We start from the raw sequence: 114,819 nt of genomic DNA, 5'->3' as shown, positions 1-114,819 counted from the left end.
GCTCTGTGCCCCAGCAAAGAGTGCGGGGACCGGAGTGAGGGTGTCCGCGTCTCTCTTATCACGGAGGAAAGTTGCGGAGAAACTACCCAGCCCGGCTGCGCAGGCGGAGACGCGGCCGCCCTCCGCGGCCTGCGGACGCCCGGGGCGCGGGAACTGCGCGCGGGCTGCCGGGGGCGGAGGACGAGCGAGACTCGATGGCCTTTTCGTTCCGCGGCCAGCCAGACCCCCCGCAACTGCCGCGGCGGGCGAGCGCGGGGTTGCGGGCGATCTGGGGAGACGGCGGCGGCGCACAGGGCCGGAGCAGTGGGGCAGGGGGTGGCCGGCGGCCGCGGCCCCTTCGAGGGACCGTCCCCACGGGCTCCGCGGTCCGGTGCGGGGGAGAGGCCGGGGCGAGCAGCGGGGTCGCCTGGCAGGCTGGACACAGACGTGCAGGGGCGAGGACCGGTGACTTGGAGCTACCAGCATCCACTTCGCCCTGGCGCAGCGCTGCTGAAACGGCGTGGCGACGACCTCTTTAAGAAAGGAAAACGGGTTACAGGCGGCAATTCGGAGGATGTTTTTCCCCGTTAGACACTTTCTTGAAGTGCCTTCTTTTTTTTTTTTTTTTTTTTAATTCAGAAGAACTTCTATTTCATCAGTTCCTGACCCTCCACTCCTTCCTCCCCATTTGAATTGTTTTTCTTGTTCTCACAAGTCTCTTCCTGAAAAACACAGTGAATGCGAGTTTTAAACAAAATCGCAGAAAACACCTTTAGTCTTTGGTTATAATAATAGCTACTTAAAAGACGTGGCCTTGCCACCCAAAGACCCATTTTTTCCCTTCCACGCAGAGGGAGAGTTTCAATCCTGCTTTAAAAAAAAAAAAAAAAAAAAAGGTCAGGTCAAGAAATGCTGAAATCATCTTGTTTACAGTCTTTTTTAGGGGTGCCATGACCGTAAATGCAAGTGTTCTGAGTGAAACAATGTAACCCCAAGCCAGATTTCAACGATTTACCCATTTGGAGATCCCTAGAAAAATAATTTACTTTTACACCTTAACCACATTTTTTAGGAAAGTATAGAATTACAGGAATCATTTTAGTAAATCTGACTTTAATATGCCATGTCTTAATTTTTTGTCCTTAAATAAAAATATGTATCTCTGCTGGGTGACTATGGGGACCCCAAACCCCCCGATTTGGCATTTAGATCAGCCAGTTTGGGGATGTGTAATTTACAGTCAGTGTACTTAGGAATTTGTGCTTGTCCACCAGTTAGTATGAAGAATCCCTCCTAAATTAGTGTGTAGGATGCACACCAATTTCTCAAGGACTCACTGACATATTTGAATATTTTGGAAAAGGTTTGTAGGTTAGATGATCTGACCAACTGCTTCAGTTCCTCCCAACACTTCACTTGGGTAAACAGCAGAACTCAGGAGTCACCATGTTACTTTCATTTTCAATCCTGCAAATGTGTGATCAGTCCACACTTATGTAAGATTTTTGGTTCAGATACATCCATATCCCAGAAGATGTATTTTAACTAATTTTAGCTACTTTGACAGTATTATTTCTTTGAAAACAGGGCTTTTCTCCTTTCCCGTTCTAAAGCTTGGTGACTCCACACAAGACTGCATGGAACATACTAAGTACATTCGTAGCCACATGAAACATCCTTCAGTTGTGGGCCTGAGTTACCCAGCTATTTGCCACCTCACATTCTGTTTGTGTCAATACAACTGGAATGCCAGGTCAGACAAGCTCCAGCTTCATAAACCACACTACAGGTCGACTCGGTGAATAGCTATGGAAGTTTTCTTTATTGATTGCATGATGTGTAACAATAACTGGAATCTTTTTCACACATTACAAAAAATTATACTTGGCTCAGTATGCAATTTTTTAAGCACAGCCATATTATTTAACAGAAGAAGGGAAAAAACCTAGTCTACCCAATACAGCATTTACAAATGCACAAAACATGCCACTTTGGCTTGTATATTGTCTAGATTAAAAAAAAATCTCTTTTTAACATAAATAAGTTAGTATAATTTTTTCAGTGTCTTTACAGAGTTATGTACACAGGTACACTTCAAATGGTTTTGTTTCATACACATACACAGGCAATGAAAAAATACTGTTTAAAGATGTAGTATCCATTTCACTTACTCCCCAAGTGTGCTTTTTTCCGTACATGGGCCTTCCTTTAGAAACACCATGTTTCTTTTGGGCGAATTAAGAAATAGGAGGAGAAGCTTTAAATTAAAAATTATTTCATTATTTTTCGGTGTGAAGTTATAGATCTTTAAAAATATCCAGGGATCTAAAGTTATTTTGACTGTGTCTACACAGCCCAAAGTGAAACGAAAATTTAAGAAATTTTCTCAGCCAGTGTGACAAATATAGATGGGTCAATTTTGGGCATTAAGAATCCCCCCATCTACACCAGGTTTTTTGTTTAGAATTTCCTCAAGTTATTACCAAACTGTTGAATAATTAACTGGTAAATTCCAACTTTAAAGGAGACTTGGGGGAAGCACTGGGATATTTTGTTGCTTTAAAAAAAAAAAAAAAACACGCCATTTGCTGCTACTTAACAAAATCATCAGAGGTCCCAAATAAGAGGAAGCGTCATGTAAAAATAAATAGCAACTATTTGTACCCAGTGTTCAAATTTTGATGATTCTAAAAATGAAGTATCACTTTTCACTGAAAGGGACATTACATCTTTAAAGAAAACAATTCAACCCTTTCCACCAAATTGCTTCTCTTCTTGCAAGTCAAATATTTTTCTCCTTGCTATAAATTGAAGCAAGCTCTTCATACCCACCCATGCCAATTCTGCAACCCCACCCAACCCTCCCCTTCCCCAATGTTTATGTGCTACATAAAAGGTAAAAACTATATACACAGGTAGTACAATGAAGCAAATAAGGAAAACCTAATTGCACAATGCTACATCCAATGCTTTTAGAGGCAGATCATTTAAGAGTGCCTAAAATTTTAGTGTTATTGTGTTGTTGCTTTTCAGTGCTTATACAGGATGTCCATTCCATGGAGTCAGCGATATGTATTTAAATTTTTCATGGATAGCTTCCTTGCTTCATCAAGCTGTGGTGTATCTGATAAACAAGGAAACATATTCGTTACGTCTGCAAAAGAAAGAAAATAGAAGAATTAGAGGAAAGCACTAGGGCGACGATACCAACCAGGATACAGGGATTCTTTTATCACTCTCTTGGTGTGATGCAGGCAAAGTATGCACTGAAAACCTGGTGAGTACAGTCAGCTCCACAGTTCCCTGCTCTGGATTTTTCCTGTGTTGTATCCTTTTGTCTAGAGCAGCAGTTCTTAACAGAGGGCTACCTTGCCCCACACCCGCCCACCCGAGGGACATTTGGCAATGTCTGGAGACATTTTCAGTTGTCGCCACTGGGGGAGGGGGAATGCTACTGGCATCTGGTGGGCAGAGGCCAGGGATGCTGCCAGGCATTCTACAACGCCCAGGACAGCCTCCCTCAACAAAGCAGTACTCAGCCCAAAATGTCCACAGTGCCGAGGCTGAGAAACCCTGCAGGATCTGGGTCAACGATGGGGAGAAAGAAAAGAAATAGGAGAATTAAGAGACAGTAACACTGCAGAGTAGCAAAGTTTCCTACATTTGAAAAACAAGTGGAAATAACAGCTCTCCAAAGGAAAATCCTATTAACATCATTCTCCCAAAATATTCTCATTTCTTATTCCTACATGGAATATACACATGAAGGCTAATGTCTTTGCACAAGCCCTTACTACTACTTCTAGCATTCTTTAAGATGGAAGTATTATTAACAAACGCCTCTGTGTGGTAGAACTGGGGTCAAATCAAAAGCCTGTAATTCTGAGGCTCATTTGACGGGCGAGGCCACAAGTCACAAAGCAGCAAGAGCCCCAGGTGTTACTTTTGCTTCAGGAAAATATGTAACCCAATTTTCCCACCTCACACAGAGGTATACTGAAGAGGTTCCACTGTGTTGTTCTGGGTAAGTTCTGAGAATTTTTCAGATATATGTCAAGAAGTCATATATTTACAACATATGACTTAAACACACAACAAATTTGAATCTCGCCCGAATCCCTATGGTTTTCAATTTCCTTTAAAATTTTTACAAATGAAGATTTAAAAATACAACATCAACATTAAGATCTCTATAGGCTACACTATCAGGGTACTGGGTCGGGGAGGGGGGTGGAGGAGACAGAGACAAGAGAGATCACACTCCTTGTGTATAGGAAGCCACCAAACTATTAATATAAGTAGTTTGATCAGGAGGGACAGCCAATCCAGGTAAAGTTAGAAGCTGAATTAGTCAAATGAGCCATCCACCGTGATCAGATTTTAGTATATGGAAAACACTTCATTTTTCCTGTACTGGTAAACCTACCCTCACCAGTCCTGACATCTCCCCTACAAATATCCAAATCATGCTGGTAACAGTGTGATTAGCATACGCGCTGACGTGTTCCTGGACTGCTTACTGTGCCACAGTGAACTTAACTTCTGCTTTGCAGCTTCTGTGTTATCAGAAATTCCGTAGGAATCTGAGTATATTCGAGCTTTCCACTTTTGGCTTTTTTTTTTTTTTTTTTAATACACAGGTTCCTTTTCTCTGACCAAAACATATTCAATAAAAAGGGAAAATGACAGTTTACAAAAATAATAAAGATAAAAGAACACAATCTCTCACCTCCCTGGTCACATTTCTAACCCCTCACATAAACCAACTCTTCTCTCCACGTTTAAATTTTGACTGCGTGTTGGCCAATTTTCCATGTATGGCTCAAAACCTGTTACTGTCTCCACTTGAATAGGCTAGGAAGTGAGCTCTGGAACAGGGGGACTGAGGGGGCACCCCAGTTCTTGCTCAGATGGAAGGAGGAATCTATTGTTCCCAACCCGTGTGGGTGTGACTCACGGAAAATGACAAGTACTTGCTCTAGGCGGTTAGTGTTTCAAGGGAAAATCATCCCCAGAGAGAGAAACCTTGAAGGATTACAGTATCCCAACGGCTGGTGACTTCCAGCCAGCCCCATGGCTACTTTTTTGCCTTTTCAAAATATAAACAAAACCAAACCCTGCAAGCACCCAGCAGCTGGCTATGGGTATTAGGGGGAGGGGGGACCGGTCCTGCAGCCCAGCTAGGGTGTCAGAGCTGGGCTTGTTTTTCTGGGGCGCGGGGTGTCCGTTTTTGATGAACCCACCGAGTTGTTTACGTCTGACGTCTTCGGAGGCCCGGCTTCTTGGGCGTCTGCTCCACAGAGCCGGCGTTCGGGGAACCGTCGGAACCGTTTTCTTCTGTTCTGTTGGCTCTTTTGTTTTGAGGGGAAGAATCTAAAGGCAAGAGGAGATTATTTAAAGGACACACACACACACACAATCTTCAGTAAAAGAAACAATGGCCGGCACAAGTTGGCCCAGTGGCCAGGGGGATGAAAACCCACCGCCTCCACGCACGGTCCTGGACGGGGCGGCCCCCAGGAAGGTGGTCTGCACCACACAGAAATGGGGCCCCCGCACCTTCCTCTACCCTGACCCGGTGTGTGTGTGTGGGGGGGGGTGTTGGAGGCCGCTGATCAACATCCCGACCTTGTCACCTACCCAGGGGTAGGAAGGAAAGGCGCTGTTTTCAACCTGGGCAAAACGATCAGATCCTACAATCTCCCGGCTTCTGCCTTTATAAACAGACCAGCAGCCTCCCGGGTAACATTCAAAAACCCGAGATCAATAAAAAAGTTCGTTCCCTCCACCCCCCACCCGCGCCCCGAGCTCTCCCATCAGAATAGGCTGGAGTTAAAGAGCCGCAAGCAGGCAGAGCGGGAGCGCGCACCGACGGACCGACGGACTGACGGAGGACAGAGGCGCCTTTCGGCTCCGGGAGGGTCTTTACCGTCTGTGGCAGGTCGCTTCCTCATCCCCGCGCACTGCTCGGCCAAGGCCGTGGGGCCGTCGGACTGCTCAGTCTTTGGGTCCCCCAGGTGCGTGTCCTCGGAGCTGGCCTGGGACGCGGCCACCGGCGCCGCGGGGCGGACCCCGCCGGTGTCCTGGCTTTCCTGCGCCGGCACCTTGCAGGCGCCCTTGGGCGGCCGCGGGGGTCTGTAATAGAACTCGGGCAAGCTGCCCTTATCCACCTCCTGCCATTCGTACTTGCCCTCCAGGGGCTTGTGATTCTGGAAGTCGAAATTCCACTTGCGCTGGCTCGCCTCCTCCATGTCTCTGCAGTGCTTCTCCAGGTCCCGGGTCAGCTCTTCGTGATTCACCGGGCCGAAGAGGTTTCTGCAGGCGGAGGGCTTGGGGTGCTCCGCCTGCCTGGCGTCCGTGCGCTCCAGGCTTGGGCTCCCGTTGGACACGCGCACGTTGGACATCTCGCCCCGTACCGGGTCTGGACCCCGCCGCCTCTTCTCTGGCGCGCGCTCTCCGCAAAACAAAACCGAACGCAGCCCAACGCTCCGACGCTGCGGAGCCCCGCGAATGCGCTCAGAGCCCGGGGAGATGGACCCAGACCAGTCGCCGCCCGCGCTCCTGGGGGCGCGCAGGGTGCGGGAGCCGAGCGGGGACGCCCCGGCCGCGCAGCCCAGGCCGCCGCCGCCGCTGCCGATCAGGAGTGCGGGCGCGCAGGAGGGCGGGGAGGGGAGGGGAGGAGCGGGGAGGGGTGACCCGGCCGGTCCGAGTCCAGGCCGGAGCGAGTCCGCGGGTCTCCGCAAGCAGCCGCTCTCCAAACCTTGCGCCGACGGAGCCGCGCCGCGGGGAGAGAGAGTGGAGAGAAGGGAGGGGGCGTAAAACACCCCGAAAAGACGAGCCCCCTTTTTTTAGTGGCCCAATATGGCGGTGGAAGGGAGGCTGACGAAGAAGAAGATGATTGACACGGCGAGTCTATTTAAACAGAGGAGGAGATCCATTGGTCGCGGCGCCGGGAGCCGCCCCGCCGAGGCTGGCGAGCGCGGCCTTAAGGTGGCCCCGGCGCGGGGGCCGGCGCCCGCCCGCGTCCCCGAGCGCCGCCTGCAGACGGGGGCTGCGCGGCTGCCAGCAAACCTGCTGCGCCGGCCGCGGAGAAATTAAAAAGGCGACGGGCCCCGAAGAGCCAAACGGCCGGCCGCGGCGCTAGGGAGGGGCCTGGGCGGCGGGCCGGGCGGGGCCGCCAGGGTCTAGGACGCGCAGCCGCCCCCAAGCGCCGACCTCCCGGCTCCTCGCCAGGGCAACCACGGGCCCGGAGCCCAGGGGCCCCGAGGGTCGCCCCCGCGCCTCGTTCTGAGGCCCGCCGCCCAGCTGGTTCTGCTGGCGCCCGCCAAGCCGGGGGTGGGGGTGGGGGTAAGAGCCCTGCCCTTCCCTTCCCCATCCCCCACCCCCCACCTCACCCCAGCCCAGCTCGGCTCTCCCCCGCAGCTCCCACTTCGCGGGCAGGCCCCCTGCCCGGGTGCCTTCGCTGGGGCTGTAGAGGGTGAGACCAGTGGTGAGCTCACCCCTCACCACTAAGTCCCAGAGCAGGCAGGGAAGGGGCTCGGGGAAGCGAGCCAGGGCAGACGACTTTCTCTAAAGTAGCCGGAAGTGGACGCAGCGTTTAGAACGCGCTTGGAACCCAAGTTCTCCCTCAATAGAAAGGAGAAAGGACCTCGGGATGGACAACCCCCGTCTGGCCTCGCCAGCCCCTACGTGCACTTTGTTGCTGTCCCTAAACCCGGCTTTTAAAAACCGAGGTTGCAGCCCCCAAGTGCAGGGAGGGACGGGTGTGGAGAACTGTTCCTATTTCTTCCACCTGGGCCCAGCCCCTTGCTTCTCCCGCGGGATTCGCTGCAGCACCCGACTCGGAGCTGTATTTGGATGAAGGCTGAACTCTCTGAACGACGTTCAGCTGCGTGCTTTTAGATGCCTGGGTGAAAACACTCCAAGTCCACGTGATAAAGTGAGTTCACACAGCCCTGTCCTAACACCCGATGTTATTCGGGCATTTCTCTCGGCTCTCCTTTGCAACTTGACGTTTACCTGCCAGGTTGGTCTTCTGCAGGTGGTGGAAGTTGAGACAGGCCGGGGGCAGGGCCGTCCCGTTGGAGACAGCTCAGTCTGCGCATCACCCATTCACAACTTGTGGCATCTTACTGTGGGATCAGTTAGTTAAGTCTTATTGGACACCGAAGCCGGCGCCGTGGCTCAATAGGCTAATCCTCCACCTTGCGGCGCCGGCACACCGGGTTCTAGTCCCGGTTGGGGCGCCGGATTCTGTCCCGGTTGCCCCTCTTCCAGGCCAGCTCTCTGCTATGGCCAGGGAGTGCAGTGGAGGATGGCCCAGGTGCTTGGGCCCTGCACCCCATGGGAGACCAGGAAAAGCACCTGGCTCCTGGCTCCTGCCAGGATCAGCGCGGTGCGCCGGCTGCAGCGGCGGCCATTGGAGGGTGAACCAGCGGCAAAGGAAGACCTTTCTCTCTCTGTCTCTCTCTCTCACTGTCCACTCTGCCTGTCAAAAAAAAAAAAAAAAAAAAAAGTCTTATTGGACACCGGCCTGGTGCTCCAGTTCCACATCAGCACTGTTTTATGCACCTGTGCTTTCTATGAGTCTGATTTTTCAACTTGTATTACTTGCCACGTCTTGTTTTGTCCACTACGCCTGCCTGCCTGCCTCACCTCCTGCAGGCCAGGATGTTGCATGGGGAGGTGCCTCTGGGATGCTGTGGTTTAACCCTCCCTGTTTACCGGGAGGAGCCTGTGGTCTCCTGCTCCATCCCGCTCCTTCCCTTCCTGCGGGTCTCAGCTGCCTCAGTTTTGGTCAGGGTTTGATTGTGTTGCCGTCTGCGGGGCCTCTTCTTGGTAAGTGATTCAAAATGGCTCCTTCCCAGGCCCCCGGGCTGTCTGCAGATGCTTTCTTGACGGTCCCTGTGGTCACTGGCAGTTCAATGCAGCTGTCAATGGCCTGTGATAGCACTGTCCACCACTCAGCTGAAATCCAGATTCCAAAAGGACAGGGGTGATGTGTAGAGAGCTCAAAACTGGTTTCCGAGTCAGGACTTCCTACCTACCTGTCAGAAGAGTTTTAGCTAGGGGTCAGGACAAGTGACCCACCCAGTGTATTTTTTTTTTTTCCTACATTTAATGCCGCAGCTTAGTTTCTTGGATTTGGACCTGGAGGAAAAGGAGCAGGAAAAACCTTACTACCACGGTCTGTACCCTACCCCTGACGTTAGATGACTGTCTACATTTTAAGATAAATGCTAGGGGCCAGCATTGGGCCTAGCAGTTAAGACACCACTTGGGATGGCCACACTCCCTATCAGGGGGCCTGGGTTGGAGTCAGGGCTCTGTTCCTGACCCCAGCTTCCTGTTGATGCACACTCTGTGAGGTGACGGCTCAAGTAGCTCCGTCCCTGGCACCCATGTGGGAGACCTGGATTGAGCTTCCAGCTCCCAGTTTCTGCCTCAGCTGTTGCAGGCATTTGGGGAGTGACAGAGCAAATAGATCTCTCTCTGCCTTTGAAATAAAATAAATTTAAAAAATTAAACAAAATAGGTTTATACCCCTACACACACACAAACCTGCTGGAGTACATAGGGGCTTATTTTATATATGTGTGTACACACACACACAAATACAAAAACTAGGGCAGAGATGCGTATGTAAATGAAGAAATTCTAGAGTATTTCACCTTGCCGCAGACGTCTGATTTTATTCAAGGAATGACAGTCTACGAAAGTAAAAACCAAAGCTTGTCTCCCCTGCGCTCTGTGGATCTTTCCACGAATGAGTAGCAGCACCATTTTGTTGCTTTGTTAATTTTCAAGAGCGTAGTCCGGGCCACGCCACCTTAAGAGAGCTGGCTGCCGGCAGAAGGGCTGTGCCCACGCCGACCTCGCTGCGGTCTAAAAGTGTTTTGTTGACAGTCGAGGCACCCAGCTTTGCAGGGCAAACACAGAGAAGGTGAGCGACGTCCGTCCGCTGGCGCGTAGTAGCGACGGAGCGTGGAAAATAGGCTCCGGAGTGCGCCCGGGAGAGGGAAGGCGGCGAGCGGAGCGCCCTTCTCCTGCAGTGAGGACGCGGCTGCCCGCGAGGACGCAGCTCCACAGCGGGCTGGCGGCCCTGAGCGCTGTTCCTGTTGTCACGTTCACTCCTGCTGGGCTCCTCAACTTAACAGCAGAGAGGTGTCCCGGACGCCTCGCCCCCAACTCGACCTTGGTCTCGGTGCCGCCCGAGCTGGGCAAAGAGGCGAAGACCAAAATAACTGAAAACACCTGCGTGGCAGACACACGTCCGAAAGCGGTGGTTGGGCGAGCACCTGCGCCGGCCGGGCCCCCCACACGCGGGCCTGTCCTGGGGAAGGCGCGCAGCCCGCGGGGGTTCTGCGAAGGTGCACGTTTCCTGTACCACGTGCCCCTCCCCCGGCGCTCGGCTTTGATCTTTTCTCGAGGATGTTTACAATGAGACAGCTTTCGCTCAGCTTCGCCATCCCCCTAAACTGAGATTAGACTTTGGAAATTTCGGTCATCCGTTTCTGACACTTTCAATTTAAAAAATATTTACTGAGCACCTTCTAGTGATTCGTTATTTTTATTTTTAAAGACTTATATTTTTTAAAAAAATATTTATTTGAAAGTGAGAGTTACAGAGAGGGAGAGACAAAGAAAGGGTTATCTTCGATCCCCCAGTTCACTCCCCAGATGGCTGCAACAGCAGAGCTGGGCCAGGCTGAAGCCAGGTGCCAAGAGCTCCATCCTGGTTTCCCACAGGGGTGCCAGGGCCTAAGCACTTGGGCCATCTTATGGTGTTTTCCCATGCACATTAGCAGGGAGCTAGATCAGAAGTGGAGCAGCCAGGACTCCATGGAACCAGTGTCTGAATGGGATGAGGATCCAAGGTGGTGACCTGACCCACTGAGTAACAATGCAGGCCCCGAGAGGTAAACAAATTTTAAGTAGTATAAAGGGGCCCTCCCTGGTTTTGGCAGAGCAGTTTAAGCTACTGCAAGCCACAGGGGCATGCCATATAGACTGTCAATCAAGCCCTAGCTGTTGCACTTCCAGTCCAGCTCCCTTCTAAAAAGCCTGGGAAAGCAGGGGAGACAGCCTGAGTCAACATGTCCACATCATCCAACAGTCAAGATGCTCCTATCCCACACTGGAGTGCTCAGCCCCTAACTTCAACTTGCTGCTAATGCAGACCCTGGGAGGCAGCAAGTGATGGTTCAAGTAGTTGCAACTTATGTGAGAAATCTGGATTGAATTCCTGGCTCCTAGCTTTGGCCTCATCTCGGGACATTTGGGGCATAAACTAGAGCTTGGGATTCTCTCTCCCTCTCTCCCTTTCTCTCTCTCTCTTTCTCTCTCTCTCTCTGTGTGTGTGTGTGTCAAATATATATGTTTCAGAAAAAAAGAGCCACGAGACCAGAGTGAGACAGTTTGGAACACAGAACAGGAGGCAGTCTGCCATAATCTTCTAAAATGCAAAGGCATAGCTGAAGATGCTTTTTACATGGTGCCTACAGCCGTGGCCATGAGAGGGGAGGTGACTATGAAGGGGCCCAAGCTGTCTTGTACAATCAGATCTTTGTGTTCGGAAGTGGTGTCTGACAGCGGAGTGAAGGATGGGTGTGATGAGCCTGGAGAGGCTGGCACAGGGAGATAATTCTGGAGACCACGGCAGCTGCTCAAGCAACAGATTAAACAGCCATAAGCAGTGTTGGGAGGGATAGAATGGAAAAGCAAGGAACAGAAACGGATACTGGATAGCTTGTGTAGTTGAAACAGATAAGGGAACTAGGATCAATAATGCCACTAACAGAGAGGTGAGAGACAAGGAGAATGTACCAAAGGCTGCCAGTGATCCAGAATCCATTCTCAACTCCTTTCTTAGCATCAGAACGATAGCTGAGCACACAGCTGCCCAATTACATGAAATTTTCTAGTCTCCTTTGCAACTCAGTGTGGCCAACAGAATACAAGCAAAGGTGATATGTGTCTTCCATGCACAGCACATAAAACCTGCCCCACAACTCCTCCAGTTATCCCACTGTCTTGCCCCCTTCCCATAGGCTAGAAAGGTTAATATGAATGCAACCTCAGAAGTCATGTGTTAAAGATAACAGAGTCACCATCAACCTGGGTCCCTGACCTCACCTGACGGGTGGGCACATTTCTATCTTGTTGAGCTATTACATTTGGGATCTGCTTGTTACGGTATTTGACAGTCAATCCTAACTAATCCAGAGGGAAAAGTTTGGGACGTAGGGGATTGGGAAGGTTAAGAATCTGGTGTGGGGGCAGGTATTTGGCCTAGTAGTTAACATGCAAGTTGAAACATCCACATCCCATATCAGAATACCTAGGTTCAATATCTGCATCTGACCCTGACTCCAGCTTCCTGCCAATGGATACTCTGGGAGACAGTGGTGAAGGCTCAAGAAGCTTGGTTCCTGCCACCCATGTGGGAGACCTGGATTGAGTTCCTGGCTTGTGGTTTCAGCCCAGTCCCAATTCTGGCCATTGTGGACTTTAGGGGAATGAACCAGCAGAAGGGTGCTCTCTCCCTCTCTTTCTATCAAATACATTTTTAAAATTTGATTTGTTACTGTCACAATCAGAATGTAGATTGAACTAGTTGGATCCCCAGGGGAGGAAAGAAAAAAAAAGAATGAAAGAGTGTGTCTATTAAGAGGGCAGAAGAATCCCAGAACATGAATCTGACACAAAATGCAAAGGGATGCATGGTGGCTGGAGCTCTGAGACCCATCATATCTACAAATGTGCCACTGATCAGAAGGGAAGGTCATATCCTGAGTGGACGATAAGACCAGAAAGCATGGAACAGGAATCATGTGGTATTCTCAGTTCTCTGATGTCACATGTGAAGTGTGTAATACTCGTTGCTTCTCCACTCTCCCAGAGTCTGGTCCTTCACCTCTGCAGAGGGACAGCAGGTTCTGTGACTCTATTCCCTTTCCCTTTCTGCAACTGACTAGCCAAGAGGAGAAGAGCTAACTATTTGATCTCAACTTGGCCACCCAAATTCTCCCTCCTGAAAACTTGGAATCGGGTCTCAGAAATTTCAATTAGTAAACTGCAAGTTAGAGACAGATGAGGTAATGTACACTTGTAATTGAAAATGCCCTGTAAGAGTACTATCGTCAGGGCTGGTGCTGTGGTGCAGTGGGTTTAAACCCTGGCCTGCAGTGCCAGCATCCCATGTGGGTGCTGGTTCAAGTCCTGGCTGCTAAACTTCCGATCCAGCCCTCTGCTATGGCCTGGGAAAGCAACATAAGATGGCCCAAGTGCTTGGGCCCCTGCGGCCACAGGGGAGACCCAGAAGCAGCTCCTAGCGCATGGCTTTAGATTGGTCCAGCCCCAGCTGTTGTGGCTATTTGTGGAACGAACCAGCCGATGGAAGACTTCTCTCTTTTCTCTCTCTCTCTCTCTGCCTCTGCGTAACTCTGCCTTTCAAATAAATAAATAAATAAATAAATCTTTTAAAAAAAAAAAAGTACTATCTTCAGCCCACAGTGTGATGGAGATGCAGATATTATCTGTCTGCAGAATGTCAGAGGGAAGATAAATAGCCCCTAGCAACCAGAGCTTCCCCAATCCTGTTTCTGAATTCTGAGCATCAGGAGGTCCCACCCACCTGAGTTTGATCTGACAGCCCTGTATTTATAAAACAGTTTTCCTCTTTTGCTTTGAGTGAGTTTATTATGGGTTTCTATGAGTTGAACCCAAAGCAACCCTGATCGACACAATCTGTATTTGGAAGCACCTTCTCCAGCATCATCACATTGATCCTCGTAAGACCATGGGGAGGTAGATGCTATTATCTTCTCTTGTAGATGAAGTCTTGAGATACAGGAGTGATTCTAAGCCATCCAAGAAAGCAGAGAAAGCACTAGCACTATTGCACTTGTGAGCTGAGCTTCCAGAAGCCGTTGTAGAAGATGAAACGCCTTGGTGGGTTTGTAAATTACATGACTGTGGCTTCATTGACTTAATTTACTTAAAATGTACTATTCGTACTCTCTGGAGAGGGGCGGCTGTTTGGCTCATACTTAAGACACCCATGTCCCATATCAAAGTGCCTGGGAAGTGCCTGGGCTTGAGTCCTGGCACCACTTCTCATTTCAGTTCCCACTAATGCACACCCTGGGAGGCAGCAGTCATGGCTCAAGTACTTGGATCCCTACACTCATCTGGGAGATCTGGATTGAACTCCTGGCTCCTCACTTCCCCAGCCTCAGCTTTTGCAGGTGTTTGGGGAGTCAACCAACGAGCAGAGGTTCTTTCTTTCTCTGTCTGTTTCAAATAAATAAAAGGAAAAAAGAAGGTTCTGGGGAAAATAGGATTCAAATCTATGGAAAGACAAAAAAGGAATCTTTGAAAAAAAAACCCAGGATTTAAGACTAGTGTTAAAATAATCTAATAAAATCAGAATTTAAAGAAAAAATGCATCAGGCATTTTTACTTAAAGAAAAAGTATCATTTTAAGTAGTGAACAAATACAAGTATACTAGTATTGCCAGTGTCATAGGAATAGGAAATAAATATCAAAACCTGGGTTTATGACCAGTAGCATGAGAGGAACATAAGTGGACAACTTCTGCGACTAACATGTGGAATTTGGAACAGTGAACAGATTTGCCACCAATCCACCATCTTTACATCCTGTTCTTCACATTGGAAAAATAAGAAGGAGAAAACTCTTCTTGGATTCAGATCTCAGTCTTCAGTTTATGCAAACAGACACCCAGGGAAAAAAAAAATTGGAAACTGCTCATTTTCTGCTCCTGACTACTCTGAATAATCACTTATGTAAGTGTTCATTTCTTCCTTCATTAAATTTTTAATGAGTCCTTCCCAGGCGCCAAGCTCTCCAGCGACACAGCAGAGGACAAAGATAGCTGAAGTCCCACTGTCACAGAGTGGAAGGCGGACAAAACACAAACGAGCAGAAGATGTCATGTTGCTTCAGTGTGAAGAAACAAACGAGTTTAGGGTGCAGGGAGGAAAGAAGGGAAAGCCTGTTCGATAAAGTGACATTTGAGAAGCAACCCGCTGGAAATGAGGGCATGGCCCATGGTATTTTCTATGCTCCAGGAAGAGGAAATGGCAAATCCAAAGGCTCCGAGGTAGGAATGTGCTGAGGATAATTTAGAGACAACAAGGCAACTAGTAAGCCAGAAACACAGTAAGTGGGTGCTTGGAGGCGGGAGGTAAAATCCAAGAGGAAATAGGGCCCAGATCACGTAAATTTTCTGTTACAGTATACACCAGCTTTTACTCCATTTGGGGTAAGTCCTCTATGAGCAGAGAGAGTTTCATCCTGACTTTGGCTAACTCTGATCACTTTGCTGCATGGGAAGAACTTCAGAGAAGCAAAAGGAGCACAGGACTGGCCATTGCACTTGGCCACTGAGGTCATTTTGAGAGGGATAGTTTTGGTAGAGTGGAAGATGTGATGATTTGACTGGTGTGGGCTAAAAAAAGACAGACTCATGTATATGCATGCTGTATATTCACATGAATAAAATATGCACATACACACCTCAGCTAAGCAGAGAACAGATGATTTCTATTATCAGGAAACCAGTCTGGAAGTAGGCCAGGCAGGGGCCAAGGGTGAGGTCTGACTGTGGAGGACCAAGCATACTAAAAAGGTACCAGAGGGGCAGGTATTTGGCACAGCAGTGAAGACATCACTTGAGGGCTGGCGCTGTGGCATAGTAGTTTAAGCATCCATCTGCTCTGCTTCTGATCCAGCTCCCTGCTGATATGCCTGGGAAAACAACAGAAGACAGCCTGAGTGCTTGGGCCCCTGCACCTGTGCAGGAGACTCGGATGAAGCTGCTAGCTCCTGGCTTCGGATAGACCCAGCTCTGGCTGTTGCAGCCACTTGGGGAATGAACCAGCAGATGGAAGACCTCTCCCTCTCTCTGTAACTGCCTCTCAAATAAATAAATCATAAAAAAAAAAAAAAAGATAGCACTTGGGATGCTCACATCTGATATCAGAATGCCTGGGTTCAAGTTCCATATTTACTCCCAATTCTAGCTTCCCATTATTGTGTATCCTGGAAGGCAACAGATGATGGCTCAAGTACTTGGTTTCTGGCCACCTACATGGGAGGCCCGGATTGAATTCCTGGCTTCTGGCTTCAGCCTGGCCCAGCCCCAGCAGTTGCAAGCATTTAGGGGAATGACCCAGTAGGTGGAAAATGTCAGTCTACCTTTCAAATAAAAATAAATTGTTTATTTTTTTTAAGATTTATTTTATTTATTTGAAAGTCAAAGTTACACAGAGAGAGAAGGAGAGGCAGAGAGAGTCTTCCATCCACTGGTTCACTCCCCAGTTGGCCACAACAGCCAGAGCTGTGCCGATCCAAAGCCAGGAGCCAAGAGTTTCTTTCCGGGTCTCCCACATGGGTGCAAGGGCCCAAGGACTTGGGTCCGCCTTTTTTTTTTTTTTTTTTTTTTTTGACAGGTAGAGTTATAGACAGTGACACAGAGAGAGAGAGAGACAGAGACAGAGACAGAGAGAGAGAGAAAGGTCTTCCCTCTGTTGGTTCACTCCCCAAATGGCTGCTACAGCCGGCGCTGTGCCGATCCCAAGCCAGGAGCTAGGTGCTTCCTCCTGGTCTCCCATGAGGGTGCAGGGGCCCAAGTGCTTGGGCCATCCTCCACTGCCCTCCCGGGCCACAGCAGAGAGCTGGACTGGAAGAGGAACAACTGGGACTAGAACCTGGCACCCATATGGGATGCCAGTGCTGCAGGCGGAGGATTAATCTAGTGAGCCACAGCGCTGGTCCCTTGGGCCCTCTTCTACTGCTTTCCCAGGCCATAGCAGAGAGCTGGATCAGAAGTGGAGCAGCCGGGACTCGAACCGGCGCCCATATGGGATACTGGCACTTCAGGTGGCAGCTTTACTGCTACGCCACAGTGCCAGCCCCTTGTTTGTTTTAAAGATGCCACAGATGACTGCCCTCACCACTCTTTTCATTCTCTGGTTTTACACTACCTCCTTCAAAATCTTTTCTCAATTTTCACAATTATCAGTCTGACAAATGACCTTAAACCTCTGTGAAAGTGACTTCTATAGGGCAAGCATTGTGGCTCAGCAGGTTAAACTGATGTCTGCAATGTCAGCATCTCATATGAGTGCCAGTTTTGAATCCCAGCTGCTTCACCTCTGATCCTTCTCCCTGCCAATGAGGCTGGGAAAGCAGAGGAAAATGGCTGAAGTATTTGGGCTTCTGCCACCCACGTGGGAGACACAGATGGAGTTCCAGACTCCTGGCTTTGGCCTGGCCCAGCCCTGGCTGTTGTGGCCAATTGGGGAGCGAACCAGCAGATGGAAGTTTTGGTTCTTTTTCTTTGTCACTATGCCTTTCACATAAATAAACAAAAATATCTTTCAGAAAAAAAGAGAGTAACCACTACTGGATAATGTGCTAGGAAAATTAGCACATAATTAGCTTTGCTTTTGAGTCTCTCATTTCAACTAATATTTTGCTTAGAAAATCATTGTAGAGACAACATGTTCTGTTCTCACCAAACAGATTCTCTTATTTACCAAATAAACATAATTATAAGACTTCATTACAAAGGCATAGTATATTGGGGCCGGCCCTGTGTCGCAGTGGGTAAAGCCACTGCCTGCAATGCTGACATCTCATATGGGCACCAGTTTGAGTCCCTGTTGCTCCACTTCTGATCCAGCTCTCTGCTATGGCCTGGAAAAGCAGTATAAAATGGCCCAAGTCCTTGGGTTCCTGCACCCACATCAGAGACATGGAAGAATCTCCTGGCTTTTGACTTCAGCAGATGGAAGATCTCTCTCTCTCACTTTCTGCCTCTCCTTCTCTCTCTGTGTAACTCTTTCAAATAAATAAATAATAAATAAATAAATCTTTAAAAACAAATGCATAGTACATTAAAAGGCCAATGCATTGCACTTCTATTATTTGTGACAAAAAAACTTTCCCAGTGCAGTCATGACAGTGTTCTTCAAACCTCATCAGCTTGCTCAGGGTCTCCTGTATCAGTGGATCAATTATAACTCAGGGTCAAATGACATTTGTTGCCTGTTTCCTTAACTCTAGATTAGATTTTCTGACCTAGGCTGTTTCAGAATAGTTTTCCTGCTTTTCCTTTACTGAAGAGATCCAAAAGTTACGATCCAACTTTCCAAAATAGTTAGGCCCTCTGTGGCCACAGGAGGACAGAAGAGAGTTGGTAATAAGATAGAATTCCGTCTACAGAACAGTCACTAAACAGTTCTGCGTTTAAACAGCACAGAAGGGCAGCACAAAGCCGGGACTGTCGGTTTTAATCCTGCAAAGTGTCAAACCATAGCTATAGTTCAAATTTACTTTTCTACATGCATACACAAGAACTCTAATCACCAAGAAATTGAACTGAACTCTAAATTTGCATAGTTTACTTATTAAACATTTTGATCATTTTCATATTACCCACATAATAATCTGATTTTAACATTATTTTATTATAGAGTGTTTCAACAACTGTTTGTGCGGTCCAGATAGGTATTTTTTTATTTTTTTATTTTTTAGACAGGCAGAGTGGACAGTAAGAGAGAGAGAGACAGACAGAGACAGAGAGACAGAGAGAAAGGTCTTCCTTTTCCATTGGTTCACCCCCCAATGGCCGCTGCGACCGGCGCACCGCACTGATCCGAAGCCAGGAGCCAGATGCTTCTCCTGGTCTCCTCTGCGGGCACAGGGCCCATGGACTTGGGCCATCCTCTACTGCACTCCCAGGCCACAGCAGAGAGTTGGACTGGAAGAGGAGCAACCAGGACAGGATCCGGTGCCCTGACCAGGACTAGAACCCGGGGTGCCGGCGCCGCAGGTGGAGGATTATTGAGCCGTGGCGCCAGCCTCAGATAGGTATTATAAGCATTAACAAGTAAAGAAATAGAACTGAAGGTAAAAGATGACCCAATTATGGTCACACACAATTACTTCCAAAGTCAAGATAATAATTTAAATCTGATCTTGTCCCACAAAAACTAGCACTTTCAGAAAAGGTCCCCAGAAACACACAAGGACACATGCACTGCCTCTGTGACATATTCACCTTGACATCTAATATACATCCATAATCTTAAATTTCTGTATCCTCCAACGAGGCCAATTCCATGGCTCTAAACAAAATAAATGCAAAGTAAGATAAAGGGTTGCCTTAACAGTTAATACGCTTGTATCCCATATCAAACTGCCTTGGATTCAAGTCCTGCTTCTGCTTCCAATTCTAGCTTCCTGCTAATGAACATTCTGGGAAGCAGCAAGTAAAGGCTCAAGTAGCTGGGTCACTGCCACCTACTTGGGACACAGATTAAGTTCCCAGCTCGTGGCTTTGGCCTGACCCAGTCCCAGCTGCTGCATACATTTAGGTAGTGAACCAGTAGATGGGAGTTCTATCTCTGTCTGTATCTCTCTTTCTCTCTACCTTGCAAATAAAATTAAACAAATAAATGCAAAGTAGGTATTCAACAAATAACTACACATGGTGGATGGTTCAGGTGATAACCCAAGAGACAGCTCCTATTGTCTTCTACTGAGGGTCCTAACACATTTGACACAGCAACCTATGAATCTACAGCCCCTTCTAGGAGAAAGTGTCCATCCCTGGGCCATGATGTGGGCTTCTGCTTAGAGTCCAAAAGAAGGAAGATGGTTTTCAGCCAAGCCAATCTTACACTTTCACTCAGAGATTAGAACTGGGAAGCACAGTAAGAACCAAAGGATTACTGTGAGTATAGAATAGACAATGCAGAGAGAAGATGTTGGGGGACCAGCAGGCATTATGTGCTGGAGCGATGGGCCGTGGGCTCCTATGGCAAAGATATGCAAACATCCAAGATTCAAAATGGATCCCTAATTTCTGTTTACCTGGGACCCTTTCAAGGTCCCATAGTTTAGTTTTTCATGTCTAAAGGACTTGGCAGAACAGCTAAGAACTCTGTTACACCCATAAACACACATGCACACATATTCCACACATGACTTGCAGTAACAAGTGGGACTGTTCTTTACAGCCAAAAGTCTTTACCCAGCCACCGCCCACAGATGGTCTGGGGAAGCTTCAAATTATGTAAGAGATATTCTCCATATCCAATGTAAGGGCACATTTAACTTCAGCCAAGCTCACATGAAACATATGATAGTTTGATTAAAGGTGTACTTCATTCACTCAGTATGAATCTATTGATTATCCACAATGCATCAGGCATTATGGTGGATGCTGGAGTCACAGACACAAATCAGCAATGGAGACAAATAAAATGGAGTTTCTGCATTTGAGGGGCTCCCAGTTTAATCTGGCTGCCTTAATGGTCAAGTCTCTTTTGCATATAGGTCATTCTAACAGAGCACATATTCTCATGATGAGATTAGGGTCAGAATACTGTATGATCAAGTCAGGGGCCAACACTGTCACATAGCAGGTAAAGCCACTGCTTTTGATGCCAGCATCCCCTATGTGCGCAAGTTCAAGTCCCTGCTGCTCCAGTTCTGATCAATTTCCCTGCTAATGTGTCTGAAAAAGCAGTGGAAGATGATCTAAGTCCTTGGCCCCTTGCCACCCATGCGGAAGACCAGGATGAAGCTCTTGGCTTTGGCCAAACTCAGCCCTGGCCATTGTGGCCATTTAGGGAGTGAACCAGCAGACAGAAGATTTCTCTCTCTTTCCCTACCTCTGTAACTCTTTTAAGTAAATAAGATAAACCTTAAAATATTTTTTGAAACCTTTACCTTTCAAATAAATACATAAGTCTTTTTAAAAAATAGTAACAAGGGTCTGGCACCGTGGCACACTAGGTTAATCCTCCGCCTGTGGCACCGGCATCCCGTATGGGTGCCAGGTTCAAGTCCCAGTTGCTCCTCTTCCAGTCCAGCTCTCTGCTGGAAAATATAAGTTTACTTTTTTAATGTTTATTTTCATCTACATGAAAAGCAGAGTGACACAAAGACTTCATCCGGGCCTCACACACAAGGGGCAGACGCCCAAGTATTTAGGGCATCTTAGCAAGAAGGTCGGTCTGAAGCAGAGGAGCCAGGATGCAGAATCAGCACTCGAGTACAGGATGTGAGCTTCGCAAGTGGCAATTTAACCACCTGCATCACCATCTCCGCCCCAGAAAATATAAGTTAAATTAGAAGAGGTAAGGGAGAAGGCATGAGTAAAGGGAGAAGGAAGACCTAGAGAAACATGAGTATGGATGCACATTTACCACAGGTCTATATTTACCATGAATTTAGTCATAATGAAATTTTTTTTTTTTAATTTTAAAGATTTATTTTTTTTTTTTAAAGGCAGAGTTACAGAGAGAGGGAGAAGGAGGGGTGGAGAGAGAGAGAGAGGGAAAGAAAGAGAGAGAATCTCTTCTGTCCACTGGTCTACTCCCCACAAATGGCTCCAATGGCTGGGCTAGGCCAGGCCAAAGCTAAGAGCCTGCAACTCCATTTCCCACATGGGTGGCAGAGGTCAACTGCTACTGCTTTCCCAGACACATTAGCAGGGAGCTGGATTGTAAGTGGAGCAGCCAGAACTAGAACCTCTGATATGGGATGCTGGCATCTCAGGTGGCAGTTAAACCATCTGGCCACAATGCCAGCCCCAATAAAATAAAAGGTTAAAAAACTCACCAGTACCTACTCTAACATGTTAGCTTGACTTTCTAATGTTATTCAATACAGAGTTTTATCAATTTTTTTCTTTGAAAGGAGAGAGAGAGAGATCTTTCATCTGCTTGTTCATTTCCCAAATACCTGAAAGAACTGAGGCTGAGCCAGGCTGAAGCTGGGAGCTAGGAAGGAACTCAATCTGGGTTTCCAGTATAGAGACCATCACCTGCTGCCTCCCTGAGGGTGCATTTGCAGGAAGCTGAAACTCAAACCCAGGGACACAGTTGAGTGATGCTGTGTCCCAAGGCTGCTATGATTGTCCTTAAGTGCCTGTCCCCTGTTGTACTTTCTTAAGCACTAGAGATGTGAGTCAAATATCAACTTTTATTTTTTATTTATTTTTTAAAAGATTTATTTATTTATTTGAAAGACAGAGTTACAGAGAGACAGAGGCAGACAGAAAGGTCTTCCATCCGCTGGTTCACTCCCCAGACGGCTGCAACAGCCAGAGCTGCACTGATCCAAAGTCAGGAGCCAGAAGCTTCTTCCAGATCTCCCATGTGGGTGCAGGGGTCCAAGCACATGGGTCACTTCCTCTGCTTTCCCAGGCCAGAGCAGAGAGCTGGATCGGAAGTGGAGCAGCTGGGACTCGAACCAGTGCCCATATAGGATGCTGGCACTGCAGGCAGCAGCTTTACCCACTATGCCACAGTGCTGGCCCCTCAACTAATATTTTAAATTTTAGAAATATTCTATTACTAAAATAATTTTGGGATGCAGCATAATTAAAATTTTGACAAGTACTTAAGCACACCTAATTTGTATGAACAGTAAGTCTAGTCACTAATGAAATTTTGGAAAGCGAACAAAATAGTCACTCTCTTTAATGAGAAGGAGATTTAATTCTCCACATAAAAACTAAAAATAGGGACCAGTAGGTTAATCCTCCGCCTGTGGCACTGGCACCCCATATGGGCGCCAGTTCGAGTCCCAGCTGCTCCTCTTCTGATCCAGCTCTTTGCTGTGGCCTGGGAAAGCATAAGATGGCCCAAGCACTTGGGCCCTGCACCCGCATGGGAGACCAGGAAGAAGCACCTGGCTTCTGGCTTCGGATCAGCACAGCGCTGGCTATTGCGGCCATTTGGGGAGTGAACCAGTGGATGGAAGACCTTTCTCCCTCTCTTTCTCACTGGCTGTAACTCTACCTCTCAAATAAATGAATTAAAAAAAAATTCCTGGAGTAGGTATTGTGGCACATCAGGTTAAGCCGCTTCTTGGGATGCCTACACTCTATACTGAAGTGCCAGTTTGAGTACTGGGTTCTCTTTTCCAATTCAACTTCCTGCTAATGTGCCTGGGAGGCAGCAGGTCGTGGCCCAAGTTCTTGGGTTCCTGTTACCCACATGGGAGATTCAGATGAAGTTTGGCTCCTGATTTCAGCCTGGCCTAGTCTAGCTATTCCAAGTATTTGGGAAATGAACCAGTAGATGGAAGATATTTTTCTCTGTCTCTGTCTCTGTATCTCTCTTTGTCATTCTGCTCTTCAATTAACTGATTATTTTAAAAATGTAATTCTAATATAACAAGAAAAAATAAAGAAAAACACTATTCTATACAGAAAAACTACATAGTAGTAGCACAAGTACAAGGTCAAATATGGTACACAAAATGCTATAAATGTTCTAGAGAGAACAGGGAAGACTTCACTGAAAAGGTGAACTTTAGCTGGGAGAAGAGGCTAACTGAGTACATGATGTACTAAATGTTACGTTGGGGACTAGAAGAATTATCTTATTTCCCTATTATTGCTCGCTCCCACTATGCAAAATCACTATAATCATATACCAACTCTTTGAAAATATAGGATTGGAATTCTCTCTTCCTTTTGCTTTCTGAGAGTCCTGTCTCTCATAATAAAAACTTTATATGCCACACATAGTCATTATTTAGCTCATAAGCCTTTGGTATATAGGGAAATAAAGTCAACATAATTATAACATCAATATAATATCTTGGTTCTTTAATTTTCCCAGCACACAAACATTCTGAAGCAATCATGGGCAAGCCTTTCCACAAATAAATAGAAAAACTTAGGAATATATAGGGAAAAGGCAGAAATTCTGCAGGAATGCCTTCCGTTAGTGGAAACGGAGGTCTTTATAGGGACTGGCAGTGTGGCACAGCAGGCAAAGGCGCTGCTTGCATTGCTGGCATCCTATATCACAGCGTTGGTTCCAGTTCCAGCTGCTATACTCTTGGCCTGGGAAAAGCAGCAGAAGATGGCTCAAGTGTTTGGGGGCCCCTACAACCCACATGGGAGACCCGTAGAAAGCTCCTAGCTTTGGCCTGGCACAGGCCTGGCCCAGCCCTGGCCGTTGCAGCCACTTAGGGAGTGAATCATTGGATGGAGGAAGATCTGTTCTTTTCTCTGTAACTGTGCCTTTATATGTAATAAATAAATACATCTTTAAAAAATAAAATAGAGACCTGTTTAGAGGCTTCAGGCTTTTCACCCCACTGAGCTGCCAAGAGTAAAGCAAAGTGTAAAGCAACATTCTCTGCTGTGGGTGGTATACCCTCGAGGGCACACACGAGCTTGTCCAGCGCGGAAGATGCTCTGGGAATAAAGGTTCTAACCTTTATTCCAACAGAAACAGGAGATACATTGTGCAATGCTGTAAAAGCAGCCACATTTTTAAAGAATAAAAGTAAAAGCAAGCAGGTGAAATGACATTCCAACATGTAATCAGTATGAAAATCAATATAAAAATACATTTCTACACTTCCTTTATACTAATTTCTTGAAATCTGCTATATGTTTTACACTAACTGTATATCTCAATTTGGATTAGTACATTTAAGTGCTCAATAGCTGCACTATTACGTTAAACAGCACAGGCCTAAAGGACGACTGTGATGTTAAGTACAAATGCCAGCAGAGATTTAATTTTGGTAGCATCTTTTACTAGTATAGCAATTTTAAAAAAAGATTTATTTTTATTTGAAAAGTAGAGTTACAAGAGAGAGAAGGAAACAGAGATCTTCCATCCACAGGTTCACTCCCTAAATGACCACAATGGCCCAGTCTGTCCAGGCTGAAGCCAGGAGCTTAGAACTCCATCTAGGTCTCCTGCATGGGTGGCAGAGGCCCAAGCACTCAGGCCATCTTCCGCTGCTCATCAGCAGGCGGCTGGCTCTGGAGTGGAGCAGCTCGGACTCAAACCAGCACTCACTTGGGATGCCAGCTTTGCAAGTGGCAGCTTAACCTGATGCACCACAACACTGACCTCCATAGCAATTGTTTTTTGATTTGACATACAGATACACTCAGAGAAAGAGGGAGAGAGAGAGAAGACACACACAGAGAAAGAGAGCTTTCATCCACCTTCACTGCCCAGATGTCCACAACAGCCAGGGCTGGGCTGGAACTGAAGCCAGGAGCTGGGAATTCAATCCAGAATTTCCATACGGGTGGCAGGAATCCAAGTACTTGAGCCATTATTGCTGTTTCCCAGGGTCTGCCTTATCAGGAAGCTGAAGTCAGGAGCTAGAGCTGGAAATGGACCTAGGCACTCTAATTTGAGATGTGGGTATCCTGTTAGGACAAATGTCCACTTTGGCACAGCAATTTTTGCGGTCCTCAGATTAGTTTTTGAGTGGTCATCTCCTGTATTTCCCATAAGTCCTACTTTATATATTTATATACATATATATATATACATATTTTTGACAGGCAGAGTGGACAGTGAGAGAGAGAGAGAGAGAGAAAGGTCTTCCTTTACTGTTGTTTCACCCTCCAATGGCCGCTGCGAAGCCAGGAGCCAGGTGCTTCCTCCTGGTCTCCCATGTGGGTGCAGGGCCCAAGCACTTGGGCCATCCTCCACTGCCTTCCCAGGCCATAGCAGAGAGCTGGACTGGAAGAGGAGCAACTGGGACAGAATCCAGCGCTCCGACCGGGTCTAGAACCCAGTGTGCTGGTGCCGCAGGTGGAGGATTAGCCTATTGAGCCGCAGCACCGGCCAAGTCCTACTATATTAAATACAGCAGTTTAAAGAGCATACTTGTTTTCCCCGGACATATGAAGAGTCTTCAAAAATTAATGAAAAGTGATTATGAAAAAAAAAACTGCATGGATTTCAAAGTTTTTGTGCTAAAATAAATTTATCTTTTACATTTGAAGTACCCTAGTACTTTCCTAGTCACTTTTTTTAAAAAGATATATTTATTTACTTGAAAGGTAGAGTTACAAGAGAGAAATCTTCCATTCGCTGTTTCACTCACTAAATGGCTACAACATCTGGGGTTGGACCAGGCTGAAGCCAAGAGTCAGGGGCTTCATTTAGGCCTCCCACATGGATGGCAGGGTCCAAGTACTCGGGCCATCTTCTGCTGTTTCCCCAGGTGCATTAGCAGGGAGCTGGATTGGAACTGGAGCAGCTGAGACTTGAACTGGCACTCATATGGGATACGAGTAACTCAGGCAGTGGCTTTATCTACTGTATCATACCTCCTGGTCAATCTTTCAGCTAGAAGTAGTCATATGGTAAAATCTTGGGTAATAATATGAAAGGGAAGTCTGTCAAATCATATGGGAAAGTTTTTTGGCTTTGTTAAGAAGACAGAAGTTTCAAGAAGAGCTTTTTTTTTTTTTTCCATACCCTTTCATATGAGAACATGATGTTTAGGGCTGGGGCAGCCACCTTGTGATGGTGATAAAAGACCTTTTTTTTTTGACAGGCAGAGTGGACAGTGAGAGAGAGGGAGAGAGAAAGGTCTTCCTTTCCCGTTGGTTCACCCTCCATGGCCACTGTGGCTGGCGCACCACGCTGATCCGAAGGCAGGAGCCAAGTGCTTCTCCTGGTCTCCCTTGCGGGTGCAGGGCCCAAGGACCTGGACCATCCTCCATTGCACACCCGGGTCACAGCAGAGAGCTGGACTGGAAGAGGAGCAATCGGGACAGAATCCGGCCCCCCAAAAGGGACTAGAACCCAGGGTGCCGGCGCCAAAGGCGGAGGATTAGCCTAGTGAGCCGTGGCGCTGGCCAATAAATGACTCTTTAATACATCGAAGATAACAGAACAGTAAGGTTTCTTTCCTTATCAGAGACATAAAGGAAATGAAAAATTCAGCCATGCAAATACAGGGGTGGAAGGACGCAGGGGTGGAGTTCCCCAGCAGAAGAGTGAATCAGCAAAGATGTCCTCAGTGGACATTGCTGAACACTCACAAGCTAAGTTTGCCCTTCTCTGTCTCGTCCATCCCTCTCTTGCTCTTCCCTTTGACTGAAACAGTGATAGAGAATACTGAATACTGCCAATACTTAACAGAGCAGAGAGCTGGAAGCAAAAGCAAAATAGTTCCATAATATCTCTTATTTGCCTTGGTATCATAATAAATCAAGAGCCCACGTTCACTAATGTACATGAGTACAGTTTTTCCACTAATTTACAATGTCAGGGTAATTACAAGGGAGGATGCCAAAAATACTGGCTAAGGAAACTACATGGTTGGGGTGGGCATTTGGTACATGGTTAAGACACACTTAGGATGGCTGGCACCATGGCTCACTAGGCTAATCCTCCGCCTGCAGTGCCGGCACCACAGGTTCTAGTCCCGGTCGGGGCACCAGTTCTGTCCCAGTTGCTCCTCTTCCAGTCCAGCTCTCTGCTATGGCCTGGGAAGGCAGTGGAGGATGGCCCAAGTGCTTGGGCCCTGCACCTGCATGGGAGACCAGGAAGAAGCATCTGGCTCCTGGCTTCAGATCGGCGCAGTGCGCCAGCCGTAGCGGCCATCTGGGGAGTGAAGCAACGGAAGGAAGACCTTTCTCTCTCTCTCTCTCTAACTCTGCCTGTCAAAAAAGAAAAAGACACACTTAGGATCCCACATCCCATATCTGAGTGAATCCCAGTTTCCTGCTAATGTGCAGCCTAGGAAGCACCAGATGATGGCTCCAGAACTTGGGTCCCTGTCACACGTGGGAGACCTAGATTGATTTTCAGATTCCTGGCTTCAGCCTGGCCCAGCCCCAGCTATTGTAGGCATTTGCGGAGTAAAGTAGCAGATGGGTGACCCCTGTGTCCATCTCTCTGCCTTTCATGTAAAATGAAAATAAAATAATTAATTTTTAAAAAGAAATGGTTAACATTTTCAACACTGATTGTATAAATTTGGGAAGTATATTTCCTGAGTCACGTGGTGATCGATACACTAGTCAGTTTCTTTTATACATCAATGGATTTTTTTCAGCAAAGAAAAAGTTGTATACCTTACCAGTCTAACACTACAATTTTCATCCCATAAAAATGCACCAGGAGTATCAAAGGATTCAAATGTCTTAATCAACTCCTCTTATTCTCATACTTAATCTTCATTAAAGCCATCTTCTCACGTGCAATAAAAGGTTCCTCTTTGTTTTACACGAGTTGTCTCAACAAAACCAGCCATCTATCTGAGTCACTCTTAATTATTAAGGTGAATCAGAAGCTCTTTCACCTTATCCACACTTTTCCTCCTCCATGAAGAAAGTGTCAGTTAATACTGCCTCAAAAAACTGGTCAGCATCCTCTCTCAATTGCGGCATTGTACCTCTAGCTATGGAGCAGGATTTTAAAGTCACTCCTCACTTTGGTACCAACATGTTTAAAAGCAAGAAGCCAAACTACAAGATTTAATAAATTTTACTAGCATATTGAAAACATTAAGACAATCTAAAGGCTACCCTTTTCAAGTGATGCCTTCTCGGATACTGGAAGCATTTACAACCTTCAAAATTTGGCCCCATCTGCCCATTTATCCACACATTTCCTCTACTTAATTTCATGTTACTGAAAGAAATCTCACCTTGTAGAAAATTCTTATTACAAATTAAAGTCTTCAAATTCATCGTTCAGCACCAAACTGCTCCAGGGGCAGTTTGGCCTAGAGGTTAAGTATTAAGATGCCTGTGGATGCCTAGAATGTGAGGGTCTTGATTCCATGGGTACCTGTCTCTAGCTCCTGATTCCAGCTTCCTGCTTTAAGCAGAGCCTGGGAAGCGGCTGTGATGGCTCAAAAATTGGGTTCCTGCCACCTCTGTGGAGAAACCTGGGTTGAGTTCCCATCTCCAGCCTCAGCCTAGCCCCAGCCATCATAGAAATTTGGGGTGTGAACCAAAGGATGGAAATTACACCTCTCAAATAAAAAAAAAAACTATAGTCCAATAAAATTACCAGTTAATACATATGCTTTTTATCCAATTCTAAAGATCCAGATTAAAATGTATCATCAGAGACCCTTCCACGAAGACTATTTTAAAAATCTGCTTTCCTGCCTGTTTTTCAAGTGGAACCAGTGCTACCTAAAACACGAAGCTTCCTCAGATCTCGTTTTATATGCACCACTGTCTTCTAAGCCACCTGAAACTTTGCAAAGAACTTCAAACCATCTCTCAGATTTGCTTATTGGCTTGTGCTTTTCCAGAGTCACCTCTTTTCAGTTTCAAAATCTGCATGGCTGCCTTTCTGATTCAGCTTCGTCCTCATCACGCCGGCACGTGGTTCAGGCTCAGTCGCATTTTTACCGCAGGGCTCCCTAAATATCTACCTCGCGTTTGGCTCACTGTTGCCGCTCACCGCGTCTTGGAAAGGGGCCTGCGGGGCTCTCACACCGTGCATGACGGCGCTGCCGCCTCGCCCACTTCTGAGGGCTCCGAGTCCCGTTACCGTTATTTTCACTGGCTTCAAGTTTGCGACCTGTCCTGTTTTAAACCTCTGACCGGTCCTCCCAAAAGAACACCTGATTTTCCCGACGAGGCGCACGCCAGCGCAGCCGGCGAGGGCGCCCAGGGAGGCAGGGAGCGCGGCCTACGCGGCGCCCCCTTCGTAAACAGATCGCCGCGCAAGCGCAGTGGCAGCTGCGGGGAACCGGGCTGCTCGGTAGCCAATGGGATTTTTAATGTAGTGAAAAGAGGAAAATAAAGCAAATACTGGCTCCTAACGAGACCATCGGTTGGGTTTTTAATATTTTTATTTCCGTTTTTCTCATGTTTCTGAAGAACTAGTTGTGCGGCCTCCGGGGCCTCGCAGATGGAAGCCCTTCGTAGAATTACGTTAACCTAATTTATTCTTGCCACGGAGTCTTGATTTGTCTTTTTTTTTTTTTTTTTTTTTTTTTTTTGACTGCAGCACTAATGTATTGGGGCCAGGAAAGAAAAAAAAAAAAAAATAAAAAGGTGGAGGGGCGGGCACGACAACGCCACAAAAAAACATTTCTGGTCTTCGGCCTTTCCCGAACATCGCGAGATCTGGCTGCGGAGAAGCGAGACTCCCGCCCGGGGCCTTTCACGCATGCGCTTGGCCTTTAGCGCGCAAAAATTTCAAACATCTTCTGCCGGGTTTTAAGAGGCAGCCAAGTTTGGTGTTCAGGAAACGTGCGTCACGTTGACCCGATGGATTCAAGTGCACAGCCCCACAGCCTTCGAGATTTTGCAGTCAAAACTCCACATACTTGAATGTCTTCCTTTCTTTCCGTTTTTATACTGGCTCTGGACGCTGAGAGGTTTCAGCGAATCAAGTGAACAAACAGGAGTGGGACAGCCGGTCACGGTTTTAAAAATGAGTGATGAAGTTTTCGTTGTTTGAAAAGATGACTCTGGGAGCGACACAAAAAGAGATAAACGTGAGGAGCCAAAGAATTTTTTTTTTTTCCCTTCAGCAGACCAAGAGAGGACTGTGAACGTGAACTAAGGTAATGATGGGAAGATGTGACGTAAACGAGGCTTCTTCCAAAAGTTCGTGGGGAAGGGAATTAAAAATAAGTTTATTGTGGAGAAAAAAATTTTGAAATCCATACCTATGGGGGCCCTTCAAAAAGTTCATGGAAAATATATATTAAAAACTTATGTGTGGTTTTCAGATTTTCTTTTTGCACAATAAACTTATCTTTTAATTCCATTTTCTATGAATATTTCGAGGTACTCTGGTAGCGTACGTGAGAGGTAAAACTATTGACAGTAGAGGGAGTTTTTTTCCTCTTTTTAAGTAGCTGTACATGTTTATGAACTGGAAGGCAGAAATGCCACACATTTTGTCCATGATATATGGCATACAGGTAGGAATTGGGAAATGAATGGAACAAGGAATATTTTAAAAGTCATAGTCCTGAGCAAGGGCTACTGTGGGGATAGGTGTCAGGAATTTGAGAGCATACTTGAGGGATCTGACTAATCTGACTCCTTTTTCCTCCCAGGACCCATGGGACAGCTGCACAAGCATTGGATTTTGCTCTGTAGCATCTTCGAGGTACCATCCAGCTGCTGAAGTGTCCTCTTTCCAATGGAGTCTCTCTGGCCCCTGCTACCTCCCACCAACCCCACCTCTCAGCCAGAATGAAATGTGGATTTCACGGAATGAAACGTGGAGTGTAGCCGCTAGTTACTCAGATGTATCCCTGGCACATTACAAACGTTCCTGCTTTTAGGGGTGGCAGTTGTGGTGCAGCAGGTTAAGCCACTGCTTGGGGTGCCCGTTTGCTATAATGGAGTGCTGGTTCAAGTTCTGGCTACTCCACTTCCAATCCAGCTCCCTGCTAATGCATAGGGAAGCAGGGATGATGGCTCAGGTACTTGAGTTCCTGCCGCCTGCCCGTGTTGGAGATCTGGATGGAATTCCTGGCTCCTGGCTTTAGCCCCGCCTAGCCCTAGCTGTTGTGGCATTTGGAGAGTGATTCAGGGGATGGAACTGTTCTTTTTCTCTCTCTGTCTTTCCTCTGTCACTCTGCCTTTCAAATATATATATATATATATATATATACATATATATACACACATATGTTTAAGTACTTAATTCTAAACTCTAGCTTCCTATTTCACTAGGTGTTAGAGTCCATCTTGACATTGGCAGCATCCTATGCAAATTAGTCAGTATATTTTTTTCTCTAAAGATTATTAATTTATATACTTATCTGAAAGGCAGAGTTACAGAGAGAGATCTTCCATTTGCTGGCTCATTCCCCAAACAGCCGCAACTGTCAGGGCTGGGCCAGGCTGAAGCCAGGCTATAAGAGCTTTTTCTGGGTCTCTTATTTGGGTCATCCTCCACTGCTTTCTTTTCTTTTCTTTTTTTCTTTTTTTTTTTTTTTTTAATTTTTTTGACAGGCAGAGTTAGACAGAGAGAGAGAGAGACAGAGAGAAAGGTCTTCCTTCCGTTGGTTCACCCCCCAAGTGGCTGCTACAGCTGGCGTGCTGTGCCGATCCGAAGCCAGGAGCCAGGTGCTTCCTCCTGGTCTCCCATGGGGTGCAGGACCCAAGTACTTGGGCCATCCTCCACTGCACTCCCAGGCCACAGCAGAGAGCTGGACTGGAAGAGGAGCAACCAGGACAGAATCTGGCGCCTTGACCGGGACTAGAACCCGGTGTGCTGGCGCCGCAAGGCGGAGGATTAGCCTAGTGAGCTGCGGTACCAGCCCCTCCACTGCTTTCTCAGGTGCATTAACAGAAAGCTGGATTGGAAGTGGAGCAGCCGGAACTTGAACCAGAGCCCACTGGGATGCTGACACTGCAGCTATGACTTAACCTGCTACACTTTAGTGTCAGCACCTACTCAGTATATTTTGATTCTGTGTGTACTTTCTGGAGTATAAAGCAGAGGAATGCTCATGGAGTACATAATTCTAAGCCCCAAAAGGAATGGCTGTTGGTAGGCAATATAGCTTTATCTGTAGTAAAAACTAAATCCGGATTGGCATTAGCAATGATGGAGAAGAATCCAGGTATTAGTGTATAGACTTGTTAAGTATCCTATCAAGAAGTTCTCCCTATTCAACTTGACTTCATTTTAACAGCCTAGAATGTATCCTGTCAGCTGGACTGTATGTGTGGAATTCAAGAGAAAATGCTGCAGGGAAAATCCATAGATGCAGTAGAATAGGATTTCTGGGTTGAAGCCTGGATGTCTTCTTGTAGAGTGAGATTATCCAGCTTTAAGAGGCTTGACATCTCAAAATAAGGCCATTGAAATTCTGCAGAATTGGGAATCAAAATTTTGGGTCTGCCAATCAGTCTGTGTGAACTTTCTGAACCCCAGTTTCCCAACTGTAAATAAAGGTAACAGTGTCTGTTTCGTAGGGTTATTATAATGATAGAGTGATGTACTGTTGAAAAGACTACATAAGTTGTCAGCATAGAACTTAGGGTACAGTATATGATCAGTATATGAGTTTTTTGCTTGAGCCTCCCACCACACTTATGCATGTCACCTAGACACTGAATTGTGGATGCTTTGTAGAACAGAGGTCCATCGAGATACACAGAGCCTTAAGACAGGATCTCTATCTTAGAGTCATCTGGGAAGCTTTTAAAAATCCTAATGCCCAAACTTGACCCTAGACCCATTAAATCAGAATTTCTGGAATTAAGACCCACACCTCAGTGGTTTTTAAAGCTCCCTATTGTGCAACTATGGTTGAGAACCACTGCTTTACAAGTTCCCTCTAGGTGAAAGTAAATTAATTTTTGATTTAAGCCCTCCTAATCTGGATAGTTATATATTTGAAAAATTTCTGAAGGACTGAAGGCTAGAGTTTGACATAGCGGATGGACAGGGCATAATGAGCTTTATTCAGGAGGGAGGCCACTGTGATATGAATGGAGTAAGCATCCTGGTTTGGGAAAGGTCAATGTAAAGTCACTAACATGGAAGTCAGGAATAGACAAGATTTGCCAGAGATGGAAGATTCTTAGCCTGTGAGGCTGGTCCTTTGATGTAGCTCAGGCTAGACAGATGATAATGTCTTTATTGGGTTACCATTTGGTGAAACTTGGGCCATCAACAGGGACGATGGTGGTAATGGGATGGAATGAACTTTTACCACTGCTGTGTTGCATTTGTTGGGGAAAAGCATCAAGATATGACTTTGACGTGTATGCATGTGGGTGTTTTCCTCCAGTAGGTTGGTATACCTTTTCCCATAGCCTGTCAGGGTAGATGTGGCTGTTTGACCACCTGTGTGGTTTTGTTGGTGCTGACAGATGAAAAAAGTCAGGCTCAAGCCTGTCATTGTAGCTTTTCAGTGAATAGCCAATTCCTTAGAATAGGAGAGTTGGCACATCTGGGTCAGGAATTTATACTTCTAAGAGACAAGGTACTTTCTAGTAGGACAACTGTGGTTTTTAGGAATATCAATAGTTCAGAAGTTGAAACCACCGTGGCTTTAATCAAATCTAGGGAGTATTGGCTACCTCTTCTTGCAGATTCAGTTTTCCCTTCACCCCTGCTGTGGTGTCTGTGCCAAGCCCTCTGACTGTTAGTTCAACATCCATGCTCCAAGGGAACTGGAAAGCCTTGGAATAATGCCTTGCCTCTGACCATGCTGTTGTAGGCTTGCTGTTGGCCCAGACAGCCACAGAAGATGCAGAGCCTCAGTTTCCTCATCAGTAAAACAGAAATGGTAATAATAATGCAAGTCTCCTTGGGCTGATTGTTGGGTTAAATGACAGTATTGCAGAACAGTTCTCCCAAACTAGTTGAAGGTATTGCTGTAGAACCCTCAAACCTGAGTCCACTTGCCTATCATACAGAAACCAATCACTGACATTGAGGTGGCGGTAAAAAGTAGATACTCGCAAAGTGCAGAGCAAGGAATGAAGCAGCTAATGCTTAATTCCCAGGCTCCCAGAGGAATTAAAGACGAAGGTTCTTATAGAGTGAAATTGGGGTAAGAGGTGCATGTTCTTCAGTTTTTGCCCAAGCTCCTGGTTGATCAGTGGTGCTTGTGACATTCCTTTGATTGGTAGTGATACTGTGCTCTTTAGAGAATTTTTATGGTGGTCAGATGGTGGTGACCTTCTGCCCCAGACATGGAATTTCCCTGCCTGAACCTGGAATTCCCCAAACAAACCCCTCAGGACAATATTGGCCAACAAATTTTATCTACTGGAGAAGCAAATTACTTCTTGAGTCTGGTGGTTAGAACATTTTTTTTAAAAAGATTTATTTATTTATTTGAAAGAGCTAGAGAGAGAAAGAGAGAGAGAGAGGTCTTCTATCTACTGGTTCACTCCCCAGCTGGCCGCAATGGCCGGAGCTGTGCCGGTGCCCACATGGGATGCCGGCACTGCAGGTGGCTTTACCCGCTACACCACAGCGCCAGCCTGGTGGTTAGAAAATTGTAGGGCCAGCTGTGTCACTCAATTCAGTGAGTTCCTTTTGATTCTAAAGGACAGGCAAGGACACCTAGGGCTAAGAGTGGGAGGCTGGGTCCTGGTGATATCTTGCCTGTGCTTTTAAGGACATTTGAATAGGGGTTCATTTTCAACATCATGTATGTAAATACCTGATACATGCTTAAATATTACTTGTTCTTGATAGTAGTAATAATATTGACCTAGAGGAGAGATCATATCCAAGTCACCATCTGATGATTCTCTAAGAATTTCTCCAAACACGTATCCAACTTTTTTGATAATTCAATTTCCTGAAGGTGGCAAGTGTTAGAATTAAGAATTGAATTTCTCTGTATCTCATAGAAAAGCTGAATGAATCTGACTCTTCTGCTAAAGCACTAGGAGGAATGGAATCTTAAGCTGTGACTATTGAGCCAGGAAGGAGCGTTACTTTTGGAAATTACACTCCTGCATCTCTCTGCCACCTCTTCTTTTACAAAGTTGGCCTTTCTGCACCTTGAAAGTCAGGATTTCTTCTAGAAAAAGTACATATTCAAAATTGCCTTGGGGCTTGCATCCCATATGGGTTGCTCCACTTCCAATCAGCTCCCTGCTGATGTACTTGGGAAAGCAATGGAAGATGGCCCAGGTGCTTGGGCCCCTGCCATCCATGTAGGAAATCCAGATAGAATTCCAGGCTCCTGCCTTTGGCCTGGCCCAGCCCTGGCCATTGCAGCTATCTAAGGAGTGAATCAGCAGATGGAAAATCTGTCCCTTTCTGTGTCTTCCCTTCTCTCTCTGTAATTCTGCCTTTCAAACAATTTTTTTTTTTTAAGAATTGCCTTGGTTAGGATTCTCAGGAACAATGACATGTTAGTGTTATGAGACAAGTGTATAGTTAGTTTAAATTCCTGATTTAAAGTAATCCAAGTGCTATCCAAATATCTAAAATCATTTAGCAATTCATATTCAAAAATATTTATCTTTTATCCCATAAAGTTGTAAAGCATTCATAAACTGTTCCTAGTATTAACCCTCCGGTTCTAATGTACCCCCCACCCCACCCCGGTTAGGACTTAGGACTTAGTCCTAAAAGTTCCAAAAGTCAGAAGTCCTACCCCAAGGGGAGGTAGTATCTTCTTGTGTTCCCCCCAGCCCTCTGTGAATGCATTCCGTGGTCCTTCCTGAGGGTGAAGGGAGATACAATAACAGATCTATCCTAATTCCTAGAATCCTTTCAACATTTAAGATCAGCCACAATTCTGGAAAGAAAGAGCCCATTAGGTAAATTTGGCACTGAAAATGCTAATTGAAAGCTGTCCTCAGCAATTCAGACCTTTCTCCCCTTCCTTTCTTTAGTCAGCACGGTCCCATGGTGACTGATTTTGAAAGAAATCATCCCCTTCAGCAGTTACCTAGCACCATGGCAACCAGGACGTCAGCAAGCAGGATAGACCCGCACAAAACAGCTCCTACCAGGCACTCAACCCTGCCTGAGGCCTACTTTTGGGGCTGAAGACCTCCAGACTGGTTTTCCCAAGAATTCCTGTGCATTCCTGTGGTTTTTCCCATGGGTATAGATATGGGCAAACAGTAAACTATGTTATAAAGATCTTATCCCACCACCTCCAAAACAGAGTGTATTTAAAGCATGGGGATGGGTGATTAGGTGGGGACAGGGAGATAGATGTCAGATAGTCTTTAGGATTTAATCAAAATCAAAATTGATTTATGTTTAAAAGGTAACAATAAATTTGTAGTACAGTAAGCCGAAGCCCTAAATATATGCTGTTATTTCTAGTTAGATATGAGACCTTAGGAAAATATTTTTTAAATATTTTATTTACCTGAGAGTGAAATAGGCAAATGACTCTAGGAGCCCTGAAGGGGGTGTAATGCTGTCCGTGGTGCTGAACATGCGATTGTCCAAATGCCCTAAGGGGGCTTCGCAGAGAGACTGAGAAACACCGTGCCAGGTCAAGATACTGATGGTAAGAAAGCAAGAGGAGGTTTGGTGAGAAAGCATCTTCTTCCCTTTTCGAGCAACTCTGAACGCTCAGGATAAAATCTTCAGATTAAAAAACAGAAGAAGAAAGTGGAGAAAGCTGGAGGTTGGGGTGGTTGAATCTTCTCCTTTTCATATGGAGATTTTTAGTCAGAGCCAATCAGATCAGAGATTTCTGCTGCCTTGCTCCTGAAAGAGAAAGTGGGGGGAGGGAGAGAGAACATGGCCACATTCTCCCCTTTAGCCACATGATCCATTTCCCATGTGACACATTCCAGAGCCTTGAAAAGGAGAAGGGAGGGGCACCAAGAGTGGGGCTGGGGGCGGAAAGATGGTTTAACAGTCAACCCTGCACAGCGTCATCTTGTCTCCCTACCAGGAAGCCTGCTGTAAGCCAAGGGGAAGACAGAAGACAGCTATGAATATGTTCCCAAGCTTTCCTGGTGGTTTATGGCATTCTCCAAACTCCTATGTAAGGACTGCACCTCAGCAAGAAGACCCAAGGAGACCATCCATGAGATTAAGTCCAGATGAAGGTACGTGATGGAGATCCCCGGGTACTGCTGCTGGATTTTGGCTCAGGTGACAAAATGCCTTCTTTTTTTCCCAGGCAGTTTGGAAATTTTGTCCTGGCTTAAATGCTTTAGATTTGTTCCAGGTCCAGAAAAGATGCCTAGGTAGTTCTGTAAAATGAATAATTGGCCAGAGTAAGTGCTTGTTGAAGAGAAATTAGATGGAAATTGTGTATAATGAGAAAACAAAGCACTATTGATAAAAACGTTTTTTTTCCTTTGAATCCTAGAAAGAAAGGGAAAATTACCAAAACCAACTAGATTTCTTTGTCACTGCCATAAAACCTGTCTTCCTCCCTTTTCAGCTGCTTGTTCTCTGTCCATGTTCCCAGAGGTTGTTGGCAGTGGCTTAGGGAGCCTGACTAGGCAGGCAGGCTGTTCCTTTGTGCTTTGTGATCATTTGCCTTCTGATGTTCCCGGAACCAGGAGTGCTTGTGATTGCCCCCTGCTCTGGTTTAAGACAGCAGACTGCCACAGGATTCCACATCTTAGAGAACTGCTACCAGGAAGGCACCAGGGAAGTTCTCAAAAGAATATACCAAAGTTATAGCCTGGAACAATCTGCCATGGATTCAGATGTTGATCTCTCTCACTGTTTCTACCCAGCAAAAGATAGGAGTTAGAAAATTTAAATTTTATTATCTCTTTCTTTAACAAGTACTTATAAACTAAATTCTTTCTATGTGTGAGGCACTGTTCAAACCACAAATAATCAGTCATTTAATCCCTACCACAACCCTTTGGGGGGGTATTATTACTCATGCTTTAGACATGAAGAAACTGAGGCACAGAGAAGTTAGGAAACTTTATAGGTTAGACAGCTAGTAAATAGTAGAACCAGAATTTGGACCAAAGAAACTTGACCCCAAAGCCAATGCTCTTAACCACTGAGATATGCTGCTTGCCTGCTTCTGTTATTCCAAATGATGTCAACAGCTGATGTGGCTACAAATTTTGTTCAGCTGAGTAGAGATTGAATCATCTTGCCTGGCTAAAACAGATCCTCACTGAAATCTGTATTAATCCTGAATCACCTCAGTAGTCACATTCTGTACTCCCAGATAACCCAGTAAGTAATTGCTTATTCTTTTTCTCTCTGCTGTACAGATCTGGTAGTAAAACACTGTGTTACTATGGTGACCAAATGATGTCTAAAGGAAATCTAGAATTACATCATGGTTAATTTTTTTTTTTTTTAAATTCAACCTAGAAACACTCTTCTATTCTGGTATTAAGAGCAGCCTAAATGTATTATCTTTAAAATCTCTTACCTGGTCCTCAAAATAAATAAATAAAAATCTCCAGAATTATTCACACTAACTATATTAGCAAACCAACTAGTTTGTTATTTTAAAATAATATTATCATACCTTAAAATAAGGAACTAGATCTCCCTTTGCAAGTTATTTTAGATTTTTAAGGGTAAAAGAGGAAACTTGCTTATTTTTTTTAACTGCTAGAAATTTCTGAGATATACAGATTTCCTCCCTTTTGTTTGTGTACATTTCCTCTGACTCTTGACAATAAAAGAAGACTGATCACATTCCTTTTTTTTTTTTTAGAGATTTGTTTATTTATTTGAAAGTCAGAGTTACACAGAGTAAAGGAAAGGCAGAGAGAGAGAGAGAGAGAGAGGGAGGGAGGGAGAGAGGGAAGGAGGGAGGAAGAGAGAGGTATTCCATCTGATGGTTTACTCCCCAGTTGGCCACAACGGCCAGAGCTGCGCTGATCCGAAGCCAGGAGCTTCCTCTGGGTCTCCTACGCAGGTGCAGGGGCCCAAGGACTTGGGCCATCTGCCGCTATCCCAGGCCGTAGCAGAGAGCTAGATAGGAAGTGGAGCAGCCGGGTCTCAAACTGGCGCCCATATGGGATGCCGGCGCTTCATGCCAGGGCATTAATCTGCTGTACCACAGCACCAGCCCCAACTGATCACATTCTGACAAAATGTGAATAAACTAAGAGAATTTGCCAAGTCCAAGATACAAAGAGGAAGAAAAGGGACAGGAATCTCAAATTTGTGAAATTCTTCACAAAAACAAGGCATTTTTTTTCAGGGTTTCATTGCACATTGAAGTCACTGTTTCCCTTATAATATTGAACTTTAGTGTTTTAGCTTAAGCCTTTGATCCCTGCTGAAATCTGCATTTCCCTGGGAGGAGTAATACTTTGTATGCTATGACAGTCACCTGAAGAGAGCTGCTTGTGAGAAGGGGCAGTAACCTTCCATCTTTGGATTTCTAGTGTTTAGCACCAGGCTTGGTGTATGGTGAGTGCTCCATATTGCACTCGTGAGTACAGAATGGGAAGACTCAAGACTCTGACAACATTATCCTGGTGCCAGTGTGGGGGCCCCCTGCCTATTTGTTTCCCATTTGTTTATAGGGAGGACAATGAAAAGGCAAATGTGTGGTAAGAGCAGATTTGTTTGGCATCAGTTACAATTATTCTTTTTTCTTTTTTTAAAGATTTATTTAATTATTTGAAAGTTTAATTATTTGAAAGAGTTACACAGAGAGAGGAGAGGCAGAGAGAGAGAGAGAGGTCTTCCATCCAATGGTTCACTCCCCGGATGGCTGCAACTGCTGGAGTTGTGCCGATCCGAAGCCAGGAGCCAGGAGCTTCCTCCTGGTCTCCCATGCGAGTGCAGGGGCCCAAGGACTTGGGCCATCTTCTGCTGCTATCCCAGGCCATAGCAGAGAGCTGGATAGGAAGTGGAGCAGCCGGGACTCGAACCGACGCCCATATGGGATGCCAGCACTTCAGGCCAGTGCTTTAACCCGCTACGACACAGCACCGGCCCCAAAATTATTCTTTTTTTTTTTTTTTTTTTTTAATTTTTGACAGGCAGAGTGGACAGTGAGAGAGAGAGACAGAGAGAGAAAGGTCTTCCTTTTGCCGTTGGTTCACCCTCCAATGGCCGCCGCTGCAGCCGGCGCACCGCGCTGATCCGATGGCAGGAGCCAGGATCCAGGTGCTTTTCCTGGTCTCCCATGGGGTGCAGGGCCCAAGCACCTGGGCCATCCTCCACTGCACTCCCTGGCCATAGCAGAGAGCTGGCCTGGAAGAGGGGCAACCGGGACAGAATCCGGCGCCCCGACCGGGACTAGAACCCGGTGTGCCGGCGCCGCAAGGTGGAGGATTAGCCTATTGAGCCACGGCGCCGGCCTATTCTTAAAGTTTATAAATGTTAGTCTGGCCCTGGAGCAGCAGCAAGCTGGAGTTTAGGAAGTTCCCGTAAATTCTTTCCTGGGGATCACTAATCCCCCTGATATTTGTATTTAGAATTTGTATTAAGAAGTTCCCCTGATATTTTTTATTTCTGTCTAGATAGAGGTAGCCCTAACAACCTCAGCTGCCAAATATGTCTTGCCTGGCACCGTTTTCCAACACTAAAACAGTTCACCTTGGGTTGAGAATGAATGTTTTGAGGAGACCACCTGCTGCCGCAAGCAGTCTTCTATCCATTCTGGCTCCTAGTCCTAGAACTTTGCACAGAGAGCTCACTACACCACAGGACTCCTCCCTAGGGAATTTTAGAGAGACAATTAATTTGAAAGAGAGCACACACGAGAGAGAAAGAATGAGTGCTCCCATCTGCTTGTTCATTCCCCCAAATGCCCATAGCAGCCAGGTCTGGGCCAGGCTGATCCTAGGAGCCAGGAACTCAACCTAGGTCTTTGTGATAGGAACCCAACAGCTTGAGGCATCACCACTGCCTCTTAGGGTTTGCATTAGCAGGAAGCTGGAATTGGGAGTAGAACTGGGTATTGATCCCAGGTAATCAGACATGGGACACAGGCATCATAACTACTAGGCCAAATGCCTGCCCCAAACCTGGGATCATGTCAGACTGCTTTACTGCAACCATAGGAGTTAGGACCTAAATGCAAAAGATTCTCTCAGGGCATTTTGACAGCTTGCTTAGGATTTGAATTCAAATCAGCAGGCTGACTAGGCTTATATACAAACATAATCCATGCTATATTTATTTATTTATTTTTTTGACAGGCAGAGCGGACAGTGAGAGAGAGACAGAGAGAAAGGTCTTCCTTTGCTGTTGGTTCACCCTCCAATGGCCGCTGCGGCCGGCGCACTGTGCTGATCTGATGGCAGGAGCCAGGTGCTTCTCCTGGTCTCCCATGGGGTGCAGGGCCCAAGCACCTGGGCCATCCTCCACTGCACTCCCTGGCCACAGCAGAGAGCTGGCCTGGAAGAGGGGCAACCGGGACAGAATCCGGCACCCCGACCGGGACTAGAACCCAGTGTGCCGGCGCCGCAAGGCGGAGGATTAGCCTAGTGAGCTGCGGCGCTGGCCCCATGCTATTATTTTTTAATCTAAGGCATTAAGTAGAGGAAGATTGGTGGTTGTAGATGAGGTGTGGGTCCTTGGATCCTACCACCCATCCTCCTTATCCCCAATGTTATCTATTAGTGGAGCTGAACGGGAGAAACAATAGCTGTACTGAAAGTGCACACTGGCCAGCCAAGTGCTGCACACCTACCACGCACTCAGGGCTTCTTGGGCAGGTGGGGCCAGTGTACAGGGGAGATCTGGAAGCCTACCTGGGCTTCCTACTCAACCCTCTCCAATCTGAAAAAGGACAATGTACTCAGCTATTCCACTTCTGAGCTAGCTCCCTGCTAATGTGACTGGGAAAGCAGCAGAAGATGGTCCAAGTAATTAGATCCCTGCACCCAAGTGGGAGACCTACATGAAGCACCTGGCTCACAGCCTCAGCCTGGCCCATCTCTTGCCATCACAGCCATTTGGGGAGTGAATCAGCGGATGGAAGATCTCTCTGTGTTGTGTGTGTCTTCCTCTGTGTCTCTCCCTCTCTGTTACAGTGCATTTCAAATAATAAAGCTTTAATAAAAAAATAAAAAGGGATAATATATTCAACCAGCTAAACAGGAAACAGTGAAACAAGAGAGAGAGGAAAAAGTGGAGAGGCTTCCTCTTGAGGAGAGAGTGTTTGCCTAGTATATTTTCAACTTGGGTGCTAGGATAGAGGACATAAGGACATAAGAAGAGGTACAGTGAGCACAGGGGAAAGATATGAGAAAGTGATGACTGAGTGCTGCCTTTCACACGCAGTAACTGGCCTGCTGGTGCACCCTGCCCAATGAGTCAGACTCTGCAAGTAGAATGTTGAAATCCCTTCTGAGAGTGTATATGTAGGGGTAGGAGGCAATAGAGAAAAGAACCAGATTTGGGATGCAGTTTCTCCTGCATGAACCAAGGCAAAAAGTGGAAGGAAATTGGAGTTGTCCTCTCCAAGAGAATGTTTAAAAAGCATGATGAATATGTATTGCCTGTTTTAGAATCGTTTTCTCTTGTCTTATCCTTTAAAGCAGTCATCTCCTGAAGCCTTTCATCCTGCCAACTCTGCTGGGCACAGGTATCTGTCATGTTTAATCCTCATAGCAACCTTTGTGATCTGCACTGTTAGCCCTGATTTCTGCTTCGGAAATTGAAGCTCAGACAGATTAACCTGCTTGAATTCACAAACAGCAAGTAAAGCCAGTATCTGAGTCTAGTTCTTTCTAATTCTGTGCTCTTTCCACTATATCACAAGCAAAGTACTTTCCTCTGCATTCTTTAAAACACACGTGTTTTTGGATATTAGATTAATATAAACAGAGTTCTCAAAAATTTGGAAACTACAGAGCAGTTTAAAGGTATAATAAATAAAAATGGCATCATCCTACCACCTGGAGACAACCACAGTTAAGATTTTGCTGTATTTCTTCTCAGTCTTTTTCAATACATATAATAGTAACAAAAGTAAACATTTGTGAAGTACTTGCTTCATTCAAGATATTGTTCTTACTAGTTCCTTTATTGTTCAACTTATTTTATGCTAACAACAAATCCAATCCATAGGGTGGTTATTGTAATTTTACTTGTGAAGACACTCAGTAAACACAAACATGGTAAGGAACTTGGAAAGGCTACATAGATTGTAACTGATTTGAAACCCAGGCAAGCTGGCTATAGAGCCTGATTTCTCAGTCTTGTCACAATTGGCGTTTTGTAGGTAATTCTTTGTTGTAGGGGGCTGTCTCGTTCAGTGCAGAATGTCTGAGCAGCTTTCCTGACCTCCACCTACTATTTGTTAGGAACATCCCCCTTTCACTTTTTAACAACTAAAGATGTCTCCAGACATTTCTAGTATCTCCCAGGCAGCAAAATTATCTCCAGCTGAGAGCTAGTGTTCTGGAACCTATACTCTCACTCAGCCATGTACTGGATAGCCTCTTTCTATTTATTTTTCTTTTTAAATTTTTCTTTTTTGCTTATTTGAAAGGCAAAGAGAGAGGCAGAGGCAGAGAGAGAGCTTCCATCTTCTTCTATCACTCTCCAGTGCCTGTAACAGCTGGGTTTGGATCAGCCCAGATAACTCAGTCTGAGTCTCCCATGTGTGTGGCAGAGATCCAACTGCTTGAGTCATTACCAGCTGGCTCATCAGCAGGAAGCTGGATTGGAAGCGGAGGCAAAATTTAACCCAAGCATTACCATATGGAACAAGGGTGTCCCAGGTGACATCTTAATCACTGTACCAAATGCTCTCCCCTATTTTTAAAATTTTTATCTACTTTGTTCTGTTTCTTTAGGCTGTAGAGAGATAGATAAATAGCTAGAACTCCAATCCATTGGTTCAGTTCCCAAATGCCCACAATGACCAGAATTGACCATGCTGAAGTCTAGAAACAGAAACTCAATCTGGGCCTCCCATGTGTGGCAGGAACCCAACTACTTGAATCATCACCTGCTGCCTCCCAGGGTACACATTTGCAGAATGGTGGAATCAGGAGTGAAGCTGGGATTTGAACCCAAGTACTCTGGCATGGAATGCAGGCAACTTAATCTCCAGGACAAATGCTTGCCTCAGCCTGTTCATATTTAAAACACATGTAGAGTTATTTTTCTTTAAGAAGGGAACTAAATCTTCAAATTTGGGTGCAGAGTATGAAACATTGCTAGAATGGCTGTGGCTTTACGGATCATAGTAGATTAGTTACCTCCAAAAAGAATACTTGTTAGTAGACTCATAATAGAGAGCTGGTTTATATTACCCCACAGTTGTCTGAGGGGAGAATAATTGGGGGTTTCTCTCTTATCATTGTTTCCTGGTTCTCTGCTCTGAGCACTTTAGTCTCAAGAGGGTTGCTTATCAACCATCCTGTCAAAATACATTACTGTATCCCAAAGCAGAGGATGACTATTGCAAATAATTGCTTGCTAATAAATAGGATACCAGGGCCGGCGCTGTGGAGTAGCAGGTAATGCCGCTGCCTGAGTGCTGGCATCCCATATGGGCGCCAGTTCGAGTCCCAGCTACTCCACTTCTGATCCAGCTTTCGCTATGGCCTGAGAAAGCAATAAACCAGTGGATGGAAGGCTGCTCTCTGTTTCTCTGCCTCTCCTTCTCTCTCTGTCTAACTCTGACTTTCAAATAAATAAATAAATCTTTTTTAAAACAATAGAATACCAGGGGCAGGCATTTGACACAGTGGTTAGGGTACTACTTGCCACACCTGCATTCCGTATTGGTGTGCTAAATTTGAGTCCCAACTCTACTCTCAATTTCAGCTTCCTGCTAACGCATACCTTGTGATGCAGCAGGTGGTAGCTCAAGTAGCTGGGTTTCTGCCACCTATGTAAGTGACCCAGATTGAGTTCCAGGCTCCTGGATTGAGTTCCAGGCTCCTGGCTTCAGCCTCACCTTTGCCTAGCTGTTGCAGACATTTGGGGAGTAAACCAGAAGGTGGAAGATCTTTCTCTGTCTTTCTCTCTGTCTCTCTCTCTCTCTCTCTCTGCCTTTCAAATAATAAAATAAAGAAATTTTTAAAGAGTCAGAGTCGAGCTCCTAGAGTTGCAGACAACTCTAGATATACAAAGGTACTTCAAAAAGTTTGTGGAACTAGGCTAATCCTCCGCCTGCGGTGTCGGCACCCCGGGTTCTAGTCCCAGTTGGGGCGCCGGATTCTGTCCTGGTTGCTCCTCTTGCAGTCCAGCTCTCTGCTGTGGCCCGGGAGTGCAGTGGAGGATGGCCCAAGTGCTTGGGCCCTGCACCTGCATGGGAAACCAGGAGGAAGCACCTGGCTCCTGGCTTCGGATCGGCACAGTGCACCAGCCGTAGTGGCCACTTGGGGGGTGAACCAACGGCAAAGGAAGACCTTTCTCTCTGTTTCTCTCTCTCTCACTGTCTAACTCTGCCTGTCCAAAAATAAAAAGTTTGTGGAAAATAGAATTAAAAGATGATGTACATTTTTAAAAATATTTTATTTATTTATTTTAGAGGCAGAGTTACAGACAGAGGAAAGGAGAGACAGAGAAGTCTCCCATACTCTGGTTCACTCTCCAAATGGCCACAACAGAGATTTGGAGCAAGGATTCTGGAGCTTTTTCCAGGTCTCCCATGCTGGTGAAGGGGCCCAAGCACTTGGGCCATCCTCCACTGCTCTCCCAGGCCATTAGTAGAGAGCTGGAACAGAAGAGCAGCCAGGTCACAAACCAGCACCCAGATGGGATGCTGGCACCACAGGCAAAGGCTTAGCCTACTACATCACAGCGCTGGCCCCTCCACAAACTTTTTAAAGTACCCTATGGTCACATTTGTCACATGTGTCTCTGAAGAAGGAAGGTTGAAAACTGCTGATGTAGGTGATTTGGTCAACTATTGCTGGTATGCTGAGAGGATTAAAATAAGAAATGATAACAGTAACATATTAACTTATCAAACACCTGCAAATGAATGGCACTAAAATATATAGTAACCTGGGTAATAGGTAAACACCTGTCCAACCATGTTTTCTTTCTCTCTTTCTAATCACTTATTTGTTTGTTATTTGAGAAGCAGGGACATGTAGAGAGTTCCAGTCTTCTGGTTCACTGTGCTGGCGCTGTGGCATAGGAGATAAAGCTGCCGCCTGCAGTGCCAGTATCCCATGTGGGCATCAGTTCAAGTCCTGGCTACTCCACTTCTGATCCAGCTCTCTGCTATGGCCTGGAAAATCACTGGAAGATGGCTCTAGTCCTTGGGCCGCTGAACCCGCTTGGGAGACCTAGAGGAAGCTCCTGGCTCCTGGCTTTGGATTGGTGCAGCTCCAGCCGTTGTGGCCATCTTGGGAGTGAACCATCGGATGGAAGACCTCTCTTTACTTTTGCCTCTCTGTATCTCTGCCTTTCAAATAAATAAATCTTTAAAAAAAAAAAAAAAAAAGATGAGTTTAAAAAAAATATTCTGGTTCACTCTCCAAATGCACACAACAGCTGGGAACTAGAAATACAGCTTATGTCCCCCATGTGGGTGGCAGGGACCCACATCATTTGAGCCATCCTCTGCTGCCTCTGGAGGTATGGGTTAGCTGGAAGCTAGAATTAGCATAGCATAGCATAGCAGTGGACCTGGAACTCGATCCCAAGTACTCCAGTGTAAGATGTGGATGTCCCAAGAGCATCTTAATTACCATTCCAAATACCCACCCTCCACCATATTTTCAGTGATACCTGATTATATAATTGCATAATTTGTCTAAGAAGAACACATGTTAGTACAAAATCAGATCTAACTTCTGCTTTATCCTTTGGGACCTAAACTACTGAACTTGGATACCAAAGACTTCCAGTACTGGGTCCTGCAGTCCTAGACAACTTCAGAGTATACTCTCAGGATGAGCTCTCTGATAAATCAAAGTGCTGGGTGACCAACTAAGTGAATGTATGTTGCTCATTCCATATAACAAGGTCTACCTTTCAGTTTCAATTCATGGAATTGTAACAAGCTCAGAAATCTTGGCTGACTCATACATATTGCAGACATGGAAACATTCAGAAAGACTTATTTAGGGTCCTTATGTGGATATAAAAATAAGACCAGAATCTTGACTTGGTCAGTGTTTATATTGAGAATTGAAATCTAGGTTTCTTAGCCCAAGTCTAGCATATAAGGTGAAGTTGAAAGCACTGTATTCTTTTTTTTTTTTTTTTTAAGCTTTATTTATTTGAAAGGCAGAGTTACACAGAAAGAGAAGGAGAGGCAGAGAGAGAGAGAGGTCTTCCATCCACTGGTTCACTCCCCAATTGGCTGCAACAGCTGGAGCAGTGCCAGTCCGAAGCCAGGAGCCAAGAGCTTCCTCCAGGTCTCCCATGAGGGTGCAGTGGCCCAAGGACTTGGGCCATCTTCTACCACTTCTACCAGGCCATTCCAGAGAGCTGGATTGGAAGTGGAGCAGCCAGGACTTGAACTGGCGCCCATATGGGATGCCAGCACTTTATCCACTACACTGCAGTGCTGGTGTATTTATTAAACCTTCAGGGCTTCTAATACTATCCTAGATGCTGGTGGGAGAGTGGTAGAATGGCGGTTACGAATTTTAGTCCTCACAGTCAACTGTATAAAAAGTGCTGTATTGAATTCGTTTTTGTTTTCTGCTGTAATGAATTAAACACACATCTAGTGGCTTAAGATAACACTGATCTCACAGTTCTGTAGGCAGAAGTCTGGGTGGGCTTGGCTGGATTCTCTGCTGAATGTGTCACAGTACTGAAATCAAGATGTTGACAGTATTGTGACCCTTTTTAGAGGCTCTGGGGATGATTTCCCCTTCCAAGCACATTTGGGTTGTTGGCAGAACCCCTGCCTTGTGGTTTTAAGACAGTCCTATTTCCTTGATGATGATTAGTTGGGGGCCACCCATTACTCTTGGAGGCCTCTCCCCTCTCCTCATACACAGGCTGCAACATCTCAGAGCCAGCATAGCTTGTCAACTCCTCCTTGTGCTTGGACCCTCAGACTTCTTTTGCTGCACCCCTCTGCCACTAGCTAGACAAAGTCCTCTGCATTTAGAGTTCATATGATGAAATTGGGCCCACCTGGATAATGCAGGATCATCTTCCCATTTTTAGGTTCATAACCTTAATTATATATGCAGAGTCCCTTTTGCTATGTAATATATCAGATTCATAGGTCCAGGGATTTGAGTGTGGATCTCTTGAGGGGGGCCATTCTACCCACTACTCAGAATTCTTCCTTTAAATAAGAGCAAGTGCCCTACCCAGCTCATGGTACAATCAGTGGCAAACATTCCTGGGACTCCCTTCCTCTTCCTTGGTCCTGGGATTCTTCACACAGAACAAAACATACCGGGCAGTCTCTTGGATCCCTTCTGGTTATAGTAGAGAAGTAACTGTGATCTGAGCTGGGGCGAGTCCTTGTAAGCTGGTGGATCTGCAGCTATAAGACTTCTCTTGGGAGGTTTCTCAGCTGGGAAACTGCGGAGGATCAGCCTCTGAGCTGCTGTGCTTTCCTTCTCCATTACCTCCTGTCACTAACCTGGAGCACAGCAAGTAAGTGAGGCCAGAGTCCCAGGCCTCCTTTTTTTACTGTTTTAAATTGAGGTGTTATTTATATGCCATAAAATTCACTCACTTTAAGTGTACCCTTCCAGTGATTTTGTGAAGTATACAGGATCACATCACCAACACCATCATCAAATTCCAGAACATTTTCATCATCCCCAGAAGATTCTTGGTGTTTGTCCAGGCTTCCCTTTCGCATGGGGCAAAGGGCACACTCACGTTCCTGGTTTAGAGGTCCTTTTTTCACCCTCTTCCTTTCTAGGAAGCCCCTCAGAGAACTCAGCTTCCAGAAAACAAGAGCCAAGAAAACAGGTTTGTCTCAGGCTCAGTGAGGCAACTCTCCTCTAAGGCAAGGCAGCACTTAGGTCTTGGTTTATTCTCAGAATGGAACAGGAAAAAAACCCGTAAGGAGTAGAGCACCTGTCAATACCATGGTGAGCTCTCCAGCCTCTGCAGGAGGAAGTGGAGTTCTCACATTGCATCTGGTTTCACCCCTAACTCCATCAAGCAGGGACCTGTAGGTGAGAGAATCAGACTTTTCTCCTTTCCCTTGTGGCCAACTTCCTCTAAGCAGAAACTAAGGTATCCTTTCCTCCCACTAAAATGGCCTAAGGGGACATAATATGGCATGGGGAGGAGGGAGGGGGTACTAGCTGTGGTGCAGAATGAGAGTCCCTACTATCCCTACCTACCCTTAATTCTCTCTCCCCTGCTTCCCATGTGATATTAGGTTCTTTTTTAAAAATTTTATTTATTTATTGGAGAGGCAGAGTTGCTGACAGAAAGAAATATAGGCCAGCGCCACGGCTCAGTAGGCTAATCCTCCACCTTGCAGCGCCGGCACACCGGGTTCTAGTCCTGGTTGGGGCACCGGATTCTTTCCCGGTTGCCCCTCTTCCAGGCCAGCTCTCTGCTGTGGCCCGGGAGTGCAGTGGAGGATGGCCCAAGTGCTTGAGCCCTGCACCCGCATGGGAGACCAGGAGAAGCACCTGGCTCCTGGCTTCAGATCAGCGTGGAGCGCCGGCTGCAGCACACCTGCCGTGGTGGCCATTGGAGGGTGAACCAACGGCAAAGGAAGACCTTTCTCTCTGTCTCTCTCTCTCATTGTCCACTCTGCCTGTCAAAAAAATAAAAAATAAAAAATAAAAGATTAAAGATTATTTATTTGCAAGAGTTACAGAGAGAGAGAGGAGACAGAGAAAGATCTTCCATCCACTGGTTCACTCCCCAAATGGCAACAATGGCTAGAGCTGGGCCAATTCAAAACCAGGAGCTTCTTCCAGGTCTCCTATGTGGGTACAGGGGCCCAAGTCCTTGGACCATCTTCCATTACTTCCCCTAGCCATTAGCAGGGAGCTGGATCAGATGTGGAGCAGCCGGGACTTGAACCAGCACCCATATGGGATGCCGGCACTGCAGGCAGTGGCTTTACTCACTGTGCCACAATGTCAGTCCCTGGGGTCCTAGAATTTAGTCCTGGTCTCCCACATGGTTGGCAGGAATCCATGTACTTACACTATCATCTGCTGCCTCCCGGGTACATTAATAGGAAACTGATTCAGAAGCAGAGGTGGGGCACTCATGTGGATGCAGGCTTGACCTGTGGCACCACAGGCCAAGACTCGTTTACATTTTAGTGGGGATCTTAAATTTCAAAGAGTAACACTGTGGTTTTGAGGAAAGTTGGAGGGATAGGAGCCTTCCTGGCTACCTGAAATCATGCCAAGGATGCTGGCCCTGTTTATTTCTGATATTTTAAATATTTTTGATATTTATTTGTATAAATGAAGGTCAAAGCAGTAAAGATGATAGAAGAACAAGTTACTTCTTAAATCTGTATACCTAGAATTTCTCACTGACTAATTTCTCATAGGCTATTTTGTGAAGTTATAAGAGGCTATTTTGAAAACCCTTTTCTGTTAAAAAAAAAAATCATGATCTGATTGGTAGCATAACCAAGCAAAAAGAAAATGCAAGAAAGTACTGAATCCCAGTTGAGAAACAGATCAAAAAGCCCAGAGATGGAAATCCTATGGAGGAAGATTTACTCATACTTTATAAGAGAGGGGGAAAGGGAATAGAACATTAGGGAAGATTCCAGACCTGTGTGCCTGTGACACCAGAAGTCTTAGTTGGAAGGAAGCTGTAAGGTTCCTTTGCAATTATTCAAAATTATCTAATGGAAATAATTTAAGCAGAATGGATTCTGTATGTTTTTTTTTTAAATAACATTTTTTATTATCTTGATTAGGTTTTAAGTTGCTGTGTCTTTGGAGACTTTTAAAAAGAAAACCAAATTAGGGACTCATCAGTGTCCGCTGGTTGCTTTTTATAAAAGTTGTAGGATGCTGACAGGTCATATCAAAGCTCTGTAATTACATCTATACTGATTTTCCATTTTTCAGCTTTCTTTCTAACATGTTCTGTAGCTGAGGTTTTGTTTAAGGAGTATATTGCTATTCTTGCCCTTTCCAAAGCAGTCTTCAGAAAAGCCATATCTGTCCTTTATTGGTTTTGGTGCCAAAGGGAGGATTCATAATTGCTATATAAAATGACTTAGATATTTTTTTAGATAATGTGCACATATCACATATCACATTGAACTGCATCAACATTTGTTAATTCAAGCTTTTTCATTTCATTTCCAATGCATTGTCATTTATGTTAAATCCAACACAAAGTCCTGCTCCTAAAAAAGCAGTTCTCATGCTAAGTACACTCTACAACCACTTCCTCCATCTGTAGCCACTTTGTTTTCAGTGTCATCAAATGTGTTATGGACTGCACAGAGCATACGTGCTGCAATGTGTGCCTAGTTGAATACTGTAGTAGCTTGGGGCTTTTAACTCCATCCACTTATTGAAGGCAAGTTTCTAGTTCCTTAAGCCTTCATTTTTTCAATTTTTTTTTTTAAAGCCCTGTGCTTGCAGGGTTTAACAGCTCAGATTTATGGAGAAATCTATTTAACCAGGTTCTTGTTTCTCCCTGCCCCCAACCTACCACAGCCTCTTTTTCAACACTGCTGGCCAGGGGATGCCAGGCACTCAGGCTAGCTCCTGCCTGCCTCCGGGTTATCCCATGCTGCTTTTCAGCTCCTGGAGATGGTGGTGGCACATGCTTGGAGCTTAGAGTCTATATGCTTTTGAAGAAAATATATTCAATCCAGTTATATTGCAGATTTTGGTAGAAAAGGTAGAAAAAGCTTGATCTGGCTAACATGCCATTATAAAATCTTCTCCAACTTTTTTTTTTTTTTTTTTAGAATTATTTATTTTATTTGAAAGCCAGAGTTACATAGAGAGAGAAGGAGAGGCAGAGAGAGCGAGAGGTCTTCCATCCGCTGGTTCATTCCCCAATGGGCCACAACAGCCTAAACTGTGCTGATCCAAAGCTTGGAGCTTCTTCCGGGTCTCCCATGCGGGTGCAAGGGCCTAAGGACTTGGGCCACCTTCTACTGCTTTCCTAGGCCATAGCAGAGAGCTGCATCGGAAGTGGAGCAGCCAGGACTCGAACTGGCGCCCATACGGGATGCCGGCACTGCAGGTGGCAGCTTTACCCGCTACGCCACAGTGCCGGCTCCTAAATCTCCAGTTTGGAGAAAGTTGTGTTCATTTATTTGGGCCTCAATAATTTTTCCCTTAAAAGTGTTGTTTAAGTGATGATTAGGTATCTAGGCCCCTTCATAAAAGCTATTTACCCTTAACAAACCTAAATCATGTGACTGATGTTAGTATGGTTATACTAATATTTTAAAAATTTTTATTTATTTGTTTGAAGTGTAGAAAGACAGACACAGACAGTTCCCATGCACTGATTGACTCCCCAAATGCCCACAGCAGCCAGGGAGGCTGGACCAAAACCAGGAGTTGAGGAACTCAATCCAAATCTTCCACCTGGGCGGCAAGAACTCAACTGTTTGAACCATCACCTGCTGCCTCTTAGATTTTTACACTAGCAGGAAGCTAGAAGTAGAAGTGGATCTAGAATTTGAGCTCAAGCACGCCAATGTGGGATGTAGGTACCCTAGCTTCGTTTTAACCACTAGACCAAATACCTACACCTGGTTACTAAAATGTGTCTGTCATATGATTTTAAAAACTATTGAGCCAACAGTAGTAAGAATGGTAATTTTTGAAGCACTTGCTGTATGCCAGACACAGAGGAAGGATTTCATAGGAGTATAAACTACACAAAAATACAAGTCACTATTTTCCTTGTACCAAGCAGATTTAAATGTCTTAACTCATTAACTCCTATATATGTTCTCTCATTCAATTCTCATGATCGGATGAAATAGGAACTAATTATGCTTACCTTACTGATAAAAGAACTGAAGTACAAGAGGGCTAGGTAACTTGCTCAAGGTCACACAGGTTAGTGAGTGACAAAAATAGGATTTGTACTTCAGGTATCTGATTTCAAAGCCTGTGTTCCCACACTTTGCAATATGCTTGTACTGTGAGATGGAAAATATATGTATTTTTTTCAGTAGATTATGTTCCAGTATAGATTTGCCAGATGTAGCAAATAAAAATACTGGACATCAATTAAGTATTAATAGGATATTACATGTGACATACAAGCAGAATTCAAAAAGTCCCTGGAAAAATAGAATAAAAAGATAGTCTATTTGGATACAGAAATTTTTAAATCCATTCATATTTCCATGGACTTTTTGAGGGTGCTCATGCTTATGGTAAAAATATATTTATCTGAAATTCACATGTAAATGGGCATCCTATATTTTATCTGGCTGGCACATTAGGAGAGCATGTCTTATACTCTCCAATTTTCTTCCTTCCTTCCTTTCTTCGTTCCTTCCTTCCTTCCTTCTTTATTTATTTATTTATTTATTTATTTGAAAGGCAGAGTTGCAGAGAGGCAGAGAGACTGAGATCTTCCATCTGCTGGTTCACTCCCCAGATGGCCACAACAACCAGCGCTGTGCTGATCCAAAGCCAGGAGCCAGGAGCTTCCTCCAGGTCCCCAACACGGGTGCAGGGGCCCAAGGACTTGGGCCATCTTCCACTGCTTTCCCAGGCCATGCAGAGAGCTGGGCCGGAAGTGGAGCCAGGACTCGAACTGGCGCCCATATGGGATGCTGGCACTGCAGGCAGCAGCTTTACTGGCTACGCCACAGCACTGGCCCCTCTGGTTTTCTTGTTTCCCCACTGGAATCATGCTGATGGATGCCTGGGTCACCTTAAATTGTTCTAAAAGGCACTTAGTTACGTCTTCCCAGCACAACAGCCACAAAGCAAGATAGCAAGTCAGGAAGCCTCAAAAGAGCCTGGGTGGCCTCCTGAGCCATCCAAGGTCAAGGATGTAAATTCAGGACCTTGGAATAAGTTGCCCCATAAACCCTGCTCTACTGGAAGTGGTGTGATGGTAAATGTTTAACACCTGTTCTGCAGAGAGGACAAACCCTGATTTGTGGTGCTTGTTGATTTGTGTGGTGTGAATATTCCTATCATAGTTGATCACGATACCAGCATGGTGTCATTGAACCTGTAGATGGGAACTGGTATGTATAACTCCTTCCATGGAAGGTAGCCACTGTTAGAGGCATTTCTTTTTTCATATACAGGTAAATTAAGCCTACATAACAGTGAAAGGTTTAAGAGAAATATCTACCACCATGGTATTTTCTGATATAAAACAGTTAGGTGGTAGGCATTTGGCACAGCCATTAAGATGCCCTTGATAGCCCTACATCCCATATAGGAGGGTTTGAATTCTGGCACCACTTTCAATTTTGACTTCTAACTAATGTGTACCCTGGGAGGCAGCAGATGATGGCTCAAGTGCTAAGGTCCCTGAATCTCATCTGGAAGACCTGGATTGAGTTCCTAGCTTCTTCTGGCTTTGGCCTAGGCCAGCCCTAGCTGTTGAAAGCTCATGGGCAGTGAACCAGCAGATCGAAGATCCTTCGACTCTCTGTCTGTCTCTCTCTCTCTCTCTCTCTATATATATATATACACACACACGCATATAAAAATCAAACATACAAGTAAAAATGAAAATAAGTAAAAATGTAAAATAAAACAATTAAAATTTTAAAAGATAATTTCCTCCTTGGGGTAAAACATTGACCAAACTTTTTCCTCACTTCAGTTCACACTGCTTCTATTCTGCATTTAAAAGGCAACAGTTAATCATCAGTCATCATGAATGTCTAACACTCACATTCTTTGTTCTGAAGAAAGGCTCTGCCTCCTGACCAGCAAGTCTGCTGCACTTCTCATGCTGAGCCTCCATGCAGAACATGGTGGGAGTGATTGTGTTGTTTTTTAAATGCTCACTGTGTCACATATTTGTGAGCTGGCATATTGAACAGATGTGTCTGTGGGAAGGCAGGAACCTCTAGGGAGTAACTGTGTCTTCCTGTGTTTAGAGGAGTCAAAAGGACCTGCCCAGAAAGAGCCAGTCTGACCCTCTGAATCCAGAGCAGACCCTCTGTGGCCTCCCTGGGGAATGAAGCCCTGAGTATAATCAGGAGCAAGAAGTGGGCAATCTTCAGATGACCCCTGGAGAAGGACTTCAGTTTTTCTCAGTTGTAAAACAGAGCCAATAATACCTAATTGGAAGGGTTATACATATAAAATGCCTGATATACATTGAGCACAAAATAAGGACTACCTCTTGTACTACTGATTCTATAGCCACTGTCTTTGTTGTGATTATTCTTATTACTCATTTGCAAATGGCCTTATGTATCTGCTTAGCTCCAACAGATAATTTCCATTCTGCAGAAGATGTTTCTGTTGTTTTTTAACAAGATCATATAAAAATTCTTTGACATTAAGTTTTTAAACAAATCTCAGAAATAAAAATGGCCTTCCTATATACTGAGAATATCAGTCTTTATAATTTTGGGAGGGAAAGCAAATTGGTGTTTAGAATTTTTTTTTAAAGATTTTATTTATTTATTTGAAAGGCAGAATTACAGAGGGAGAGACAGAGAGAAAAGTCTTGTGGCTGCTGGTTCACTCTCCAAATGGCCACAGCAGCTGGAGCTGAGCTGATCTGAAGCAAGGAGCCAGGAGCTTCATTTGGGTCTCCCACGGGGGTGCAGGGGCCCAAGTACTTGGACTGTCTTCCACTGCTTTCCCAGGCCATAGCAGAGAACTGGATCAGAAGAGGAGCAACCAGGACATGAACCTGCGCCCATCTGGGATGCTGGCACTGCAGGCGAGGCTTAGCCCACTACGCCATAGCGCTAGCCCCTTGTGTTTTTATTTTGTTTGTTTGTTTTTACAGATTTTATTTATTTGAAAGGCAGAGTTACAGAAAGAAAGGGGGTTAGGAAGAAAGATAGAGATCTTCCACCCACTGGTTCACTTCCCAAATGGCTACAATGGCTGGGGCTGTGCCAGACGGAAACCAGGAACAACTTCTTGTTCTCTCACATGGGTGCAGAGGCCCAAGGACTTGGGCCATCCTCTGCTGCTTTCCCAGGCATTATAGTAGGGTGCCAGATTGGAAGTAGAGCAGCTGAGACTTGAACCTGTGCCGGTATGGGATGCTGGCATTGCAGGTGGCAGCTTAACCCATTACAACAGTGCCGGCCCCAGGTAGAGTTTTTTTGAGTTTAGAAGAAACCAGGTACTTTGCTTGCCTGGGACTGGACCTGGTAGGACTGAGGAACACAAAGTTCAGCTATGTCCCCCATTTGTCCTTTTTTCTTTTTAATGTTTATTTATATATTTATTTATTTGAAAGGTGACATTACAGAAAGGGAGAGGCAGAGGCAGAGAGAGAGAAGTCTTCCATCCACTGGTTCATTCCCTAAATGGCTACAGTAGCCAGGCTGGGCCAGACAGAAGCCAGGAGCCAGGAACTTCATCCAAGTCTCCTACATGGGTGCAGGGGCCCAAGGCCTTAGGCCATCTTCTGCTGCTTTCCCGGGCATATTAGGAGGGAGCTGGATTGGAAGTGGAGCAGCCCATATGGGATGCTGGGACTGCAGGCAGCAACTTAATCTGCACTGGCCCTCTTGTTCGTCTTGGTGCTTCTCTTTCCCTCTCATTGGTTTCCAGTCATTTGTTATCCAAGAATGATTTTTTAGAAAGCTTAAATCAAGACACATACAAATACAGAATGAATACGTGTCAAGGATTGATTAATTTATATTTGGAAGCAATTAATTTATTTTGGAGAAATCAGTATGTATAGGCATTTTTTTTTAACTTTTATTTAATGAATATAGATTTCCAAAGTACAGCTTATGGATTACATTGGCTCCCCCACCCCCATGACTTCCCTCCCACCCGCAACCCTCCCCTTTCCCGCTCTCTCTCCCCCTCCATTCATATCAAGATTCATTTTCAATTTTCTATATATACAGAAGATCAGTTTAGTATACATTAAGTAAAGATTTCAACAGTTTGCACCCACATAGAAACACAAAGTGAAAAATACTGTTTGAGTACTCGTTATAGCATTAAGTCTCAATGTACAGCACATTAAGGACAGAGATCCTACATGAGGAGTAAGTGCACAGTGACTCCTGTTGTTGACTTAACAAATTGACACTCCTGTTTATGGCATCAGTAATCTCCCTATGCTCCAGTCATGAGTTTCCAAGGCTATGGAAGCCTTTTGAGTTCACCGACTCTTATCTTATTTAGACAAGGTCATAGTCAAAGTGGAAGTTCTCTCCTCCCTTCAGAGAAAGGTACCTCCTTCTTTGAAGACCTGTTCTTTCCACTGGGATCTCACTCACAGAGATCTTTCATTTAGGTCCTTTTTTTTTTTTTTTTTTTTTTTGCCAGAGTGTCTTGGCTTTCCTTGTGTATAGGCATTTTTAAATAAGAGTGTCAGTATAAGATTGCTAGGGAGACACAGAACGGGTTAATGTACCACAGAGCACTAAGTCCCATAACATTAATTTTCCTGCTAGACAGAAATTTACAAGTTAACATGTAACTTCACAGTATCTTGGCGCTTGTCAAATAGTAAATAGCAAAATGAAGCATAAATACATTTTCCCAGAGATTTAAATAATCCTTGGAGAGGCCCATTCATAACTATCCCAGGGGAGTGGACATTTAGCCTAGTTGTTAACATGCCTGCATCCCACATTGGAGTTTCCTGAGTACAACTGCTGGATCAAGTTTCTGACTCCAGCTTCTTGTTAATATGCACTGGGAGGCAGCAGTGATGGCTCAAGCAATTGGACTCCTGCCATCCACATGGGAGACTTGGATTTTGCTCCTGACTCCTAGTTCTGGTCCCAGATCAGCCCTGGCATGCGTTTGGGGAGTGAAACAGCAGATGAGAGCTCTTCCTGTCTCTTTGCTGCTCAGTTTTTAAAATCAAGATAGGATATGTCTCCTTGTTCTTAAAAAATTACTGTATTATATTTATTTGAAAGGCAGAGAAATAGAGGAGAGGAAGAGACAGATCTAGAGATCTTTCATCCACTGGTTCACTCCCCAAATGCTCCCAGCAGCCAGGATCTCCCATGTGGTTGTCAGTGACCCAAGTACTTGAGCTATCATCTGCTGCCTCCCAGGATGTACATTAGCAGTGAGCTGGTATCAGAAGACCTGGGACTGAAACTCAGTGACACCAATATGAGATGTGGTTGAAGTTCTAGCTGCTCCACTTCCAATTCAGCTCCCTGTCAATGTGCCTAGGCAAGCAGCAACAGATGACCAAGTACTTGAGGCCCAGGGGGAGAGAGAGAGAGAGAGAGAGAGAGAGAGAGAGAGAGATCTTCCATCTGCTGGTTCACTCTCCAGTTGCCCACAGTAGCAAGGTTTGGGCAAGACCAAAGCAGGAACCAGGACTCCATCCAGTTCTCCCACTTGGGTGGCAGGGGCCCACATACTTGGGCTATCTTCCACTGCCTTTGCAGACACAGCAACAGGAAGCTGGATTGGAAGCTGAATAGCCGGGAGTCAAACTGGTACTCCAACTCGGCATGCTAGCATCACAACTGGTGTTTTAACCCACTGCACCACAATACTAGTCCTGATAAGTACATAATTTAATAGATGAATTATTACTTTTTTAGATAATATATAGAAAGAGACAAAGGCCTCTAATAACTTAACCCAATGGAATATTTCAAAATTGACGGGGAAGAGAAAGATTAAAAAAATGATGAAAAAAAATTTTTTCCCTTTTTTTTTTTTTTTTGACAGGCAGAGTTAGTGAGAGAGACAGAGAGAAAGATCTTCCTTCCATTGGTTCACCCCCCAAATGGCCGCTATGGCCGGCGCACTGTGCCGATCTGAAGCCAGGAGCCAGGTGCTTCCAAGCACTTGGGCCATCCTCCACTACCTTCCTGGGCCACAGCAGAGAGCTGGACTGGAAGAGGAGCAACCAAGACAGAACCGGCGCCCCAACTGGGACTAGAACCCAGAGTACTGGCGCCACAGGCGGAGGATTAGCCTAGTGAGCCGTGGCGCTGGCCGAAAAATTTTTTAAAAGATATTTTATTTATTTGAAAGAGTTACAGAGAGAGGTAGAGATAGAGAGGTGTTCCATCTGCTGGTTCACTCTCCAAATGGCTGCAACAGCTGTGGCTGAACCGATCCAAAGTCAGGAGCCAGGAGCTTCTTCCAGGTCTCCCACATGGGTGCGGGGGCCCAAACACTTGGGCCATCTTCTGCTTTCCCAGGCCATAGCAGAGAGCTGGATCCAGTGCCACAGCACTGGCCCCTGAAATCTTTCTTACCATTCCAAAAATGACCACATATGGATGACTCTGAACATAATTACTAATTAATTGGCCCCATGTTTCAGAAATAAGCCTTTGAAGATATTTATTTCCAAATTAATGGAGCAGGGGAGACCTTTGTGAAATCTTACTTTTAGGCCCTTGAATTTAATTACAGTATGGCAGGTTTGAGGGCACCTTAATGACCTTCACTCACCCTTAGATGAGACTTGTATTTCATGTAATTGTTGACCTGGGTGACTTCAGTTTCATCTGTGCTGCTCTTATCAGGAGTCATATTTTATCCTGTCACCATGATCACAAATGTTTTAGCTCCCTGAGAGTACACATTGACTTTCTACATCTTCATTTGATTCTCCTAGCAGAGGTACATAGAGTAATTTATTTCAGCTCTCTGTCTTTATGGATCTGATTCACTATATATTTAATAAGCAGTTATTAATGTAAAGAACTTGAGCAGAAGCCATGGAGCATGGAGAAAAGCACAATGCCTTCCCTGCAGGAGCCCTTGGTGGAGTAGGGAACACAGAAATGTGGATGCTTTCTGAAGCAGTGATTCTTAATCTTGGCTGCACATTAGGTTCGCCTGGGGAACTGAAACATCCCAATGACTGGGCTGCACTCCAGCCCAATTAAATTAGAATCCCAGCGGGTAGGACCCAGGCATCAGTATTTTAAAAGCTCCCTGTGAAAGTGCAATATATTGCTAAGCTAGAGCAAAACAAACTTGGAAAATGGTATAGTAACAGACTGACAAAAGTGCCGTATGAACAAAAGTACCATCCCACCATTCTGGGTGTGCTAATATTCTCTGTCCAACCACATCTCCACTCATGAATGTGCAAGATACACAACACGTGATAACCATAGGAAACCTTTTGGTCAGTTATATTGGAAGGCATTTAGAAAGTGTATATTATTGCTTTTTATTTATTTGGAAAGTAGAGAGAGAGGGAAAGGTCTTCCATCTGCAAGATCCCTAAATGCCTGTAGCAACCAGGGCTAGGCCAGGCTGAAGCCAGAAGCCTGTAAGCTCAGTCCGGGTCTTCCACATGCGTTCAGGAACCCAACTACTCGAGCCATCATCTGCTGCCTCCCAGGATGTGCATTAGCGGAAAGCTGGAAGCGGAAGAGGAGCTGGGACTGAGACCCAGTGACTCCGATATAGGATGTGAGCATCCCAAGTGGTGACTTCACTGCTCTGCCAAATACTTGTCCGATTAACTATTCTGGGAAGTATGGCCTGAGGGAAACCTTGTCTCTAAGGGGAAAAGGTCCCAAAAACATCAGTCCAAGAGGATGACCCCCAGATTCATTCCACATGCTTGTTCTCTTCCCTGGAATTGTTTGCTCGTGTCTTTCTGAAGTCAAAAAGTTGGCCTCTAAGCACCCAGCCCTAACCTTACCTTTATTGTGAAATCTTCTCTCTCTCTCCACCTATTCCAGGCAAAATTGGGTTACTCTTTTTCTCTGCTACTTAGCTGCTTGTATGTATGTATGTATATATGTATGTGTGTATGTGTGTGTGTGTGTTTAGTAGTTAATTACAATTATTGCCTAATTTAGTCAGAGTATGGCAGACTGCATAGTTTATAGATCTTACCCATTTACATTTCCCAGGTCCCCAGCACAGTTTCTTGGTTTATTAAATGAATAGAGCTGCAGCAGTTTTAGGTGGAGTGAGAGAAGTTGTACCACCAGCAGGGGGAACCTAGTCTCACGAACTTGGGCTCTGTTCTGTCTCCGAACACCAGGATCCTCTGCTTCTAAGAAGTCAGAGACACACTCACTGGTGTAGCAATGAGCTATGAAAGGAAGAGAGAAACAAAAAAGACATTCACAGGATTTAAAGTATAGGTATTGACCAAGCACAAGTGCCTGTGCCACCAACTGCTATTTTATTTAGGCCATAGGCCTTACCCAAAAATGTTTAGAATACCTTCCTCCCTGGGAAAATTGCCTGTCTGGGAGCAGGTATTTGGCACAGTAGTTATCATATCGTGTCATACCATATTAGAGTGCCTGGTTTGAGTCTCAGCTTTGCCCCAATTCCAGCTTCCTGCTTATGTGCACCCTGGGGGAGGCAGTGATGATGGCTCAGGTACTTGGGTCCCAGTCACCCATGTAGGAAACCTGAATTGTATTCCTGGCTCTTGGCTTTGACCTGGCCCAGCTCCAGCTATTGGGGGTGATTAGAGGGTAAACCAGCATTTGTTGATCTCTCTCTGCCTTTCAAATAATCTTTCTTTCTTCCTTTTTTTTTTTTTTTTTTTTTTTTCCAGGCAGAGTTAGACGGTGAGAGAGAGACAGGAGAGAGTTATAGACAGTGAGAGAGAGAGAGAGAGAGAGAGAGAAAGGTCTTCCTTCCGTTGGTTCACTCCCCTAATGGCCGCCACAGCCGGCGCTGCACTGATCCGAAGCCAGGAGCCGGGTACTTCCTCCCGGTCTCCCATGCAAGTGCAGGGACCCAAGTAATTGGACCATCCTCTGCTGCCCTCCTGGGCCACAGCAGAGAGCTGGACCAGAAGAGGAGCAACCGGGACTAGTACCCGGCGCCCCAACTGGGACTAGAACCCCGGGTGCCAGCGCCACAGGCGGAGGATTAACCAAGTGAGCCATGGCACCGGCCTCAAATAAATTTTTAAAAAGAAAGAAAATTACTTGTATTTTTTATTTTTAAAATTTTAAATCTTAGTTTTTAAAAAAATTTGTACACAAATAAATGGTGAAACATCTATTTCAATTTTATAAGTATGAGGGTCATGAAGTATAGAGTTTTCTAGGACAGTGATAATTTTAGATCTTATGTCCTGTTTTCAGACTATGTATCCTGATTTTTTTAAATGGAAAGTTTGGTTGCTGTTGTTACAGTTGGCTATTATTTGGCCAGCATGCTTCAGGGCCTTTTAGTAATTCAAATATCTAATTATCTTACAGTTCTCTTTGAGAGCTTAAGTAGGGCTGCTTCATGATTTTTGGTGTTTTTTTTTTAGAAGTTAAATAGGGCTGCTTTGTATTTGTTTGTTTGTTTTTCAGTGCCTAAAGATATTAGGCTGTTCAGTACATTGCCTTGAGTGCCCTACGTTTGTTGAAGGTGGTTTATTGATGAAGACAATATATAGTAACAATCCTCTTCCTACCATACATTAGTGTAAATACCCTTAAAGGAAAAAATGGATCATTAAGAATTGTTCTGTACTGAGAACTGTTCTTTAATCTTGCCTCTGCAGAAATGTTTCTCTGTGAATATGGTCACAGGAGCCCGCCAAGAGGGAAACCAGTCTCTACCAAAGCCTGTTGCTGGAACGATTTCCTCTTGTGCCCCAGGCCAGATGGACAGTCAGCAGTATGGTGGCTGCAATGCCACATGAGCTTCTTCCTTTAAACTTTTGATTTATTTTTATTTTTTTTGAAAGATTTTATTTATTTTACTTGAAATTCAGGGTTACACAGAGCAAGAAGGAGAAGCGGAGAAAGAGAGAGGTCTTCCATCCGCTGGTTTACTCCCCAGATGGCCGCAAAGGCCAGAGCTGCGCCGATCTGAAGACAGGAACCAAGAGCTTCTTCTGGGTCTTCCATGTGGGTGCAGGAGCCCAAAGACTTGGGCCGTCTTCTACTGCTTTCCCAGGCCATAGCAGAGAGCTGGATTGGAAGTGGAACATCCGGGTCTTGAACCAGCTCTCATATGGGATGCTGGCGCTTCAGGCCAGGGCGTTAACCTGCTGTGCCACAGCACCGGCCCCTATTTTTTACTTACTTGATAAAGAGAGTCAGAGATCTTCCATATACTGGTTCACTCCCCAAATGCTGTCAACAGCCATTGGTAGGCCAGCCAGTTAAGAACCAGGAACTTAATCCAGGTCTTCCAGGTGGGTGGCAAGGACCTGAGTTTCTTTTTTTTTTTTTTTTTTTTTTTTAGGACCTAAGTTCTTGAGTCAATGGCTGCTATCTCCCAGTGTACACATTAGCAGGAAGATGGAATTGGAAGAAAAGCCAGGGCTTGAACACAGGCACTCAATGTAGTATGCAGGTGCCCCAGTAGTATGTTAACCTCTAGGCTGACACCACCCTGTTTCTTTAGTGCACAAAATTTTGAAAATATTCATGTTTATCCTATTTCTTTTACTATGATTATAATGGATTCACTTGCTGTGCTTTCTGTTTAATGAATTCAGGCCAGATAAAGCCTTTATCATCTACCTTTGACCAAAATCACCTGATTTTTAATTGAATGACCTGCAGTTATACAATATTTTACCTGTTAAAAAGTGTACTTTTTTCCTCACTGAATAATACAAAAAAAAGCATGAAGTAGAGGCTAAAATTCATAGTATTCTTTGATAGTTAAGGATCATAAGCCTTTAAAAAGTTGCTGAGTGATAGTAATAGTAATATTTTGTTGTTTTTAATCAATCATCTGAAAACCCTGTGTCGCTCCCCCTCTTCGTGGAGGAACGACACTAGACCCTGTGCTGTTCTTTCTGTCTGCTCGGCCCTCCCCGGGTTTGCTGCTGGTTCTTCCCGGGTTGGCTACTATCCCTTCCACCTCCGTGGAAGGGCAGTTCCCCCTGGCCACATTCCCCACTTCCGCAGGGGAGCGGCACACCGCCGGCCGGCTCTTCTCGGGGGCTGCACAGGTATTCACCTTAGATGTTCCCCATAGATGTTCCCGGTGCATGCCGTCTCTCTCCTCCTTTATAGTCCTCCTCCGCCAATCCCAACTCGGCTGCCCACATGCCGAGTACGCTGCTCTCCAATCAGGAGCAAGTCCTACAGTTAATTGGTTGAACTGGAGGCAGCTGTGCGGAAGCTGTTTACTTCTCTCCCAGCGCCATATTGTGGGAGAGCAGATGCATAGAATAAGTCTTAATTCCGGTAACTCAGTCTAGTCCAGGTTGCTCCCCACACCCTGAAGTCTCTGTTATAATCTGCATACATTCCTGAGTGAATATTTGTTAATGTTCTTCAGTCACTATGTTATTTTATGAAACAATATCAACAGAAAAGCATCAAAATGTATGTCACTGAGAGGTAACAAACCATTAGTACAGGAGCTACATCATCTTTCAGAAAAAGCAAGCTCTTTTTAGACTGTGTCACACTGTTGATTGCTCCACATGTTATCACAAGGAAATAGAAAAAATGATAGAAAATCTGCTGTGTGTAAGGGCAGGGTCTTCCCCAATAGCCCGTCTGTGTCCACAGGCTCCTGTTATTTACATTGCTGACATCTGTGTGTTTCCATCTACCCAAGCTTCTTTAGTTTTTGGACATTTAGGAACTTCTCACATACCTGCCCGGAGTGCCAACAGCTTATCAGCTGGTGGCACCCTTACCAAGAGCAGATTTGCACTTCCATGATCCTCAGTGAATGAAAAACACGGGTATGGAAAGGAGTGGGTGTGGCAGGACTAAGGGTCGGAGAGAGTGATGCAAGGATGACCCTGATCTCATTCTAAAATGAAAAAAGCATAAAAAAGATCAGAATTTTTTCTGGATAGTAGTTATGTTTTCTTGCTAGTGTACAAATCCTACTTGTTAACAGATGACAACCAACCCAAGTGTTGAGTAAGATTGTTAGCATTAGTAATTAGTCTGTGTGACACCATTTTAACAGGAAGCCTCATTCTTCTTTTTTTATCCAGAACTAAGAAGGAAAAAATGAATATGGTTTTTGCTCACAGAATGGACAACAGCAAGCCAGCTTTGGTTACCCCTACTCTTCTGGTACCCCTCCACAACCACAGCTGCACTGAAACAGCCGCACCTCTGCCAAGCCACAGCCTGACCGAATTACATGAGGAGCACAATGGGATGAGCAACAGAACAGACCTTCAATACGGACTGAAACCTGGGGAAGTGGCCACAGCCAGCATTTTCTTTGGGACTCTGTGGTTGTTTTCTATCTTTGGCAATTCCCTGGTTTGTTTGGTAATCCATAGGAGTAGAAGGACTCAGTCTACCACGAACTACTTTGTGGTCTCACTGGCATGCGCTGATCTTCTCATCAGCATCGCCAGCACACCATTCGTCCTGCTCCAGCTCGCCGCTGGCCGGTGGACACTTGGCAGTGCTATGTGCAAAGCTGTGCGGTATTTCCAGTATCTCACTCCAGGCGTCCAGATCTATGTGCTCCTCTCTATCTGCATAGACCGGTTCTACACCATTGTCTATCCTCTGAGCTTCAAGGTGACCAGAGAAAAAGCTAAGAAAATGATTGCAGCATCTTGGATCTTTGATGCAGTCTTTGTGATCCCCGTGTTCTTCCTCTACGGCTCTAACTGGGACAGTCATTGTAACTATTTCCTCCCTTCGTCTTGGGAAGGAACCGCCTATACTGTCATCCACTTCTTGGTAGGCTTTGTGATTCCATCTGTCCTCATAATCTTATTTTACCAAAAGGTCATAAAGTATATTTGGAGAATAGGCACTGATGGCCGAACAGTGAGGAGGACAATGAATATTGTCCCAAGGACAAAAGTGAAAACTATCAAAATGTTCCTCATTTTAAATCTATTGTTTTTGCTCTCCTGGCTGCCTTTTCATGTAGCTCAGCTGTGGCACCCCCACGAACAGGACTATAAGAAAAGTTCCCTTGTTTTCACAGCTGTCACATGGATATCCTTTAGTTCTTCAGCCTCCAAGCCTACTCTGTATTCAATTTATAATGCCAATTTTAGGCGAGGGATGAAAGAGACTTTTTGCATGTCCTCGATGAAATGTTACCGAAGCAATGCCTATACGATCACAACAAGTTCAAGGATAGCCAAAAAAAACTATGTTGGCATTTCAGAAATCCCTCCCATGGCTAAAACTATAACCAAAGACTCAATCTATGATTCATTTGACAGAGAAGCCAAGGAAAAAAAGCTTGCTTGGCCCATTAACTCAAACCCACCAAATACTTTTGTTTAATTTCTCAGAATTCTTTCAATTATTGTTATGCACTAGAGATTAAAAAGCTTTAACTATAAAAACAGAAGCTATTTACATATTTTTTCACTCAGCTCGCTGAGGGAAATTTCTTTGTAAAAATGCTTTCTTTTATTGATTATAGTTTTTGTGGTTTTTTATTCTGGTTGTTTTGTTTTTATTCTGGTTGTTTTTTAAGAAAACATTCACTTTGATCTCTAGTCAACAGTCCTTCTACTATCTTAGTTACATGCATTTAAAACAAAATGCTTTCCTACTTTCCATTTATCTTTAGGTCTGAAGCCATAACTGTACATATAATCTTTGGTTAACGATCCTGCCTAGTTGTATTTTTCTTCTCCTCGCTGAATTTTTATAACCATGGGCATCTGTTCCAGTGAAATTCCCCGTGTCACACATTCACACATTTTTTTTTTCCTTCTACTAAGCAACATTTAGGAAAAGTTCATTTGGTATGTTTCTACATTAACTTCTTTCAAGTAACCACTGGTCAGGTCTGCTATGGAGAGTACTCCATATACTAGAATATATTGGGACTTGCTGGGAAGTCTTCAGTGGTTGCATTTTAGCAGGGAGCTGGATCCAAAGCTTAGCAGCCAGAACTCGAACTGGCATATGATATGGGATGCCAGCATTGCAGGCAGCTGCTTAGCTCACTGCACCACATGCTGGTCCCCATTGGTTTCATTTTAATGAGGATTCTTAGGAAAAGAATGCTTATACAGAGAAACCTAAATTGCTCTCTCTCTTTTGAAATTATTCTTTTTAAAATTTTTAACTGGTACACAAAAATTGAACATATTTAAGGGGTACAATGTGATAATTTTCAGTACACGTAAACATTGTATAATGTCCAAAGTAAACCTAGCTATCTCCTCATACATTTATTTATTTATTTTATAAGTTCTTTTACAAATGCATCATTTTTATATAAAGATTTATTTATTTGAAAGGCAGAGTTACAAAGAGGCAGAGAGAGAGAGAGAGAGGTCTTCTATCCACTGGTTCACTCCCCCAGATGGCCACAATGGCTAGAGTAGTGCCAATTTGGAGCCAGGAACTTCTGGGTCTTCTACATGGGTACAGGGGCCCAAGGACTTGGGCAATCCTCTACTGCTTTCCCAGGCCATAGCAGAGAGCTGGATCAGAAATGGAGCAGCTGGGGACGGGGAGGAGCTGGCACCATGGTGCAGTAGGTTAATCTTCCCAATGCGGCACCGGCATCCCATAAGGGTGCTGGTTCCAGTCCCAGCTGCTCCTCTTCCAATCCAGCTCTTTGCTGTGACCTGGGAAAGCAGTAGAAGATGGCCCAAGTGCTTGGGCCCCTGCACCCATGTGGGAGACCAGGAAGAAGCATCTGGCTCCTGGCTTCAGATCCATGCAGCTCCAGCCGTTGTGGCCATCTGGGGAGTGAACCAGCAGATGGAAGACCTCTCTCTCTGTCTCTCCCTCTGTCTGTAACTCTACCTCTCTTTAAAAAAAAAAAAAAAAAAAAAACCAACTGCTTTAGAAGTGGAGCAGCCGAGACTAGAACTGGCACCCATATGGGATGCTGGCACTGCAGGCGGTGGCTTGCTACAGCACTCCCTCTCCCCATACATTTAACATTTCTTTATGGTGAGAACATTCAAAATGCGTTCTTTTTCTAGAAAAATTATATTCATTTATTTACTTTTATTTTTTATTTGAAAGAAATTCACACAGAGAGAGATGTTCCATCCCCTGGTTCATTCCCCAGATGCTTACAACATCCAGGACTTGGACAGACTGAAGCCAAGTGCCCAGAATACCATCTGGGTCTCCCACGTGGGTGGCAGGGACCCAAGTACTTGTGCCATCATCTGCTGCCTCCCAGAGTGTTCATTAGCAATAAGATGGTTCAAAAGTCTAGGAGAAGGGCTGGCACTGTGGCGTAGTAGGTAAAGCTGCTGCCTGCAGTGCCGGCATCCTATATGGGCGCTGGTCAAATCCCAGCTGCTCCTCTTCTGATCCAGCTCTCTGCTGTGGCCTGGGAAAGCAGTGGAAGATGGCTCTCAAGTCATTGGGCCCCTGCACCCATGGGGGAAGACCCAGCGGAAGCTCCTGGCTCCTGGCTTTGGATTGGCACCACTCTGGACATTATGGCCATCTGGGGAGTGACCAGTGGATGGAAAACTTCTCTCTCTGCAACTCTGACTTTCAAATAAATAAATATATCTTAAAAAAAAAAAAAAAAAGTCTAAGAGACAAAACTTGAACCAGGTACACCAATATGGAATGTTGACATCCCAAGTGGCATCTTAACCTCTGGACCAAACAGCTGTCCCCCAAACCTTTCTTTGGTTTTTGTTTTTGTAGGGACACATATAGTACGTTATTATTATCTATAGTATCCATACTTAAGAACTTTTTATGCCTAATTCTAACTTAGTACTCATTAAGCAACCTGTTTTTTTCTTGTTCTTATCTTTCCTTAATCTAAGAGGTGAGGAGACTAGAAATTTGGAAGTCAATATATGACATTTCACATCTGTATCCCATCTAGGCCTTGTCTAGAGTGTTTACCTCCCTTCTTTGAATTACATACAAGCAAATGAGCAGGTGTCTTTGCTAGGCAGGCCTGGGAAATGCTAAAGGGAGAAGTGACAGCTGGCACTCCCCTGTGCTCTGTCATTTGAACAGAGACCTACTGCTGCCTGGTCCTGTCCCATGCCCCAAGATAGCAAGAGCACAAACAACCTTTTTCCTTATCCTAGAAACCCTGATGTGAGGCCATCTCTCCAGTCAGCACCTCCCCCTCAACCCTCTCCCAGTCATAGAACCACACCTGGCCATCCCCACTCTTTGCCTGTAATAATTTGGGATCTTTTTCTTTGGGTCCAAGGTCATTATTTCACATCTAGAACCAGCACATTTATAAATAAATTATAAATTTATTAGAGATCTTCCAGTCACCCGTTTGCTCTCTAAATGCAACAGCCAGGGCTGGGCCAGGCTGATGCTAGGAGCCCAAAACTAAAATTCTGGGTCTCCTGTGTGGGTGGCCATCACTTGGCTACCTTCCAAAGTGCACAGAATCAGAAGCACAGCCAGGACTCAAACCCACGCACTCAGATAGGAGATGCTGGCAACCCAGGTGGCATCTTTACCACTGCACGAAACACCTGCACAAGGACCATTGAAGAATTTTTTTTTTTTTTTTTTTTTTTTTTTTTTTTTTTTTTTGTAAGGCAGGGTTACAGAGATCTTCCATCCGCTGGGCTGCTCCTCAAATGGCTGCAAAGGCCTGAGTTGGGCCAGGCCAAAGCCAGGAGCCAGGAGCTTCATCCGGGTCTCCCGTATGGGTGCAGGGGTCCAAAAACTTGGGCCATCTTCTGCTGCTTTACCAGGTGCAGCAGCAGGGAGCTGAATTGGAGATGTAGCAGCTGGGACTCAAACCAGTGCTCATATGGGATGCCAGCATTGTAGGTGGCGGCTTTACCCACTATGTCACAACGCCAGCCCCAAGACATGTCTTACACAATAAAGGGCTTATAGATGAAGACTAGTATGCGTTTCATACCCTAGTTGACAAGAATGGCAAATAGTAACTCCAGTTCAGTGACTACATGTATTATCTCATTTTGTCCTCTCAACAGTTCTATAATATATTTATTATTTTGGTTCCATAGATGAGGAAACAGGAACTCAAAAGTTAGGTGCCTTTCCCTAGTTGCAATGTGACACAGCTGGTATTCATACTTGGCTTTTCTAGCTGCAAGTCTGCAGATTTCAGATGTCACCCCAGAGAACATGAGTGATCAAACCCAGCAAGGCCTCCATAGGCCTCCTGACCACTGCCTTGGTAGAGGTCTAAGGTCTAAAACAACCTGGCCATTCCTAAAGGGAGCGCAGATGGTATTTAGTGAGCTAGCTGGCCCCTTTTCCTTGGCTGTACATGGGTTCTGAGACCTGAGATGCTACATGTTTGTGACAGCGGAAGGAAGCCTGTCCATTCCTACTGCACAGACACAGGAAAGCCACCAAGAATGGGTCTGAGAACAACAAAACATTCAATGACAAAACATCTATGGAAAACTTTGCTTCCATATTCACTTGCAAAAAAAAAAAAAAAAACCTATGATGCTAATTTTTTAAGATGCTTCCTTCAATCAACAAATTCCTTTACCACCTCCTCACATTTTTATCAGCCCATGACACTCTAAAACAAAATGAGCCAGATATTGATTTCCCTTGGCCCTTGAATATTTTAATTTATCTTCGTTTCATTTGAAAGGCAGACACACACACAAGATCTTCCATCCTCTGGTTTATTCCCCAAATGTTCACAACAGCCGAGACCGGGCCAGGACAAAGCCAGGAGCTTGAACTTCACCCAGGTGTCCCACATGAGTGGTGGGACCCCCCCCCCCCCCCAAGTACTTGAACCATCTATCACCTGCTTCCTCCCAAGCACACTGGCCAGAATCTGGTTCGAAAATGAAATGGAATGCCAGATGCCCACCTTGGTCTTTGACTTTTTTTCAGACTTGTTTAAAAAAGTAGAAAAGATCCTAGCAGTAGCTTTATTTTTTGACTTTTTAAAAGAGAATCTTTTTTGAAGATAGAACATACAAAGTTCAATTTGTTTCAGTTTTTTAATAAATTTTAGGTCCCAGTTTAAAACTTTCAGTTTACAGCATGTGATTTCTAAGCCCAATTCTGTCTTTAATATTCTGTGAGTTTATCCCAGTAGGTGGTAAGAATGAGAATTAAGCCATAAGAAGACTCCAGTCTCCTTACCAGGTACACAGTGAGGTGTGCCAAGGGCTAAGATTCATGTAACCCCTAAATAGGAGTCATAAAGAAGGCTGGCAGTGGGGAGCAGGATTAGGAGTGGAGGCACTCTACCTAGCTCCTGGCTCCCAGAAGCCAGCCAGGGAAGGGTAAGGAATGCATCTTTTTTTTCTTTTTAAGATTTATTTTATTTATTTAAAAGAGTTACAGAGAGAGGTAGAGACATACAGAGAGAGAGGTCTTCCATCCACTGCTTCACTCCCCAGATGGCCGCAATGGCCGGAGATGCTCCAATCCAAAGCCAGGAGCCAGGAGCTTCTTCTGGGTCTCCCATGTGGGTGCAGGGGCCCAAGAATTTGGGCCATCTTTGTCTGCTTTCCCCAGGCCATAGCAGAGAGCTGTATCAGAAGAGGAGCAGCTGGGACTAGAACCGGTACCCATAGAGGATGCCGGCACTTCAGGCCAGGGCTTTAACCCACTGAGCCACAGCACTGGCCCCAGAAATGCATCCTTTGAGATGGGATTTGAATTTGTCCCTTCCTACAAATCTTCAATGAACGCATCAGTCCCACCAGCCTGCTGTACATTCTGCCCTAAAGGTGTTTCCCTCTGAGCCTTCTGTCCCAAGTTTACTCAGGATGCTCAAGGCTGATCCTTACCCAAGGACAGTTTTGCCCAAGACCACCTCCACCAACCATGTGGGCAGCAGAATCATTTGCCAGATGAGGTTGGCAAATTTTCCTCTCCCACTTGCACGATCTGTCACCTCACCCCTCCCTCTGTCCTTGCTGCCATTTGCTCAGATTCACTTGGAAGCAACAATAAAGTTTAGTTGGAGTTGCTTGACCAAGATCAGCTTTGGGATAAGGCTTCTCTGTAAGAACTGTATGTACAAGGTGCCTAGGGTTTGAGTCTGTTGGCACAGAAGTGGTACTGGGAGACTCAGGCCTCATCCCTTGCAATTAAGAACAGGAGAGGAGGAGCTGGCATTGTGGCTAAACAAGTTAAGCTGCTGCTTGCAACACCAGAGTCCCATATGGGCACCAGTTGGAGTCCTGGCTGCTTCGCCTCTGATCCAGCTCCCTGATGTGCTTGGGCCCCTGCAGCCACGTGGGAGAACTGGAGATCCAGATGAAGTTTCTGGCTCCAGCCCTGGCCATTGTGGCCATTTGAAGAGTGAAACCAGTGGATGGAAGACCTCTTTCTCTCTCTCTCTCTCTCTCTCTCTCTCTTTTTTTTTTTTTTTTTTTTTTTTTTTTTTTTTGGACAGGCAGAGTGGACAGTGAGAGAGAGAAAGACAGAAAGGTCTTCCTTTTACCGTTGGTTTACCCTCCAATGGCCGCCACATCCAGCGAGCTATGGCCAGCACACCGCGCCAATGCAATCCAAAGTCAGGAGCCAGGTGCTTCTCCTGGTCTCCCATGGGGTGCAGGGCCCAGGGACTTGGGCCATCCTCCACTGCACTCCCGGGCCACAGCAGAGAGCTGGCCTGGAAGAGGGGCAACGGGGACAGAATCTGGACTAGAACCTGGGGTGCCAGCACCACAGGTGGAGGATTAGCCTATTGAGCCATGGCGCTGGCCGGAAGACCTCTTTCTCTACCCATCTCCCTCTGTAATTCTGTTCTTCAAAATAAATAAACAAACAAACAAAAACCTAGGAGAAACGAAAATGTGTTCTGCCAACTAGGTCAACATTCTTTCAACTTTATCATTTTACTTGCTGCAACATTAGTCATTTATAGGAAGAGAAAAACCCTCCAATAATGTAATGTGTAGAAGAGTGTGACAAAAATGCAATTCCCCATTGTCCATTTAACCTGCTAATTCATGTGCAAAAGAAATGAGGAGGAGGGAAGCTGTGAGGGGTGGAAAGACTTTCTCCAGCATTTTTGCAAGATGACCGCTTGGTGGCACTGTGGCTAGTGGAGAGGTCCTACCCTCTCTTCAGGATGCCTGTCACATTGCTAATTTTGAGAAGTGGTCTCTTAGCAACAAGTCTGACAATTGCTGCGCACTCAGGAGCAGCCCTAGCTAGATTAATCAGTCAGTGTGTTCAAAACACAAAACATTTAAACATTGGAGGAGATTCCAAAATAATGAATGGCCTTTATAGACGTGAAATCACTAATCAAAATATTATTTTCAACCCATTTTACAAATGTGACCTTTTTTTGAAGAAATTCCCTCGGCCTACCAAACACATTTGTGCCACCCTATACTTATCAGGACTTCTCTCTCCCTTTATAATCTAAAAAATCGAGATTTTATGCACTCTTTCATAATAATGTCATCTAGAGTTTCCCTACCATGTTCTGCAGGTAAGAAAGCAGTTGCATTTATTTTAGGTTGATATCATTTTAGGCGCATCTCATTTATCTCTGGCCCTGCTTAATTCCTGAGCCCCTCCTGTCTGGGCTCTTCTGGACTTTCCACACAGCTGAGCACTTGAAGAGCTCTGTCTATTTCTCAGAAGAAGCCTCTTTCAAAGTGTTGCTTTATCAACTCTCCATCGACCCTAACTGAGTTAAGTAGGGTGATAAAATTTGGATTCGGCTGTCATTTGAAGAATGCGTGATTTTAGTTCTGTAGAATAATGACGCCCAACAGGAGCTGGGCTCTGCGGTGCCACTGCATACGTGTCAGGTTTCAGGGTGACAAAGCAGGTCTGGGGGATTTCAGAATGTGATTTTCAGCAGTCGATCAGTAAAACACTTTGCTGTTTCCCCCACAACAGGAAGATATAAAACATTAAAATTTTGTCAAATTTTTAAGACGCCACTGAAGGTTACCTACTGTCATTATTTTAGTTTGGTCATTGTTTACCCAGCGTATTTTGAGTTACTTAGCACCTTGACTTGTGCTGTTCTAGGAGAAACAGGTGTTTAGCCTCAGTCGCAAATCATAGCATCGGTTTCCTTCGACTTCTCGTTTAGTTCTCCTGAGATTCTGAAGACTCAAGACAGAAGGAAAAGTTGGGAGCAGGAACTTGAATGGAAAGGAGGTGATAGAGCTGTTTCTGTTTGCTAACACCTCAAAGAAAGAAGGAATGATCTAAACTCCGGGTGCACGAAAGACTTAAGAATACAGACTTGCGTCAGCATTTCACGTACACAAAAGACAGTACTAATGGGGGAAAAACTGTTTTGACTGATAATTCATTAATTCATCAATTCATTCTCATTGAATATGAAGAACCAGTGAGGCTGGCACTGCGGCTCAATAGACTAATCCTCCGCCTAGCGGCGCCGGCATATTGGGTTCTAGTCCCAGTCGGGGCGCCGGATTCTGTCCTTGTTGCTCTTCTTCCAGGCCAGCTCTATGCTGTGGCCAGGGAGTGCAGTGGAGGATGGCCCAAGTGCTTGGGCCCTGCATCCCATAGGAGACCAGGAGAAGCACCTGGCTCCTGCCTTCGGATCAGCGCGGTGCGCCGGCAGCGTGAGCACGCAGCCGCGGCGGCCATTGGAGGGTGAACCAACGGCAAGAGGAAGACCTTTCTCTCTGTCTCTCTCTCTCACTGTCCACTCTGCCTGTCCAAAAAAAAAAAAAAAAAAAAAAAACCAGTGAAATCAGGCTCAGTCTCTCTTGGCCATCATTAATTGTATAGGTCACAGTGTAATCATATTTGGATAGATGTTATTCAAGTTACTCTCCAAGATATGCTAAAAACATGTAGCAAATCTATTTTCAGTTCAGCTATAAGTGAATGAAGCTGTAACTGGAAACTTGAGTGAAATTGAGGTTAAGGTGGCAAGAAAGGACATTTGGTAACTGGAGTAGAAGGAGAAAGAAACAATGAGAATGTCAAGCCAAGGCTTAAACTTAGGAAAACAAATGTTGTAAGAACTATCAAGTTTATTTTGATGAACAGTTTGAAACCAGCAGAATAGTTTGTGGCTTTTTTCTTCTAAAAGAAATATGAGCCTGTTGTTTGGGAGATACAGGGGGAAATACTACTGAGATATAAGATTATTGGTGTTGTGCTTTAAAGAAACACTCAACTAAAAAAGTCCACACATGAAAACTCAATTGAATTGAACACAATCGGTGGAGCTCTGCAGTAGCACCTGTTCCAGGGTGTTTCTTGTTTGTTGCTGTTTTGCTTTAAATAAGCTCTTACAACTCGCAGATGGTGAAAAGGAGGCAACTGGACATGCCAGGAAGACGGATGGACTGGCGCGCATCATCAGCCCTCAGGCTGTTGCTCATGATCCTAATGGGCTTGTCCCAAACCGGCTTCCCCTGTCCCAGACAAGGTCCTCTTTACCAAGACTGACTCCCCTTCCCCTAGTTATCCTGATTGCAGATGCAAGGATATTAGCCCAGAGGTCTAATGCATTGACTTACAATGAGAGTGTCTCCATGGCTCTTCGAGACACATTTCTACAAGTTTTGAAATAATTGGTGTCCTAGAAATATAATCTGGAGGCTTCTTGGTGAATATGGAATCTGGAAGAAAGCAAGGCGGGTCATGAAAGCCTTTGTTGTCGTTTTGGAGAGTATTTTAAAATATTGTTTAATTGAATTAGTATACATTTTTAAGGAGAAATGAAACTAATTTTATGTGTTGTTGCATAACGAATTTGGCAGCTTAAGAACTACACACATTTATTTATTTTTAAGGATTTATTTATTTGAAAGGCAGAGTTAGAGATCTTGCATCTGCTGGTTCCCTTCCCACATACATGCAACGGCCAGGACTGGGCCAGGCCGAAGCCGGGAGCCAGGAGCTTCATCAGGTTCTTCCAAGTGGGTGGCAGGGGTCTAAGCTCCTGGGCCATCTTCCACTGCTTTCCCAGACACATTAGCAGGGAGCTGGATCAGAAGTGGAGCAGCCAAGACAATACACATTTATTATCTCTTTCTGTGCATCAGGAATGTGAACACAACTGTAGCTGCTCTTTCACAAGGCTGCAGGAAGTTATCAACCAGGGTAGGAGTCTCACCTGAAGGCTCAGCTGGGGTATAATCTGCTCTCAAGCTCGTGTGGTTGCTTCTAGAACCCAATTTGCCAAGGGCTGCTAGACTGAGGGTCTCAGCTCAGCTCCCTGCATGTAGACCTCTCCAGCATGGCAGCTGGATCCATGCTCCCACCTGTAGCATAATGAGCATGACCATCCCCCCAAAACCTCCCAATTGAAACTTTATTAATTTGATTTTCACCAATCAAATAGGTATAAGGCACTTTATTGTCTTAATATACATTTTTTATGAGTGAGGTTGAATTATTTTTATGGTTTTTTTTTTAAAGATTTATTTATTTATTTGAAAGAGTTACAGAGAGAGAGACGGAGAGGCAGAGAGAGAGAGGCCTTCCACCTGCTGCTTGACTCCCCAGATGGCTGCAACGGCCGGGGCTGTGCCGATCCGAAGCCAGGAGCTGCCTCTGGGTCTCCCACAAGGGTGCAGGCGCCCAAGGACTTGGGCCATCTTCTACTGCTTTCCCAGGCCACAGAAGAGAGCTGGATCAGAAGTGGAGCAGCCGGGACTAGAACCAGTGCCCATATGGGATGCCGGCACTTCAGGCAGGGCTTTAACCTGCTGTGCCACAGCGCTGGCCCCTGTGGTTTGTCCTTTAAAGCTTTGTTGTATGTCTTTTTTCAAGCAGACTGTTACCTCAGTAGTTGAATTTATCAGTCTTGTGGGTCTTGCTAACAAAAAAAAAAAAAAAAAGCCCTTCCCACTCTTTTTTTTTTTTACTTCACATATTTTAGTATTTTTACAGATTTTGTGTATTTTTTTATGGAGTGTTTAAATCTTTGGTCATCTAGAATCTATTTTGTCAAAGGAGAGCAGTATTTTATTTAAAATTTTGTTTATATTTATTTTATTTAAATTTTATCTATAAGGCTAGCCAGTTGTCCCAAAATCAGTTTTTAAAAGTCATATAGGGGGCCAGTGCCACGGCTCACTAGGCTAATCCTCCGCCTTGCGGTGCCAGCACACCGGGTTCTAGTCCCGGTCAGGGCGCCGGATTCTGTCCCGGTTGCCCCTCTTCCAGGCCAGCTCTCTGCTGTGGCCAGGGAGTGCAGTGGAGGATGGCCCGAGTACTTGGGCCCTGCACCCCATGGGAGACCAGGATAAGTACCTGGCTCCTGGCTTCGGATCAGCGCGGTACGCCGGCCGCAGCGCGGCAGCCATTGGAGGGTGAACCAACGGTAAAGGAAGACCTTTCTCTCTGTCTCTCTCTCTCACTGTCCACTCTGCCTGTCAAAAAAATAAAATAAAATAAAATAAAAGTCATCTAGGGGCCTGGGCTGTGGCGTAGCGTGTAAAGCTATCATCTGCAGTGCCAGCACCCTATATGGGCCTTGGTTCAATAACCAGATGCTCCACTTCCAATCCAGCTCTCTGCTATGGTCTGAGAAAGCAGTAGAAGTTGGCCCAGGTCGTTGGGCCCCTGCACCCACGTGGGAGACCCAGAAGAAACTCTGGCTTCAGATGGGCGCAGCTCTGGCCCTGGCAGCCATTTCGGAAGTGAGCCAGCGGTTGGAAGATCTCTCTCTCTCTCTGCCTCTTCTTCTTTGTAATTTCACCTTTCAAATAAATAAATAGAATCTTTTTTAAAAAAGAAATATAAATATATATATATATATATAATTTCTCCACTAGTTTAAATACTATTGAACTTAATACTACTGAACTTCTGAGAGTTTTTACAACAACTTGTGGATTCTATTTTGGTTCATTGATCTACCTGATCATTGACCAGTTCTCGTTTCATTATTACAGTTATATAATGGTTTCATATTTGGTATAAAGTTAGTACTGCCTCCTAATTTTTCTTTTGTAGAGTTTGGTTATTCTCGCTAGTTTATATTTTCTTTTTTTTTTTAATTTTTTTTTTTTTTTTTTTTTGACAGGCAGAGTGGACAGTGAGAGAGAGAGACAGAGAGAAAGGTCTTCCTTTGCCGTTGGTTCACCCTCCAATGGCCGCCGCGGCCGGCGCGCTGCGGCCGGCGCACCGCGCTGATCCGATGGCAGGAGCCAGGAGCCAGGTGCTTTTCCTGGTCTCCCATGGGGTGCAGGGCCCAAGCACCTGGGCCATCCTCCACTGCACTCCCTGGCCACAGCAGAGGGCTGGCCTGGAAGAGGGGCAACCGGGACAGAATCCGGCGCCCCGACCGGGACTAGAACCCGGTGTGCCGGCGCCGCTAGGCGGAGGATTAGCCTAGTGAGCCGCGGCGCCGGCCCTAGTTTATATTTTCATAGAAACTGTAGCATAACCTCTATAGTACCAAAGTATTTTGAAGTATTCAAGCCGTGGAAGGCCCTAATGAACCATCCCTGCTTAGTGTTTGCCTATACCTCCCTGACAACTAGACTTCTGTACACCACTCTCATATTCTCTTTCTGAAGAATGCTCATCAATTCTGCTGCATTCTGACTCTTTGGGTTTTCATTTTCTATGCTCTAATCATCATTGTTGTGCTTAACAAATTATATCACATTCAGATTTGCTTTCTTGAGAATCTTATCAAAGTCAGCTTGATTGGAATCTAAGTAATTCTTACAAAGCTTAGTCATGTATTTATTGATGATCTCTCGATTTATTCATAGTTGGTTAACTGACATTGTTGGTCAGTCTGCTATTAGCCACAACCCTCTTTCCTTGCTAACAGCACACTGATGATCCCTCCATAGTTGTAGGGAGAAACCATGTTTATCTGAGCCAACCATGGTAATTCTATTCCCTCTGCCAGTGATTGGTTCAGTGATATGCCTTTAGCCCAGCCTTCTGGCAAGAAAGTTAAAGATAAATCTGTTGAGGGGCTTCTGGGAAGGGTTTTTCTTGCTGATGAAATGTGCATGGAACTCCTTTCCCCCTTAGATCACCCAATTGAGAGTGATGCCCGAAGCTGTTTGAATGCTTCTGATTTGTTCTCAAGGCCCTTCTCTCTCTCTCTCTCTCACTCTCTCTCTCTCTCTATGTTTTTAAAGCATTTTATTTATTTATTTATTTATTTATTTATTTATTTATTTTACTGAAGGAGAGGCAAAGGAGGGGGAGAGAAAGAGGTCTTCCATCCGCTGGTTCACTCCCCAATTGGCCGCAACTGCCGGAGCTGCACCAATCTGAAGCCAGGAATCAGGAGCTTCTTCCAGGTCTCCCAAGCAGGTGCAGGGGCACAAGGACTTGGGCCATCTTCGTCTGCTTTCCCAGGCCATAGCAGAGAGCTGGATTGGAAGTGGAGCAGCTGGGACTTGAACCGGCACCCATATGGGATGCCGACACTGCAGGCGGCAGCTTTACCCACAAGCCACAATGCTGACCCCCTAAAGCATTAAAAAAAAAAAAATTGTTTGAAAGGGAAAGAGAGAGAGAGAGAAAGATAAGAGTATGAATGAGAATCTTCCAACTACTGATATACTCTCCAAATGCCCACAACAGCCAGGGCTAGGCCAGGCCAGTCAGGAGTCCAAAACTCCATTTGGGTCTCCCACATAGGTGGCAAGAGCCCAAATACTTGAGCCATCATCTGCCCCCCCGAGTGTGCATTAGTAGGAAGTTGTATTGGCAGCTGAGCAGCCGGCACTCAAACCTGCACTATGATAGGAGATGCCCAACACCCACACAGCAGATTAACCCACTGTGCCACAGTGCTGGCCCCATCAAGGCTCCCCTCTCCCAGCTACTCCTGGGCTCCTCACACAGCCCCACGCCAGGAAGAGGAGGTGCTATTGCAGTTTGGCCTTAAGGAGTTTATTGGCTGTTGCTAGATAGTGTTCTTACTCTGCCTGGCTGAAAAGGCTCACGGGCATGCAGGTTTTGGTATTTTTGTCTTGAGGGAAGAGGCATTGGCAGCTTTCATTTTCTGTGTGGTTCTTTTGTTACCTGTCTTCCTCTTTCTAGAAGAGGCTGGGCCATTTTTTATGTTTTTGGTTTTCTTTCCTCCTTTTTCTATGTTCTCATTCCTCTCTCTCTCTTTCTCTCTCTGTCTCTCTCCCCCTCCCCCCTTACGTGGGAAGCAGCAGGTTGAGAGAGGTTTTGTTTATTGCTCTACATCTTGCACCTTTTCCCGTGGTGCTGAGAGGCATGGTCTTCATCCCATTGAAGTGGTTAAGACTCGAAACTCAGTGTGGGCTTAGGATGGCTTTTGGCCTCACTGGTGTTGGGCTATCCAAGCCTACCTCACTGAGGCCAGGAGCTGTCGTGCCCAGCTTGCCAAAGCATTTCCACAGCTCGGGGCTGGAAAGAGCTTGCCAGATACTGCCTTCCTTCCCGGGAAGGGGGTGCTGTGGCCTGGCGAGACTAGGCTGGGTTCTGTGGGTACAGGAGTTGTCTCCTGCTCCAGTGCTTCTCCTGCTGTAGTCAAGATGGCCCATAAACCTGAACTTACTGTTCACCCTCAGCCCACTACAGCCTGGGAGTGTTTGGGACACTGTGTCACAACACCTAAGTGAATTCGTTGTGCCTATTTTGACCCTAGGGCTTGCGTTAGGAATTCAGCTGATTTACCTCCTTAGTGTTTCTAGACACAGACAAGATGTTTCTCTGTGACCCGTAACAATTTGTATCACAACAATCATGTCTTGTGAACCAATCTGAGTTGGGTATAGACAGCTCAAAGCTGCCTACAACTCTGTCGGACCCTCAGTGATACACTTTGCTCACATGTGCATGTTCTGCTTGGGCCATGATAGTCTACATTGGGACTTGTTGCACAGTGTGTTGGAAACTGCCTCTGTGGGCAGAAGAAATGCATGATTTGTAGTGGTTACTGATTGCTATGGTGTAAATACTCCCACCATTGCTTGCGAAATGCTACTAACCTCAAGTTACTGGACATGAAGTCAGGAAGAGATGTACCCAGCTGGCTATCATCTGGGGAGCCAGCAAAAACCAGATACAACACACTCTTGTTCTGCACATTTTTACTTACTTATTTATTTGAAGTGTATCTTCTTTGAATATTTGAAATGATTTATTCGTGAGATGGGTTTTATCTGTAGCTTTTGAGAAGGGACCTTTTTTTAAAGATTTTATTTATTGGAAAGGTAGTTACAGGGGAGGGGGAGAAAGAGAGAGAGAGAGAGAGAGATCTTCCATTTGCTGGTTCACTCCTCAGATGGCTGCAACAGCCAGGGCTGGATCAGGCCAAAGCCAGGAGCTTTTTCCAGGTCTCCCACGGAGGTGCAGGGGCCCAAGGATTTGGGCCATCTTCCACTGCTTTCCCAGGCCATAGCAGAGAGCTGGACAGGAAGTAGAGCAGCCGGGGCTCACACTGGCACCCATACGGGTTGCCGGCATTGCAAGTGTCAGCTTAACCCATTATGCCACAGCGCCGGCCCCTTGCACGTTTTTATAAGAGGTACTCCTTGGGTGGAGGAATGAGGAAGGCACCCACTTTGGGGAAAATTAGTAAAAACCACCTGTCTGGACAGAATGGAACAATACTTATGCCTTGGTGTGCAGGTGGCAGGTGCCCTTTCCTTCACACATCGCTTGTTGAGCAGAATGTGAACTCGATTTTTAGACCCAATTGCTTCCTTAACTGGTGCCTTTGTGCAGTGCACAATCAACACAACTTTACATGGCAGTCCTCTTATTCATGACCACCTTAGAGTTAAGTAAAACGGATGGACTGTGGAAAGGGGAACTCAGTTACCTAGCAGCCTGAAAATCTGCTTTATACAGATAATTATAGGATGATATTTCCAGTTGGAATATTAGTTGTTCTTAAAATTAGCCTAATTACTAGAAATCCATTACTTCTAAAAAGGGCTTCCAACTATACTATTCCAATGATACACATAATGATATAGCTAGAAAGACTTGGGAAATGTGATGCTAACAACAGTATGTATTTAGATTCTGGCTCTTTAAATATATGTTTAGTGTTTTAAATCCTAACAACAAACATAGGTATAATGTGAGCATTTAAATTTAATGTAGTTCTCTACTATCAACAAGCCTTTTCTCATAGCTCCTATTTAGCCTGAGAATTACTCTGTGAACACTATCCTCCCTGTTTTATTTTTTATTTATTTATTTATTAAGGATTTATTTTATTTATTTGAAAGACAGAGTTACAGAGAGAGGTAGAGACAGAAAGAGAGGTCTTCCATCTGCTGGCTCACTCCCCAGATGGCCGCAATGGCCAGAGCTGCCCTGATCCAAAGCCAGGAGCCAGGTGCTTCCTCCCTGTCTCCCACGTGGGTGCAGGAGCCCAAGGACTTGGGCCATCTTCTCCTGCTTTCCCAGGCCACAGCAGAGAGCTGGATCAGAAGTGGAGCAGCTGGGATTAGAACTGGCGCCCATATGGGATGCTGGCACTTCAGGCCAGGGCTTTTAACCCACTGTGCCACAGCGCCAGCCCCTATTTATTTATTTTTAAAAGATTTATTTATTTTTATTTATTTGAAAGACAGTTACAGAGAGAAGTATAGACAGAGAGAGAGAGAGAGCGAGAGAGGTTTTCCATCTGCTGGTCCACTCCCCAAATCGCCACAACGGCCAAAGCCAAGCCGATCCAAAGCCAGGAGCCAGGAGCTTCCTCCGGGTCTCCCACATGGGTTCAGGGGCCCAAGGACTCAGGCCATCCTCTACTGCTTTCCCAGGCCATAGCAGAGAGCTGGATTGGAAGTGGAGCAGCCAGGACTCAAACTGGTGCCCACATGGGATGCTGGTGCTTCAGACCAGGGCGTTAACCCACTGTGCCACAGCGCTGGCCCCAATCCTCCCTGTTTAATACAGATGGGGAAATAGGAAGGAGATGAAATAACTCAAAGTGACTGAGAAATGAATCCAAGACCACTCCTCTGCCTAAATCTCATACTTTTACACTCTGCTAATGCAGACATACTTCAGTATTATAAAACAGACAATCTGAGATGTCTCTGGTGAAGATATTTTATTTGTCATAAAAATATAATAATACAATGCTCTTCAGAGAAAGAAAAGTTCCTTCAATGCCCCCAAATACCATATGGTTTAATAATCTCCCTCCTTTTAAAACCAAAATTATAATATGCAACTGATTATTTTGTGAAACATAACATTTATGCTTTTTCTTGAAATATAGTTCAACATTTGTTTTTAAATTTTGTTTTTATTTATATTTAAAGTCCAGTTTAATTAAACCTGTAGATTTTATAATTATCCATAATTCAAGGATGATAAAATGCTAACTGGTGATGCTGATAAATACTGCTGATTAGCTGATAAACAGTGATATGAATTTGTTATAGTAAGATAGTTCTGATTTAGATAGATATATAGAAAGATTTCAGATAAAATAGAAACATTTCTTAAGAACTTCAACTATATCTTAAAACTTGAACAGGTCAAACTCCATATTATAAACAGTTGCTCTAATATAGGTCAGGCTGATGCTAAAATAATGACAATATGACTGGACACAAATATACTTCTTCCTTATCTTTCTTTCTTTGGGGAAACAAGAAAAAGAACACAGCTCTCTGTTTACTCAGAGCAAGGAGAACAGCGCCTTCTCCCGACCTCATTCGTTCTCTCGGACCCTCTGTTCCTGGTGTCATCGCAGGTATGCGAGAGATGCCAGGACTTCCAAAGGCTGCTCCCAACTGGAAGCGGGAAGGAAATGCTGCAGCTGTTTTCATCAGTGGCGTTTATTCATATGCTCCAAAGTGGCACAGTGCGCAGCCAGCACAATAACCCAAAGCAACCAAAGCATTCCTTTTTAAGACCAAGGAACTTTCTCTTGGTTTGATCTACTCCAAAATACCCAATAGTTAGGTGTAGGAATAAACTCAAATAAACAGTAATTTACTTTCACCCAAAATTACATATATCCTTTACCTGAGGACAAAGTCACTGCTCTTGTATAGATACTCAGGGGGAGGGGAGGAAGCTTAAATGATGCTGTAATTTAGAATTACAACCAGAGAAGAAATACTTCAAGCACAATGGAGACATTCCATTGAAAAGCCACATTCATTTTGGAATGTTTGCTTTGAAAACAACTCTTTCAAGGAACTCAGAAGGTACTGAACAAAGCAATATAAAGTAAGTCTTGGGTTGTTTTGCAGAATAGAAATACACAATTGAGTAGACCAGATGGCAAAAACATACCCATTACAATCTGAATGCCTGAACATCAACAATCCTTTATCTGTATTTATTTTTATCTAAAAAGACATTAAATACTCTTAAAAAGCTCTATCTTCCAAAACACAGAGACCCAACAAGCTGGGCTAGTGGTATATCAGTAGTCACGCTTGACTAGCCTGGCGATCCACGTCTGCAACCTAAGAACAAGAGGTCTTCAGGAACTCCGGCTAAGGGGAGGCGCCTTGTTCAAACGCCGGCCTGAGAGAAGGGAAGGAGTACCTTGTCATCTTAAACCATGTGGTCCATCCCATCTTTTACCTCAATGACAATCTAGCCTAAGAAGTCTCCTTTGAAACTGCCAGTTTATAACAAAACCCATCTTGTTTGGAAGCCAAAGACTTGCTTCATTAGAGTGAAGAACAACTGCAATTCAGCAGTGACAGGGAGCACAAGTCCTGATGAGAAAGAGAAGACAGACAGTGCTAAAGTGTCTCCTTGAGAAAATCAAGAAACCCCTACTTCCGTCTGAGCGTATCACGGTACGAGCCTGAGTCTCCTACCAGCACCCCACTTGCTAGCCAGGTACAAAGTACACAGAGCTCTGATGGGACTGGAAATAGCTCCTCTGTCCTTCCACACCTCCTGCCAAGTCGACGCACAACTGCGGCCCCAGTGTGTCACTCCACCGCGGGCACAGCCGGGGCCAAGCCTGACCCCTGCCCAGTGTGTTTCTTTCTGGCTCAGAACATGTTCGTAAGAGAAGATACTCAGTGTTCTGGTTGTGGCTATCACCATTACGTCTACCAGCAATTTGTCCCTTGTTTTGTTCCAGATTGCAAGGCAGACACTCAGTCTCAGCAGCTAGTTTCATCCTATTTTCTTCAGGAAAAAAAAAAAATCTAGTTCAGTTGAGTACACAAGAAACCATGTGAACACTCACTCCTGTCCTCCCCACGTACACATATAGACAACAGAAACATACATCCACACACACGTATTCTAGAGTGTCAAGAAAATATATGCTGCTGAAATGCCTGAAAGGTTATTTCTTGCTTAAAAATAGAATTGTGACGAGTTCATCTCCAAGTGTGGATTTGGCCCTAACAAACATTTATAAATATAGTTTGAGAAGACAGCAACAAAGGTTTTAAATAGAAGCTGTCTTGAGGATTTTCCTGATGGATTTTAACATGTATGTTATTTAAAACAGGCATGTCATTGTGGATTATAAAAATAGAAATGTCTCTCTATATATGTTAATACATATTCACAGCTTATGCTGGAATGGCTCACAGGAGAAATCATGGTTCATGCAGGAAATAAACATTACTCAAGTAAATATAAAGAAGTAAGATTAGGTCCATAAAAGCTGAGGACTTATAGTCAGTAACCAGCCCATTGGGCTTCTCTTTTCAGGGCAATCAAAAACATGAAAGATGGTGACAACTGAACACATACACACATATAAGTACATGGAAAGAATATAAATTAACCAACAAAGCAATGTGGAGTTAAGGTGCAAAAATACAATCTTCACCCATTTTTCTCTACTGTGATCTCAAGCATCACAACATGTTAAATGTCATGGGTGGCAATACCAACCAGAACACGTCTCTAAATGCTTATAAATTTTCTAAGTGTTGCCAAGTCGAAGCAAGCTCCTTTGAGATCTAGGATCACATATTTTGGTGGAAACTGCAGATTTACAGAGATGACTACTGAGCGGTAGGTAGTAAATAGAGCCGAGAAGTACAATCTGGTCCATTCCTCCTCCACAGGAGTCAGAATGTTGGCTTCAATCACTGATTCATCGTTTCATCTGATCTTCACCCTGAAAAATAAATCAAATTCACCAATGTAAGAATGTCTTTAAAGCCAATGAATTTAGTTATCTGTTTTAAAATGTGTGACTTTTTTTTTTTAGTTTAGTATTTACAGAAAAGTTATTTTTTAAAAATACAAAGAAAAAATGAGCTTAGTTTTTTTCATTAATTCAACTTAAATTAAGGTTAGGGGTCAGCACTGTGGCATAGCGGGTAAAGCTGCCACCTGCAGTGCCAGCATTTCATATGGGTGTCGGTTTGAGTCCTGGCTGCTCCACTTCTGATCTAGCTCTCTGCTATGGCCTGGGAAAGCAGACAAAGATGGCCCAAGTCCTTGGGCCCCTGCACCCATGTGGAAGACTGGAAAAAGCTCCTGGCTCCTGACTCCCGATTGGCACAGTTCCAGCCGTTGCAGCCAATTGGGGAGTGAACCAACGGATGGAAGACCTCTCTTTCTCTCACTCTCTCTGCCTCTCCTTCTCTCTGTGTGTAACTCTGACTTTCAAATAAATAAATCTTTAAAAAAATTAAGGTCAAGTGTTACCTCAGCTAATTAAAATTATCAAAAAACAAATTTCTTCAATTCTATTGTTTTTTAAAGTTAAGTTTGTAATATTTCTGTATAATTATTTCAACTGCTCCCAGAGAAATCACAATAATCAAGAAATCAACACATATCAACTTCATTCTAAAATCTTTAGCCTCTTCAACGAATGGTACTAAGACAACTACACACCCACATGCAACACATGGACCCTAACCCACACTACAGAGAAAACATAACTCAAAATGGGTCAACATCTCAAATAAAAGAGCTAAAGCCAGAAAATAAAAATTCTTAGATGAAAACATAGAGATAAATACTGACAACTTTGGATTTGGTGATGGAATCAGTTGTGACACCAAAAGCAAGAACAAAGAAAAACTAGTTATCTATATTGGATTTTACCAAAATTAAAATCTTTTGTGCCTCAGAGGACACTAACAAGAAAATTAAAAGACAGGCTAAATCATGTATCTGATAAAGGTCAAGTATGCAGAATAAGTAAAGAACTCTTACAACTCCACAACAAATGAAAACTCAATTAAAACATGGGCAAGGGGGCCAAGCACTGTGGTATAGTAGGTTAAGCCTGTGGCACCATCATCCCATATGGGTGCCAGTTCGAATTCTAGCTGCTCCACTTTTGATCCAGCTCCCTGCTGATGGCCTGGGAAAGCAGAAGATGGCCCAAGTGCTTGGGCCCCCAGCACCCATGTGGGAGATCTGGAAGAAGCTCCTGGCTCCTGGCTTTGGATTGGCCCAGCTTCAGCTTTTAGGGTCATTTGGAGAGTGAACCCACGGACAGAAGACCTCTCTGTCTCCTCCTCTCTTTGTCTTTACTCTGCCTTTCAAATAAATAAATCTTTTAAAAAACAAAAACAAACAAAAACTGGGGAAGAAACTCGGACATTTCTCCAGAGAAGATACACAAACAGCCAATAAGCACATGAAATGATGCTCAACTTTATTATCATTAGGGAAATGCAAGTCAAAGTCATGAGACAGTACATCACACCCTCTAGGATGGCTATAGTTTGTAAAAATGGACAAGGAACAGGTGTAGGGGGAGATGTGGAGAAATTGGAACAGCCAATCATTGCTGGTGGGAATGAAAAACGTTTCAGCTGCTATGAAATACAGTTTGGAAGTTCCTTTAAATTGTTAAACATGGAATTACTAAATGAACCAGCAATTTGACTCCCAGGTATATTCTCAAAAGAATTGAAAACAGGAAAACAAATACTTGTACACGCATGTTTATAGCAGCACTATTCACAAACAGATGGATAAACTGTGGGGAGCAGCCCGGACTGGACTGAGTTACTGGAATTAAGACTTATTCTATGCATCTGCTCTCCCACAATATGGCGCTGGGAGAGGAGAAAACAGCTTCTACGCAGCTGCCTCCAGTTCAACCAATAAACTGTAGGACTTGCTCCTGATTGGAGGAGAGCAGCGTACTCGGCGTATTGGCAGCCGAGTTAGGATTGGCGGAGGAGGACTATAAAGGAGGAGAGAGACGGCATGCACCAGGAACATCTAAGGGGAACACCTGTGCAGCCCCCGAGAAGAGCCGGCCGGCGGTGTGCCGCTCCCCTGCGGAAGTGGGGAAAGCGGCCAGGGGGAACCGCCCTTCCACGGAGGTGGAAGGGATAGTAGCCAACCCGGGAAGAACCAGCAGCAAACCCGGGGAGGGCCGAGCAGACGAAAGAACAGCGCAGGGTCCTGTGTCGTTCCTCCATGAAGAGGGGGAGCGACATAATGGTGCCGTGACTCGGATAGGAAACCTAGGACGGATAGGAAACCTAGGACGGATAGGAAACTTAGGAGGAAAGAAACGGGAAGAACTGGGAAAATTTCGGAGAGAGAGACTAGCAAACAGCCTAGGGAAAAGCCGGACGAAAAAGGTGCCGGAAGAAGCTATTGAAAGCCTAGGCATAGATTCAGATACGGACTACAGGGGGAAGCTGGGAGAAATCTCTAAGGTCGAAAGCGAAAGTGAAAGCTAGAACAAACAGACTCGGATGCGGACTGTGGGGAGAGGCCAGGAGAAATGAGGGAGGAATATCGTTGGAGGAAAGTTTGGGGAAACATACCGGGTAGAGAAAAATGTTAGGGAAATTGAAGCCGCGGGGGGCAGGCCAAGGCGGAAATGAAAGCCACTTTGGGATTCTCAAGTTAGCCCGGGAATAGGGGGCGAAAAGTTGAAACCAGAAGCGGAAACGTAAGCCGGATTGGGATCCGTCTGATTAGCCCGGGGAGCAAAGGATGGGAAGCCAAATCGTGGGGCAGAGACGTGAGCTGGGTTGAATTCGCCAGGCTAGCCCGGGGAACTTAGATTGAATGCTAGTGGCGGAGACGTGAGCTGACGCTGTGTGATTCGCGGAGGCTGCCGCGCGCAGAGAGAGCGTGCGGGGCACAAGTAGATAGGGAATGCGGGGCTAGCGCGGAGACCGCGGAGTGTGCGCGCGAAGCCGAGCCGCGCAGAGCCGAGAAGCCGCGCAGATGAGAGAGGCGCGGGCTGAAGCGGCTCAGAGCCGGAAAGCCGCCGAGAAGCAGCCTCGGGGCAGGCGCCGGAAAGCCGCAGGGATAAGAGAAACAGAAGTTTAGAAGTAAAATGAGAGAAATGGGAATGTTGGCAGACAGAAGTAAAATGGGAGAAATAGGAATGCCCGGAGATAGAGAAATAGAGAAATAGAAAGGCCTCCCTACAATACTGCAATTAGAAAGCTTGGATTCGGTCTGCCTGATTAAGTGAGGCGATGAGCACCTGCGGGCGGCTAGCAGCTTATGCGCCGCAGGTCACCGAAGACAGGCACAAATTAACATCAGTAAGGCCTCCCCACAATACCGCAATTAGAAGGCTTGGATTCGGTTTCCCTGATTGTTAGGGCTTGTAAGCCCCTGCAGGCAGAGCAGAGCATGCGCTGCAGGGCACCGAACACAGGCATGCATCAGCGCCTAAAAACCTCCTCACAACATGGCGAAGAGAGGACCCGGATTCGGTTTGCCTGATTGATAGGACTTGTAAGAACCTGTGGCAACTCTAGCAAGTAGAGCAGAGTGTGTGCCACGGGACACCGAAGACAGGCGCGTATCAACGCCAAAAAATAAAAAGAAAGGGGGATCTGTGGGGAGCAGCCCGGACTGGACTGAGTTACTGGAATTAAGACTTATTCTATGCATCTGCTCTCCCACAATATGGCGCTGGGAGAGGAGAAAACAGCTTCTACGCAGCTGCCTCCAGTTCAACCAATAAACTGTAGGACTTGCTCCTGATTGGAGGAGAGCAGCGTACTCGGCGTATTGGCAGCCAAGTTAGGATTGGCGGAGGAGGACTATAAAGGAGGAGAGAGACGGCATGCACCAGGAACATCTAAGGGGAACACCTGTGCAGCCCCCGAGAAGAGCCGGCCGGCGGTGTGCCGCTCCCCTGCGGAAGTGGGGAAAGCGGCCAGGGGGAACCGCCCTTCCACGGAGGTGGAAGGGATAGTAGCCAACCCGGGAAGAACCAGCAGCAAACCCGGGGAGGGCCGAGCAGACGAAAGAACAGCGCAAGGTCCTGTGTCGTTCCTCCATGAAGAGGCGGAGCGACATAAACAATTGTGGTACACATACACATAAGAATATTATCTGGCAACCAAAAGGAATGAACCTTATAAACGTGCTGAGTGAAAGAAGTCAGACACAAAAGGTCATATACTGTATGATCCCATTTATACAAAATGTCCAGAACAGACAGATCCCATAGAGCCAGGAAGCAGAAGCATGGTGGTGAGAGGCTTGGGGAGGGGTGACAGGGAATACCCCTCAGGTTCAGGGTTTTCTGGGAGGTAATTCATTATTTTGTAACTAGATAGAGGTGGTTGTACAACATTGTGATAGACCAAAAGCCTCTGAATTGTTCCTTTAAAATGTTTATGTTATTGGAATCTTACCTAAAAAAATAAAATAACCTTTAGTTCTGGGCTACTGTACTAGAGAGGGTGGCCTAGGTGAGGACAGGCCCTATCATTACAGTGTGACCCTGGGTACCTCACCTGGCTCCTCTACGATTTCTTTATAAACTAAGAAGTATGATTTCTTTAACAACATCAGAAGAAACATTTAAGATAAATATGAAAGTACTTTCAAGTTGGAAATCAAAATACAAGTTAAAGGTAGAATTATTAACAATGACTAGATTAGTGCCTCTCCATTCATGGACTAAGTCTACTTAATTTTTTTTAAAAAGTCCATATATTTATCAGTTGCTATTTACAAACTCTGTATAAAATGCCTTTTAGCATTTAGAATGTAATACCCTTTCACTTACTAGTGTATTACATCTGAGACACTTTAGAACTAGCACCCCTTCTCCCGTGGGTTGTACTCACAGGAACTGCTGTTAGCATCTGCTTTCCCAGCCTTGTTGTGCCTGCTTGAGTTCTGCTGAGATTTGCTCTGCTCTTCTCCAGTGAGTAGGGCCTTTATTTCAGAAGGGATTTTTCCTTGGTCCATTGCCATGCACCACTGCTTGTACTGAAATAACAAAATATGTTTAAGTAAAATTTTACTAGTCAGAATTCTGTCTAGCCAGCAGCCATTGGTAGAAATCCCAGACATATGAACTACCATGGCTGGAGGCCAGGCTGTCTACTGGCAATCCCACCATTCCCTAGTATTACCTTTTGATAACATAGGAAAATGGAATTAAGAGATTGGCCATCTTTCAGGATAGGGTGGGAAGATGCTGCTGATCTTCTTGTGATTTACTGCTCACTTTGAAAGGCTCCTCTGGCTCAAGGAATAGCTCCCCCAGTGTGCCATTATATATAATTCATCTCTTTTTTATAATCATCACAGCATGACTCCCACTCCCAAATTAAACATAGTAGTTGCCTTTCTGTCTTTCATAAACATTCAGTAAGCCTCTACAGTCTACTAGAGTGTATGAGGGTACTTCAGAAAGCTCACAGAAGGGCAGGCATTGGGCACAGCAGTTAAGATGCTCCTTGGGCATCCAGTATCAGAGTGCCTGGGTTCAACTCCCGGCTCTACTCAGGGAGGCAGCAGGTGACAGCTCAAGAAGTTGGCTCCCTGCCACCCACAAGGGAGACTCAGGATTCAGTTGCTGGCTCCTGGCTTCAGCCTGGCCCAGCCCTGGCTGTTGTGGGCATCTGGAGAGTCAACCAGCAGAAATGAGATCTCTGCTTTCAAATATTTTTAAAAGAATCTAGTGGAAAAAATGAGTAATATTTTAAAAGTTCACAGAAAAGTGCAATTAAAAGGTAGTGGAAATTTGTGTGGAAATTTTGATTTTTTTCCATATTATTTGCCATGAACTTTTTGAAGACCCTTATATACTACAGACTTTGGAGGTATACAAAGATGAAGCAGACCAAAGATTCTGCTCTAGAGTGGCTTACACACGGAAGAAGGTAAAAAATATTTCATAGCACAGGTCTTATTGAAGATATTAAAAAAAAAACTCAATCTACTGAATAGCGCCTATCTGGACAATACACACACCATTCATGTCCCTCTCTTTGGGTCCCAACTCATTTTCTTACTTTCGAAAAATCTTTCTATAAGGTCAGTTTGGTGGTACTTGTCTCCTATCACTTGCTCCCTGAGCTCACAGGAATAGAGGGTGTCAATTCTGTTTTATCTATTCTCTTTTGCATTTCTGGAGTCACTACCCAGAGTCTGAATGAATGAATGAACAAATGAATGGAGAAAACATGTCAAATAAGTAAATTCAACACAAATGGTATCATGCTATGCAGAGTGACATACTGTTACTGCTTTTTCCACTTAGCAATATGTTGTGAACACCTTCCCACAACAGTAAAAATAGGTGCATTGTGATTTTTTTTCCTGGCTACAAAGTAGTCCAATATACAAATGTAGTATAACTTACTTAAGCAACCCCCTACTGTTGCACATTTAGGTTATTTTCCATTTTTTCCTACCATAATCCTTCAATGAAATTGTCCTGTACAGTCTGCCATCACCAGCACTGTATGAAAATGCAAATTTGTGTACATCCTGGCTAACAGGTTAATGTTCCTTCCAATGTTTGCTAACAGGATAGACAAAGACTGGGATCTGCATGTTTTAATGTGTATTTCTTTGCTGAGTTGAGAATGCTTTTTTTTTCAGATGTTTATTCACAGACTTTACCATTTCCAGTTCCTCTCTGAGGGCACATATAGCTCTTTCTCGACTGGACACCAACTCTTCCAAATACTGGTATCTCAGCTTTTTCCTGGCCCGACATTCTCTCGCGCTCTGCCGGCTCCTCTCAAGTTTTGCTTTCAGGTCAATTTTGGCTGGCTTCCGACCACGTTTACCAGGCTTCTTTACTTTGCCTCCAACCACCTTCAGCAAAAGAGAGAAGACATTGCTTTTCTATACAGAGAGGTATAGCTTCATATTAACAACAACAACAAAAATTTACAAATCCTGAGTAAGTGAAGACCACGGAACTAAGAAAGCATATACCCATCAGATGTCTTCAGGATCTCTCCCTCAGTTTCTTCCTGAGACTTCATACCATGAATGTGAGAAGAAATATTATTTCTTCAATAACAAAGTTTGAATAGTTCAGTGGTAAGCTTTATAAACCATATGGAGATGGGTAATAAAAACTAGAAGATCTCCATCAAATACTTTGTTCATGAAGAATTTTTATTGCCTTAAGAAAAGAATTACTGTTAAAAACTCCAAAATTGTAAGTTCATTATGATGTTAATATTATAAAACAGTATCTAGAAAAAAGTTAACAAAGTTAATGAGGATTTTTTCCGATAGATGTGATTATAAAGAACTTTTCTCATTTTTTTATGATTTTTTTCAGTATATACAATCAGCAAAAACAAAGTATGTATGTATACTCATACATATTTGTGAGTATCTGACTATAAATATAAAGTGTATAAAATATAAAATAAATATAAAAGTGTATCTGACTATAAATACCCTCTTCAACTTTGTTGAGCCCTAAGAAAGACACAGGAAGTCCTTGCAATCTTCAGGATAATTCTCTCCTGCCTTGAGAAGCCTATAATTATACCCTGGACTGTCTCGGTAGATTACCTGCTCCTACTAGTGTCATAAAACATCCTCCAACATCCCTATTACTCACTTACCTGCTTTGGCAAAATTACTAGGTGACTGGCAAAGTAATCTAATCTCCCTCATGTTTAGCTTTGAAACCTTCCCAAGTTCTTATACAAGAGCTAACTAACAGGTAAAAATGCATTTCTAAAAACCCAAACCTACTTTCAAATAAATGTTCTTTAAAGCAGTCTTCTTGAAAGGGGATATATTTATTCCAATAATGCCACTATTCAAAACTTTGTGGAAAGTACTACCAGAGCCTGTTTCTTGTTTTGTTTTTCTCTCTTTTCTTTTTTTAAGATTGATTTATTTACTTGAAAGGCTTAGAGAGAGATCTTTCATTTGTTGGTTCACTCTCCAAATGCAACAACAGCCAGGGCTGGGTTAGGCTAAAGACAGGAGCCTGGAACTCCATTGGGTCTCCTATGTGGGTAGCAAAGGCCCAACTACGTGGACAATCATCTGCTGCCTCCCAGTCATATTAGCAGGAAGCCATATTGGAAGTGGAGCTGCAGGGACTCAAACAGGCACACCAATATGGGATGCTGGCATTGAGCCAGTTTTTACAGGCCATAGAACACAGTATCTCTTTACTTTAGAGCTACAGGTTATTCTGTAAGTTCCCAAACAAAATGATTTTCCACTTTATCTGACAAGGTTTTTAGTGATGATTTGGTCTTTCTGAGAATTGCCCTCAGAGAATAAAAATTTTGTATCTACAGTGTACTGACAGGATTAAGGGTAGGGCTTTAAAGGTAATTCTAAGAGAAGATGCAAAACTTAAACGCTGCAAATCACTAGAATAAATGCAGACCTTCCCAGGTAACAAGATTCAAAGGGCTCAGATTTGTTGCGATGCAAAAACTCACTATGTGTACCATATACCAACAATGACAAGTACCTTAAAGAGATCAGACAGATCAGACTGTTACTAGGTCAAAGAAACTAAACTTCAAAGTAAATCAGCTGCATTTACCAAACCCATGTCACATCATGATGGCTGACCACTATACCTAGCACTTTATAGAGTGGCTCAGAAATGAAATAAATAACTACAAACCTCTGGGGGAAAATCCTCCCTTCCTCCCTTCCTCCCTTCCTCCCTTCCTCCCTTCCTCCCTCCCTCCCTCCCTCCCTCCCTCCCTTCCTCCCTTCCTTCCTTCCTTCCTTCCTTCCTTACAGTGCGAGGGAGAAACAGAAAGAAAGGTCCTCCGTCTGCTGGTTCACCCCCAATTGCCGCAACGGTAGGAGCTGTGCCAATCCGAACCCAGGAGCCAGGTGCCTCCTCCTGGTCCCCTACGCGGGTGCAAGGGCCCAAGGACTTGGGCCACCCTCCACTGCCCTCCTAGGCCACACAGAGAGCTGGATCAGAAGAGGAACAGCTGGGACTAGAACCAGCGCCCACATGGAATGCCGGAGCCACAGGCAGAGGATTAACTTACCATGCCACAGTGCTGGCCCTGAAAATCCTTTCCACTACCATCTTAAGTGCTTATTTCAGTATTACTCCCAAGTTTAGTTCCAACTTTTATTCTGCATCATTATGTGTTTATTTCAATGTAACAACATAAACCTCAGGAAACTTTTCTTCAGAATCAAATATTTGACAGTAATTGCATTCATCCAAATATTGCTAATGTTTAAATGTTAAATTATGCTTACAGCTCATCAATTGCACAATTTTAATAAAATATTTTAAAATCACCCTGCATCAAGATAAAGTATACAAGGAGTCTTCAAAAAGTTCATGGAGAATAGATATTATGAAAAACATCTGCAGGGATTTCAAAGACCAATACACTCTTAATTTATTTTTTCCATGAACTTTCTGATGTACCCTGATATTTGCTATTGCTAATTTTTAAAAGCAATATATTACAGCAAAAACTCATGTCTACAGTGCAATAAATGGGTAATGACACATATTCTTTATGTAATACAATGAGTCATCAATCATACAACACTGTAATCCCATCCCTCATATACTGCTGTTTTTAATTAGTGGTAGAGGAAGCCAGCAAGAAGACAGAATGTACTTAAGGGATTTCTTTGATTTTCTGAAAACAAACCTAGCACAGTCATAAAATTCAAACAAAAGTTATAACCCTTTGTTTAATTTACATGGCAGTAAAATATTTAAATTGGAAATTTTTTTAATCATAAAGGCACAGTAAATGAAATCTAGGGTTCTTGCATTTTATCTCATCTCCTGTAAAATTACATTTAAAACCATGTAACCAGCTATTGTGGCTATCTGGAGAGTGAACCAGCGGATGGAAGACCTTTCTGTCTCTCCCTCTCACTGTCTGTAACTCTGTCAAATAAATAAATCTTAAAAAAAAAAAAAATGTAACCGCCACTTCTCTAGCATAAATTTTTCTCACTGATAGACTGAAAATTTCTACTTTTGATACTAGCTAAAGTCTGGTAAATTTTCAAGAGACTAAAGTACATCACAGAATTATTGTGAATCTCAAGGATAGCACTGTGTATGCAAGCACTTTATAAGGAAAAACATACTAACACATGTGGGTTGGTATGCTAGCTCCCTACAACTGAAATTTATGTATTCCATAATCCATTTAATTAAGGAAAGGGCAGGGGAAGTTAATTAGGAACCCAAGAACCAGAAGCTAAAATTGAAATCAACTCCAAAGATTCCATTAAGTATCTCTGGGCCAAAAAAACATTCCTACCAATTCATAAAATCTTCACAAACATAATGATAACCACATTGTGTTCTCTCCTCATATTTCTTCTGTGAGGAGGCATTTTAATATGGCTAAATAAAAGTACTGATGTACTAACAGACTAAAAAAAAAAAAACAAAATTTTCTTTTTCCCCTGTTCTAATTTTATTTCTATTGACATAGAGCCACATGAAAATTTAAACACCTGGCTTTAAAACAGTGTACCTCTTTAGCCACTATCCATTTCACCTCTAATTCCACTGAGAACACATTTATGAGCTGGGGATACTGGGCCCTAAGAGGCCCACTGAGCCAGGTTCAGGATCTCTCTCTATGCTAATGCTAAACCAAGAAATTTGTTGGCCATTGATACTTTTTCCTTAACCTCCACAGAAAACTTCTTTCACAAAGGTAGGATATTAAAGATGTTAGATTTTAGTAGGGTCTCTGCAGTACTATGCCTGTCATCATTATATGTCAAAAATGTTAAAGTATATTGATTATAAGCAAGGAAAAATAAAGGTGCTGCTTTTCTGTTAATTACCAGATCTGAAACTTTCTCTTTTGAGACAAGCTAAAACTAAATGTCATGACTTTTAGAAACTGAGTACCAGGACTGTATCAATGCTTCTCTTAGCCCATGGTAATAGTTATTTAAAAAGTATGGCAGATAAAAAACAAAATCCATTCCTAAATAACCAATGAGTCAAAGAAGATTGTGATTTCAAGGGAAATTAGAAAATTATTTTGAGATTAATGAAAAGGAAAACAAAACTTACATGATGTCTCTAAAGCATTGCTCACAGGGAACTATCCACACCAATATTTTAAAAAGAAGAGAGGTTTGAAATCAATAACCTAAACTACCATCTAAGAAACTAGCAAACAAGAGCAAACTAAACCCAAAGCAAACAGATAAAAGGCAGAAATAAATAAAACAGAGAATGGAAAACAAACGAGAAAATCAATGAAACCAAAAGCTGGTTCTTCAAAAAGGTCAACAAAATTGACCCAGACTTTAGCCAGATTGACTAAGAGAAAGAGAAAACTCAAAAATACATTAAAATTAGGACTAAAAGAGGACATTGCTACCAACCTTACAGAAATAAAAAGGGTTATAAGGTAACACTATGAAAAACTACACACCAAAAAAAACTAGAATGTATATGAAAAGGGTAGATTTCTAGAAAAATGCAAAGTAGCAGAAGAAATAGGAAAATCTGAATAGACTTGTAATTAAGAGACTGGAGGAGAGCATTTCGCCTAGTTGTCAAGATATCAGTTAGGTTGCCAATATTCCATACCAAGTATCTGGTTCAAGTACTGATTCTGATGGCGATTCCAGCTTCCTGTCAGTGTGCACCTTGGGGGGCAGTGGTAATGGCTCAAGTAGTTGGTTCCCAGCCACCCATATAGGAGACCAAGATTGAATTCTAGGCTTCAAGCTTTGGCTTAGCCCAGGCCCAACTGTTGCATTCATTTGGGAGTGAGCCAGCAGAGGAGGCCTTTCTCTCTTTCACTCATGTTCACCCTCTCACTCTCACATACACACTCTCTCTCCCAAGTAAATATATAAAAAATAATAAAAGTTTTCCAAAAGAAAAGCCCAGGTTCACATGACTTCATTGGTGAGTTCTACCAAACTGTTTTAAAATTAATATTTATTTAACCAAACCAGACAGGTAAACATGTTATAGTGATGAGTCCTTTGTCTATATTTCTATTATACTACATTTATTCTAACAGAGATAACTGAAGTGGCAAGAAAGGAGCAAATAAATTAAAAGTGTAAATGGATAAAAAGATTTATTAATTTAATTATTTATTTCAAAGGCAGAGTGACAGAGAGAAAGATCTTCCATCCACTGGTTCACTCTCCAAATGGTCATAATAGCTTGGCAGGGCCAGGCCAAAGCCAAGAACCTGGAATTCCATCTGGGTCTCTCACGTGGGTGGTAGGGGCCCAGGTATTTGGGCCATCTTCTGCTGCTTTGCCAGGCACATTAGAGGGGAGCCAGATTGGAAGCAGAGCAGCTGAGACTTGAACTGGTGCTCTAGTATGGGATACCAGTGTCACAAGCAGATGGTTAACCTGCTGCACTATAATGCCAATCCCAGTTCTACCAAACAGTGAATGAATTAACACTAATTCGTAAACTCTTCCACAAAATGGAAGGAGAACATTTTCCAACTCATTCTTTTCATATGAGGTCAGTATCTGCCTGATACTAGAACCAAAGACATTAAAAAAAAAAAAAACCCTACAGATCCATATATCTTGTGAATCCACATCCCAAAAGCCTCATAAAATACCAGAAGACTAAATGTAGCAACATATAAAAGGAAAATATTCCATGACTAAGAGGGGATTTTTAAAAAGTGTATTTGAAAGGCAGAGTAACAGAGGGAAAAGGAGAGTTGGAGAAAGATCCTCTATATGATATTTTACTCCCCAAAGGGTAGCAACAGCCAGGACTAGGCTACACCGAAGTCAGGAGCCTGCACCTTGATCCAGATCTCCCAGCTGGGTGCAGGGGGCTAAGACCTTGAGCCATCTCCTGCTGCTTTCCCAGGCGCATTATCAGGAAGCTGGATCAGGAGTGGGACAGCCAGGACATAAACTAGGCTCATATGGGAATTCCAGCATTGTAATGGGTAGCTTAATCTGATGTGCCACAACTCTGGTCCCTAAGAGGGATTTATACCGGGAATAAAGGCTGTTTTAACACCCCAAACTCAATTACTACAATAAATAGGAAAAAAGGCACAAAAACTGCAAATTCATCTCAATAGATTTTTTTAAAAAGCACTTAACAAACTCCAACACCCTTACCTGATTAAAAACACTCAACAAATTGGAAATAGAAGGGAGCTTTGTCAATCTGATAAAGGGCATCTAAGAAAAACCCGCAGCTTCATATCCAGCTCTTTGCTAATGTGCACCCTGGGAGGCAGGAGAGAATGACTCAAGTACTTGGGCTCCCCCATGGGAGACCCAGAACAAGTTCTAGGCTCTGGCTTCAACCTGGTCCAGTGCCAGCTGTTAAGGCATTTGGGGAATGAGCCAGCAGATGAAAGCACTCTCTTCCTCTCTCTCTTTCTCCCTCCCTCCTTCCCCATCTTCCACTTCCTCTTCCTCTCCCTGTCACTATCTGTATGCCTTTCAAATAAATAAATAATAAAAAAATTTTAAAAACTGTACTACAAAGATATTAGGTCAAAAAGACAACTCACAGAGAGAAAATATATATTAATCATATATATGGGACATGTAATCCAGAATATATGAGTATAAAGAACCTTAGAACTCCATAATAAAAAGACAATTCAATTAAAAAGGGGGCAAAGAATTTGAGTAGACATTTCTCTAAAGAAGATATACAAATGGCCAATAAGCAAAGGAAAAAATGTTCAACATCATTAGTCACTAACACAAGATATCATTAATCAAAAACACAAAAATACTACTTTATGCCCACTAGGATGGCTCCATAATAAAATAAGACAGCTAATAACAAGTGTTGGTGCAGAGATGGAGAAATTGGAGCTGGCACATTGCTGGTGGGAATGTAAAATGGTGAAGCCACTTTGAAGAGTAGTCTGGCAGTTCCTCAAAAACCTAAACATCAAGTTATTATGTGACCCAGCAATTCCATCCCTAGGTATAGTCCAAAAAGAAATGACAACAATGTCCACACTAAAACTTGTACACAAATGTTCACAGCACCATTCTTTGTGATACCTAAAATGTGTAAGCAACCCCTAAGTCTACCAAGGGAGGAAGAGATAACAAAAGGTTGTGTATTCATACAATGAAACATTATTCAGCCATGTGATACATGAGACAACACAGATGAACCCTGTTCATATGCTAAGAAGCCAAACACAAAGGCCACACACTGTGTGATTCCATTTACATGAATTATCCAGAATAGGCAAATCTATACAGACTCAAAGTGGGCTGGCAGTGGCTTAGGACTGGAAAAGGAAGGACAGAATGGGGAATGCCTGTTGATGGGTTCAGGGTCTCTTTTTTCTTTTCTTTTTTAGATGAATAGGTTTTGTTATTTTAGAGCTGTTCTAGGTTTACATGAAAATTAAGCATTAATTTTTAAAATTAATCACAGTCGGGGCCAGCGCCATGGCTCACTTGGTTAATCCTCCACCTGCAGTGCTGTCATCCCATATGGGCATCGGGTTCTGTCCCAGTTGCTCCTCTTCCAGTCCAGCTCTCTGCTGTGGCCCAGGAGGGCAGTGGAGGATGGCCCAAGTGCTTGGGCCCCTGCACCCACATGGGAGACCAGGAAGAAGCACCTGGCTCCTGGCTTCAGACTGGCGCAGCGCCGGCCGTGGTGGCTATTTGGGGGGTGAACCAACGGAAGGAAGACCTTTCTTCTCTGTCTCTCTCTCTCACTGTCTAACTCTGTCAAATAAATAAATAAAAATAAATAAATAAAATTAATCACAGTCATGCACATAAAAGAGTAAATTTTATATGTGAATTAACCTTTCAATAATGCTGTCATAAAAAAAAAAACCAGACAGACATGGTATAATAGAAAAGGAAACAAGGTGGCACAGAGACCCAGATGCTTATGAGAGGAAAAAAATATTATAGAGGTGGAATCAAGTCTAATATTAAGTTTAAAAGGCTGAGAATTAAGATAAAACTATAGGACTTAGCCAGTGAGCACAGAGGAAGTCCTGATGGTTCTTAACTTTCAGAATGAAAGACAGAAGAGAAGCCAGCCTGCAAAACCTGAGGACACTGCAGATGGCGCAGGCTTCACAGGCAACAGGTTCAACTTCCTCAGAAAGAGAAGACGGGATTGTGATCACATGCTCCTTCTAAGTTAACTGGGCTCCTTAAAATGAGGAAACTTCCAGCATCCAGATCAAATACTATTCCAGAGATTCTTGGGCCATTTTACTTCTAGATTTTTGGGGCCAGAACAAAAACTAAAATTTGGGACTAAATCAAGGTTTGCAGAGGGAAAGCCCTCACACCACCTCTGATGAAGTCAGTAAGCATTACTATTCTCATATTTTTCAGGTAAAGAAATAAAAACTCTATTATTCAATAAATAATTATTGTACAGTGTTTAGGATAAAGTGAGGTATTCAATGAACACTGTAAAGCTCTAGGAATATAAACATAAGAATATAGGATCCTTACTCTCAATGCATTTAGACCAGTGCAAAGAAGCAGACATGAAATAAACAATCACAAAAATAATCAGAGGGCAGGATACCAGGATATAAAGCAGCCCTGCTGGTGCAGAATGTGTGTGTACACACACACATACACACACACACACAGATCTCTTCATTTTATAGATGACAAAATTTTAGTCCAGGGACTTGCAGTGTCAAAACAGGGACTAGAAGTCCTCAGACTGGCATCAAAGCAACCTATCAGAAGGTCACTCATGACATCCAGCATGTCCTTTCCCCTCCACATTTTCAGGTAGGACTCAATAACTGAGCACAGAATTCTTTGAAAAGGCTCTGAAACAGACAGGTGCTTCATTAATGTATTAATTGCTATCTTAATATTACACCTTCATTCATTTACTCCCACTCAGTTTGGCATTAGGCACTTGATTAAGGGGTGTGATGATGAGGCTAACAGATATTTTCCTTTAGGACTCTTTGAGATTTCCCTCTATGAAGGGACTCCAACAAATTCATGGAAATGCATTTTATGCAAAAACTGTGCAGATTTCAAGAGACATTTGCACCAAGATACATTAATTCCATTTTCCTTGACCTTTCTGGAGTGCCCACCTGCTGAAGTCATGCCAATAGATTCCCTTAGAGAAATCTCTGATTGCCCTCCATCTCTACATCTCATTGCCTGTCAGGGCCCACTCACAGATTATTACAACAGGTTCCCAGAGGGGTTCCCTGCCATTGCTCCCTTTGTACCCCCACTTCGCTACTCCAACCCGTCCTCCTTACAAAGAGCTATCAGATTAACCTTTCTTTTCAGCTTACTAAAAGACCTGTAGTTTGCTTTTCTTCACTGTAGAATAGCAATGCCTGATCATGTAGAAATAATGAACTTTCTATAACAGTCCTTGGCTGGGTAACCCTCAGGTCCAAGAGAAGGCCTCTGGCTCGGCACTGCTGACAGTCACCATCCCAGCACATTAGTTTCTTGTGGATGCTGTAGCAGATTTCTACAAACACAAAGGATTGAAGCAATGGAAACCTATTCTCTGAGTTCGGAGGACGCAAGTGTGGCAGGGCTACACTCCCTCTGGAGGCCCTAGGGGAGAATCCATTCTTTGCCTTGGCCAACATCTAGTGGCTCTTAGTAGTACTCCTCGACTTGTGGCCACACCACTCTCCAATCTGCCTCTGTGGTCACACAGCCTTCTTCGCATCTGTCAAATCTCTCTCTGCCTCTCATGGAGGCAGACGCTTGCCATTGGACTCAGGGACCACATGGATAATCAAGGATGAATACTCCCTCTCAAAACCTTCAATCACAGCTTTTGCCATATACGTAATATTCACTCTTTTCCTTCTAAGTGATAGCCACAGCTTCCAGGAAGTAGAATATTATCTTTTGGTGGACCACCATTCAGCCCACTACACCCACACTTCCCCTCGCTGAGCCAGTCTTTTCCTTCATTATTCCCCCAGGGTACCCTTCTTATCGGGTCATGCCAGGCTTCTCAGAGACCTTCTGCCTGAACCCTTTAGCTGCATTTCTACCTACACCCACTACTTCTCTGAATGTCTCCCTCTCAGCCGTCACTACCCAAAAGAGCAAATGCTATATTTCCTTTTGTTAGGATCAGCTCTAGCCCTATTTCTCTAAAGCACTCTTCTGCCCATACATCATTTTCTTCTCCAAATTTCTGGACTATCTAGTTGACATCACAATGAAATTATATTGCTGTGTGTATATATATATTTTTTAACACCTTTATGTTTACTTTCTATCTTCCCCAAGTATGGGCTTTTCAAGTGGGTAACTTGTACTTGCTACTTCTTCTGCACCCTTCATAGTATCCAGCACAAAGGCAAGAATTTGTTAAAAGACTGATAACTGGGGCAGGCATTTGGCAGCAGGGTAAGCCACTGCTTGGGACACCAGCACCCCACATCAGACTTCCAGCTGAGTCCTGGCTCCTTTACTTTGGATCCAGCTTCCTGCTGACGTACCTGGGGAAGGCAGGGAACAATGACCCAAGTGCTTGGGTGCTTGCCACACACATGGGAGACTGAGACGGAATTCCTCAGCTCCTGGTTTCAGCCTGGCTATGCAGGCGTGTGGGGAGGGGACCAGTGGATGGAAATGCTCTCTCTCTCTCCCCCCCTTTCTCTGTGTCTCTCTGCCTTTCAAATACGTATATATTAAAAAAAAAAGACTGATAATTGAATAAATGAAAAGAAAAATTAGCAACATTTTGAAATTGATGTAAATTCATATCACTACCACCAACTTACAGCAGCTGTAAAAAAAAATGCTCCCTCAGAAGGGCTATAAAATCTGCAATAACAATGAAGAACTCTATTTTTGCACGCTTTTTGTGCTGACTTACATCCTGATGCTTGGATTCTCAGGGCCACTCACCGAAGCCTCTCGTCGGTACACCCAAGAGAACGACTGTAATTACAGGAAGCCTCACCTAAAACGGGCAGCAGCAGAGGGTGTGCTGCATCTGTCTCTCTTTAAAAATGTGAAAGAAACTATCTCCTATTGCTTACAGAAAAGAGCAGGCTGCCTCACCGCTGCTCTTGACCACTTTAAAGAAAAACCAAAACAAGCAGGGACATTTTCATTTGGTGTTAAGGTTCCCATAACTTCCTTCCCAGCGGTGGGGCTGGCTTTTACTCTCATTTACCAGATCTTCTGAAAGTAGAGCGAGAAAGTCTAATCACATCCTCCCGCTGCTGACCTTTCAGCCCGTCTTTCTAGTCAGAGAAGGAAGAAGATAAAGCTGGCAGTTCTAAACTGCGCGTTAACTCCTGGCTCTCCCCTCCCCACAGCAGCTAGTATTTTTTGAAGGCAGAGCTAGATCCGACTTCATCCAGACATAACACGACATGGAGTCCAGCAAAGCCTGAAACTGTCACAGACGATTCAGTAAGATGGTCTGGACTTACATACTGTCTTTGCTTCTTCCCAGGTGGGATGCTGGTGCCTTTATGCCACAGCACAGGCCTCGGTTTTCAAACTTTCTAAGTATGTGGGCCACTCTACTGGGAAGCCTATCAAAACTGAAATTCCCAGGCCCGATTCTCAAACATTCTGATTCAGCAGCTGTCTTCCATACTTGAAAACTACTGGCCCAAAATTCTTAGCCTAGCTTACTGGGCATTCATAATTTGGCCCTCAGCATCTTCCAGGTTCCATCTCTGACCACTTTGGCTCTAAATCATCTTTCAGTCTCTCTGTCTCTCTCTGTCTTTGTCTCTCTCTCTCACCATATGTCTATTTGTGCCTTATGCTATAAATTAGGGATCAGTAAACTACTGCCCTACTAGCAAGCCAAGTCACTGCCTGCTGCCTGTCTTTGTAAATAAAGTTTTATTGGAACACAACCATGCCCTTTTATTACCTTCTGCCTACAGCTGCTTTTGTCATACAAGGAGTTAAAAAACTGCAACAGAGACCATATGGCTTGCAAACTTTTACTATCTGGATCTTTACATAAAGTTTTTCAATCCTTGCTCTAACTGTACCAAAATACCTATTTTCTTGTGCAATATACTATAATACAAGGTATCCATCTCTTCTGTTTTAGGCAGTAGGGAGAGGGGTGGGGCTCCATTCTTCCTTACAGATTCACTCCTACTCTGAACCTGCATCTGACATATCTGATAGTTGGGCACCTATCTTTCTTGCCCCCAAAACACCTTACCTCGGTTTCCCTCATCTCTTACCTCACTATATTGCAGTTTCATTGGTAGTTATCTGCCCTGCCCACTGAAATGTACAGTCTCCCAGAACAGTCACCAATTCTAATCATCTTCACTATCTGCATTGCTTAGTACAATGCCTAGTACATAGCAGATGGCCAACAAAGGCTTAACAAATTATTAAATAAAGAAGCAAACTTTTCTGAAAACTTTATAGTGCAAAAAATTCTAACTAAAGTTATTGCAATTCAGATTTCAACCAGTGTCTGTAGTTTTCAAATTACTCTTAGTTTTTTAAACTATCTGCAGAGTTATCAAATTTAAAATGTGCATGTAACCTAGACAGGAAAGGAGGCACATTAATATTTATTGTTGGAGATTGGTTTATTAGAAGGGCTGGCCCCTCTGTCTTGGTCTTGTGTTGATGGAGTGGAAGAACAGAAAAAGCAGAAACTGTTTGGGCTACACAGCATTGCCCAAGGAGGTAGCTCCAGCTGTGTAAAGGATGGCTAACAAGCCAAAATGAGGGAGTTCAGGGGCCAAAGAACAGGTCTGGGAATGCCAACAAGTGTTTTTTGTTGTTGTTGGTGGTGGTGTTTGTTTGTTTGTTTGGCCAAGTTATAATCTTTGCAAGCTACAGAATATCTTAGAATAACTGAATAGAATGGAAGACCTTGGGGTCTACAGGCGAAAGAAAATATAAGAAACCTCATTTCCTGACAGATAATTGTGTGTAGGACAAAATGGCAAAGTAGTATGAAGGGAAACAATGGCCCATATCGGCAGCTTGTGGCCAGTGGCTGACGCCCTCCCCGATCAGTCAGCTAACTGGAACTTGGTGACCTAAACTGTCAGGCTGGGCAGTATAGTGCGGTGATCTTTTTACCAGCTTATCACCTATGGCAGAATCACATTTGGTTGAAAATATTTCAATGTACTGATGCAATGAATATGAAATAGTCAAACATAAAATAGAAAATAAGAACCTCTATGATCAAAGCCCCGGGAACAATACATTTTTATTTTCTTTGTAAGCAGACACAGCAAAGTCAGGGAGAAGAGGCCTTCATAAAAACAAGCACCTTGCCCCAGTGGTGGGCAACACGCAGGTGGGCTTAGGAGACCACCTTCCTCACACAATCTAACAGTGAGGGACAGAGCTGAAGTTCAGTTTATGTCCCATCCCACTGCCCCTGTCCCATTTGGGGTGTAGGTAAGAGCCAAGGGTAGCACAGGTGTGAACATGGCTGCAAATGTGACAACAGCATACACATGAAGAATGTTGACAACGGGCACCTCAGGCATCTACTGCACTGCACTAAGGGCCACAGAAGTCACTCCTAGGTAATATAACAACATTTTTTCTGTATGTGTATCTGCTTTGTGTTAGCCTCTGTACTAGATTTATATGCATTATCTCTAATCCTCACCTAAGACTGCAACAGATAAGAAAATGGAAGCTCAGAAAGGTTCAACAATTTAGTCAAGACTTTTTTCTGTCTCAACTAGCCTAAGAGATCTATCCAGTCAGTATTGGAGCTCTGCTACTCCATACTCTCCCAGGCCTCCACTTTTAAGTGCCTGGTCTACCTCTTCATTTATTTTTCCCATGTGCTATTGCAAGTATGCCCTGCTGCCCTGCTCAACTAAAAACACTGATTAACAAAACCCAAGTGCATCAGCATGATCGCCTTAACATCACTCTGCTCCGGTTTGATTTAATCACTACCAACTAATACTTTATGCTATATTAGGCACACCCTGAGACGCCCGAGGGTAGGGGTGGGGTCCAAGCTTTCAAACCTGTCCTGCTCTTACGGCAGGAGACTGCATGGCAGCATGGAGAACTCTTGGCACACTCATTCACAGCCACTGGTGAAAACAACTCAGAATATAACATCCGTATAAATGGTGTCCTCCCATCATCATCACATTTCCTGACCTGAACATGCAAACGCTACCTCTCTGTAACTGCTGCCCCTGCCTGCTTGGTTCTTCCTGTTGACCTGGACTTGCTGTCACCCTTTTTGCTCTTATTGGCACAGCTCTCACACTTTGGAGCCCCACCCCTCACCTTCGCAATGGAAACAGACTCTGTGATCCATACACAACTCGAGCAGACAGTGTCTGCTGTGTGAATAAGTCTGTATACACTAGGAGGAGCATAACAATAAGGGCACAGGGAGAGGCAGGGCTGGGACCTGGCCATGCCTTACTAAATGGCTGTTTCACACGGCCCGGCTGCTGAAGGAGAGGCCCAGTCTTGCTGTTCAAGGTACTTAACTAAGACTCACTCACACCTACAACACGCATTCAAAGTGAAAGCCACTTTCCACCCAGCCACATTTGAAATGAGCTTTCTTTTTGGTGATTATTAAGACCTAAAAAACTTATAGTTTCTAAGTACTCTCATAAAACAATGAATTAATAAAGAATGAGAAGTGTATCCATCTTGCTTACCTGTGCACCCTATAGGAAGTAAGTTAAGCATAGTCTATACTCAAATGTTACTTTCACTCTTTTAGGCAAAACGATGAAATTGCATATCCTACCTCCCACCCCCGGACCCACCCATCAGTTTGCTAGTTTTAGAAATAATTTATGTTATCTTATAGGTAAATAAAATAACCCAAAATCCTATGTAGTTCTTAGACATATTTGAGAATATTGAAGACTTTGAAACAGTTGTGAACTGTTTCAAAGGTCTGAAAAAAGATATACTTGAAAATTAATAGAATATACTATGAGTCTCAAATTGAGGTAATTCAAGAACAGTATGTTCTTTTAGCATCCTTAAACATATGTGACAGTATTTTCTGGGAAACATAATGGGTACAGTATTCAGGATTTAATTTCTTTTTTTTTTTTAGGATTTAATTTCAAAATTAACACTGGAAGATCAAGCTGCAAAGGCTTGCATGGAAAATTATTTTCTGTTTGTGGAAAACTTTCAGAACTCCTCCCTTCTGTCTTGGAAACACCACTTCCTACTAGGGGATACTGTCTGTTCCTCTAGGTGGGTCCCAGTTCCAGGGGACCGCACTGGACTTCCCCTCCTGCATGTCACTTTTTTTTCAGCACTCCCTGCACGAAAGGGAAGCAGAGATGTAGAATAAAACAAGCAGCACCTAGATGCCGGACACTCTTTGGATCTCCCTGAGGATGTGTGAAACAAAATCTTGGCAGCAGCTGTTTTACTGGTTAGGTGGGGGAAGAAAGGGCACCCAAAGGAAAGATCTATCCTGAGGAGTATGCCAGAGATTGTGCAAAGTAAGCCTCCAGAGAGCACAGGGAAGGACTGGTTTTTACTTAAAAAACTGGCAAATTTTTCAAGCTTGATTCCTTAAAAGAGCAACTAAGCATCCTATGGCATCCGTAAGAGAAACGCTGACTGTCCCTATCTTCGTGAAATAAAACTCAACATTCCTAATGTGGGCAGATGCAAGACTGTCAAGAACAGGTCAGCCCTAGATAAATTATATAAATCAACCAATAATGAACATCATCTAACGAACATAAAGTGATTTGGGTAAGGAACGCGGGATGGTAATGGGATATTAATCTAGATGAACAAAAAGGACTTCTCTACTTAGAGAAGTCTTTCTAAAGGAGTTTAAATTCCAAACTCTGGCCAAAGAGCAACAGGAGCTTAGCAGAGTGTTCCAACCAACCACGGGAAAACAGCTCAGAAGGGGAGTGAACTGATTATATGAATGGGGCATTGAGTATGGGAGCCTGAAAGAAGGAAGGGGAGCCGGGCTGGTTCAGGGTACACTAGCAAAGGTCTCCCAACTGGAGACAGGGGCGCGGGGGCGTGGGGGGCGCAAGGCAAGCACAGTAGTTTCTTCACTTATCTCGACGGGCAAGTCAGCCTAAGGTTTGCACTCCCTGGAAAAGCTGGCAAACAGGACTGCCCCGAGAGTGACACATTTCCCAAGGAGAGGGCCCGTCCTGTACAAACGCAGCCCCAGTGTTCCTGAATTCCCAGGTGGGTACCATCGGGCAGCAGGGACTGGAGAGGCGCAGGATGTCTAAGACAGGTGTTTCTCGGCTGTTGGCATGGACTACTGAGCTGAGGCTCCGCGGCAGGACTAGCACTTAGCGACAAGCAGGCGGCGGCGGCGGCAGCTGCGCGTGCAAACCACAGGACTTACCTTACTGTCATCCATCTCGGCAGACAGGCCGGCCTGGCCAGGCGCACCCTCCCCCGGCCCTCCCCCGGCTCAGCCGGCTCGGCCCGGCCCCCGCCCCGGGGAAGAAGGGGATATGGTTCTGACTGTCTCCTCCTCTCGCCTAACAGTTCGTTTCCCTGATGCCACAGTCACGGGGACGAGGGACCAGATCAGGAATGGCAGAGCGGACCCTGGAGGCGGCCCAAAACGCCTCCCCTCGCCGCCGCCGCCGCCGCCTCCTCCTCCCCCTCCATGACAGTCTCTGGGTGTGTTTACAGACGCCTTGGAGTGCGGCCCAGACCCGAGGGTGGGCGGGAGGGCTGCACGCGGACTCTCCCTGCGGCCGCCGTAGCACCGCGGAATTATGGGGACTGTAGTTTTTAAAGCCGCACTCTCCGCTTGGTTGACTGGAAAGAGAACTACAATGTCCACATGGCCTCAGCAAGGGGCGTCTGTTTTCCTTTGGCCTACACGCGCTGAGGAGGCGGGACCAGGCGGGAGGCCCAACTACGTTTCCCACAGTGCGCTGGGTCTGATATTTCGGCCCCTGGGTCCCTGGGAGGCAGGGGAAGGGACCCATTTTCAGCCCTGAGGGCGGAGCCCTGTAAGGAGGCCCTCCCCTGGGACACTGAAGAAATTCTAAAGGCTCTTTACCTGAAATAATAAAAAAAAAAAAAAAAATTAAGACTGTTAAATGGTGCGACTGCTTTGGGAAGTAATTGGCAGGTCCTCAGAATATTAAACATAATTACCATATGGCCACTTCTAGGTACACAGCCAAGAGAAGTGAAAACTTAACGACTAAAAACTGGTACACAAAAACTTGTTTTCTCTTAGAAGCATTATTCATAATAGTTACAAACTGGAAACAATCCAGATGTCCATCAGATTAACAATTGTAGACTATGCGAGTATAGAGGAATATTATTTGATCATAAAAATGAAGTGCAGATACACACTATAATGTGTTTAAATCTTGAAAACATTATACTAAGTGAAAGAAGCCGACGTACAAAGCCACATATTGTATGACTCTGCTTACGGGGAAATGCTCAGAATAGGCACATCTAGAACGACCTGGGGCAGCGCTGTGGCGCAGCTGGTTAAGCTGCATCCTGTGCTAGCAGGGCTTCAAGTCCCCACTGCCCACTGCCCCACTCCTCCACTTCCAAGCCAGCTCCCTGCTAAAGGAGTGGAAGATGGTTGGGTGGGGTCCCTGCCACCCCCGTGGGAGACCTGGATGGAGTTCCAGGCTCCTGGCTTCGGTTGACTGCCTTTTGGGGCATGAACCAGCAGAGGGAGGAAGATATTTCTCTCTCTCTCTCTTTCTGTCTCTACCTGTCTCCTCCCCCTCCCTCTCCTCCCTGTCAAATAAATATACCTTTTAAATAAATAAATAGGCAGTCGGAGGAGCATTTGGCCTAGCAGTGAAGCTGTTAGGACCCTGGGGGCTTCCATCTGAGTGTCTGGGTTTGATTCCTGGCTGGCTCATGACTCCAGCTTCCTGCTGGTGAAGGTCCTGGAAGGCAACCGGTAATGGTGTCAGTAGTTGGGTCCTTCCACTGGGAGCCCTGGAACAGTGCCCACCCAACTCTTGCCCGGATTTGAGGAATGAACCAGCAGATGGGCTTTCTTCCTCTGTCTGTCAAATAAGCTAATTTAAAATTTAAAAAGAATTTTTTTTTAATGAAGAGAAAGTCCATTGATAGTTGCCAAGGGCTAGCTAGGGTTGAGGAATGGGCAGGGAGGGAGAGTAATTGACTGTTACTGGTTACTGGATTTCTTTTAGAGGTGATGAAAATTGATTTGGGAAGTGATTACACAACTCTGAGAAATATACTAAAAACCACTGAATTGTGCACTTTAAATGAGTGAATTATCTCAAATTATTTAAAAAGAGCTGGATGATTTAATAAAGAATTCTGTACTCCACTTTTTGCCAGATAAAATAGAAGAAATCAGTTACATTTGATTTTCAGATAAACAATGAAGAGGATTTTTTTTTTGCAAAAGTATGCCTCAAATATTGAATGGAGACATACATTAAAATGATATATATGTTTGTCTGGAATTCAAATGTAACTGGATGCCTTGAATATTCACTGCTAAATCCAGGACTTCTACCGCAGTTGAATTTTGGAAGGGTTAGCAAAACACCTGAGGAGTCTGAAAAGATGTGAGCCGAAGGGCTCTTTAAGAGTAACCTTAACACACACACACAATCTTTGTCAAGTTCTCACAGATCTAAAATAGGCATTAAACAATAACAAGAAGCTTAGCAACTCACTCCATGGTTCTTCTCTTTCTATAGGGTCTTCTCAAAAGAAGTCCCCAAAGTGTGCAATTCCTTTACCAAAAAAAAAAAAAAAAAAAAAAAAAAAAAAAGGGCAGCATCTATTTTTCTTCTCTCCCTCCCCAACATACACAAATGAATTTCAGATCCTCTCAGACACCCCACACAGAGGCACTGTTGGCCCACGAAGCATCAGTCAGGCCTTTGCTGCTATGGTAGAGTTTCCTAAAGTGCCTTCCTAAGCCACTCCCACTAGATCTGCATGCCCTCCATGCTCTCTCTCTCCTCTGTTCCCACTGGGCTGAAAAGAGCACAGGTGTCTAAACAGAGCCAAGACGATCGTATTACTCTCGGGCCACATGGGTCAGCTTGGGCACGTATCCCTGAGGCACACCAGAGAGCCAGGAAGTAGCTGGTTAGACTCCAGCTGACTCTCCATTAAGTTTGACACACATAACTCTAAAAATCTAAGCATTGTCCAGCCCTTTTCAAACTTCCTTTGGAAATCAAAATTGATACAATTCTGGCATGGAAAATTTTGCTAAACTCATCTCCTATACAATCCAGAAATCGCAATAATATTTTTAAAAAGGCCTGCCAAGAAAGATACAAAGATGACCATGAACTCTACCATGCTAACTTCTGACCCACCTTACCACACACCGTAAACTTGGGGAAGAAAATATCCTAGAAGTGACCACTGATTACCTCTTTATCCTTGACTTGTCTTTACAAAGCGTCATCTGTGGCTGCGTGGTACAGATTTTAAAATGCAGCATGGATGTACAGTGAATTTGCAAGCACTTTGAATCATGACACAGAGGACTGAGAAAGGAAAGGAGGGAAGCTATTCAAAGCCAAAAACAAACCACTGATTGAAGAGAGGTAGGGGGTGGCATGAGATTAAGTGAGAAGGGTAAGGGAACAAGAATTAACCTTATAATAGAAACCACAAACGAGGCAAGCAGTACAATATTCTACATTCAGGAATGCCATGGCTCCGTCGATATGTAAATCTGGCACTTGAACAACAGAGTACTATTGCTGCTGATATGGTAATCTTCAGAGGTACAGAGAAAAAGTGGGTGGGTCATGTGAAATTCATGAAATGCTTGAGGTGAGCTCACTGTTGAAGTATTAGTCATGTTTTGTTTTGTGTGTGGTTTTTTTCCAATCTGTTTTATAGATAAGTATTCCTCTGTACTTTTTGTTTTCTAGAAGTTCAGCTTATTTTCATGACGCTATAAAATATTCCATCTCAAAAGTTTGTTTTTGTTCTAAAGGCATTTGCAACATGCCTCCCTTCCCTTGGCCTACACGGACAAATATGCCTGCATTTGCAAGCAGCACAGTACCTATTTACTCTCCATATCAGCCAGAGAGTTCAGACGCAAGAGTCCAAAGCCACATACTCAGAGCACATAACTCAGCCTCCAGCTTGTCAGCAGGAGCAAACTACATAATGCCGAGGAGTATTGAAACAATTTGTTGACATAGAAGGATGAAAAGACCCGGTCAGCATAATAATAAGGAAGAGAAAATGAAGCTCAAGGAACTAAAACCTTCCATGTCCAAACTTTCCCTCACCTCTTCCCCTTCACCAACATACCCTGCTTCTTCCTAACCCCAGCTAAGTGCTGGCTTAACTACCCTTTTTAACCTGAAATACCGTTCCGTGCCTAAGCCATATGCATACATACCCCTTTGGGAAAAAATAAAGTATGCCCATATTTTTAGGAAATAACAAGAAACTTACATATTTGGCTAATAAGCAACTGTTTAAAACTGTACTACACTTTGTAAGGGATGTCAAGCATCGCTATTAGTTGTTTACATTTTAGTAAGAATGTGCTACTTTTTTCCCTTACCTGTATCCTAAAGATCAATTTAACGTGAGGTTTAGGTGGGGGTAGAAATGAGGAATATATGGTTTTACAGGATAGGTGTTCTAAGAGGGGAAAGATTTGGATAGATCTGATTGCCATGGTAGGGCTGTAATTTTTTAAAGAAGACACTGAATACTTTCGGGGATTAGGGTAGGGGAGATAGGAGAGAACTGAAGAAAGAACAAATGCCAGGTATCTTCTTTCACAATACTCCGAGGGTTTACCCAACAGACGCACATGGGCCAGGCACATTTTATTCTACTGACTCTGACTCAGACTGAAGATGTCTAAACCTACTGCAGCATGTTAGAGGGCAAGTTTAAAAACTCAGCCCGTGTTTTAGCTTGAAGATCTTTTTCAAAAAAGTAACTTCTTTCCATCAAAGTCCATTTTTGAGGTGGTCATTTCCAGTGTGAGATTTGGGAAATCCAGAGTTCAGAAATCTGACAGGACTCCTCTTCTGGATCCTGCCTTTTAAAAACATTATTTATTGGGGGAGGGAGAGAGAGCAAGAGCGAGAGCAAGAGAGAAAATGCTAGCTATCTCCCATCTTCTGATTCACTTTCTAAATGCCTGTAGGAGCCAGCCTTGACCAAAACCTGGAGTCAGAACTCAATCCAGGTGTCCCCCATGAGTAGCTAGAACCTAGTTACTTGAACCATCACCTGCTGTCTCCCAGGGTCTGTATTAGTCAGGAACCAGAGCTGGGAATTGAATCCAGGTGTTTTGCTATGGGACACGGGTGTCCTAACTGGTATCTTAACCATGAGGCCGAACACCTGCTTCCTAATCACTTTTCTTTAAATTATAGTTTTAGAAAGACACCCTGTTTTCTGAATAAGATAGTATGATGAGAACTGGGAATTTATACAATTAGCTATTCTGTTCAAGACTTCATTTAATAATGCAGCATAGGAATTTTAAAGTCTCAAGAACTGCCAACACTCCTGCCTGCACAACGATGAGATTCAAAACACAGAGGTAGCAACATCTCCTTTCACACTGTGCCAGGAGTCCACACAGAACTTTGTGACTTTCCGAGATGTGCTCTACATTCATGATCTGGACCCTATGTATTTTTCTAAGCTAGAAGAGAAAGCCCTTTTGGCTAAATCATGCTGCTTTCCTCCAAGAAGCTTCTTGAATTGTGTTGTTGCCAGTTCAAGATGGCCTTGTGCGGGCTGACGCACTTGCAGTTAGGGATTGTGCAAGAAATGTTGATCTTTTCCTGCAGGGCTTGGCACTCAGGTGGCCAGCCTGGCCTCTCTTACCCTCTCCTCCACAGTGCCACCCTTTCCCTTTCTCCTGTAGCTCTGTG

At 44.4% G+C, this 114,819-nt stretch overlaps 3 protein-coding genes, 1 long non-coding RNA gene and 1 pseudogene across 16 annotated transcripts; 1 reads left to right on the top strand and 4 right to left on the bottom strand.

Annotated features, from left to right (window-relative positions):
* Positions 1-1,782: 1,782 nt before the first annotated feature.
* CDKN1B (cyclin dependent kinase inhibitor 1B) lies at positions 1,783-7,028 on the bottom strand. The gene is made up of 3 exons (XM_002712662.5): positions 5,909-7,028; positions 5,223-5,352; positions 1,783-3,133 (listed from the first exon to the last, which is right to left on the bottom strand). The coding sequence occupies exons 1-2, from the start codon at positions 6,381-6,383 to the stop codon at positions 5,231-5,233; spliced, it is 597 nt and encodes a 198-aa protein (XP_002712708.1). The 5' UTR covers positions 6,384-7,028; the 3' UTR covers positions 1,783-3,133; positions 5,223-5,230.
* An 8,448-nt stretch (positions 7,029-15,476) lies between these two features.
* Positions 15,477-29,503, bottom strand: LOC127492139 (uncharacterized). The gene is made up of 2 exons (XR_007921237.2): positions 29,087-29,503; positions 15,477-15,754 (listed from the first exon to the last, which is right to left on the bottom strand). It is a non-coding gene; the product is annotated as an uncharacterized lncRNA (long non-coding RNA).
* Positions 29,504-29,563: 60 nt separating this feature from the next.
* GPR19 (G protein-coupled receptor 19) lies at positions 29,564-108,281 on the top strand. Of its 13 annotated transcripts, XM_051850783.2 has the most exons (6): positions 29,564-30,346; positions 30,848-30,900; positions 33,977-34,045; positions 37,145-37,301; positions 42,690-42,736; positions 65,038-66,465. In XM_051850783.2, exons 4-6 carry the CDS (start codon positions 37,296-37,298, stop codon positions 66,305-66,307), a joined length of 1,323 nt encoding a protein of 440 aa, XP_051706743.1. In that variant the 5' UTR covers positions 29,564-30,346; positions 30,848-30,900; positions 33,977-34,045; positions 37,145-37,295; the 3' UTR covers positions 66,308-66,465. The 13 variants fall into 13 exon arrangements, 8 of the variants coding, with proteins under 8 accessions (XP_051706743.1, XP_051706745.1, XP_069905499.1 ...); XR_007921235.2 differs by lacking the exons at positions 33,977-34,045; positions 42,690-42,736; positions 65,038-66,465 and adding exons at positions 74,016-74,083; positions 108,021-108,281; XR_007921234.2 differs by lacking the exons at positions 33,977-34,045; positions 42,690-42,736; positions 65,038-66,465 and adding exons at positions 74,016-74,083; positions 92,624-92,758.
* On the bottom strand, positions 50,983-51,597 carry LOC138843731 (rRNA N6-adenosine-methyltransferase METTL5 pseudogene; annotated as a pseudogene).
* Positions 82,920-109,998, bottom strand: CREBL2 (cAMP responsive element binding protein like 2). The gene is made up of 4 exons (XM_002712651.5): positions 109,305-109,998; positions 92,645-92,842; positions 90,856-91,000; positions 82,920-85,943 (listed from the first exon to the last, which is right to left on the bottom strand). The coding sequence occupies exons 1-4, from the start codon at positions 109,317-109,319 to the stop codon at positions 85,939-85,941; spliced, it is 363 nt and encodes a 120-aa protein (XP_002712697.2). The 5' UTR covers positions 109,320-109,998; the 3' UTR covers positions 82,920-85,938.
* Positions 109,999-114,819: the final 4,821 nt, after the last annotated feature.

The sequence above is a fragment of the Oryctolagus cuniculus genome, chromosome 9, assembly GCF_964237555.1.
Source record: "Oryctolagus cuniculus chromosome 9, mOryCun1.1, whole genome shotgun sequence".
In the NCBI taxonomy this organism is placed as follows: domain Eukaryota; kingdom Metazoa; phylum Chordata; class Mammalia; order Lagomorpha; family Leporidae; genus Oryctolagus; species Oryctolagus cuniculus.
The sequence above is the reverse complement of the archived record's forward strand: the minus strand, read 5'-3'. Positions and strand labels throughout refer to the sequence as shown.

Excerpts from the sequence above, each read along its gene's own strand:
- CREBL2 (XM_002712651.5), bottom strand. Across the intron at positions 91,001-92,644 it reads TCAGAGAGGAACTGGAAATG|TACAAGCAGTGGTGCATGGC; the intron begins GTAAAGTCTGTG and ends TTGTTATTTCAG.
- CDKN1B (XM_002712662.5), bottom strand. The coding sequence starts at position 6,383 with ATGTCCAACGTGCGCGTGTCCAACGGGAGCCCAAGCCTGGAGCGCACG. Across the intron at positions 5,353-5,908 it reads GAAGCGACCTGCCACAGACG|ATTCTTCCCCTCAAAACAAA; the intron begins GTAAAGACCCTC and ends TCTTGCCTTTAG.
- GPR19 (XM_051850782.2), top strand. Across the intron at positions 42,737-65,037 it reads GCCAACTCTGCTGGGCACAG|AACTAAGAAGGAAAAAATGA; the intron begins GTATCTGTCATG and ends TTTTTTATCCAG.